The sequence below is a fragment of the Argentina anserina genome, chromosome 3, assembly GCF_933775445.1.
Source record: "Argentina anserina chromosome 3, drPotAnse1.1, whole genome shotgun sequence".
NCBI lineage: Eukaryota > Viridiplantae > Streptophyta > Magnoliopsida > Rosales > Rosaceae > Argentina > Argentina anserina.
This window is the reverse complement of record NC_065874.1, coordinates 28,854,447-28,983,013: the sequence shown is the minus strand read 5'-3', so window position 1 is coordinate 28,983,013 and position 128,567 is coordinate 28,854,447. Positions and strand designations below refer to the sequence as shown.

At 38.4% G+C, this 128,567-nt stretch overlaps 11 protein-coding genes and 1 long non-coding RNA gene across 19 annotated transcripts; 5 read left to right on the top strand and 7 right to left on the bottom strand.

The window, feature by feature from the left end:
* The first annotated feature begins 12,239 nt into the window (after positions 1-12,239).
* LOC126786514 (outer envelope pore protein 16, chloroplastic) lies at positions 12,240-14,197 on the top strand. The gene is made up of 6 exons (XM_050512359.1): positions 12,240-12,437; positions 12,535-12,586; positions 12,831-12,862; positions 13,106-13,139; positions 13,282-13,349; positions 13,893-14,197. Exons 1-6 carry the CDS (start codon positions 12,324-12,326, stop codon positions 14,031-14,033), a joined length of 441 nt encoding a protein of 146 aa, XP_050368316.1. The 5' UTR covers positions 12,240-12,323; the 3' UTR covers positions 14,034-14,197.
* A 459-nt stretch (positions 14,198-14,656) lies between these two features.
* Positions 14,657-16,728, bottom strand: LOC126788362 (pentatricopeptide repeat-containing protein At1g07590, mitochondrial). Its single transcript, XM_050514336.1, has 2 exons — positions 16,375-16,728; positions 14,657-15,993 (listed from the first exon to the last, which is right to left on the bottom strand). Exons 1-2 carry the CDS (start codon positions 16,714-16,716, stop codon positions 14,743-14,745), a joined length of 1,593 nt encoding a protein of 530 aa, XP_050370293.1. The 5' UTR covers positions 16,717-16,728; the 3' UTR covers positions 14,657-14,742.
* A 31,179-nt stretch (positions 16,729-47,907) lies between these two features.
* On the top strand, positions 47,908-51,644 carry LOC126788762 (uncharacterized). The gene is made up of 6 exons (XR_007671412.1): positions 47,908-48,055; positions 48,141-48,330; positions 50,714-50,818; positions 50,948-51,286; positions 51,379-51,449; positions 51,562-51,644. It is a non-coding gene; the product is annotated as an uncharacterized LOC126788762 (long non-coding RNA).
* A 9,026-nt stretch (positions 51,645-60,670) lies between these two features.
* LOC126788552 (metallothionein-like protein 1) lies at positions 60,671-61,574 on the bottom strand. Its single transcript, XM_050514552.1, has 3 exons — positions 61,408-61,574; positions 61,229-61,300; positions 60,671-60,994 (listed from the first exon to the last, which is right to left on the bottom strand). The coding sequence occupies exons 1-3, from the start codon at positions 61,464-61,466 to the stop codon at positions 60,901-60,903; spliced, it is 225 nt and encodes a 74-aa protein (XP_050370509.1). The 5' UTR covers positions 61,467-61,574; the 3' UTR covers positions 60,671-60,900.
* Positions 61,575-65,397: 3,823 nt separating this feature from the next.
* On the bottom strand, positions 65,398-73,706 carry LOC126788130 (probable GTP-binding protein OBGM, mitochondrial). The gene is made up of 7 exons (XM_050514097.1): positions 73,572-73,706; positions 67,605-67,819; positions 67,390-67,498; positions 67,173-67,255; positions 67,019-67,081; positions 65,903-66,913; positions 65,398-65,526 (listed from the first exon to the last, which is right to left on the bottom strand). The coding sequence occupies exons 2-7, from the start codon at positions 67,737-67,739 to the stop codon at positions 65,398-65,400; spliced, it is 1,530 nt and encodes a 509-aa protein (XP_050370054.1). The 5' UTR covers positions 67,740-67,819; positions 73,572-73,706.
* Positions 67,773-73,714, bottom strand: LOC126785753 (probable GTP-binding protein OBGM, mitochondrial). Of its 3 annotated transcripts, none has more exons than XM_050511392.1 (7): positions 73,572-73,714; positions 72,870-73,084; positions 72,659-72,767; positions 72,431-72,513; positions 72,261-72,323; positions 71,023-72,155; positions 67,773-67,819 (listed from the first exon to the last, which is right to left on the bottom strand). In XM_050511392.1, the coding sequence occupies exons 2-6, from the start codon at positions 73,002-73,004 to the stop codon at positions 71,025-71,027; spliced, it is 1,521 nt and encodes a 506-aa protein (XP_050367349.1). In that variant the 5' UTR covers positions 73,005-73,084; positions 73,572-73,714; the 3' UTR covers positions 67,773-67,819; positions 71,023-71,024. The 3 variants fall into 3 exon arrangements, with proteins under 3 accessions (XP_050367349.1, XP_050367348.1, XP_050367347.1); XM_050511391.1 differs by lacking the exon at positions 67,773-67,819 and adding an exon at positions 68,963-69,343; XM_050511390.1 differs by lacking the exon at positions 67,773-67,819 and adding an exon at positions 69,373-70,582.
* Positions 73,715-74,509: 795 nt separating this feature from the next.
* Positions 74,510-78,464, bottom strand: LOC126787977 (protein TRM32-like). Of its 4 annotated transcripts, none has more exons than XM_050513904.1 (6): positions 78,233-78,361; positions 77,482-77,707; positions 76,993-77,075; positions 76,779-76,847; positions 75,424-76,612; positions 74,510-75,291 (listed from the first exon to the last, which is right to left on the bottom strand). In XM_050513904.1, exons 2-6 carry the CDS (start codon positions 77,633-77,635, stop codon positions 74,717-74,719), a joined length of 2,070 nt encoding a protein of 689 aa, XP_050369861.1. In that variant the 5' UTR covers positions 77,636-77,707; positions 78,233-78,361; the 3' UTR covers positions 74,510-74,716. The 4 variants fall into 4 exon arrangements, with proteins under 4 accessions (XP_050369861.1, XP_050369860.1, XP_050369859.1 ...); XM_050513903.1 differs by lacking the exon at positions 78,233-78,361 and adding an exon at positions 78,431-78,464 and having other exon boundaries at positions 74,511-75,291; positions 76,779-76,850; XM_050513902.1 differs by having other exon boundaries at positions 74,511-75,291; positions 76,779-76,850.
* A 4,264-nt stretch (positions 78,465-82,728) lies between these two features.
* LOC126787802 (fasciclin-like arabinogalactan protein 4) lies at positions 82,729-84,320 on the top strand. The gene has a single exon (XM_050513708.1). The coding sequence runs from the start codon at positions 82,820-82,822 to the stop codon at positions 84,068-84,070; it is 1,251 nt and encodes a 416-aa protein (XP_050369665.1). The 5' UTR covers positions 82,729-82,819; the 3' UTR covers positions 84,071-84,320.
* Positions 84,321-95,789: 11,469 nt separating this feature from the next.
* Positions 95,790-99,293, top strand: LOC126786822 (probable protein phosphatase 2C 4). Of its 2 annotated transcripts, XM_050512773.1 has the most exons (4): positions 95,793-97,617; positions 97,724-97,837; positions 98,513-98,777; positions 98,878-99,293. In XM_050512773.1, exons 1-4 carry the CDS (start codon positions 95,947-95,949, stop codon positions 98,991-98,993), a joined length of 2,166 nt encoding a protein of 721 aa, XP_050368730.1. In that variant the 5' UTR covers positions 95,793-95,946; the 3' UTR covers positions 98,994-99,293. The 2 variants fall into 2 exon arrangements, with proteins under 2 accessions (XP_050368731.1, XP_050368730.1); XM_050512774.1 differs by lacking the exons at positions 98,513-98,777; positions 98,878-99,293 and adding an exon at positions 97,994-98,497 and having other exon boundaries at positions 95,790-97,617.
* A 7,126-nt stretch (positions 99,294-106,419) lies between these two features.
* Positions 106,420-108,164, top strand: LOC126785832 (uncharacterized). Its single transcript, XM_050511483.1, has 4 exons — positions 106,420-106,818; positions 106,932-107,054; positions 107,165-107,326; positions 107,464-108,164. The coding sequence occupies exons 1-4, from the start codon at positions 106,685-106,687 to the stop codon at positions 108,026-108,028; spliced, it is 984 nt and encodes a 327-aa protein (XP_050367440.1). The 5' UTR covers positions 106,420-106,684; the 3' UTR covers positions 108,029-108,164.
* Positions 108,165-108,200: 36 nt separating this feature from the next.
* Positions 108,201-113,116, bottom strand: LOC126785831 (U-box domain-containing protein 33-like; the record flags this gene model as incomplete). Its single annotated transcript, XM_050511482.1, has 7 exons — positions 108,201-108,565; positions 108,914-109,636; positions 109,772-110,323; positions 110,534-111,083; positions 111,518-111,627; positions 112,031-112,149; positions 112,546-113,116. Coding segments are annotated over 7 exons (2,808 nt in total), but the record flags the coding sequence as incomplete, so codon positions are not given.
* Positions 113,117-122,372: 9,256 nt separating this feature from the next.
* LOC126789316 (actin-1) lies at positions 122,373-125,338 on the bottom strand. 2 transcript variants are annotated; one of them, XM_050515446.1, is made up of 5 exons: positions 125,132-125,338; positions 124,422-124,513; positions 123,948-124,341; positions 122,894-123,507; positions 122,373-122,776 (listed from the first exon to the last, which is right to left on the bottom strand). In XM_050515446.1, exons 2-5 carry the CDS (start codon positions 124,479-124,481, stop codon positions 122,711-122,713), a joined length of 1,134 nt encoding a protein of 377 aa, XP_050371403.1. In that variant the 5' UTR covers positions 124,482-124,513; positions 125,132-125,338; the 3' UTR covers positions 122,373-122,710. The 2 variants fall into 2 exon arrangements, with proteins under 2 accessions (XP_050371403.1, XP_050371404.1); XM_050515447.1 differs by lacking the exon at positions 125,132-125,338 and adding an exon at positions 125,036-125,063.
* Between the last annotated feature and the right edge of the window lie 3,229 nt (positions 125,339-128,567).

Genomic DNA, 128,567 nt, shown 5'->3' with positions numbered 1-128,567 from the left:
TTATTCAATTGTAATTTTTTTATTAAAATATTTTTTTTAATTACTTATAATGAAAATTAATTTAGATTGATAGCTACATTATAAAAACTTATATACGTAAATCATCACATATACTAAATGGATGAGTTATCAAAATTTTTAGTGATAATTTAGAAGCAATTTGGAGTTATTATGAAAAAAATGAAGTAAAGTAGACATAGGATGACAGAAATAATCCTGAAAATATGGTCAAAATTGACATAAGTACCAAAATGGCCTAAATTTGAGAAGTTTAGGTACCAAATTATCCGTTTTCATACATCAGGTACCAAATTGTCCAAGTAGCCAAACATCAGGTACCGAATTTACCCAGCTAAAATCTAGTTAACAATAAATCTACAATCAACACTATGATGACTAAAGAGTCTACTCGAGATAAAAGAACCAACAAATATTCCTTCATACGATGCTATATTTACTCTTGGTAAAACTTATCGAAATACCATATCTAATACAAGTTAATAACCAAACCCACCACTCCATTTCGATAGCATCTACCCAAATCAATAATAATGTGGTATCTAAGTAGAACACCTTCAAACCACAAATCTAAAGATGGCTTCGACTTCACTTTGCCCAATTCCATATTCCCCGTCTCTGATTCCGGCCTTTTCCAAGGCATTTGCATAATTGAAGTCCCAAACAAACACCTAGCCGATCATTAAAAACCCAATCAAGACGACGAGGCATGTTCATTGTCAACTTCATTCCAGAAATGGGAATGGTTTGCCTATCTCTCCTCTCCCACCCAATTTCGTTCCCTGGCGGTGCCTGGCAACCCTTCCCTGTTCACAGTACAAGTGATCACGGTTTTACCTCAGCATTTCTTGTGTGCCAAGTTAATGGTGCGAGGTCCCGAACCCTATGTCAGTACTCTATGCTCTTATTCATGCAGTGAGAATTCTCTCTATGATGTGCCTAAGATGAAGTGTGCGGATCGTAATTTGTTCGGCGCTGCATGTGCCCTTCTCGACGGGTGGCTTTATGTTGCTGGAGGATATAAACATAGCTCTCAAGGTAAGTATCGATTATATTCATGTATGTTCAAGCTGATATATTGATCAGTAAAATCAGTTGCACAATGGAACAGTGATTGTTTGATACAGTTCTGGATTGTTCTGAGGACAATTCGAGTACTCACTACATGCATAAATCCCACATATATACACAATCTGATATGATACGTTCTCATTAATTTGATATTAATGAACTTTGGATGAGCCTCTCATAATCGCTGATAACAGTATATGCGCAATGTAGAGATCGACGGAGCCACATACATTTTGAAATAGATTACCTTACATCTTGATTTTAATAGCTCATCAATTCAAGCTAATAGCAACCATAGAATATTCTGAACATTGTTACAATCTAGATCTCACCATTCAGTACTTAGTTTGTGGTACTTGGTGCAATGCAGATACTGTTCCTTCATCTCATTTGAACTCGGTAGAAAGGTTGAATCTAAAAACATGGCAGTGGGAAGAACTGCGGAACATGCCAAACCCGCGAGCATTTGGATATGGCATTGCTCACAAAGGCAGGTTCTTTGTGGTTGGTTGTGGTAGCAATGCAGCCCTCAAGCACTCAGCTGAAATATACAACCCGCGCGGCAAGTCTTGGCAGTAACTGAAATCATTTGTTCCCCAAGAGGCAGATGGCTTCACCGCTACATCGTTCAATTACCTTTTACTGATATTAACCTGGTCAGATCGGTTTGGGGTGAAGTTGTGGCTGTGTGATGTCACTGATCTGATCACTAGGCCAAAGTTCACATGTAATTACAGGCTAATTAGTTACTTGCCTAACCAAATAGTTGAGTTACCAAAACTAAAAGCACTTGGGGCAAGAATGGTTCCGGTTGGGGGGAAGGAGGTGTGGATTTTGGTGGGAGAGAATGAGAAGATTTGCAAGTCGATGGGTCATGTGCTTGGCCAGTGTTTCCATCCCCAATGTATCAGCCTAATGGAGGGCATAAAGTTGTGAGCAAGGGTTATATCCATGCCTTTAATTCCAATGGGGTTAGAATAAGTTGGAGGAAAATCCCTCTTTACTCAATTTGACTTGTTGGTTTTATGTTTCTCTATTCCCGCAAATTAGATTTAAAGCAAAGAACTTAGCCAATGCATACACAAATCCGATTTTGTATGTGTTCAGCTAAGCTTCATCGTTTTTATCCAAACTGTCCTCTTTTTTCAGCAGTTTGTTATGTGTCATGTTCCTCATTGCAAGACTAATTTCCGGAGTGTTTACCATGGTTATATCTTAGTGTTGTTTGCCTTATTTTGGTTGGTACATTTTGAATTTTTTTAAAAAAAGAATAATGAATAACTTCATTAGACATCAAGCCAAATCATATTAAATCATCCCCGAGCAACAATGAGTATTTGACAACATGATACTTATCATCATATATAATTCCTATCGAGTACGTTAAGTTAGGATCTTAACCTGAGGGGCAAATCGCCAAATTCAATTTAGTCTAGATCGAAGTCCAAAGCTTTACCTTCTGCCTCAAGTTAAGCTCACACAAAAGAGCAAGTGAAAAATGGAGTAAACAATTTAGAGCTTCCTTTAGCCTGCAACTAATGTGTGGGGGGAATTATTTTTCACATAGAGGTAAAAGGAAGCTTTTAAGGTAAAGGGGTCATTTTGAGAAGAGGATTGTTTGACTAATTCTCGCGACGAAGGGAAATCTCATCACGACCCAGCGGTTGAATTGTTCTGTGATTGTAATGGGAAAGGTGAATCTCCTCCCGGTCCAACTAAGCCATGCAAATCTCTTCACGGCCAAGATGAGCTTTTATTAAATCTTGTAATAGAGAATTTGGGTTCAATTAAATTATGCCAGAAAGAAATTGGGCCGTGAGTAGATTATGCTGAGGTTTAAATCGGGTCATTAAAATAAGAAAGAAGGCGTCAACCAAGTAGCGGTGTGAGTTGCCTTCCCGCGATGTTAAGAATAGGGCAATCGAGGATCCACTCGCACAAAACTTGCGGTCGAAGTATACCACGACACACACAAAGCGAGGGACGTAGTAAAGTACCAATATAAATAGAGCCAGAACTGAATGTTTGTGAACGCCGAAAAATCAGAAAACAGCCATAGCAACTCACTTCATCAAGCACCATATCCAAAAATCATGTACCCCAAACATGCAATTAGCTCAAAGTTGCAGTAGTCCTCGTTATTCTCCCGTAAAATCTTTCATTCATGTTCAAATTGATAGTTGTTAATGAAGGAATATCTTCACAAATTTTTCTACACCAATAGTTAGTGTCGCCTGTGGAAAAGAGCTATAACCTAAAATGATGGGAATGGAAGAGCGTGATGCAGTACCACATGAAGATAATGGATTGGGAGGTTCGCAAAACAACTTGAACGGGGACTTGCATGAGAAAATGAAGAATATGGAGGAAGAAATCGCTCAATTTTGAAAGGAGAAAAAACTTCGGGAAGCCCGAAAGCTGAAACGCAAAGAGGGTTCTTGAGACTCTGACGACGAGACTAGTGATGAAGAATCAGAGGAGGTAGACATGGAGAAATCTATTCGCGCTGATGCTAACAACTCGCCGGGGGGGAGCGGTACCCCTACCAGAAGGAGACCAGAAAAAGGCTAAGAAGGTCAAAGGCGAAAGCTGGAGATCAGAAATGGAGAAGATGTTGAGGGATATGCGGAATTCTAGCCCGGAGGAACTGGCATCCGCTGCCACCAAAGAGATTATAAAGTCACCATTCATTGAAGAAATCTTGAATGTGGAGAAGCTGCGTAAATTCGTGACGCTTGTCTTTCAACATATGATGGGACCATTGACCCCGTGCATCATCTTAAGACGTTCATGCAGCAGATAACCACAGAAAACAACGATGAAAGGTTATTTTGCAAGTTCTTCCCTTCAAGCCTCACATGAGAAACAAGAGCATGATTCCGCGATCTAAAGCCAGGATCTATCGCCAATTTTGAACAGTTGAAGGAATCAATTGTCTCTCAATACTTCTGCAACAAGAAGCGTAAGAAAGACATGATAGATTTGTTCATGTTAAAATAAAAAGTGGGAAAGAAGTTGAAAACATTCTACGATTGTTTCTGGACCAAGCAGAAAGAAACTGAGGGGTGCACATATGATATGTTGCGGTAGCATTCCGTGAGGGACTCCTCCCTGGTTCACAAATATACAAAGACCTAGTAAGAAAGCCTGCCGAGGACATGGGCGAAATTCAAACAAGGATCGAAGGCAAAATTAGACTTGAAGAGATGGAAGTTGCACAAGCATCAAGGAATATGTCACTTACAGTGATACGCCCCGAATCTCTTATAATTCATTGCGATTATAGTTTTATCTTTTACTCGGAACGAGAGTCGTACTAAGTGTGACGACTTTAAAAGTTGACTTTTCAATGCATAAGTTTTCTGAGGAAACTTCATTCACGAAAGTTGTAGGGCTCGTCGATACGAATTCGTTGACATGCAGCATGCCTAAATTGGAGTTCGTATGAAATGTTACGAATCAAGAAGTGTGTTGGGCATTTTTGAAATTTAGTATAAATAGGGGTGAAAATCAAAAAAGGGGAAAAATTCGAAAATCAGTTTTTCGCGCCACTGTTAACCCGATTTTCCCCAGAAATTTCTCCGGTGTCGTTTTCCTCCATCCGGACACCGGTCCCATTCGCTCGGCCTCGCCATTTCATGTCGTATTGGTCTCACGCCGCCGACCGCCGTGCGAAGTGCAGCAACGACCGCAAGATCTGGTAAAAGTCAATGCCGTCGTGTAGCCTCTTTCCGGCGACACCGGAGCTCAGGCTGCTGCAGATTAGCTTATGATTTCCCTATGGGCTCGAATCGACCGGCTTGGAGCTTCGAATCAAGCTAGATCGTGATTTAGATTTTGGTGCATTGTTCCGACATTTCCTTGCGTTTTCCGGTCACTTCCCGACCGATCTGAGCTTCGACGCCGTTGTGAAAAATGTTTGTTTTCTAGTGATCTATAACTTTCATGTTGGAGTCGAGTTGATTTGGAGAGGTTGGAGACTAGTGGCGCGTGAGGCCCACGCGTAGCCATTGTGGCAGCGCGTGCTGCCATTTTTAGATTATCGTATAAAGAATAATGTGTTATTGCCATGGGCTTTGGGTTGATTTATTGTTGGTTGTGATATGATTGTTGTGATTGATAATGGATGTGGTGTTGTGTGTTTTATGGGTGAGGGTTATGATATTAGTTGTGGGTGTGTCGGTTGTGATGTTGTGTTTGTGATGTTAATCGGAATAGCTATGAGGTCGCATGGTTATGGTGAATAATTGAACTACGAATGACTTGATCCTTTTTATATGGTACGTAGACAGCCCAACCGAGGTTTTGGTGCAGCCACAAATATTCTAGATTAGAATATGAATTATTATTGTTCATATCATTAGATAATTAGTATGATGTTGATTCTTACTCCTGGTCGGAATTAGTGTTAGGATCGTGAGAATTATTGTCAGGTAAAGACACACGGTAAACGTCGAGTGTTGTGTGATCGTTCGAGTTGTGGGTTTGGTTATCTCAGTTAGTCGGATTGATTGGCTTCGGCATTTACGAGTGAGACTCGGGGTCCAGTGATATTGTTATGTGTGCGTGAGTGAGACTCGTGGTGCAGTGAGATACGATTCAGACTAGCGGAGCTAGCTCGCTTGGGGAACTGGAAGAGAATGGATGAATCGGGGAAAACGGAAGAGAGAGGATGAACCGAGGGAAACGAGAAGAGAGAGGATGAACCAGGGGAAACGAGAAGAGAAGGGATGAACCGGGAGAAACCGGAAGACATGGGATGAACCGGTAGATTGTTGAGACACTAGGAGAGAAAGGATGAACTAGTAGTCTTTGCAGATGGCAAAACCGAGAGAGAGAGAGAGGAAGCGGTGTCGATGTTACCAAGTTACTAGAAGAGAGAGGATGTATTAGTAGACTCCTGATAGAGATTTAGAAAAGAGAGAACTAATGACTCGTCGAGCGTGTGTATTCTCATAATTGCTTCCTGAGTAGGCGTTGTTTTAGATATAATTTACATGGTTCAGTATTTGTAGAATATTGTATGATTATTATTGACCCCGTCGTCTTAGTGGGTTGGGCGGTTGTGGTATAAGACGAGCTATGAGCTCCAGGGATCTAAAAGGAACTAGGTAACGAACATTACATACTCCGTCAAACATTTTGAATTATATTTATGATTTGTGTTGTAGAGGTTGTGAAATTGGGGGGAGCACAGAGACTCTAGGTGTTGAGGTTGGATTTGAGATATATAGAGTGTCTTTTTGTGCATGTAGAGTTGGTTACTTTCAAGGGAGACTGCCGAAATTTTTGATATATCTCCTTTGAAAAGTGGCCTCCGCACAATCTGCCTCGATATTACTGTACATATTGGGGCGGGTCGTGTCATATACCATCACAAATGCAAAGAGATTCTAATAGGGCTCAAGCTGAACCAAATAGGTCATGGGGGCAAAATTGGCGCTAGTGGCAGCAGGGAGTGAATAGGCAGGGGACCTCAAGAGATGTAGATGAGATACACAATCTCACCTTCATTGATCTTAGAGCAACTCCAATAGAGAGGTCAAATTTTGTTGTTAATTTTGAATTTTGACATGTGACATGTCAAATATGATAAGAAGTTAAATTTGAAATATTTACCATGGAGTTAAACATTCAATAAGACATGTAAATAAGTAAAAATAACAATTGAATAAATATGAGCTGCTGTTTTATATTGCTACTATGTTACATATTGTCCTCCATCTTCATAAATATAGCAGCTGCCAGAAAACAACAGCTTGAACAAAGTTTAATAGCCTTTGCTAGTTTTAAGAAATATGATTAATAACTCTGATAACTCATCTGAAAACTAACCTGCATAGTTATATTCAATATGCCTAGCTATAACTACTTTGTACCTTTGATACCAACAAGCATTTATAACGTTTACTGGGGGTAGTAAAAATTTACTAAAGTTTACTACCTCTAGTAAACTTCTACTGGGGGTATTAAACTTGAAAAACAGTATTTCTAAAGGCCATAACACACCTTAAAACGGAGAAAAATCAACTTAGATGCAAAAAAATAAAGTTTACTGGGGTTAGTAAAATTTTTACTAAAGTTTACTAGAGGTAGTAAACTTCTACTAGAGGTATTAAACTTGAAAAACAGTATTTCTAAAGGCCATAACACACCTTAAAAACGGAGAAAAATCAACTTAAATGCAAAAAAATAAAATTTACTAGGAGTAGTAATCAACTCCAATTGTACAACACCATAAGAATAAACATCAGACTTATCTGTTAACTTTCCACTTGTTGCATATTCTGGGGCCATGTATCTGGACAAGCAAACAATTCCTTCAGAACAACTCAAAAGATTGAAAGTGGGGAAAATCAATAATAGCTTGAACAAACCTTCTAAGAGCTTCAATTGCAGTGCTTCCCCAATTCTCACATAATCGTCCACTGAATCTGCCGAATGCCCATATGCTAACATTCGCATTGCAGCTGTTGCCTTTTGTAGAGATGATAATCCAAGACGTCCCGCAGAATCCATTTTTTGGACAAAATAGGAGTCATGAGTTTCTACTCCATGTAGAATTCGAAGAAAGAGAGGTCGATGCATTCGAAACCTTCTCCGAAACTTAACATCTTTATGAACAAGATTTTCAGCAAAATAATCTCGAAAAAAGATTTGGTGAAATTGAAATCGATATCGTTCAGTAAACTTGCGACCAGGAACCGAGCCCCGACATTTGTTCCTTCCATTCTCTTGTTGTTCGTCTACAGTAATCTGTATCAACTGGTTTACTTCTTCATCTGAAGATGATTCGACAAGCTTCCAAAATTGCTCATTAGCAGCTTCTGATGATGAATCTGAAAATTTAGGTTCCATATTCAACACTAAAAGAAAAAAAAAGATGTAGAGAGTGAAATGGGTCTTGGATTTCTGATATAGGCAAAAGAGATTGGAGGTGGATGAGTTCTTGTTTCAGGAAATTTTTGGGCGAGAAAGTGAGGATGCGAGATGGGTGAAATTTTCAGTGAAGGAGCAAGTGAAACGCAAAAGACAGAGATAGGGAGGCTGTCAAATTTGATAGTGTCTCAGCGAATGTCAAATATATGATGTATCCACGTAGATATAATATACGGGTTGGACGAATGCTTGGGCTGTCTTTTTTAGCTGTTGGGTCTCCATCTGGCAAATAACAAGGCCACTGGAGTTGCTCTTATGTGCCAACAGAAACGAAAGCATATTCACAAAACCAAGACCCATGGGTCAGACCCAGTAAAAAGAGACCAATCGCGGTATTGTGAGTACCACGAGGAATTTTCACATACCACAAACCAATGTTGGGAACTCCGCACACAGATCGACGATCTCAAGAGAAAAGGAAAGCTTACTCAGTACCTGCCTCAAGGTTCAAAAATGAGTGGCCCAACTACACCGGAGAATCCCCCTCCAGCAGCCATTAGCCAACTCAGCTCTCCTAGCAAATGGGCCATTGCGGGAAATTTTAGCTATTCATAAGAGACCGACATCTCTTGGAAAAGATGACTTAAGGCTGCGTTCAGATTTCATGCAGGCTGAGAAGATCAGAAGGATATGCACTAGTAAAAAGGAAGGGAGGGAAGAAGTGCGACCATGACAGGAATTAACAATAATCTTCTCGAAACAAGATGCTTATGGCGTATATAGTTCCCACATAGGGACGCATTGGTGATCTCGATGCAAGTCATAAATTGTATGATGAGAAGAGTAATGATTGATGAAGGAAGCAGCACTGAAGTCATGTTCCTGGATGCATTCAAGGAACTTAAGCTCGACGAGAAGCACAACAAACCGAGCAGGACCCCGCTCACTAGGTTCGAAGGAACTGAAACATGGCCAATGGGAGAAATCACACTGCTGGTAACCATGGCAGGAAAAACAGTGGAGATAGAGTTTGTTGTGGTGGACAAGCCGTCATCATATAATGTTATCCTGGGAAGACATTGGATGCACAAAATGGAGGCGGAGGCTTCTTTCAGGTACCAGGTTGTGAGATGCCCCAGCCCTTGAGGACATAACATCATTTTGGTTCGTGGGGACCAACTTTTATCAAAGAATCTTTACGCAATGGAGATCAAAGGAAAAAATTATGTTGCCCTACAAGAGCAAGATCCTCAAGCATAGCAATTAAAGAAGGGCCACCAGCAGATTCAGAAGAGCCGAAAGAAAAAGCAAGTATTACTGAACCCCTCAACGAGGCCATTCTGGAAGAGCGAGAAGACAAGAATGCGATACACCTGCAGAGGTACTACACCTAGCATAAAATGACCAAGAAAAATCATCACAAACAGCAGTTAGGTTCATATTCCTTTTTGAATCTTAGTTGTTTTAAATAGGGAGTGTAATCGATGTTCATTACAAATGTCGGTTATTTGTAGTCTGTTTCAATTTACATTCTTATTTCCGTTTTGCATGCTTAGGAATAAATCATTGACTTTGCTTTAAAATGTTTCTTTTTCCCATTTTAGCTTTCAAAAAATGATCATATAAGCATCAAGATATTTCCATGGGTAGTCTTTCTTATGTCATTAATTGAATGATTACTCAAGAACTGAATGCAAGTCAATTGAAAATCAAACGCGATTCACAAATGTCGAAAATCGAAGCTCAAACACAATTCAAGAAAATCGAAATCGAAAACCAAACATGATTCAAGAAAATAAAAAATCAAGCGTGGTCCATTACGGCCGAATATCGAAAATTAAAAATCAAACACGATTCATATGATTGAGAATCAAACGCAAACCACGAGACAAGCTCGAAACAGCACGCGATTCTAAACCCACGAAGTAGTTATCAATTTGTGAACCGAAATAACAGTCTTTCGAGGTTTAATACAAAACCAACAAGCGTCGTCAAAGGGAATAACAATTAATGTTATTTCTTTTTCCTTTCTCTACTAAAGAATCGTGTAGCAAGGAAAAAGAAGGGGCAATGATAAGAACTGTAACATTTTAAACAAGGACGTTAAAAAATGCGTAAAGCTACTTTTTATTGATCACTACGAACTTGCCACATAGAAAGAAAGAAAAAAAAACATATCATTCAAGAATCCCTGTAAGGAGATATATAATAATAGGATAACAAAAAAAAAGAGCAATGAGTTTTCGTTTTTCTTTCTCCGTAAAGAAAAAAGGGACAATGTGGGGGAATTATTTTTCACATAGTAGTAAAAGGAAGCTTTTAAGCTAAAGGGGCCATTTCGAGAAGGGGATTGATTAACTAATTCTCGGGTGGGAAAAACTTGCGTACAAACTAGTATGTACGCGTGCGTATAAATTAGTATGTACGCGTGTGTCCAAATTTTCGTTTATTTGTACACTTTGGGAATATAAATACATGATTTTAACCGTTCAAAAGTTTAGTTTATTACTAAAGATCATTTATGTAAAAGATCAACATAAATAAAAATCGTCTTCATAGTCGATTGCATCAAATAAATTGATGGTTGATCATGAGACTACTAACTTTCACCATGAGCGTTCATTTGTTTGATGGAATCAACTATGAAAACGATTTTTGTTTATGTTGATCTTTTACAGAAATAATCTTTAGTAATAAACTAAACTTTTGAACGGTTAAAATCATATATTTATATTCCCAAAATATGCAAATAAACGAGAGTTTGGACGCACGCGTACATACTAGTTTGGACGCACGCGTACATACTAGTTTGTACGCAAGTTTTTTCCTTCTCGGGCGACCAAGAGAAATCTCATCATGGCCCAGTGAATTCTAATAAGGGAACATATTTAATGGAGAAAATCACTCAGCAATTGAATTGTTTTATGGTTATAACGGGCCACAGTGAATCTCCTCACAGTCCAACTAAGCCATGAAAAATCTCTTCACGGTCAAAATGAGCTTTTATCAAATCTTGTAATAGAAAATTTGGGTTCAATTATATCGCACTATAAAAGAAATTGGGTAGCGAGTAGATTATGCTAAATTTTAAATCAGGTCATTAAGATAAAAAAGAAGGCGTCAACCAAGTAGTGGCGTGAGTTGCCTTCCCACAATGTTAAGAATGGGGCAATTGAGGATCCACTCGCGCATAACTTGCGGTCAAAGTAAGGGTCAACAATGGGCCGGGCCCACTACCTCCGGGCTTACTAATATAATCAAGGCCCACGGGCTACCCACAGGTCCGGACCTTATATGTGTTTCCTATCCGGACAAGGTTATTATATTTATGTGTAATGTATATTTTTTATAAAAAAAAAATAGGATATAGTAATTATTTAACTAAATATAGTACAAAAGATAAGAAAAATAATAAAATAATTTAATTAATTAACATATACAACAAATAAATACATATAAAATTATTAATTTTAAAAATAAATGGGCTTTGAGTGGGCTTTTGATTGGGCTTTTTAGGGACGGTACGGGCTTTGGCCTTATGGGTTCTAACGGGCCGGACCTTGGGCTGAACCGAGGCTTAAACCCTCAACATCTACCCTGCCTTACACCCATAGGGCCGGGCCGGACTTTGGACCGGGCTACCCATTGGCCGCCCACGGGTTTTTAGGCCCATGAACCAAATTACCACGACGTGCATAGAACGAGGAATGTAGTAAAGTACGATTATAAATAGAGCCAGAATTGAATGGTGATGGACACGAACAAAAATCAGAAAACAGCTATAGCAACTCACTTCACCAAGTACCATATCCAAAAATCTTTTACCCCCAACCACGCGTTTAGCTCAAAGCCTCAAAGTTGCAGTAGTCCTCGTTATTCTCCAGTAAAATCTTTCATTCTTGTTCAAATTGACAGAGTCGGTGAAGGAAGATCTTCACGAATTTTACTGCACCATCATAATGTGTTGAAAAATGGTTGGGGAAGGAAACAAAACCAAGTGGCAACAAACGGAGCGTAATAAGAAAGAACTTTTTCTTATTTAAACCGGACCGGAATAAAAGGACTAACAAGAAAGAAAGGTTTGGCTTTAAAAATCAGAAACAGGAAGAAGAGAGAGACTTTGGGCACTAAAGACAAATAAACAACAGTCACATGCATTGATCCACTCATCCACCTCCACCGTTCAATGCGTGATGGCAGTTTGGTAAAACCTCCCCCATCTCTTGAATACATGACATAAAGCACCAGAAACCCACTCAATCATTCATTTTCAATCTCACCAGAACTGTTAACAGCACAGAGTCTCAGTCTCTCAGTGTAACTGTGTAAGAGTTCAAGAGAAGTGGAAGAAGAACATGCCTAGAAGCGGGTTTTCAGGGTCTCTTTCCGGGCCGAAGGTTGATGTGACCATTGACATGGGTAACCCATTGCTCAATGTCACCGTCGATGGTTTCTTAAAGATCGGAACCGTATGTTTTGTTTTCGTATGAATGTGTTTGATTTTTTTGATTCTGGGATTTGATCAGTTTGGAAATGAAATGTGACGTTTGTGTTTGGTTTGTTCAGGTTGCAGCTACCAGAGCTGCTGCAGAGGATGCTTACCATGCCGTCAAGAAAGGTACCGTCTTTACCCTCTTTTATGTTGTTTACGTTCCGTGTTACTGCTTTGATCATTTACAAGCAGTGAGAAAGTTGATAGAGGTAAAGTTCAAAACTTTAATCGTTATCGTAGAAGCTTTCTTGAGTTTGATCTTTGATGTAATGAAACCTCTCGATTTGGCTAATATTCAGTGACGATGATGTTGATGCTGGTGTTTAACAATGTTTGACTATGTTGGTGATGATGTTCTTGGTTGTTTCAGGGAGCATTTCAAGTCACGACTTTGAGCACACTGTGAGTAACTAGAACAGAATATTCCCTTGTTTAACTAATTGGCTTTATTATTTTAGTTTTTTAAAGAAAATAGTAGCTACTTTCAATCAGTATGAGCATCTTCAATTGGTTTTGTTTATTGGATGATTTGATCTGTTGCGTTTTGGAGGTTTTAGTTTTACTGCGCTACTGTGCTGGGGACTTATGTTGTTATATGCAATACGAGTTTTATCATTGTGTTAATTGAATGTACTGGTCTTGTAGTTGAAGAAGATGTGTAAAGAAGGTGCATATTGGGGTAAGTCAAGTCATAATTTATTGCAAGCTAAACACTGTACGCCATGAGGTTCATGAGCCTTGTGGCAAAATGTTTCAGCTTCCTTTTCTTTTACAAAATGGAGAACTGTTGCATCAACTATATCTTCTTTTAACATTGACAGGAACTGTTGCTGGAGTTTATGTGGGAGCAGAGTATGGTGTAGAGAGGATTCGTGGCAGAAGAGACTGGGTATGTCTGCTGCAGATTGCTAGTTGTACTGTACATGAGCAACATAGAAAATGGCTAAAGAATGTGTTGTGTGCTGAAAATTTAGAAGTTGTATTTTGCAGATACCTGTTTTATGTTTGCATATCTAATTCTGAAACTATATATTTACAGTTTCAGAATCTCACATGTTAATTTGAAAATTCAGACATGTGTTACTCGATGTGTCATAATCCAAAGGTACTAGAGATGTAACTTTAAATTAGCAGTTGAGAAATTATAATTAGCATGTTTCTTGTGAAGGGAGCTCAGTGTGCTCAATTACAGTTCAACTTTTGTGTCTTTTAGATCCCATTTAAAGGATTTTTTTTATTGAAATTTCCAGTACCCCCTTTAAACCATTAACTCATCATAGGATTAAGTTCTCATTTATAAGACAGAACAGTAGAATGATAGACTATTTCCTTCAGAGTCTGGCTTCCTAAAATGTCACGAAGCCAAGCATTTAATTTCAGAAATCATGTTCGATTCTGCCTCTGCTCATGTCTGTTTGATTGTATCTTGCAGAAGAATGCCATGATTGGGGGTGCAGTGACAGGAGCTGTAATATCTGCAGCCACCAGCAATAACAAGGACAAGATTCTGGTCGATGCAATCACAGGTGGTGCCATTGCAACTGCTGCAGAATTCATCAACTATCTCATCTGAACGTGGAACTAACATTCTACACAATCTCTCTGTAGATTCTGTAGAAGTATGAGGTTTCTTGTATCATCTTCCTTTGTGAAATTGTTTATTGTAAAAAGAATGATGCAAGGTTTCTTCAGCCGAACTGAAGTTTTATCCAATGGATTTTGAATCATGTTTTATTAGATTTGTGTTCGTCTCTGATCTTATTAGATTCCAACTGATGTTGGTGAAATTCTCGTGTGGATGCAACTCCTTTAATATCTGTATTTTATACAGCCTATGTTAAATGATCATAAATGAGTTTGGATACTGAGATGCTAACTTCATCTAGACTCTAGGTCAGATATTGAAACTGAGTTTGAAAGAACAATGTTGCATATGCGGACAAATAACTATACTCTTTCAGTCTTTCGTCCATCAAAGGATCTATATGATCTATAAGCATTTTCAAAATGAACAGCAATCTGCCTGCAATCAGCCAAGTATAATTTTGCTTATTTTAAGTGTAGACTATCTGTCTAATTGAAAGAAACTCTGAACATCTTCACAATTATCTGCGTTTTACGCCAGCTAAAAGTGGATGGACAAGCAGAAAAAAAAATCCAGAACAATGCCCCATGCCCCCAACTCATCATCTCCCATTTTCAACATTGATAAACATTGTAGAAGAAGAACAAGTATGATGAATAACAACACGATACAGTTACAACTATATTACAAACCAATATCAAGTCCGAAACTGCTCAGCAAGTTTCATCAGACTATAGGTTTCAGCATCTGGCCGTGCGCCTCCTAGAATCATCCTCTTCAAAAGATTTGGATCATAAATTTTGGCCTTCACATAAGCCTTAATCAAAGTGTTGTATACAAAAGTGTATCTTATATACTTGGCTTTAGCTAATTCCTCAAACAATTTCTCAACGTTCTTTATATCACCCTTGTCTGCAAAAGCCTCAATTATCAAAAGAGTGGTCTCCAACCATGGGGTTGAATTCCTGACCACATTGGACATCGTCAAGTCCATCCCTAAGTCCAGAGTCTTAATGGATTCCTCTAGTAATCCTGCTTTTAAGCAACCCAAAGCAAGATGCCTAAAAGTAATGGCATTTGGTTTGCATCCATCTGTAATTATTTTTCTGAAAACTTTAGATGCTTTATCGATCAGCCCATGCTTGCAATATACAGATATAATAGAGTTAAATTGCTCGGTGGATCTCAACCCTTTTACTGTTTTCATCTCTAACCAGAGTTCTTCAGCTCGGGTGAGTTGGCCAATCCTACCAAATGCTTCAATTGCCATCACATAACTCTTAGACCTCACACGGGGTAGCTGCTTCACTAAGCCCCAAGTTTTCTCTAGCTGCTTCTCCTTCCCCAAATACCCATATAACATTATTAGAACATCTAGTGTTGACCAGTTTGTACCTGTAGCTGACTTCTCCAAGGCTTCAACATAAGCTTCAGCAGCCGTATGTAGCCTCGCCACTGCATAAGCAGTAGCTATGATGCAGTAAGAAATTTCATTCGGCTCAACATTCGCTCGCTTCATATCCGAGTATACCTTCATCAAACCATCAACATTGTGTTCGCTGGCTTCCATTTTCATCAGAATGTTAAATGTCGAAGCATGTCTAGCCACTTTATCAGCCTTCATTTGAGCAAGAATTTTCGGTACCATTTTCTTACGCTTTGATGATGAATGCAGAATAATGAGCCGATTAAACACCAAGTGTGAGATAGGATGCCCCAATTCCCTCATTTTCTTCATGCACTCAAGCGGCAGCCTTATTGCTCCTTTGTCCAAGCAAGCGATCACAAGATTGTTGTAGAGGAGCTCATTCTGAAACTCCTGAGGAACACGCGTAAAGAACTCTTTACCTTGGGATATCCCATGAAACTTGGTTGTAAATTCCAACAGATAAGAGTAGTCTAGCTCCTTCGGCCTGTAGGGCCTCTCTCTGATCACCCATTCCATCACCTATCAAAACCAATACCTCAGCTTCTCTACTAAGTTGATTCAAGCTTAAAGGCCAATATCATTACTACATTAATCCAATTTAATCTTGAAACCTTTTACATAACCCACGTGCTATGGGATTAATTACGTTCTGTAGTTATAAACAGTAAAGCTTCAAACTTTACAATACCTTTCATTACCTATAGCTCAGCTTCCCTACTAATTTGGTGTAAATTGAAAGCTAATATCTTTAGTTGCAACATGAATTGTGGGCCTAATTACACAAAAAAGCTTCAAACTTTACACATAAAGGTTCAATCTTTTCTTGTCCTCGATTCCTAATCAAACAAATCAAACAACCCATTAACAATAATGAAGTGAGTTAGAGAAAGAGAAGGGTACCTCAAGAGCGCGTTGATTAGACTTGAGCTTTCTGAGGCGATTAATGGCGTGGAAGATGTCACCTCTGTGAATGGGGAAACCATCGCCCATCCAGCTCTGAAATGCAGACCCAACTGGCTCGCCTCTCGGCAGCTTCTCGATTCTGTAAGATAAGCAGCTTCTGGGTTCCTCTTGTTTTGGGTCTGAGGCTTCATCTGAAACGTCATTGGGTGTTTGGGTGCATAGGAAATAGTTGAAAGTGGAGAGTTTGGTCACCTTGGTGGGAGAAAAGTAGAGTAGACCAAGTGTTCGAGGTTTTGCCTGAACCAAACTGCGCTGTATCACAAGGTACAGCCTTTGCATGCTTCAATTTTAGTGTGTTGAGCAAAACCAAACGTGTCAGATTGGAAGCGCAAGATAAATTCCCCCGGAACCTTTACTTGGGCCCTAAAGTTGAAAGTCTAAGGCCCAACGAAGAAACACCCTAGACCTTCTTAGACTTTCTGTTCTTGGTAGCTCATGAATCATGATTCACGAGTACAATACAAATAAACAATCCTGCTCATTTCGTGTAGTTGCATAGTCTCCTTAAATGAGAGATTGTAAATTCGAGTCACACAAGACTCATTATATCCTTCGATTAAAAATAATCAATTATAAGTTGATGAGATAGTATATTTCAAGCTATCTCATTAACATCCTCGTCTCATTCCCATTCTAAATTAATTTTGGATGAAGCTATTGTCACCTTACGATTTATTTTATTCACCTTCTTTACTCATTTCACTCCATATTTTTTTAACATTAATTTTGCTTAATTCACCCACTTTATTTTTCACGGGTGTCTTTATTACCTTATATGACATATCAAATTTAAAAATAAAGTTTTTTAAAGAAAATCTTTCAATTAATTTACATCAATATAAAAGGAATAATAAAGTTTTCAATTATGATTCTAGTAATTTAATTCATATATTTCTTCTTCAAATATTTCTTTTTATTTTTACAAAAAATAAGTTGCAATGTTTATCTAATATAAATGTCAAAAAAGTAATAGTTTAACAACTTGAGAGCTTCTAATTATACCTCCCAAAATAGCACTTGAACCTCCATCTTTTTCTTATATAGTTTTTGACTTAGTCAATGCATATGAAATTATCAGAAAACCATTCTTAACTTATATATTCAAACTTAAAAATGTAGATAATTATCTTTTTGTTCCAGGAGAATTACTATTCTACCCTTGTGTTACATTCGTAACAGACAAATTTCGTCGTAAACCGATTATGGGCAGTCCTAAGAGTAAGGGTGTTGTTCTATTTTCTCTACAGTAGTTGTTTAGATGGTACTAAATCATTTGCCATCCCCTCTGCCATGTTTTATATTAAGCATAAGCAGGTACGGTGTCCTACATTTGTGCTACTTATTTTGTGTTCACAAATTTGATGCTATCGATTAAGAATGTTTCGAATCTGGTTTGTTACTAGTTACAACTTACAAAATTACTAGAAGACTAATTGTCGAATTCAAATTCTGTATATGGACCTTTATATGCGATAAGGTATGACGTTATGACCATTGTTATGGAAAACTCTTTTAACACCATCAATTTGCCGGACTGCATGCAACAAAGTAAGACAAGACTAAGGTTTCCCATTAGGAGATAGATTAGCATCTCCGTAATAGATTAGGACTCCGAATCCTACGGGATTATGGTTTTGTAAATGCCTATATATAGGCCACCATATCATTCAATAATACACAATTATTTCATCCTGCATCACGTTATCACGCACTTTGCCCTAAAACCCTGAACTTTTAGAGCCCTAATTTTTTTTTCTCTCTCTTCTCCTCCGCCGGCCGCCGTCGATTCCAAGCTCCGGCATCTCCTTGCCGGCGCACCTCCTGCTCGCCGCCGCATCGCTGCCCCTGCAACCCCCCTGCATCCCCGCACGCAGCCCTCCCCGCAGCCCCTGCACGCTGCCCCTGCAGCCCCGCACGCAACCCTCCCCGCAGCCCCTGCAGCCAGCCCTGCACGCTGCCCCTGCAGCCCCTGCCCGCAGCCCTGCACGCGGCCCAGCCCCTGCACGCAACACCGCAGGGTCTTCTCCGCATTCGCTCCGCAAAAACATCTTTTTTGCCCCGCAAGCCCCCGCATCAAAGCATTCAAAATTGCTCCTCCCGCATATTCACGCAAGAGACGTGAAATTCACAAGCAAGGACTTCGCTCAAGAGAAACTAATTCCGTATACTACAAACCTTCAAAGGTAAATTTCTATAAACGTTCCCGCTTTTGAACGTATAGATATATTATATCGGGCGCTATTAGCCTTCTTCTTGTCTAAATTCCGGCCTTTCTTATAACGCCGATGAGACTATAGAGGGATGGATTTCCCCTCTTGGTTGATGTTTTCTGTGTGACGGTCTTGGGGGAGTCACGATTGTTTTGAAAGGGAAGTTAATCGATTTTCGTGTGGTCGCCTGAGTGCGCCGCTGTTTTGGGTGCGATCATGAGTATCGCCGCTTGCATAGATTTTTCTTGTGACCATATACGTCACCCCTTCTAATTCCTATTATACTTGAATCTAATCGATTCCGTATTCGTTTTGTAGATGTCATCGCCATCTCGACCGGAATTTGGCCTTCTTGATCTAGAAGGAAGGAATACCACCGCTGGGTTTCCGACATGGAACTCGCTTTCGAGAGCCGAGGGATCGAAGGCATGTTTGCCGACCCTCCTGCTGATTTCCCACCCATGGCTAAGACTCAGACTCTCATCTTCATGAGACGTCACATCCATGCAACTCTTAAGAGGCAATACTTGAACGTAAAAGATCCTAAAGAATTATGGGACAAACTACGCTTGCGGTACAACAACGTTCATGATAAGCTTATTCCTGAATTGACCTTTAGATGGGATAACATCCGTCTATTGGACTATAAGAGAGTGGATTATTTCAATCAGGATATGCTATGCTTGCAATCCGATCTTGGCACCGTTTGTGTCATCAAGACCAACCTAGATCTTCTCAATAAGACATTGGATACGTTTCCAATCAACTATGAGGTTCAAGCTCATACGTACCGCACTCATGTAGAGGAAGGGAAGATCCGGTCTTTTGCCGACTTAATGGCACTCTTGGCTAAGAAGGAGAGACATTCTGAGATTCTCCTCAACAACAACAATAGACCTGTTGGCACTAAAAGAATATCTACGTCACAATCTAACTATGGAAAAGCTCATAAGCAAAAGAATCAATCAAGGAACGCTCCATATCAGCACCAAAGTAACAACTCTTGTGGTGGGAGGCAACAAGGCCGATCTCGGCCTCGGTCCAATACTTGGACCCATGATGGTGGCGGCGCCGCACCCTCTGGGGGAGGCCATCCCCATCCCAAACTCCAAGGAGGTCAGGCGCCTCATAATGCCTCAACTTCCGGTAATGGCAAGTCTCCATGCTTCAAATGTGGCTCCTTCAAGCACTTTAATCGCGATTGTCGGGCTAGCAAAGAGATGATCAAGGCTTACTCCGCCTACAAGAAGTTTCTACAACCCGAATCGAATCATGTGGATGAGGACCATGAGATCGAGACTCACCATATCTCCATGAAGCCCGAGCCCCATGCTTCTAAGGCTAGGCCTCTGGTTGCTACCATGGATACTCCCGACTTTGATTAGTCGTTTTAGCTTCTTTAGCTTTATGATTCAAGTATTGTTATGACCGACCGCCATTGTTATTTTCATTGACTTTGTAATAGTCTTTTGATTTTGGAATTAGAAGTTCATCTGTGATGTATTAAAGAATGGCATTCAATAAAATTTCTCAATTCTTGCTTACAAGACGATCTCTTTGAGAATTTTATTTACCCGACACTTAACATGATGATCAACGTGTGCAACTCACGTGGTTTTTAAATTGGACGTTTTTGGGTTACATGGGACCCCAATAGCACTACATTATGAATTTGGAACTTAAAATTTTGAAAACGAACCTCGGAACGTCGAAAAACGACGTCGTTTTGCCCTTGGCCGGACCCGGACATTGTTCCAGTGTTTCCGGCACGTTTTGCCGGCGTATTCGCCATATTCCGGGCATCTCCGGCACCGCCACCCGGTTCCTGCCGGCGTCCTCTGTCGGACCTGAAGTTCCGGCCTCCATATCGGCCAGTTCCGACCGCCGCCGGCCGGTTTTCCGGCAATCGGTGCCGCCGGTTTTCCAACGAGTTTTTTCGACGATTTTTTTCCGTCGTTTCTCGTCATTTTTCCGGCATATTGCAGCAGTCCCTGCTGCCACGATTTCCTCGTCCAAAATTCACCCGGTTTTGAGTTCTTTTGACATGGTTTTCCGGTTCGTTTTTCTGGTTTTCTCCAAGTCCGTTATATGCACTCACCGGTACTCTTTGTGTGCGTTTTCCACACCATTTTTGGATGGTTTCTACCACCCTAGTTTACTGTTTGGTATTTCACTGCTTCAATACCATGATTTCCAACTCTTTAGTTGAAGAATGTAGTATTATTGCCATGTGATACATTCGATGGGATCAACCTTTGTTCCGATTCCCATTCTTACAATATCCTACGGCGTATTGTATAGAATTGTTCCCGTGTCGCTGACTCTCTTAATTGTCATTTTGTAGATGTCCCACGGTGAAATCGAATGTCTAGCTTATTGCGGAACCACCCACACTGTCCTACGGCACAGGCAGTTGTTCACGGATCTAGTGTTTTCTACTTCTTCGATGACTACAATGATTGGCTCGAAATCCATCATTCAAGGAAGAGGCACTGCTTCTTTCATGTTGCCTAATGGTACGACTCTTAACGTCGTAGACGCTCTTTATGCGCCGAAGTCTCCCCGCACGTTGCTAAGTTTTAAGGACATACGTGCCAATGGTTTTCACCTCGATACTTATGTTGAGAATGGAGAGGAATATCTTTGTGTTACCTCTGAGAAAGCAGGTCATCGCCGCATCTTAGAGAAGATGAAGAGTCTTGGGAATGGTTTGTATCTTACTTCCATTCGGATCTTTGAATCATATGCGGTTGAACGCAACTTTCGTGATTCGGACTCTTATATGCTTTGGCATGCCCGTCTCGGGCAACCTGGACGTGATATGATGATTAGAATTCTTAAGAATTCACATGGTCATCCATTTTTCAAGTCCCGGAAGCGATTGGAGGATCACCTCACCCGTGCTCCGCACGGTGAGGCCGTGCCTACCCATGCACCGCATGGTGTGGCCGAGCATGCCTCACTCGGCAGCTCCACGGCTTTCATGCCGTCAGTGGCGGCATCCCCTCCTTCACAGGAGCTTGTGATGCCTCCCGTGCTTTCAAATGCCTCCATGGAAATTTCTGATGCCATCGCTCGTTTTGCAAAGCTTGTTCTCTTGCTAAATTTCAAGGATGTCCTTCTTTTGCTAAAGCTTCAACCGAGAACATTCCATTCTTACAACGTATCCAAGGTGACATTTGTGGACCTATTCAACCAGAATGCGGACCTTTTCGATATTTTATGGTATTGGTTGATGCATCGACGCGTTGGTCACACGTCGCTTTGCTATCCACAAGGAATGCTACATTTGCCAAGTTATTAGCTGAGATCATCAAACTTCGGGCTCACCACCCCGATTATCCTATCAAATCCATTCGTTTGGATAATGCTGGAGAATTCACCTCCAAAACTTTTGATGATTACTGCATGTCTATTGGGATCGAAGTTGAACATCTCGTTCCTCTTGTTCATTCACAGAACGGTCTAGCAGAGGCTACCATCAAGCGTATTCAGCTTGTTGCTCGGGCAATGGTTATGGGTACTAACCTGCCGGTCTCTGCGTGGGGATATGCAGTGTTGCATGCAGCGACACTTATTCGTTTCCGACCCGCGGCTAACCAAGCGTTTAGTGCGTACCATATGGTAACTGGTTACGAACCCAATATTTCACACTTACGCATCTTTGGTTGCGCCGTTTATGTGCCTATTACGCCTCCGCTGCGTACTAAGATGGGTCCTCAGAGACGATTAGATATCTATGTTGGCTATAATTCCCCAACGATTGTCCGCTACTTAGAACCAACCACCAGAGATCTCTTTACTGCAAGATTTGCAGATTGTCACTTTGATGAGACATGCTTCCCTTCGTTAGGGGGAGATGGGAATGTTATCATTCCAAATGAACGTCAGGAATTGACGTGGTGTGTCCCCACTATGTCTCATTATGATCCCCGCACTGCTCAAAGCGAGTTAGAAGTGTAACGCATTATCGACCTCCAGAAAGTCGCGGATTCGATGCCCGACGGCTTTGTAGATATTGCTAAAGTGACGAGATCAAACATACCCGCTGCGAACGTACCGGCACGGTTGGATGTCCCGAAATACGGGCGTGGAAGACAAGCTCCTGGACCTAGAAACTTTGGCACCGCCCCTGACAGTGGGACGAAGGCCGGCGACGGCACCACCGTACGCCGTGGTGTTGCCGGCCGCCCTTGTGGTGACGATGCCGAGATGGCCCTGCATGGAGCAGCTTCAGCCTCGGCTCCTCAAAGAAAAAGGGGGAGACCGATAAACTCTAGGGATTCAAAACCTAGAAAGAAGCGAACGACTAAGGCACAACGCGTCATCAACGATGAATCACCATCGTATGAAGTTGTCTCTGATTACAGCTATGTCCATGAATCAACTCAAGTGTTACCGTGGGACGCTATGGAACCTTGATTGATGCCAGAGAACAACGAAATCTCAGTGAACTACACAAGTGAGCAGTCGGTCCGAAACCGAGCCACTACATGCATTGATGACGTTTTCGCTTATTCCGTCGCACATGAGATCATATCTGAAGACGATGTTGAACCTCGCTCTGTAGCTGAATGCGAACGCAGAGCAGATTGGCCGAAGTGGAAGGAAGCAATCCAGGTAGAACTTGACTCATTAGCGAAGCGAGAAGTCTTCGGAAAGGTTGAATTGACTCCAAGAGATGTCAAACTTGTTGGACATAAATGGGTCTTCGTTCGTAAGCGTAATGAGATGAACGAGATCGTGCGCTATAAGGCAAGACTCGTGGCGCAAGGATTCTCACAACGACCTGGTATTGACTATGAAGAGACTTATTCTCCTGTTATGGACATCATTACCTTCTGCTACCTTATTAGTCTGGTAGTGTCCGAAAGACTAAACATGCAGCTTATGGATGTGGTCACAGCTTATCTCTATGGGGATCTTGACGCATAGATATACATGAAAGCTCCAGAGGGACTACCTTTACCTCCATCAAGTGCCTCCAGACCACGGAGTGCTCATGCAGTCAGATTACGTCATTCATTGTACGGGTTAAAGCAATCCGGAAGAATGTGGTACAATCGGTTGCATCAATACTTGGTGAGAAGGGGTTACAAGAATGATGAACTATGCCCATGTGTGTTCATACGAAAGACAAATTCCGGATTCGTCATCGTTGCAGTCTACGTTGATGACATGAACATAATCGGTACTCTTGATGAGATTCAAGAGAACGTGTCTTATTTGAAGTCGGAATTTGAGATGAAAGACCTAGGGAGGAAGAAATTCTGTCTCGGCCTTGAGCTTGTGCATAGGGCCTACGGCATCTTAGTGCATCAGTCAAATTACACGCAGAAGATGCTTCGACATTTCAATATGGATATATGCAATCCATTGTCTACTCCCATGGTCGTCCGAAGTCTAGATATCAAGAAGGATCCCTTCCGTCCTAAAGAGGATGATGAAGAAGTTCTTGGTCTTGAAGTTCCATACCTTAGTGCAATTGGGGCACTATTGTATCTTGCTCAATGCACTAGACCGGACATATCTTTCGCAGTGAACTTATTAGCTAGATTTAGCTCCGCGCATACGCTACGTCATTGGAATGGAATCAAGCATTTGTTTCGATACTTGAAAGGCTCCCTTGACATGGGATTGGTCTACCCCTATTGCAGAGAGAACACCGCCACGGTATCTCCCCACACCACCGCCGTCGCCGACCCCGGCCTTGCCGCCGTACGCCGCAGCGACGCCGCCAGCCGCCATGGCGTGAAGACCGTGCGCGGTGCCGAGAGCAGAAACCGGTCCCGTGCAGCTCTTTCCCCCGATGCAAAGACTCCAAATAACTTGTTAGTTGGTTATGCCGACGCATGGTACCTCTCTGACCCTCACAAGGCTCGTTCTCAAACCGGTTATGTGTTTACCATTGGGAATACGGCGATATCTTGGAGATCCACTAAGCAAACTCTTGTTGCTACTTCTTCGAATCACGCGGAGATCATCGCTCTCCATGAAGCAGTTAAAGAATGTGTTTGGCTACGATCACTTGTTCGCCATATTCGTGATTCTTGTGGATTAGTTTCTACAACTGATCAACCTACGTGCATTTATGAAGATAATGCTGCTTGCATAGAGCAGACAAAGTTAGGTTTTATCAAGGGAGACAACACCAAGCATATTTCGCCTAAGTTCTTCTACAACGTTCAACAACAGAAGTTCTTGAATGTTTAGATCAATCAAGTCAGTTCAGAATCCAATGTTGCGGATTTGTTCACCAAGTCTTTGCCTAAATCTACTTTTGTGAAACATGTGAAGAGCATTGGCATGCGTCGTTTATCGGAACACTCTGTTTGGTAGACTTCAGGGGGAGTCTACATCACATGTTAAGATCCTTAAGTAGTTGGTGCGTTGTGCCCTTTTTCCCTTCGATCAAGCTTTTGTTTTACCCGAGAGGTTTTTGTTTTGCTTGACAAGGTTTTTACCGAGGCAACGTTGTGCGCCATGCAACCTAGGCATGCGACACAAGGGGGAGTGTTCCGAGAGAATTACTATTCTACCCTTGTGTGTGTCTTAGCCTGATAGGTTTCCCATTAGGAGATAGATTAGCATCTCCGTAATAGATTAGGACTCCAAATCCTACGGGATTGTGGTTTTGTATATGCCTATATATAGCCACCATATTATTCATTAATACACAATTATTTCATCCTGCATCACTTTTATATTTGTTACTAGAAAATCCCAAAATGGGATATCAAATTGCATAAAATGATTTAATTGATTATCTTCTTTTTTGATAAACATCATAACTAAAAAATTAAATATAGATGATTAACATCAAATTGAATGTAGACGATTTAATGTATAAACTATATAACTATCTAAAATTTCTCTTAAACTTTGATTTGAGCCAAAGAACAAAACTCGTTCATTAGAAGTTAGAATATTTCATATATGTTGATGTTAATTATTGGTGAGTTGCATATATATATATATATATATAATATATCAATGAATGAAAAAAATAGTTTACCAATTTTATTATGAATTTAGAAAACGAGTGGAAGAGTGAATTAATTCGATAATTAAGATAGTTTGTGTGATTATTATACATTTTTCGAGTTGTATATAATAAATGAATTTAAAATAGAGTAGGAAAAAAATTAATTGATTGTAGTCTCATTTGATATATCAAATTTATTGATTGACATTTTAGAAAAACTATGGAGGTTTAAATAGCATTTTAGGTATCTATAAAAGCAAAATTGAGGTCTATTGAGTAAGGAGGTCTAACTACTATTTTTGGAAGTATGAATAGAATCTCCATAACAACTTTGAGTTATAGAAAAAAAAGTCATACATTATCAATTTTGAACAATGAAAAAAATATTGATTTTGGTGTTAAATGTTTTCTTCTTCAGATGTTCAAAAGGTATTATAATGATTTTATTAAGTTGATAATAATGATTTATGATTTGAATAATGAATTACGTATAATTATTGAACAAAAAAATAGAAAAATTTTCAATAAAAATGGAGAATTTTTTTCAAATTTGGGTGGCAATTTAAATATATTTGTATATATATATAATTAGGCAAAAATGTCAATTTGTACCCCAAACTTGGCCATAATTGTCAGTTTATACCCTGAACTTGCATTTGAGTCAATTTGTCTCTTAAACTTGGTAAAAATTGCAGATTTACACCTCATCCGTTAAATTTAATGTTTTTCATCCAATTTTAAGTCACATGTCATGCATTTGAGGGACAATATTGTCATTATATATTTATTAAAAAATAACAATCCTTATTTTAAAGAATATTTTTATTTGTTTTTAAGAAGAATATAAATAGAAAATGACAACATTACCCTTCATGTGCATGACATATGACGCAAAATTGGATATAAACAATTAAATGTAAATGATAGGGTGCAAATTGACAATTTCAGCCAAATTTGGTGTGTATTTTGGCAATTTTGTCATATAATTAATGATTATGTAATTTAGAAAATTGGTGTACTTAATAGTCATTTTGCACTTACATAATATACTCTTTCACTAATTAAAAATCTTTATGGGGTGAACAAATGAATTGATGGGATGACTATAGACGCACCCTTAATGTTTTGATGTCCCTATTCTTGTCGAAACTCCAATGGGTCAATTTCCACCAATATCAAATCATGTTGTATTGACCCATTGAATTTCTCCATCCGATATAGTGGGTGAAGTTTAAGGATATATATAGGCATATGGCCATTTTTTAGTAACAGTTAGGCCTTATAGAGGAGGAACTTAAGACCGTCCAGAAGAAGCAAAAATAATAATCATAATTTAGGAAGAAGTGATCAAGAACATACAAGCTAGCCACAACCCACAACATAAAACACAATATATCCTAGCTATAAATCCATAAATTTGCAGGCATTTGTATTTCACAATAAGGCTCCAAACCCAACAAGCTCTCTTCTACGTATAGGGGCTTCTCTGCTTGAGATCCATGTATAGCTAGAAGTACAGATCATTTGTGAAAGACGAATGAATCCTCATAATACCTGTATAAAAACAAGAAGAAAATCACCAGATTTTAATCGACACAACTAAAATTAATTAGTAATCCACATTTCAATCCTCATAATAATCCGCTCACATGTATGCGTACATAACATGGATGAATTAGCTCTTTTATTTTCTTAAAAGTAAATTTAATCTCATCAACGAACCCATAGCCATCAGAATTTCTCCAAGGGGTTATATAGACATATTGGTGTTTCCTTTTTCTGCTATATGTTCAAACGAAATCAGGAAATGCACTCAGAAAGAAATGAGGCGGAGATAGATTACATCTTTAGCGGTGCAAACCCAGCAATGACGACCTTAGAGGAGGAGGTGTTCTCTGAGAAACCCAAGCCAGTCCTTCCGCAGCTGCATATAGACGCACACGTACAGAATAAACTTAGAGAAAGAAGATGAATATATAGGGCTACAGTGTTTTGAAGAAACGAGAAGAATTCATTACCTGCAGTTGTCGCCGCACGAGCAGCTGGATCCGCACGAGCAGTTTGGATTTCCGCAAGGCATTTTCAGTAAGCAACTCAGAGAAAGATACAAGAGATTGAAATAGAGATAGAGAGATGAATATGAATGGCTGAGTGGTACATTAAACCTAGTACAGACTCGGATGCTATATATAATGCAGAAACTGATTGAAATGTAGAATTGCAGGAATGAGATCCACCGTACACGTGACTGGCTTATCGATCGGGATTCTTTTGGATTGAAATATGAATTATTGATGCACCACTCAAATCCAACTGGGTGAAGTAGTGAAGTACGTACTTGTTTCATTTAGGGATGGGAGGAAGTACATATTACATATATATATATATATATATATATATATATATATATATTTCCTATCCAGAGTGAACTTTCATTATGAAATTACAGAGTGAAATTTTAATTTTGACACACTTTTCGGTCAAATGTTTTCACCATAAGTGATTTAATATTTAGGTATGCTATTCAAGATCATCTATACAAAATTTCATCAAATTCGGACATTGTTAAGGTATTAAAATTAGATCAAATCAATGAACAAATTAAAGTTGTTCAACGTGAACCGTTCGTGTAAATCTCGATTTTGAAAGATCAAACTATTGTTAAATTGGATGAAATTTTGTAGACATGATCTTGAATAGCATACATAAATATTGAATCACTTATGATGAAAAAATTTGACCGAAAAGTGTGCCAAAATCAGAACTTCACTCTATAATTTCAGAGTGAAGGTTCACCTGAATAAGGACTATATATATATATATATATATATATATATATATATATATTATACTACATGGCCGGTGAAGTTAACCTGTTAATCTGGTTCAAAAGGAAGTGTTCTTTTATTGATCGCGGCTGTTCTGTTCTATCATTGATTCTAAATTAACCTAAAATTTATACATTATTTCATTTGTCTTCCAAAACACTAGTTGTTTAGTTAATAATATATTAAATAACTTCCCAGAATAAATATATACTTTTTTAAGGCATGCAAGAAATATAATATGATCCCCTTTCAAAAAAATATACATAATATGATCGATTAGTCTCTTTAGAGCCTTGGCCTCGCACTCTCGACATATCTATTTCACAACGTTATATTCATGCATGGTAAAACATTGTATTAGCCTTTCAATGTTTGTGTACTAGACATTTGTAAATAACCAACACTAGTACGTACGTAGTACAAATTGTACTAGACTATTCAACATGATTGTGTCTTTGTACTGAAAATGAAATAACAATCATCTTACTAGCTAGCTGATACATTAGTACAATAATTGTGTTTTCTAAAGAAATGTGTTTTTTTTACGAGAAACCAATATGTTTTATAGATACTTATACGGCCTAAATAGTCGGTACATACTCATTCATTGTGTTAAAGCATCAGACAAAAGGTTATGAGTCAAAACTCAAAGCTAGAATGTGGTAGAGAACTATTTTTTAGTAATAAGCTCAAATCGAAGAAAAAAAAGTGTCAATTCTATTACTGATATAAGCATAACAATAGACAATAAATTAAATTAAAAGAAAGTAATATTGGGTTTAGACCCAAGCTCCAAAGCCCAAATCCAAAACATATCTTGTGAAACCCTAGTCAAGGATTGTAGCTTGGCCGCCATCAATGTCACAGCCCCAAAATTTGAACGACACAATTCCAAATTTCAAGGTTGTGAATAACTCTAAAATAACCTCAATTTCATTGAAATTACTTAACAGTAATAGTGTATCAAAAAATGAGTTCAAAATGCGACTCAGTCATCATGAATAATACATCACCAATGTACAACATAGTAACCTAAATTGGATAGTGTAAAATTCACTCGAGTCCTCACCAAAACAAAATGGGAACTACTTGGCAATGCTCCAACAAAAAACTCCTTAAGTATGATAATCACCACCTGTAGGTTTATCTCATACACCATCAATTGGTGCACTGGGATTGTAAACACAAATTTGGTGAGTTTTACAGCTCGTATGAGTAAATCAACACAAAAGAAATTACTTTGTTGATTAATCAATAACAACTCAACCCAAAATTCAAGATCCAATGCAACACAGAAATGTTAGTTCTAGTCCCCTATAAAACACTAGAACCAACAACGACAAGATGAAAAAATATCCATTCAACTCACAACATTATATTCCAGGGGTTCGAGCGACCCCATCATCGCCCCCATAAATAGATTGGCAATAAAGACTAGAGCTCTAACTAATCATCCCCACACCCAGTCAAGATGTGGTTCCAACGTTTGTCTAACGCCACTTAGGCTTCCACTAAGGCAAAACAACAGAGATTCAATTTTCGCCACTTTGGCCGCCACTAAGGTAAAACAACAAAAACTCACAATGAAACAACACTTTTACCGGAATGTACATTTTATTCCCTTCCAGTCTAACACCACAACAATAATCCACTTTACCGGAAGATACATTTTCTTTCCTTCCGGTCACATCCTCCACACAATAAACCATAATTAACATTAAATAATCCAATTTACCCGAATGTACATTTTCTTCCTTTCTGGTCCTTTCTGTCACAATAACAATTAATCACAAACAACATCACTATATTCCGCATATATTTAGCAATGTATAATATAACAATGTATATATGCATATCACATTTACGTACCATTAAATATACATATATAAATCACTACATTATGTCAATAACCAAAAAGTAACATTAACAACGTGAGATTTACTCACCTCTAACTCCCGTTGCGTCTTCTACTACACTGAGTGAGGCTCACTCTCTTGCCTCTTCTACACCTAAGTGACATAAATTTCACTTAATAAGGAATAAACTGATGTAAGTTTAATTAATCTAACTCTTTCTAAAATCTCCTTAAACAATTGTCAACAACCACCCTTGTTGAAACCCTCTCCAGAGTCTCCACTGCCTAAAATCAAGGCTGTGACTCGCTCACAATCATGGATTTTGATAAATTCCAAAACTAAGTGAACCCAATAATTATACTACACTTGATGAAACATAAGAATTTCATTAATTCTACCGACTCATAACAACACACAGGGCATAATCATGAATCAGAACCTCATATCTTAACTGAAAATTGTATCCCAAACACAGTGGTACCTGCTGCCAGCCACCCCCACCTCAAACCACCCCTTGCTCCCAAATTCCTAACCAGTAGTACTCACAAATTTAAAAACTGGAGATCGAAAATTACCTAGCACAAGTGGCTTTCCGAGCCGATATATCCCGAAGTAAATTTCTGTCTAATCCTTTCTCTATGCTTCAAACCAAATCGAACTACTCGCTTGGGTCGACACTCAACTCCTACGCGACGCCACTCCACTCTTACCAAGCTCTGAAACAACTGGAAGGGAAGACAACTTCGGCGAGGCTACCACGGTTCACTGCGTTGTAGTGATTTCTAGACTACGAGAATGGAGTGCTACCAGCCCAGACCTGAAAGATACGGTCGTGCGGTTTCAATGGGACCGGTGGCGACTAACACGACGGCCAGACGAGGAAGATCAGAGGAGAAGGAGATTGACGCAGAGATGGGTCGGGGTCGGGGTCGAGGCGAAGTCACGTTGTGTGTGGCTTTGCGTTTAAAAAAAATCTAATTTTTAGGATTTTTAAAATTGCCCTTTTATATCCCTTCTAAAATCGGAAACTAAACGTTGTTTGCTAACAACTTCCACATACATTACCCGATTTAAGCTTGTTACATGTTTATGAACTCGTATCGACGAGTTCTACAACCTTCATAAAGGAAATTTTTAGAGATAAGCAACGAGTCAAAAGGCAACTCTTGACCCCTTAAAACTTAATCGTTTTCAAGCTTTTGATTTCTCGAAATCGATCCGACTTTGAATAATGCTTAATCGAAGGTGTAGGACCATAAATTATACAAAACACCTTTATATTAATTTAGAAAAATTACAAGAAATGTGTTTGAATATTCGGGTTATTACAATCAACCCTAACCGCAACCAAGCATCGCCCATCGCCAGCCGGTGAAGTAAACGTGCATCGATTATGGATCTTTTGCTTTGTGTCAATCAATCTCCATCATGCCTAAGAAAATCTAAATACTGCCTCAAATGTATATTATTGTTAAGACGTGTGGTGGTATTGTTCATTCTGATCTCACGACCACCATGCATCACCATCGAGCAAACCATGATTTTTTCTCATGGTATCATCATGAATCCACCTTGGGTAAAATCGAGTAACATAAGCGTGTGGAGCAAAAGAAGGGATGAGCAACTCATCCTAATCATCACACCGTTTTGAAGCACAATAACTCAAAATAGTATCACTTGCAGACCAACAACCATGGAGGTGAAGGATTTGCTGATAGTAAATAGATGGAGAGAGATGACGAAACCTTTCTGATAAACAAGAATGGTGGCCATAAAATAGCCATACTAGAGTTAGCATGAAAAGTGGTAATAGTAGGGAAGTGGAGGCTCGCATAATTAGGGTTTTCTCTAACTCAGAGAAAGATTGATTCCCAATCCCTGACTCATATTATGGACAATCACGGTTAAAAAAATGTTAGTAATTTAAAAGAGTTTTCTAATTTAACAACTAATTTTAAACTAGATCAGTACATTCAGGGTTCATGCCCAACTTCAACACTAAGACCATGTTTGGTTCATAGAATCAAGCATGTGGGAAAGGAAAGTTATTACATTCTTGTGTTTGGAAACTCAAATAAATTAAGAGGGAAAAGGAAAGTCTTTCCCAATTGAAAGCAAAATCAGGTGGAAATTGCTTCCCTCCACCCTACTCATGGATTCATTTTCCCTCCTAGATTTCCTACATTTTATGACCAAATTATCCTTATTTTAATTATTATTTTTCAATTTTATCCATAATTCTTTTGAAGTATGTGCCGAACTTAATTTTTTAAGCATCTACTCTCCTTGTTTTTTTTTCAAACACTGGAAATAAATGCACTTGGAAATTGCATTTTCCCATGGGTAAGGAAAATCTAAGGATTTTGTTTCCTTTCCTTTTCTTTGATATGAATGAATGATTTCTTTCCAATAAAAATAAAATAAACTTTCTGATTCATCGTTTGGTAACATTAAGAAATTTGGGAGAAATTTAAAGTTGTTTAAAAGCCTGTTTTATTGTCAATAAAACAAATTGGGGGTGATCGAGTTCTTAATTATGAGTTTAGGCATGCAATAATCACTGTATAAGGGATTAATATCATTGGAGATTCTATCTATACTCTAAAATTGTTATGTACATATACCTTCAATACTTATCAGTTCTTAATTACACATCTCATTCACTTTTTAACTACTTTGAAACCTAAATATACCTCCTCATGCTTATAAAATCCTTCAAATTTAAGACTGTAGCGTTCGAAATGGAGCGGTACGGTTCATCGTTGGCAAGACAGAAACAACGTGAAGACTAAATTATGTTGTGCAGATGTAAAGTCGTAGACTTGCAGGTAAGGGCGGATGTAAGTTGTAGGCTATCTAGGCTTAAGTCTAGACAAAATTTGCTCCCAAAACTTCCCAAATATATATATATATATAGTTTTTATCCAAAGTGAAATTTCACTCTGGAATTACAGAGTGAAGTTCCAATTTTGGCACATTTTTCGGTCAAATTTTTTCACCATAAGCGATTCAATATTTAGGTATGCTATTCAAGATCATCTATACAAAATTTCATCTAATTCGGACATCGTTAAGGTATTCAAATTAGAAAAAAATCAATGAATGAATTAAAACTGTTCAACGTGAACCGTTCGTGTAAATCTCAATTTTGAAAGCTCAAACCATTATCAAATTGGATGAAACTTTGTAGAGATGATCTTGAATAACATACCTAAATATTGAATCACTTATGGTGAAAACATTTGACCGAAAAAGTGTGCCAAAATTGGAACTTCACTATGTAATTTCAGAGTGAAGCTTCACTCTGGATAGAGACTATATATATATATATATATATATATATATTCCCCCATATGAGATTATATCCTGTTGATTTTACTTCATATGAGTTGCTTGCTTTAGATATGGAGTGCGGGTATTTTCTAGCAGATATTTAGATGGATCCAAGATTTGCCAACACAACATCTGTATCTGATTTGTGTCGGCGGTTAGTTGAATCAAGAAAATCAGCATTCTTTCCTATGATTTATAGATTGATTTGTCTTGTTTTGACTCTGTCAGTTTCTATAGCAACAACAGAGATAATATTTTCATCTATGAATATCATTAAAAAACAAACTTCGAAACAGAATAGAAGATGAATTTCTTGATGATTTAATGGTTCTCTACATTGAAAAAGAACTTGCCGATAAAATTAATAATGGTTATATGATTGCAGAGTTTGAATTGTCACACCCCAAAATTTCGAGTATGAAAACTCCAATTTCGAAGTCATGAAAACTCAAAAACAATCTCAATAAATCGAAATCATTTTAATGTTACTGTAGATCATTACTGAGTTCATAGAACAACTAAGCCAAAATGATTATTACAAACCAAATTTATAATTCAACATTATATCAAATGGAAATGTAAAAATCCTCACATAAATCCACACAAAACCTCACCACAAGATAGGATAAAAACAACTTCGAGTCCTCAGAGTGGTCCGTCGATTTCCGCTAATCCACACATGCGGAATTATCCCATACACCATCGAATAGGTGCACCGAGATTGCAAACACAAACCCGGTAAGCTTTGCAGCTCGTATGAGTAAAACAACAAATACATCTCGCATAAAAATATATACGAAAATCCACAAAACATCCATTATAAATGCACTCATGACTCATTAGACGGCCCATCTGGTGGTTTAATAATGTGAAAATATATATGCTCATGAGAAGTTGGGTAAACTCCTCTGTTTACCCAAATGCATTTATAATACGGGTACACATGAGCGCTGGTACACCTCTGTTACCCCTCATGTAATATGTCGCCGACATTGGACAACCACTTGTCACCCAATATCAAAAATATGGGTACTCATAAGCCGATAACTCATCTGTTACCTCTTATGCAGTACCCCGGCAGACAGACTAGAGCTCTAACTGTATCATAACTTTCGCCCGGCCAAAGGCTAGGTTCCGACATGCCAACACATTCGAAGACTGCTCCGAAGACAGAAAACACGTCCGAAGACATAAACACGTCTGAAGACAAAAACCCGTCCAACGACAACAACACGTCCGAAGACATAAACACGTCCGAAGACAAAAACGTTTTAACAAACTCCATGTTAAAACCACATATAATAACATCACATCATATTATACAAATCGAATCAACATGCTCAATATATAAATCTCAACACCAAATGAACTTATTCACAACAGAAATTACGATAGTATATAATATAGCAAACCATATATATGTACCTATTTACCATTTATACACATATACAATCCATTATATCAAATACGTATCATAGTTCATTCTTTAAACTTAGCATATTCATGAATCTCTGCAAGGGTAGATTCGTCATTGTGAGATTTTACTCACCTTATAATCTTGAGCGTAAATCCATGATTCTGAATGTGAATCATTTACTTGAAGTATCGATCACCTTGAAAAAATAAGAAGTGAATTTAGAATCGTTACGTAAAACCATAAATGCCGAAAACAGTAATAATATTTTACGGTTCACGTATTTACTACTCACGTATTACTGTACAAAATACATATTAATTACGTATTCATGTACAAGTACATACTATTTACGTATTTATGTACGTATGATACTATTCAATCGTAAATATTGTCTCAGTAAATAATAATTACGATTTACCGTTTCGAAATTACTTTTACATTTACTGTACGTAATTTACATTTACAATTACCGTACGTAAAATAAATTCACATCTATCATACGTAAATCACTTTTACGTTTACCGTACGTAAAAATAAATATTTACAAAATTACTGTTTGAATTCACTGTTCATATGGCGGCGTGTGGCCCCACGCGCCGATTCTAAAACCGGCGCGTAGCACGCCACCACCGCCCCAAAACCTCTTCTTTTCCTTCCTCTTCTCCTCCACAGCCTCCTGCCACCTCCTACCTCCTCCACGCACCTTCACGCCCACGTGCCGATTCTAAAACCGGCGCGTAGCACACCACCACCGCCCCAAAACCTCTTCTTTTCCTTCCTCTTCTCCTCCACGGCCTCCTGCCACCTCCTACCTCCTCCACGCACCCTCACGCCCACGTGCCGATTCTAAAACCGGCGCGTAGCACGCCACCACCGCCCCAAAACCTCTTCTTTTCCTTCCTCTTCTCCTCCACGGCCTCCTGCCACTTCCTACCTCCTCCACGCACCCTCACGCGCCGCCTAAGGCGGCGGTATCCTCACAACTCCCTCCTCCTCCGATCTCCTCCAATTCGAATCAAAACAACCACAAATTCACAACAAAGCATCACAACCACCAATTAAATTGAAACCTCACCTATTCCCGGCCTTGGAAGCACCGGAGCCCGTCGGAGAGCTTGGACCGGCTGTGCTTGGTTCGAGTGAGGAGCGGCGAGCTTCACGGCGGCGAGATGGATCGCGTCCTGCTCGGAGGAGGGTGGAGTCGAGCCTGCGAGGGCGTAGGTGCCGGCGGTGAGGAACACGTCTCTCGGAGGTGTGAGATCGGCGACAAATTTTTCGGAGAGGGAGAGAGAGGCTCGGGGAGGGGGAGAGAGAAGGAGAAGGGAGGCGCATGGTGAGGGGAGAAGAGGGTTTCCGAAAATGAAAACCCTACTTCTGAAAAGTTTCCTTTTATACCCCCCTCCAAAATCGGAAACTAACTTCCGTCATTAATAACTTTCACGTATGACGTCCGATTTGAACACGTGACATGCCCACGAACTTGTATCGATGAGGTCTACAACTTTCATGAAGGAAGTTTTCACAAACGAGCGACGGAGAAAAGGTCGATTCTCACGTCGCGGAAACGTAACGTTGTTCTAAATAAAAGTTCCGATAACGTTTCCGTTTTCGAATTTTTTTTTTGACGTCGCAAAGCGAAACAACACGTTTAATGAATTTCACAAACTTTATAAACTTAAAAACAATCCAATAATCGTTCCGAAAAAAATCGGGTTATTACAATCTACCCCCCTTAAAGGAATTTCGTCCCGAAATTCAAGTTCTTCACTCAACAAATAACTGTGGATATCTTGTCTTCATATTTGACTCTAGTTCCCAAGACACATCGCCTTCATCATAATAGCTCCACAATACCTTGTCTAGCTCTACTTCTTTCCTCCGAAGCTTCTTTGTGGATCTATTCAAAATACGAACCGGCTCAATAAGAAAAGTGGCATTTTCCTTCACCTCAATGGTGCTATGATCGATCACATGCGACTCATATGGTACATACTTCCTCAACATGGAAATGTGGAAGACGTTGTGAACGCCCGACATGCTAGTAGGCACGGCTAGTCGATATGCTAGTTCTCCCACTTTCTCGAGAATCTCAGAGGGCCCAACATACCTCGGAGCCAACTTTCCTTTCTTGCCAAATCTCACTACACCCCTCATAGGTGAAACTATTAAGAACACATGATCGCCAATCTCAAATTCCACGTGTCTCTTCTTTAAGTGTGCATAGCTTTTTTGTCTACTCTGTGCGGTCCGGATTCTATCTCGAATGATCGAGATCTTCTCTGTGGTTTCCTGAATCACCTCTGGACCCATCAGTGCTTCATCATCAACTTCAGCCCAACAGATAGATGATCGACATGGTCTACCATAAAGAGCCTCATAAGGTGCCATGCCGATGCTAGAATGGTAATTGTTGTTGTAGGCAAACTCAATCAATCTCAAATGATTTTCCTATCTACTTTTAAAATCCAGCACACAAACTCTCAACATATCTTCCATCACCTGATTCACTCTTTCTGTCTGTCCATCAGTCTGAGGATGAAAAGCAGTACTCATATCCAAGGTAGTACCCATAGCCTTCTGCAACCCACCCTAGAACTTCGACGTGAAGCGTGCATCTCGATCAGAAACAATAGAAACTGGAGTTCCATAAAGTCTCACTACATTATCCACATATAGTTTTCCTAGCACATCCACAGAATACTTCATTGACACTAGAAGAAAATGAGCCGACTTCGTCAACCGATCGACAATCACCCATATAGCATCATGACCTTTCTTGGATCTAGGCAGTCCAGTCACAAAATCCATAGAAATCTGCTCCCACTTCCAATGAGGAATAGTCAATGGCTTTAATATGCCAGCTGGTCATTGATGTTCTGCTTTTACTTGCTGACACGTCAGACACTTCGATACAAACTCAGCTACATCTTTCTTCATCCCGTTCTACCAGAATTACCTGCATAGGTCCTTGTATATCTTGGTGTTCCCTGGATGGACGGTATAACGAGATCGATATGTCGTACGAAGGACCTCCTCCTTGAGATCATCACAATCTGGGACATACAATCTTGCCCCAAACCTCAACCCTCCATCAGGTCCAACTCTACACTCGGAAGGACATTCATCAAGCGTATCTACTACAAGGTCTGCCAACTTAGCTTGTGAGAATTGATCTTGTGCTTAACCTTGTATGATCCTTGAGATTAATGTAGGTTGTACCGAAACACTACCAAGAAATACCTTTAGTTCTCCTCCAGATGGTACCAAGTCAAACTCTGATGCAGTTTCAAGCATAAATCATTCCTGAACCATAAGTGAAGCTACCACACCTCTCGGTTTCTTGCTCAAGGCATCGGCCACCACATTTGCCTTCCATGGGTGATACTCCAATGTGAAGTCATAATCCTTGAGGAGTTCCATCTATCTCCTCTGCCTCATATTTAATTCCTTCCGTGAGAATAGATACTTCAAACTCTTATGATCAGAAAATAGTTGAAATTTCTCACCATACAAGTAATGTCTCCAAATCTTCAAGGCAAAAACAACTGCCGCAAGCTCTAGATCGTGAGTGGGGTAGTTCTTCTCATGGATCTTTAACTGCCTAGAGCCATATGCAACAACTCCTCCATGCTACATCAACACACAACCCAAACCTTGGAGCGAAGCATCACTGTAAATGACATAATCGCCCCCACTAGAGGAAATCGTCAACACCGGAGCTATGGTCAGACTAGTCTTTAGTTTGTTGAACGCTTCCTCACATGCTTCTGTCAACACAAACGAAGCATATTTCTTGGTTAACTTGGTCAATGACGATGCAATACTAGAAAACCCTTCGATAAACCTCCTGTAGTAACCTGCCAAACCAAGGAAACTACGAATCTCTGTAGGGCTCTTTGGAAGACTCCAACTCTTTACTACCTCCACTTTTGACGGGTCCACTAGTACTCTATCTTTTGAAACGACATGACCGAGGAACTTGACATCTTCTTTCCAGAACTCACACTTCTCGAGTTTGGCGTACAATCTTGCTTCCTTCAAGGTCTGCAACACCGTTCTCAAATGCCCCACATGCTTTTCTTGAGACTTGGAGTATATCAGAATGTCATCCACAAACACCACAACAAACTCATCCAAGTACGGGCTAAAGACTTGGTTCATCAAACTCATAAAGACAGCTGGTGCATTTGTTAGACCAAAGGGCATGACCACAAACTCATAGTGTCCATACCGGGTCCTGAATGCTGTCTTCGATATATCTTCTTCTTTCACCCTGAGTTAATGGTAACTGGATCTCAAATCAATCTTAGAGAATACCGTAACTCCTTTAAGTTGATCGAACAAATCATCAATCCTAGGCAAGGGATACCTATTCTTGATTGTCACCTTGTTCAGTTCCATGTAGTCCACACATAACTGCAGAGAACCAATCTTTTTCACAAACAGAACCGGTGCTCCCCAAGGTGAAACGCTAGGTCTAATGAACCCTTGGTGTAATAGTTCATCAATCTGCACCTTCAACTCTTTAAGTTCGTTTTGTCCCATTCTATAAGGCGCCTTTGACACAGGTGCCGTAGCAGGTACCACATCAATGCAGAAATCTACAACTCTTCGAAGAGGTAACCCTGGTATCTCATGGAACACCTCACTATACTCAAACACTACCACAATGTATGCAATAGTTACTTTCTGATCTACTGATTCCACATGTGCCAAAACTCTTGTTCTCATGGCATTATCTGACTTGAGGTAACGATAACGAAACACTGGTTCCCCAGGTCGATGGAAGAACACCACCATGTCAAAACAATCAATCACCGCGTGCTGCGGCCTCAACCAATCAATTCCTAGGATCATATCATAGGTGTGGTCCGGAATCACTATCACCGAAGCAGAGAACTCTCTACTTCCAATCATAATAGGACAAGTCTTGCAGATTGTCTGGGGTCACTCCAAGGGGTGATGTGACACATAAAGAGTTTCCAAGAGGTGTATGAATCAATCCTAACATCTCCAATACCGAACTAGCAATAAATGAATGTGATGCTCCCGTATCAAACAGTACTCTAGTAAGGTAGTGAAATATATATAAAGTACCTTCCACTCCTGTGTCTCGCTGACCCACTGCAAACACCTTATCTTGACCCGCTGGTAACTGTCTCTGCTGATGTTCATGTCCATCCTGACGGGGTCGGATACAGTCTCTAGCCATATGTCCCACTTGCCCGCACCTGTAGCAGCCTGCTCTCTTTGGTTTCAGACATGTAATGGCGTAGTGCCCCATTTCGTTGCAAACGAAACACCTCACTGATGCCAAATTTCTAACAGGTGTAGTCCTAACAGATGGAGATGCTGCCTTAGCCGGAATTTGATAATAGGGTCTTGGCCTCTTCCAAGATCCACCCTTCGGTCCTAAGGGCCCGCTGCCTGAACTGATTGCCTTGCCTTTTCCTTTAGTATCTCTATCTCTCACATCTCCTCCGCGAGTCTTATCTGCATGCTCTAAATTCATGGAACTCTCATACATCAACTCCTTGGTAGACAAACAAAGCGCTGATATGATGGTCTTGTATTCTTGTTTAAGCCCCCGTAGAAACTTATGGGCTAAGGAGGTTACACCCATTGGCCTGACATACCGGTACAACTGTGCAAAACGAGCCTCATACTCCGTGACAGTCATATTCCCATGTGCTAGCTTAAGGAACTCAAGCTCTAAATTCTAAAACTGGCACGTAGCACGCCACCACCACCCCAAAACCTCTCCTTTTCTTTCCTCTTCTCATTCACGGCCTCATGCCGCCTCTTATCTCCTCCACGTACCCTCACGCACCGCCTAAGGCGGCGGTATCCTCACCAACTCCCTCCTCCTCCGATCTCCTCCAATTCGAATCAAAACAACCACAAATTCACAACAAAGCATCACAACCACCATTTAAATCGAAACCTCACCTATTCCCGGCCTTGGAAGCACCGGAGCTCGTCGGAGAGCTTGGACCGGCTGTTCTTGGTTCGAGTGAGGAACGGAGAGCTTCACGGCGGCGAGATGGATCGCGTCCTGCTCGGAGGAGGGTGGAGTTGAGCCTACGAGGGCGTAGGTGCCGGCGGTGAGGAACACGTCGCTCGGAGGTGTGAGATCGGCGACAAATTTTTCGGAGAGGGAGAGAGAGGCTCGGGGAGGGAGAGAGAGAAGAGAGAGAAGGAGAAGGAGGCGCAGGGTGAGGGGAGAAGAGGGTTTCCGAAAATGGAAACCCTACTTCTGAAAAGTTTCCTTTTATACCCCCCTCCAAAATCTGAAACTAACTTCCGTCATTAATAACTTTCACGTACGACGTCCGATTAGAACGCGTGACATACCCACGAACTCGTATCGACGAGCTCTACAAGTTTCGTGAAGGAAGCTTTCACAAACAAGTGACCGAGCAAAAGTCAATTCTCATGTCGCGGAAACGTAACGTTTTCTAAATAAAAGTTCCGATAACGTTTCCGTTTTCGAATTTTTTTTTTGACGTCGCAAAGCGAAACAACACGTTTAATGAATTTCAAAAACTTTATAAACTTAAAAATAATCCAATAATCGTTAAAAAAAATCGGGTTATTACATGAATTGAGCGGGTCTTGTAGGGTACGTTTTAGATAGCTTATTGTTGCGTATAACGCTTTGATGCTTGTAATTTTCAATTTACGAGGTTTGGTTTTATGTCCCCCTTGATCTATGTTTTGATTGAAAGTAATAAAGGTGTGAGGATGAGCCTCCCATTAGGTTCCAAACCTCAAAAAAAAATTGGTGTCCTCATATAAATTAGCCTAGATAACTTTGAATTCCTAGATCCGCCACTGCTTGCAGGTGCTCATTTTCTTCACAGCTTATCCTGGTTTGATGATCTATATATGATAACCGGTTATTCGAACGACTACCCCAATTTCAATGGCTGAAATGAATTGTTTAATCTGCATCAAAAACTTAGTATTTGGATTGCATGCATGAAGCATAACCTAAGTTAGATTATTATCTTTTCTTTTTCTTTGTGCAAGGACTACCACCGAAAAGATTAATATATCTCAAGCCGAGGAGATCATAGGTACGAAGGGCTAGTTGCTGCGAGACATCAAGAGTGGAACTATTTGTGGATTTGATGTAACGCATATAGGTAACTAGTTTGTAATCAAAACTTATAATGGAAGAGAGGTGTTTGGGCCTAAAATAATACTCCGGTATTATCTAGACTATTTAGGCTCGTGGACCGATTATTTGGGGAAAATATATTACAGAGCAAGATTACCTGCCGTATTGGAATAGATTTAGGGGACTATCGCTGTATAGAATCTGAGTTGATTAAGGCATGTGAATCTAAATCAACTAAGAGGTTCTCAAGACTTGATTCGCAAGAAAGAACAATTTGTGTTCTCTATATAAGGGGGTTGAATAGACAGAATAACACACGCAACGTCAAACAAACTATCGCGCAACCGCATAGTCAAGTCTCCTCACGGAGCAACACCATGGATACTCAGTGCGATCGCGAACTCAGAAAATTTTCTAGATTCGCGAACGTTCCTACCGGTTGCGAGCCCAGAAATTTTTTTTCAAAACTACCGAGTTTCTGAAACTTTATGAGTTTCTTAATCATGCTCCGGCATTTTTTGTACCACAATTGGACCAATACTTGTGGTCTGGGATTTGTTGTGACTTTTTGTTATGCAGCACTGAAACAATACAAGTGTTTTATGAAACAAGTTGTGCTTGGGCCTGGATGAATTCTGGAGACTCTAGAGGTGTCAAGGGGCTGGCAGGACCTAGCATATCATCTAGAAGGTGTTCCAGAGATAGGCTAGAACGATTTTCTAATGGATCAACAACTAGTGTTGATCCAGAGGCTCCAACAGTTAGAGTGCCTTGGGAGTTGGAAGCGTTCGCGACTGCTGCGGCCTGCAATTGGTAAAGAGCGATTAATAAGACAGTTAAGTGTTTACAGAAAGAAAGGAAAAAGAAACATATAAATCAAGAAGTGGTTAAGTGTTTTACCCCATCAGTTTGAGTGGAGGGAGCACTGTTTTCTGGAAGGGGGTTTGGTGCAGCATTATTGCTTGCTGAGTCCACGTTCGCGAGGGACCGTTCCACATTTTCACCTTCTCGGTGAGAGCTGGTCACATCTTCTTCATCTTCTACCTCAACCTCCAGAATCTGAGTTGAAGAGGGATGGGAGAGTACAACTGTTGGGTTGATTAAGGCATGTGGCTCCAAGGTCCGAGTTCCCGCCACCGTGTTGAGGGGAGTGGCTTGAATTGACTCTCTATACGCGATCACAGCCTGTTGAATAGCAGTCGCGACTCCCATGGATGGTGACTGAGTTTCAGCATGAGCCTGTGTTAAAGACAAATTAGTACATCGCTGACTCACAGATGAACAATATAAGACAGAGGAATTACATCCTAGCAAATAACAAAGTGTTGCTTGGGGAGCAACAGTGTGTTTAAGTACGTACAGAGACGTCTTCCATCTCGGTTGCAGCAGCTTGAGTGTTGGATATAGATGGTGGAGTTGGGTTCTCGCGAGCCTACAAATTAAATAAGAATCTGTCAAAGTGGTTCATGAGTTAGTAGCCAGTTGGAACAAATAGGGTGTTCTTCTTACCTCGACTATTGTCTCTAGATTGCTATTCCCAGTTACTGTCTCAGGGTTGACCTGGTCAATTGACGAGCGACTGGGGTAGAGGTGCTTGAGGCATCTATTCTTCTCTTTTGATTCAATTGATATTCACAAGAGTTGGTTAGTGGAGAATGTTGCAACAGTCTTTAGTGTTGATAATCAAATATGGATGAAGACTTACAGGATTGAAGTCTACAACGTTAGGATCGTTCTCTTCATTGTCATAATAAATTATTCTCCCTCGCTTACGGCCTTGGGAGGAGGAAGCACCAACTGTGTCCTCAAAAACCTGCAACATGAACCAGTTAGTGGTTTTTAGTCAGTGTTGGAATAGGAACTGAAGGGGTTTCTGAAATCGAAACCAATTGAGTTCTGGGATGAGTCGCGTCTGCTCGATTGGAACTGGTTTGAGTTTCTGAAACAGTAAGTGTTTCTCGCGTACTTCAGCTCGAAAGGTTGTAGTGGTTGGAGGTGAAGTCGCGCGTCAGTTGGCAACGGGGGAATGTAAAGCGTTTCAGATTATTTTAAAAAAAATAACCGTTTGGGGTTTTCTTCTAGCCCTTTTCAATTTCGAAGGGTCTTCAATTTCAAGGCCTGGGGGGTAATATTTGGGCCTAAAATAATACTCAGGTATTATCTAGACTATTTAGACTCGTGGACCGATTATTTGGGGAAAATATATCATAGAGCAAAATTACCTGCCGTATTGGAATAGATTTAGGGGACTATCGTTGTATAGAATTTGAGTTGATTAAGGAAGGTGAATCTAAATCAACTAAGAGGTTCTCAAGACTTGATTCGCAAGAAAGAACAATTTGTGTTCTCTATATAAGGGGGTTGAATAGACAGAATAACACACGCAACGTCAAACAAATTATCGCGCAACCGCATAGTTAAGTCTCCTCACGGAGCAAAAGTCTCCTCGCGGAGAAAAAGTCTGATTAGCTTCGGCAACCAAGTCTCCATACGGAGTAAAAGTCCGATTCCCTTCGGCAACTAAGTCTCCCATCGGAGCGGAGCTACCCAGATGTGCGCCCAATGTTCTAAAACTCGGTCAACTCGGCCGAGTACTCGGCGAGTACTCGGTACTCGGCTAGTTACTGAGGCGATTTTGACCTACTCAGTGCTTCTACTCGGCGGGAAGAAAATCGGCCGAGTACTCGGTCTAACTCGGCCAACTCGGGTCCAAATCGGTCAACTCGGTCAGGAAAAAAAACAAGATTTTAGGGTTGTTTCGGATCTTCTAAGTGAAAGGGTTGGAGAGGAATCGGGAGTGGATGGTAGCTTAGAGCCTATGAGAGGTCCTAGAATCCAAGAAATTAGGGAGCTTGATGAGGATGATTTTATATCCGATGATGAAGAGGAAAAAGATGACTTGAGTTTTGATTTTGAGTCTGATTCGGAGGGAGTACAAGATAGATATGGAGAAGAAGAATTTGAGGCATAGTTACATATGCTTGGGATTGTTTGCAAGAACTGAATTTGGTTTGCTTTTATTACTTATGTTATTGTAATGGACTAATGGTTGTTTTTATTTTTTAGACATTATTATCTCTTAAATATTGTAATATTTTATGGACTATTTTTATTATTTTAGACATTATATATTAAATTATATGTTTTAAAAATAATAAAAAATCCAGAAATTATAATCCGAGTACTCCCCGAGTACTCGGCCGAGTACTCCTCTACTCGCTACTCACCAGCCGACCGACCGACTACCGAGTAGCGAGTTTTAGAACCTTGTGTGCGCCTCGCGCTGCATGTAGCAAACAAGTCCGATTAACCTCGGCAATTAGAGTCAAGTCCATCGAGTCGCTAGCCTAGCTTCTAGCAAACACAAAGTCTGCACTAGTCAACAAATCCCATTCGCGAGAGAGTCCTGCTATTAACGACACAATATAAGCTCTGATTTTCCCCAAGCGGTCTAAAGTAAGATCGGCCATCTACTTGAGGTGGAGTGAAAGGTACCTAGCAACTCCGGTTGTGTATAGGTCATTCGAACTTCAGCGGTTTATTAGCAATTGCGGAGTAATCGTTTGAGAAGAAGACAGTACGTGGAGCGCTATCATCATCATCAAACAAAGCAACAGTTGTACCTAACTCAAAGGTACTGGCACGCCAGCAACAACAGAGAACGAAGGGTCGAACCATCTAGGGTTTGGCACCGGGCCTTGCTGATTGTTTTCTAAGGAGGATCCGTTTTCCCAGCTCGAACAAGAGATTTGAGGGGATCTTGCCGGAGCTAATATATACCTTTTCCTATAAATTTATAATTAATCAAGTAACTTATAATTAATGCTAAAAATTAACATGTCCTAAGTAGGCTTGAATCGACTCCGTGAATGATCTGCACCACCACTTATATAATGGTCCGGCACCTTCTAATATCTTTTCCATGCAATGAGAAACCCAATTCACTATGCCATTTTTACACTTAAGTAACGAACCGTAACCAAAATCACAAATTTTGTCACCTAAGTAATGTTTAAGCGACGACTAAATAATGTCGTCACTACAATTGAAAGTTCGTCGCTTTAAGATCACTTAAGCGACGAACTTACACCGACAAGGATAAAGTTCATCGCCTTAAACCACTCTTAGGCGACGGAATTTGTTTGCTTCTCTCGCTTTAAGGTTTTTTCATCCACCACTTATATGCCCAATGGGTGGACCCCACTTCCGGAGTCTTTCGGAGGAGGGAGTGGTTGCTATATTCTAGACCCCATAGTCATTTCCTTGCACCATCTCCTATCTGTCGCTGAGGAAGATTTTCGGAAGGCGGTGGTCAAAGGGTATTTGTGCGACCAAAGTCCACTTTTTTAGGTTTTCTCGACAATCAGACGACCAAACGACGCTATTTTCATCTCAAAATTTAATCGTGTACCATAATATACATATATTTGACATTCAAAGGTCAGTTAGTCCAAAAGACTTACTTTTCTAATTGAAAACTTATGTAGCCTCTTATGTTGCATAACCTTTGTACTAGGTTAATAAAGAAGTTATTTCTTGAAGGTGCTATTTGGAGTTGACATCCGTTGGAAAAATTGACTGTTAGATGTGTTATGTACATAAAATAATCTGGATGATTAAAATTTGGACCGGAATGGGCGTTGTTTGGTTGTCTGATCGTTGAAAAAACAACGCTTACATGCCTTATGGATGGACCCCACTTCCGAACTTTTCAGGGGGCGAGCTTGCCATATTCTAGATCCCGTGGTCATTTCCTTGTACTGTCTCCTATTTGTCATTGAGGAAAATTTTCGGAAGGCGGGAGCCAAAGGGTATTTGTGCGGTCAAAGTCCACTTTTTATGTTTTCTCAACTATTGGACAGCCAAACGACATTATTTTCATCCCAAATTTTAACCATGTACCATAATATGCGTATATTTCACATCTAATGGTCAATTAGTCCAAAGGACTTACTTTACTAATTGAAAACTTAAGTAGCATCTTATGTTGCATAACCTTTGTACTAGGTTAACAAAGAAGTTGCTATTTATTGAAGGCGCTATTTGGAGTGGACATCCGTTGGCAAAACTGACCGTTAAATGTGACATGTACGTAAAATAATGAGAACGGTTAAAATTTAGGCATGAATGGACGTCGTTAGGTCGTCTGATCGTTGAGAAAACCGAAAACACTACTTATATGCCCTATGGGTGGATCCCATTTCTGGGGTATTTCGGGGTGGTCATTTCCTTCTACCCTTCGCGAAGGAAGATTTCTAGAATGCAGCGGTCAATGGGTATTTATGCAGTTTTAAAGTGCATTTTTTTTGTTTTTCCAACAATCGGATGATCAAACAATGTTTGTTCTATCCCAAATTTAAACCGTGTACTAGCATATACATATATTTGACATCCAACGGTCAGTTAGTTATAAAAAGATTAATTTATTAAGTGAAAATTCAAGTATTTGCCTATGTTGATTTTTTTTTAAATTATTAAATATCAAATGTCCTAATGCGACGACATTTTTTGTATAAGTTGGTCGCTCAAGTTTAAAATCTTAAGGCGGTGAAACCTTCCGCCAAAAATGAATTGAAATTTTTTGAAAGTTTTCATTTCCTCTCGCCTTTTAGAAAAAAGGCCGCAAGCCCGCAACTACTTCTTGTCTTCTATTCTCCCTCTCGTTTTAGCACCACACCACCACCGTCACCATCTTCATCTTCAGACCCAGAGCACAACCACTCCAGCTCCTCCATCGTCGTCCAGCCCACCTACCTGTGCTTCCTGCCCTATCTGGCACGCCCACCTCACCTGCCCAGCGCCATATCGGCATCGTCGTCGATCTCTGCGACGCCTTCATCGGTGACGCTTTTTAAATCCTCTTTTGGTAAGCTAAATTGTTTCTCTCAAAGCCTATTTCAATTTCACACTAAATTTCTAAAATTGGAGCGTTATTCCTTTCTCTGTTCCAGATCCAATCTGCGGTGGTGGTTTTGGGTTGAATTCGATGGTTTTGGTGGTGATGTTGATTTGTTTTTGATGGTTTTGTTTTGTTGGGTTTTTACTGACACTTGTGCTTACTTATATGAAGGGGATGGTCACTGTATATTGATATATTACCCTAGCTCAACTGGTGGAGGAATGAAGGAGCTGTTTAGGAAGGTTTGTTTTAACTGGCATTGCAAAATATACCTCTAGAAGATAATTTACGTTTGTTTGCATTTGTATATGTGTGAAATGGAAAGTACTTCAAGCGAATTTAATACTCTATAATGGTAGGAAATTATTGAGTGTAGTCTGTCTAGTTTAGCTTAGGCTTCATCATTTAGCATGCGGATCCGAAAAGCCCGCGAATGTCCGGAAGCTCGATGGGCTTTTACCCGGCCCGGCCCTCGAGAAAATCCGTCAAAGCCCGTTTCTGTGGGTAGAGGGCCAAGCTTTGATTAGAGGGGTGAAACCCGGCCCGGCCTGTAAAAACCCCCCAAATAATAAAATATTATATATATATTTTATTAGATTTAGAATAAAATTATCGCATTATGAAGCAAGTATATGAATGAATTTCTCAGAATCAATCAACACTAGCAAATATAATCGGTATATATATTTAGTGACCATGTAAAAATTTCATCTAATTCGGACTTCGTCTGACCGTCGATATTTCCGATAAACCGAAAATAACACTAATATACCATAAACGAAGACCCGTTACTAAAATACGAACACTGTAAACTATATGCATATCTAAAATCACCTAATTTTTGTCACCGATTGTGTGCAGTCACACCAAGGAACTCATTTGGCAAAACCCCGGTCAATGGGGATTTTAATATGTCAAAACGTCTTTTTTTTAGTTGACCGTAGGTACGAACGGTCAATCAATGTCCAAAGCGGAAGAAATTTTTACGGTTTCCTTAAATATATATACGAATCACATCTGCTAGTTTCGATCGACCATATTTCGAACTAGATTTATCAATCGCCGAAGTGTCCACTAATGTATCATAATCTTTATATTAGATTTATATTAAAACTTATCGCATTATGAAGCGACTATATGAAAGAAACTTCTTGAGATCAATCGACACTAGCCGATGTGATTAGAATATATATTTAGTGATCCTGTAAACATTTCATCCAATTCAGAACTCGTTTGACCGTCTGAATTTCCGGTAAACCGAAAACACCACTAATATGCTCTAAGGGATGACCCATTACAAAGATACGAACGCCGAAAGTCATTTGCATATTTGAAATTATCTAATTTTTGTTATCTATCGTACGCGATCGCATTGAGGAAACCTATTTAGCAAAGCCCCGGTCAATGGGGTTTCAATATGTCAAAATGCCTTTTTTTTAGTTAACTGTAGGTATGAACGGTCAAATTATGTCCAAAACTGACGAAATCTTTACGGGGTCCCTAAATATATATATCGATCACATCTGCTAGTGTCGATTGACCATATTTCGAACTGGAGTTGGCAATCGCGTAAGTGTCCACTAATGTATCATTACCTTTATATTAAGTTTAAAATAAAACTATCGCATTATAAAACGACTATATGAAGAAAACGTCTTGGAATCGATCGACACCATTCGATGTGATCGGTATATATATTTAGTGACCATTGTAAAATTTCATCCAATTCGGACCATATTTAACCGTCGGAATTTTCGGTAAACCAAAAACAACAATAATATGCCCTAAAGGGTGATCCATTACTAAGATTTGAATGCAGAAAATTGTTTACATATTTAAAATCACCTAATTTTTGTCACCGATCGTGAATAGTCGGAACGAAGAAACCCATTTAACAAAGCCCGGGTCAATGGAGTTTTATTATGTCAAAACACCTCTTTTTTTATTGATCGTAGGGTACGGACGGTCAAACCATGTTCAAAACGGATGAAATTTTTACAGGATCCCTAAATATATATATCGATCACATCTACTGGTGTCGATCAACAATATTTCGAAACTAGAATTTATTCGTAACTTTTTTTAGAATGTTTTATAATAATTCTTTTATTGTTTCAAACTTTTAAATTAGAGTATTATGTTTTTTTTCTAATACAAACCCACAAGGCTCGGCCTGCAAAAATCCGTAAAGCATGTTGTAGGTGGGTGGATTTGGATTTTGATATTTGTAAAAATGCCCAGCCCGTTACTTATTTAAATTTACTAAGCCCGGGCCCGCCACTCATGGGTCGGGTCTGACCGGACCCGGCTCGTTTACGAGCCCTAAATTTAGCTAGGTTATTTCATCTTTCTGCTGAAACCAAACTTACCCAATTTGTAGTAAATATTTTTGCAATTATCCTTGGCAATTGAAAACAAATATTTTTCTTTAATTATATGTAGAGAGGTTGATCTTACCAGTCATACATATCAATCAAGTAAAATACTGTATGAGCATTTCAGTTTTCAACCATCTGATGAAGTCATATCATATGATCATTCATAATCAGTTTGAAATTGTGTTTATGAGTTCTAGTCTATGTTCATTGTCCAATTTTAAAGTAAATCCCTTCCTTGTCTAAATAGGTTGGTAACCGATCTAGCGAGTTCCATCCGGAAGTTAGAAGAGTGAGACAAGAAGGCTCATATATATAGGAAGAATTTATGCCAACTGGAGGAACATATGTCAAGGTTGTATAATTTGGGTTTTCATTTGTGATCTTTTAATTTTTTTTTCTCTGAAACTAATAAGATTGTGAGTTTAATTGTGTTGTATATACTAATGTCCCTTCCTGTAATTTTTGTTTTTTGGAATTACAGGTTTATGATGATGATGCTTGCTTAGGAAGATATTTCTAGATGCTAAAGCTCCTCACCTTTCTTCTGTGATTCCACCAACTTTGCCTTGGAAAACCAATGAGCCAAGCCAACCTTAATTCTGAGTGGCTAACTCACCAATGAAGTGGAATTATTAGGACGTTTGGGCAGGCTGAGGAACTACGTTGTGTGATTGCCATTGTTTGTCTATACATATTCCTCTCAGTTTTTTGACCTGTTATAGTTGAACTTCCTGTTTTCCCTTAATATATATGTTTTGCTTTGACACTGGTGATAGAACTCCCAAATAGAAAGTACAATGGGGGCCGGCCTAGATCTGAGGTGATCTATATAATCTTTTAGACAATTTTGCTATGTATCTATCAGTTGACTTATCTACAAACTGATCATTGGTGTTGGTTCTCATTTTGTAGACGAAAGTGAAAAGTGCTATCCAATTGCAAGATTTGTTGGATGCCACACAGATGTTGGTACCTCGTTCTAGGTATTAATTTTCACAGTAAATCAAAAACTTGATAACAAGATCTATTTTCCAGCTCGATTTTTTTTTTCTTATCAACATACTACAACAGACACTGACTCTTTACGTTGTCTAGACCATATCGAGAAAGTGATAGTGAGGCAGGAGACATTGAGCATGCTGAAAAGCTTCGTCAAGTTAAAGCAGTGCTCGAGGAGGTAATTTAATTTGACTATAATGTGTGTTTATAAAGTTTTCTCTTCCCCTTAGTTCATCCTATGTTGAATTCACATTTATTATTTTGGGTTTATTTCTTATAAATATTACTTGTGATCCTTTTTTATTCATGCCATGCCAACAAAAAGTGATGTCTTTTATCACTGGAAGGGGATTATTCACTGTTGCTGTTGTTTTTTTTTTGCCATTTACTGTTTTGGGGCCACCTTACCGGGTTTTAGTTGATACCCACTTCATCAATTTCTCTATCCAGAATAAGATTTGGTACTAATTGTTTCGAGTATAAGCTGTAGCTTGTTAAAATTTATGTATTGATTCAACTTTGATGGTTTTCGTTCACTTTCTGTAATTGGATTTGGAGAAGGGAATGATGGACTACCTATATGCAGAAGAGGAGTCGCGTTGCCAGAGAAGAGACCCGACAGTTGGGAATATAGTTGCAGGGGCTATTTGTGTTCATTTTGGTAGCAAATGTTTCCTGAACAGTGTATAGTTAGTAGCTAGTGAAAGTACAATTGGAAACACTTGTGTTCATCTTGGAATGTCTTGACGTGTCATGGAATTGATTGATGCGCATTTTGTTTATTCAATGAATTTTGTACATTTTGTTGTGAAATGCAGATTTGGGATGTAAATGGTAGAGAATAAATATTTCTTTTTCTAATAAGATCAAATAAAGTGATGGAGTAAACTATAGTTCATCGCTTCAATGTATACTAAGGCAACGAAATGTATGTCTCTAGAAAATCTAAGCGACGAACTAATACATGAGAGATTCGTCACTTTTGGTTTTGTCAATTGTCGCTTAAGTTTTGAAAGTTCGTCACTATACATTGAAGAGGCGAACTTGAAGTCGTCACCTTAGTTTGCACTTAAGCGACGAACTTTGCTCTAGTGGTCGTTTAAGAATTGTAAGGATGAAATCGAGGTACGACTCTAAAGCGACGAAATATGGTCGCCTAAGACTAAAGCGATGAAAAACCGGCCTGAAGTGACCACATCCCTCTGTCACTCAAGTGGAGTTATGGCGTAGTGATTATTGTAAGGATCGAAATATATACCACTTTCCTTACTAATTATATGATTACAGAATGGAAAACAAAAATTCACATTCAAACTATTTTATACATAGATGTTTCATGCATAAAATCATATTAAAGCCAAATAAATTACATAAAATCATAAATTACATGAAGCACGAAAACATGCGTGGATCTACATGATTTAGAAAGCTGCAATACAAGGAGGCTAGCCAGAAAACAAATCACAAATCCTAGCTATACGTACATGTAGCTATCCAGGAGTTTGGATTTGCAGAGATCACATATGGTAATCTTCTTTTACAACATAAATAAGCTGTAAACACACAAACACACAGTTTACAGATCGACTAATCGATCACTTATTTATAGAAAACCATGTCATGATACGGAGGCTTTTTTTTGTAAGCTTCTAGTTTTCATTAAAGATCATTTGCCGCAGCTGCATGAGTCGCAGCTGCAGTTGCTGCCGCACTTGCAGCCATTTTCTGCTCCATACTCAGACCCTTCAGAGTAGCCGCTGAAATCAACCGAGCATAGTATAATTAAGTTTATTTTCATTAATCAACCAACAGTTACCATTTATCATCAAATTATATATATATATAATACATGCAATAATTATAGTTAGAACACACTTATTAATTCATGCGGAGATGATTCTATCTATATATATGAAAAACTAAGGTGATAAACTAATCGTACGTCTTGACTGGCGCAAATCCAGCAATTAAGGTCTCAGTTGTGGTGTTCTCTAAGTCAGGGTACATGCTGCCACATCTGCATATATATCCACAGAGAAAAATAAATAACAGAGAAAATAAATCAGTTAAACTTAATTTTCTTATTTGTATGGATTGTTAGGGTATAGGAGATTCAAAAAGAGTTATTACTTGCAGTCTGTGCCGCACTTGCAGTCAGAGCCACAGTTACAGCTTGAAGACATATTTTCCTTGGAAGAAGTTGATGAAATAGTTTGGAGTAGAAAAATTATAAATCTGAGGAAAGTATTCACTCTGGAAGTCTAGGATGAGTTTTCTGGTATGCGTCGACTTCTTTTTATAGTGCAATTTAGTGATTTACAACTGAAGTGACCAAGTAAATCAATAGCAAAATATGGTCATTTTCTATAAACATAAGTGAGTTGGCAAATGGTCGTTTTCTGTGGTAAATTTCTAAATGCAAAATGCATCGATCAACTTTGGGTTTATCGACAGGATTATCCCTCCCCAGATAAAACTTCTCTCGTCATGAAAGGAATGGAAATTGATTTGTTTTTTCGTTTTGGATAACTAAAGCTTTGTCGGTTGTAAGTATATACGTGTCCTAAGTTTTTCTTTTGGCCTCTCTTGATTGTCCCGAGTCGGTAGACAGCATCTCAAGGAGGCAAATTTACTCACAACCCTCGAGTTCCCCACCCCCCTTCTCATCCCCTGATTGCATGACATGTGTCCATTCACATCAATCAACCAAACTATGGTTAATAACACCTACATTAATAATAAATTACTTGCTTAATTGATGTAAACTGTTGATTCTTTAGTCTTTATTATATTAAAATTTTATTAATCAAGGGTAAAACCGGACTTTAAAAGTTACAAAAAAATTAAGAGGTCTAAATACCACTTTAAGAGGTATTGATAGAAACTCCCTATTTTCTATAGAAGATATCCAACAACCCAAACACAAAACAAAAGAACAAGGAATACGGTAGATGTGGCAAATGGGTTGTGCCGGGCTGACTCATTTATTTATCGTGTCGGGCTCGGTCCGGCCCACGGCCCAAGCTATGTCAAGCCGGACTCGAGCCCATACCGGGCCAAAAAGCGGGCCGGCCCAGCCCAACCCATTAGCATTATAAAACATAATTAAAATAAAATAAAATTATTGTGTAATTAGAATATTTGTTTTATATAACTATTTAGAATAGTAAAATAAATAATATACTACAATATATATCATAATGTTATTTCTAACATATTACGTATGTTAAAATAATGATGTTTTATTCACTATAATAATATTTGTAAAATATTATAGTTAAATAATGAAATAAAAAAATTAAAAGGTTTAATATTCAAGTATAACAATGATAATTGTTTAAATATTTATATAAATAATATAAAATCATGTGTTTAACGGGCCGGCCCATGAATTTGTCGCGTTCGGGTTGTGTCGGGCTCAAAACAAGCTCAGGCCGTGCCGGGTCGATTTTTAACGGACTGGGTCTGTGTCGGGCTCAGGCTTTTCAGCCTATGTGTCACCTCTAGAACACAGTAATCTATTTAAAAAAAAACAGAGAAGAAAATAAAAAATTAAAAAAAGAGAGCAAGACCTTGAATATATAACCTTGATATTGCCTTACAAGAGGATGCATTGTTTTCTTCTTTTTTCCATACCCTTGGATATAACAAACTTAATTTGTTCCTCTGTTTTTGAAAATCAAAAACTAATCAGAACCTTGTTCCTCTAATTTTGAAGGAAAGGAAACGTTGTTCTTTTGTTTATGTGGTTCTTTTACTTTCTTCTATATAATAATATAAATATTTGTTTAAAAAATGAAAAGAAAAGAAAATAGCTGATTTATTAGAAAGAGTTAATAATAAATTATTTAAAGTTATGTTGTTAAAGGTGAAAAGACAAATGTCATGCATACAAGTGGGTGGGGAAGAGGTGTGGAAGTTAGGGTGGGGAGCAAATTTATTTTAACATCTCAAGGACTCAAGGTAATAAGTATGGTGCTTTTAAGATATGAATAGTATAATGTACAAATTAATTAGTGTGGAAATTATTAATTAGCCTCAAGTAGTTTAGTATGAGAACTAGTATATATAGCTATGTGACACCAATATTTTATATATATGGGGATTAAAATACTATTCAAACCTAGTTTTGATCCTTGAATTTGAATGATAAGGATCATCATATATATGTCTCCCGACTAAATCACTTTTTTATTTGGGTCGGTAAATGCTAAAATGGTAGTAGGAGGTCATTGATTCGAACCCCAGCTTGTGAAAATCACTCATTAGGGAGGGGTCATACCTCAAATAGCTCCCAACCCTTGAGTGGTAGTTGTCACGCCCCCAATTTGAGACCACTATTATATGAAAATATGGTTCCCGAATTATAGGTGTGACCTTAAAACTAATAAATTTTTTTTAATAAAACTGATAGAAATATATGTCTGAATAATACTTTTATTAGGAAGTAAAATCATAGTTATTTTACAATACAACGGATTTAGAAATACTGAAATTTTAGCGAAGATACATGAGTCTCACATTTATTGTCTTGAATTAATAATTGAGGAAAACCATCATTTTATTTAGTAGATTCATCCCATTCCCCAAGCATCTACTCATTACCTGAAAATAAGATTTTGTAGCATCATGAGTAACACAGACTCAGTAAGTACATAATACATTCTTATAATAATTTGGCTAATGAGAAATTCAAATATGAACAACCAAGTAAAATGTACCAAGAACCAGGTGTATTTGGTCACACAAATTATTACTTATGCATATAAATATACATATCAGCATCAATATATTTAAATAATTGTGTGAATTTTCAAGAAAACTGGTAATTAATCACAAAGTCACATGCTATGGTTCATGTTTACCCAAAATACGGATAAGCCTCAGCATACCGAGGCCAACACCAAAGTATGTATAATCAAGGTCAATTCTCCTATAAGTATAATAATGTACTATCTGTAGGGACTAGGGCCCAAGGCTAACTCACAAAGCATAAAACAATTTTACCAGTAATTCACTTAAGTACGGGGTAGTACTAATCACCTGACGTCACCCAGTCATTGTCCAAAGTAGTAATTGTCATTCAAATAATAATGTTAAAGTCCGTCAACTTTACGTATCGATAACTCAATCAATAAATATCCAAATTAGGCAAGTGAGGAGTCTATGTTCAAGGATTTTTCGTAAGGATTCTAATAGGATAAGTCATACAGTCAAGTTCAAAGTCATTGAGTCCAAAAAGTTCAAACACAGTAGCAGTGCAGAAACCGATCATCAAGTTATCATCTTAGATGTCTACATATTCTACTTGTAACAAATTTTTTATCATTTCTTATGAAACTTTCCAGATTAAAAGTAGAGGTCTTATACTTTAATTTGATATAAAGTTTGTGGAAAATGGTTAAGAAATGAGTGAGATATGAGTTTTTAAAGTTGTGAGTGCTACAAAACATTTTCAGCGAGTTTATTAACTCTAACTTTAATTAGCCATAACTTCTTCCTTTCTAAATATTTTTGAGTGATTCAAAAGCCTAAATTGAATAATTTTTCATAAGGAATGTAATTCTATTGTTACCTTGGACAAACTCAAATGTTATAAAATACAAAAATATAACTCTTACTAAAACATGGTATGTTCCATTTTATTCTTAGCTATGCACTTTGATAAATCTTAAAAGATAAAATATTATAAGGATGTAAGATGTACTTACCTTGAAGTTTCAGGGGTGAAAGAAAGGTTTTGATGTGGATTCAAAGTTGGATTACTTTAGTAAGGAAGAAACTTGTTTAAGAGAGAAAAAGTGAATGTTAGAATTTAGCTTGAGAAACATTGGATGGTTGAGTTTTCTATGAACTAAGGGAACTCTAGACTTGCATGATTTCTGATTTTGAAATGTGAAAAAAAAACTTGAGGCAGCTCACAACTATAAATAGACCAAAAAGGAACACAAAAATTCAATTATCACCTACATTTCTCAATAATTAATATTGAGTGATGACCTAGCTAGTTAGTATGGTTGTTGGCAAAAAAAAAAATATTAGTGTGATGGGATAAAACATAAAAATAAATCAGATAGGTTCAAAACATATTAGCATAAGGTATATATATATATATATATATATGTAGATATAACAAACACATTTATATGTGTTATTCTAAAAGTAAAAGAATTTAGTATATTTCTTTCATAAGATTTTCAATATATTTACACTATCTAATACTAATATAGTGCATAAAAGATAATACTATTAGTATTAGTCTTAAACTCGATTACAAAGTATCGAGTATATGTAAGAATATGAGTTAACGTATTCAAATCGTGGTCTAATACCTACAAACATTTTTTTCTTATCTTTGAAAGTATGAATCTTAGCATCATTGGTTTCTAAAGAGAAATATTAGAAGAAAAATTGAATGAATTCTAAGTTAATATAACTTTAGAGTACTTAAATACTAAATTTCGGGGTATTACAGTGTTCATCTGGCCACCATTTTTGTACCATATTATATATATATATAGTCACATTTCAGAGTGGAACCCCGCTTTGAAATTAAAGTGCGGAGTTCCTTATTTGACTAATTTTTCAGTCACTTTTTCACATATGCACCATTCAGTAGTTAGGTATGTATGTGTAAATCATCCATACAAAATTTTCATTCAATCTGGTGACTGTTTGAGTTTTCACAATTGTGATTTACAATAACGGTTCTGGTTAGACAGATTCGGTTAGTTCATAGATTTATTAGTGTTTTGATACCTTAACGATCACCAAATTGTGTGAAATTTTATATTGATGATCTATACATACATCCTAACTTCTGAATGGTGGAGATGTGAAAAAGTGACCCAAAAAGTAGTCAAATAAGGAACTATACACTTTAATTTCAGAGCAGGACTTCGCTCTAGAAATAGATTGTATATATATTATAAAAATGGTGGCCGGATGAACTACCACTCAAGGGTCGGGAGTAATTTGAGGTATGACTCCTCCCTAATGAGTGATTTTCACAAGCTGGGGTTCGAACCAAGGACCTCCTATTACCCCGGGAGTATCCCTGCAACATATGTCTTACTTGTAGCCTAACATGCTTCCACTAAACCAACCCGATTGTAATTGAGTTATATTTGTCATGCATGTGCTCCTTTTTTTTTATACACCCAAAAACGTATTGTAGTTGTATCTCCCCAAAAACACAAAAAGTGATGAAGATTATAATGTTTCCATGAGTAACCAAATGGGTTATACTCAAAGTAGTACGGACACGGACACGAGTGTCCGTATTAGACCTGATTCGATACGTAGACACGACATATAGAAATTTTTTTGGATACGGACACGTGGTGGACACGTCAATTAAATATTATTTTTAATATATAGGTATTAAAAATTAAAATCTAAGTTATATAGTTTCTTAATTTAAAAAATTTAAACAAAGATTCAAACCAATTACTAAAATATTGACTTTTGAGGAAAATCCGACATTCTAAAAATAAATTTTGATAAATTTTCAAGAAATGTTTTTTGATTAATATAAAATTTAAACTATTTGGATAGCTATATATATTAAAATGTGCATCAATATACACAAAATCAATTTAGGAGGAATGGCTAAGGAGTTCACATCTTCTTGAAGTAACCAAGGTTCTAATCACACTATGTGCAATTTTGTGATTTTATTGCATGTGCGTGTCCATATCGTATCCAAGCAAGGATACATGTATCCGAAATGTATCCAAACAAGCATACGCATGTCAGGCGTATTTAAGCATATCTGAGGCGTATCGTGTCTGTATCCGTGTCGGACAAGTAATACGTGTGGTGTTGCACGTGTCCGTGCGACATAAGTTATACTTGTTCTAACGGTCGACAACTCAACATAACAGTCAAAATCTTTATGGATTACAAAGGTTTTTTTCTCGAGAAAATAGAGGTGCAATGTACCACCAATTATAATACGATCTCAGACGTCATTCATTTAATCCTTTTTTTTTTACAAAATTATAAGCTTAATATATACTAAATTGTCAAGAGAATTTGAAACAAAAAAAAAATTCGGTAACGTGCTCCACAAAACCTACCTAAGTTGGCGACTCCATACTCCAATATTCGCTAGCTATTGTCTGGCGGCAGACATGATCTAGGCCGGCCTTCGGGTTTCATTGATGATGTGTGGTATTGCTAATAGACAGGGAATGGTTGCGGGACCATCTAGTTTCTCGGCTCAACCAGCAGTGTCGGTCTTGGGGAGCAAACTTTGCTGCTGATGCCCTTTTGCAACGTATGATCAGAGTTTAACATGTCTTTATTGGGAGATGATTTAATTTAGTTTCGGTTGTTGTGAAGTTTGAGCTCTTCTAGAGCCATGTTTGGTTCAAAGAAAGGAAATGAAAGGAAACAAAATCCTTAGATTTTCCTTACTCATGGGAAAATGCAATTTCCAAGTGCATTCATTTCTAGTGTTTGAAAAAAAAAACCAGGAGAGTAGATGTTTAAAAAAAAATAAGTTCGGTACATACTTCAAAAGAATTATGGATAAAATTAAAAAATAATAATTAAAATAAGGATAATTTAGTCATAAAATTTAAGAAATTTAGGAGGTAAAATGAATTTATGAGTAGTGGAGGGAAGCAATTTCCACCTCATTTTCCTTTCAATTCGGAAAGACTCTCCTTTCCCTCTTAATTTCTTGGGTTTCTAAACACAAGAACGTAATAACTTTCATTTCCCACATGCTTGATTCTATGAACTAAACATGGCCTAGAAGTGCCTCCTTGTTCGTAGTTTAATCTTCTTGAACTTGAAAAAATGTGTTGTTCATATTCTATGTTACGTTTTCTAATTGCCACAGAGATATAAAAAGATATTGAGTTCTATGATCTTCGTTTGAGCTCCTTAAAAGGGCTATAGGGCCTATTTTAGATCGAATCTTTCTAAAATGTAGTGCTCAAACCCTCAAGTGCTTGAACACCAATCGTTACGTGGGAGGGCGCTGAGCCGTTGAACACTGGATAAGTGGGGGGTTAATGCAATTAGTCGAAAATATCGAATCCAGAAAATCCCCTCTTGAGTTCACTAGCGCTGCTTCGGCCAAGACTTGCATCAGTTGCATGGTGTTTTTAGTATGTGATCCGCTCTTAATTAAGAATATAGTGAAGTTGGATCTCTGACTTCATACCCATCAAATAGAAATTCATTGGAAAAATTAAGAAAACTGTAACATGCATAAGATTTAAGGTGGCAAACCACAACACAAATCGCAAATCCCAGCTAAGCTAGGAAATGTGGATTTGCAGATCACAAGACCCTGAAGACCAAATCTTATTTTATAAGATATATAATAAACTAGTCGCCAATCCAACTAGAGAATTCATCTTTGACAATATTTTCTTATTTATATAGGCTGCTGAGGTACAGCTCATAGCCTAGCTTCTTTCATTTGTTGCAGCCGCATGAGGTGCAGCTGCAGTTTTGGCCACACTTGCAGCCATTTTCAGCACCAAAGCTCATCTCAGACTCCTCAAAGTACCTGCCAGTGCAACAAAGTTTTGGCCACCGAATTTCAGTTTAGTCGAGCTTGTTATAAAATTAAAATACCAATCAATAATGTAAATTTTTTTTTTACTTCAATACAAAACGATGTTGCAGACTCACGCATGATAGTAGCAGCAAAATAATTAGCAGAAGATCTTATTTCAACATCACCGTGTGCTGTGAAACTAAAATAGATATCATGTGCTTAAAAGAGTAAAAAAACATTTACATGGTGGTTGATGGAACCCCAGAGATGATAGTTGCTGTTGTGCTGCTCTCAAGATTGGGGTAGTTTCCGCACCTGCATTTGTAGCTCATAATTTGAGACAAAGTTGCAGAAACGTAATATCTAGAACATATTGAAACTGATCATCAGAGCGGTTGAGGAGGAATTAAGGAGTCAATTACTTGCAGTCCGATCCACATGAGCAGCTAGAGCCACATTGGCAGCCTCCTGAGCACGACATATTTTTCAAAAGGTTTTTGGGAGTGAAGATAAAATGTTAATCTTCAATAATGAATTCACTCAAAAGTCTGGGATGAGTTCTCTAGCAAGGCCTGAACTGCAATTTATAGGGCAATAGGAGATACAGGTTGCTGATATCCACCATACACGTGGCTACATCCTAGATGTGAATACAGGTAAAGGTTTTTACTTGCCTATATAGCTTACCAATACTAGAGTTTGGATGCTCTAGCTCATATTTTTGTAAACTTTAGTTTTATGCCAATACATCCTTTCCACTTAATAGTCTATTCAATTTGAATTTTAAGGGAACCCTGAAAGTTATATGCACTAAACTGACTAAAGGTAGCTTGGTATAAGCCTATAACCTGTAAGTAATGATCTAGACAATCCATAGGTTCAGTGCAACTAATGAGTTAAAGAGTTTCTGGAAGTAAGAAAATAGAAAAACAAAGAAACCAAACAAGGATAATGAACTATGAAGCTATTCCTCAAGTCAACTAAGCCAGCAGTAGATAATTCAGAAATTCTAATTAAAACTCCTAATCGAGATGATTTAGTCTTTCTATTGATAGAGCCATGATTGAGATTATAATACGACTAGAACCCACAGCTACGATAGGATTACTTATCCTTGGTAGATCAACTAAAAAACAAAAATAACTTGACAAGGAGTCAATTTTTATTGGTAATTTATAGATCCCAAACCAAAATGTTTTTATCAACCTGTGTTCATTGGAAGAACCAAACACCAGGAAAATGAAAGCTTTTTTTACTCATTACATAATGTTTTGATCAACTTGTGTTTATAAGAACCCGACACCAGAAAAATGAAAGCTGTTCCTTGCTTATATGAATATGATACATCACCTTAGCCCCGCATCAATCATTTCTTTACTGGGGTTCACAAGGTTCCTAATATTTCTAATTTAGCATATCTGTAGTTCTTTTCGTTGACAAAATACACCTCGTCATGTACACCAAATTATTTATCTACAACCATGATCCCTTATCTTGAAGATAAATTAAACAATTGTCAAAATGTAAATATATTGTCGTCCTGTTATTTTCTTTGGCCACTAGAAATTGGCTTATGCTGGCACACAGCGTGTCGAGGCATGAAGCATAATGTTTCTCAGACAAAGATGTACATATCTAAGAAAAGAAATATTTGAATTGTTCCTATCCAGGGTCCCTTAGTTTGTTATTACGAAATCTTTTCTAATAGACAAATTATCATATATAATCTAATTACTGGTCGCCTATCAGAGAAAATCAAGTCCTTTCACATCATGTATATATGTATCACAAGTTTTCTAGGCATCCATCTGTTCATGTATACTGTATATCCATAGATATTGAAAAAAAAAATCCTATAAACTACAAAATTCCCACTTGCACTGTTTGATCTATTCCAGATAGTTTTTCTCACATGTGTAGGGGTTGCAAGTAGCCAAATACAAAAGCTTTATAATTTTGGCCTGAAGCAAAATAATGAAAATCTAGGACCCATTATATTGATGTTCCATTTTCATATGGTGGGTCTTGAAGAGCTTATATCCCCTGATTGTGGAGCTGCTTTCATTGTGACTCCAAAAGTGAAATAATATTCTCTTCAAATCTCTTCAAAGTCACCAGTGGTGTACATTTATTTTCACTTTCTCTTTTAAAAGAAAAGGTTCTCCATTTCCTTTAAGTTTTTTACTAATTGATTTTTTTCCGTAAATTGTTCTAATTTGCTGACAAGTTTTGAAATACTAAATACTAAGCTATTAGAAAAGAATCATCAATTGTGTGAAGCAAACTTCTCCTATCACATGATGAGAAATACTAGACTAAACGTACACTAACATCAAGACAAAGGAGGGTAAAATCTTGTTGGGGAACCAAAGGAACCATCCTTACTGGTATCATGAAATCCTCACGAAAAAAAAGAGAGCCTTGCAATATCAAAACAATTGACATTTGACAATGAAATGAGTGGCTCAAATCTTTATAAACCAACAGCTAAGGGCAGTTAAGGTCTCAGATTTCTCATTTGGGATTCATATCTCAACATTATGTGTCCAGTATCTTTCCTATCTGCTTATTGATTCACCCAAACTTTTACATACAAATCTGCTAGTACTGGAAAGAATTTCATGAGTAGTTGCTAGACTATTATATTTACAGAATCTTGTTGTCATGTTGTTCCATTATATCTTTTAAAACAAAATAGATGGAAACAAAGAAGAATGATATTCTACTCTACACACGCACACGGTCTACTCCATACACGCAGGCATGCAGCACACACGCACGCACACACTTGTGCTCACATACAGCAGAATAATAGCACAGAAGACATAACCAATGTCCGAAAAAGTGAATAAATTTATTTGAATAATAGAACAATATAAGATAACAATACTAGAAGATGCAAAACTTATTGTACCAATGATAAATAGCATAAATAATCATGTTTGCAAATTAAAATGTTTAATCAGAATGATGTTGTAATTACAAGCAGGCTTGGACTCCTTCTTGCCTTACTGGTTGATACATGAAAACCAAATCAATAAAGAAAGCCCTCAAAGCAGCAGAAGCTTAGAGTGAAAATAACTTCTTTCTTGAGATGCAAGTACAGGTACAGCCGTTGTAACTAGTCTGTACAACTAGTTCTAGATTCATGGGGCTTGTGCTAGAGATTAATCATTTAATGCATTGTGCACTAGAGATAAATAGAATTCCAATAGTTGTCTAAACAAAGTTGATGTTTATCAACGGTGGTATTCCAGTTCTGCAGAATGTGATGGCTTGATCAATGCCGTCCCATGACCAAATGAGGCCTAAGGCAAAAACTAAGAGAGGCCTTGTATTAAAAAATAAACAACAAAAAACACTTTTGATTTCACATTTCTTCCGTAGCAAAATGTATTACATAGATGATTAATAAACTAAACTACGTACGTAATATCATTAACAACATATAAGAAGCTAGCTTGATACAAAAGACATGCTAAAACAAATCCATGTTTAGATGAATGTGACTTTTCTTGTCTTCAGATGCAAAAAGGTTGATCAAATTATCATATTTGAACTATTTGAATAACTTTCTTTCAATAGACAACATGATCAGTCCATTTAACCGTTCTTGTGACATGGTTGATCGTAAGTACATTTTTATAAGCTTGAGAGCTTAAATAGAAGTAGAAGAAGATTGGAAGAGATTAGAGATATTACCGTTTGGATTGAGAGCTTAGAACAACGTTTCATTCTCAAATTGATGAAAGATTGAATAAACTTTTAAGGCTTTTTTTTTCTAATCCGAAATTGAGAAATGTCAAATTCTGACTTAGTATCACATATGTGCTAATACTTCGCAGACTTTTCTCATCTATCTTTAATTTATTTTTAATAAGTATATATATGTGGGATGTAAAGGTGAGGCCTTCTAATTTATGGGGCCCAATTCTTGTGCCTTGCCTGCCTTGGTCTTAAGCCGGCCCTGGGCTTGATCAGGAATAACAGTTCCCCTAGTGCAGAAAGATAAGGTAAAACTAATCATACCACAAATGCGTATTATACTCTGAATCACATCTCTAGCAGAGATGGTGCGTAATCTCACAATATCTCATTCAGTGCAGCATAGTGTAGACATAGCTTAACTGATCAAACGGGTCCTTTTGGCAGAGGGGCTAAGAATAAATAATTTTCGGTTTCCTTTAAACCCATTGCAGTAAATTTAAAGTCAATCAAACATTATTCACACTTATCAACTAACATTTTAAGACAAACTGGTAGTATGAGGCTAATTAAAAATTTAATTATATAAATCATACGAGTTTGGAAATACTTGCAACTTCTAAAAAATAAATAAAAAACAACTCAGCCAATGATTATTGTCCTATTCGTGCAAAACAACAATTTCCATTGAATAAGGTCACTGACCTTTAATCAACCATAATTTTATCGACCTGGAGTCTGGCTGTCATTTCACCATTCAAAAGTTTTCTAAGACCAATCTTTAGCTCTTGAATTCCTTCTCCCAAAACAGCACATACAGGGAATATAGTAACATGCTGGGCAACGTCTGTTAAAGGCCTGCTCTCCGAGCGCCGGCCCTTAATTTGCAGACGGTTTTTAAACCAAGATCAACTTGTTGTTCTTGTGTTCTAGCTTTTCGTAGGTGTGTGGTGAGACTCCAAGAGTGATACATAGTAGGGGAGAGATGGAAGGCGGAGAGAGCAACAGTGGCGGCAGTAGTAGTGCCGAGGGTCCTTCTGTTTTGAATCGGATAATGTCCAAGTACCGCCCGATCGTGCCGAAACCCTTCACCGGAGGCTCACAAGAGGAAGTACGTCAGGAAGAATAGGGAAGAGCATAGCGGGAAACACGAAATGCCGAGTGAACAGTACGCGGCGCTCGGAGAGCAGGCGTTTAACAGAACTTGCCAACATGCTGTACCCTTCTTTTGAGTTCTTCATGCATACCTTTAGCCCCTTCCTCGTCTATTTTGTTTGCCACTATGAGTGATGGGCGATCAGATAAACCCACTTGATGAAACTGGAGCTCTAAGACCAAATCCCTAAGCTGTTCCCAAGGTGGGATTCCTTTTCCACCATCCAATCCAGCAGCCAAGTCAACCACATAAGCTATAACCTTTGTGCGTTCTATGTGGCGTAGGAATGCATGTCCAAGTCCACGATTCTCATGCGCACCCTTTATGAGTCCCGGAACATCAGCAACTGTGAGTGAAATGTCATCAAAGTTTAGAGTCCCCAAATTGAGTCTAAGAGTGGTGAAGGCGTAATGGCCAACTGCAGGGTTAGCCCTAGATATAGCCCCTAACAGAGTACTTTTACCAGCATTTGGCATTCCCACTAGGCTCACATCAGCAATGCTCTTTAGTTCTAATAAGAGAACAGCTTCTGAACCAGGCGAACCAGCTCTGAGGGCCAATTGCTTAGAAAATTTTGCTTGAGCACGAGTACGAGAACGTGGCACTTTCCCACATCGAGAGTGCAAAAAAAACCTCTTAGTGACTCCCAGAGACACAGTACTTGGAGCACCTATCGCTCCACGAGCAATAACTAATCGTTGACCACTTACTGTTAACTCAGCAACATGGTATTGAATTTGTCCTTTTTCCTTGGTCTCATCTTCTGAGCACATCTCAGACAAAGAAGGGAGAGATTCAGTAGGAATCTCAGTGGATTCAACTTGACCGATTTCCTTCATGAGAGCTGCTTCCTCAACAATTATTTTAGGTTCAGATGACGAGTTAGCAGTATCCATTGCCATATATGGGCCACTAGGGGCAGATTGCTGATGAGAGCCAGTTACATCATCAATAGGAGTACCAGGAAGCTCCCAAGGATCCAAATCTTTAAGAACATGGCTTTCAGCAACAAAAGGAATTTCACCCTTCACAAGATGAATCACAGTACCAACAGGAACTTGAGCAATCTACCCAAATAGAAAAGAATTTTCACAATTAGTTTCTACTTTCTAATATTAATAGGTGGGATATGACACAATTTTTAATAATGTGGACTGCTGAAAAGAAATAACCTTATCCACTCCTCGGGTGCCAATTTTATTCTTCGAGGATCCGTGTCCCCCTCTCTGTGCTATCTGCAGAACAACCAAACTGAAACTTAATTTTGTCAATAGAGGGCAATAAAGATATGCATTTTTCTAGAAACATTGAAATAGAATTCCGTACAAGGTGAGGTTGCAAACCGCTGAAGTCCCAAACTGTTGGAGAGCATTCCAAAATCACATCACCACCTTTCCCACCATTTCCACCTACATGCACTGAGGTTAAATACAGAACAGGAAGTCTCATAATTTCCAAATACAAACATAAAACTCTTGAAACAGCTTGAATTAAAGTGAATATAAGATGCTGCCCATTCAAAACATGATTGTAGAGAACTCACCATCAGGTACTCCATCGCGATCATGGCCACTGCAGCGACAGCTGAAGCTACCACTGCCACCATTGCCCCCTTTAGCATATAGCCTAAACCTCTCTATCCTTTTCCTTTTCTACGAAGTTATCAAAGTCCCAGTAGTACAGCACTTTAGATAAAAAGACATTCAAATCAAGAAAAATGGTATCAGTAAGGATTGAGGAGTGGGGAAATGAAGTAACCTGCAGAGGGGCAAGCTTCGACTTCTTGTGAGGTGTATCTGAGTAGGAAGACGGTATCGAAAAAATCCGTGGAGACTTAGAAGACTGCCTCAAGGCCTTAATGTGCCAAAACGCTTTTGCACGTTGCACCCACATCTGTCCTTGTTGTCTTACACCTAAAACTCTTCTCAAGCTGCTCCCTAGTACTTTCTTTGCATTCACTGGATTTGGATTGCCTATCAAAAACAAACAACTGACCATCGAATCAATGAGCCGAAGAATTATTTCTTAAACAACACAGTTTGATACTTTCGCGCATAACTGCCATCAATCCAACCACAAATCATCACTCAACCTTCAAACCATCGTGCTTTCGAGTCATACAAATAAACTGAAGGCTACCCTTTTGTCAATTACCTTGCAGTACTATAATGTCAATGTGAATCAAACATCTTACAGCTAAAAAACTGATAAAAGCAAGAAACTTTATAGAGGAAACTGAGATAACATGGTCCTACAGATTAGCAGAACTGTGTGCCTATATCAACAAGCGTGCTCCGAAGGAGATGTTGGCGGCGGCGGAATTCGGGTTGGAGTGGTGGGTCAAAGAGGATAGTCCGAGAATTGACACCCTAAGGCTGCGGGAGGAGCTGCGAGAATGGCGGGATATTCATACGAGAAAACTACTCGGTCACAGGTTTGTGGATTTGGTGATTGGGCCGGGTCACAGGTTTCTTATATATATATATATAAATTAGATTGAGATTGAGATAGCGTAATCAAACCTGGGTATAAGGGTTACAATGTTACACACGATTAAGCTCTATTACTCTTCCCACCTCGAGTCCTCGACTACCACGAGTATTCTACTGTTGGATTATTTTGGTACGGGAAAAAATGTAACGAAATGAAAACAGAAAGGGTTGTGGATTTGGTGATTGGGCCGGGTCACAGGTTTCTTATATATATATATATAAATTAGATTGAGATTGAGATAGCGTAATCAAACCTGGGTATAAGGGTTACAATGTTACACACGATTAAGCTCTATTACTCTTCCCACCTCGAGTCCTCGACTACCACGAGTATTCTACTGTTGGATTATTTTGGTACGGGAAAAAATGTAACGAAATGAAAACAGAAAGGGTTCGTCGAATAGCTAGAATTAATCTAACTTTTTCAAAAGATTGTAGAGCCCAAGATTCTATAATGAATGTACTTATATGATAATTGAGTAGCAATCTTCAACAACACTTGAGCTTTTACCCCATCTCATTTCATCAGGGAAATTGCTTGAGCCAGGATCCAAACAATGTTACATCCACTAGCCTACAATATCAATAATAAAACTTTGCAACTTGGAGATCTTCATCAGCATCTACTTAATTTGTAGGCAGTCAGATAGCAACACTTTCTCCACCCAACAAAAACAAAAGACAGGAAGTCCCAAGACTTTGAACGGTACATATACTAGCAAACTAAAAAGTATCAACAAAATTTTTCTGTAAAAGACTACAGATAACTACACCCTATCAGTACATCTGATATAAACTACAGATTTTCTTCAAAGATAAAATTTTCAAGCTCAAAGTGCCACACACTCGGTTTCCCATCTGATATCAACTACAAAATTTTCTCATGTCTCAAACACTGAACCTGAGAGGAAATCCCTTGATCATGCATGCAGACTCACTTAAATGTTGTGATGTAGCTGGGGTTCACACTTTGAACCAATTGGCAATGAAAGGAGTGATTCAAACCTTTATAAACCAACGGGTAAGGTCTCAGATTTCCCATTTGGGATTCATATTTCAACATTATGCATCCAGTATCTTTTCACATCTGCTTATTGAATCACCCAAACTTTTTCATACACATATGATAGTACTGGACAAGAATCTCAGGCGTAATAGCTAGTTGCTAGACTATTATATTTACGGAATCTTGTTGTCATGTTATTCCATTATATCTCTCAAAACAAAAGAGATGGAAACAAAGAAGCATTAACTCTACTCTACTCTATCTACTCTACTCTACACACACAGCAGAATACCAGCACAGAAAACATAACCAAAGGTCCGAAAAACTGAACAAAATGTATTTTAGCACAATATCAGAAAGAAAACAAAACTAGAAGACGCAAAATGTACCAATGATAAATAGCATGAACAATCATGTTTGCAAATAAAATTTGTTCAATCAGAATGATGTTGTAATTACAAACAGGTTTGAATTCCTTCTCACCTTACTGGTTGATACATGAAAAATAAATTAAATACAGAAAGTAATAAAGCAGCAGAAGCTGATAATTGAACATAACCCTTTTCTTGATAGGCGATGCTGCCGATGCACATAAAGACACTATGAGCTTCATTGTTATCTGATTAAGATGGTTCTAAGACACATAATGTGAAAAAAAAAAAATCTATAAACCATTTGCACAGAAACAACTAACAGTGTTGACAACAAAAGCTCAGGTACAGCCGTAGTCACTTGTCTGTTCAACTAACAATCAATTAATGGGCTTGTGCTAGACAGCTAGTCATTTAGTGCATGTTTAGTACAAGGGGCTAGACGGTATTGCAATAAATAAGTACTAACTGGTGTGAGCTATGTTTGGTGTGAGGAAGTACAAGATTAAACGGTACTAACTAGTAACCAGGACCTTGTTTTTGCTCTCAACCTCCTTAGCAAGTCTTATTGTGGGTACTCCTTTTTGAGTTCCCAAGTTAACACCAACGCCTACCTCTCTCCTTTCACCAAACATAGTGCAGACTAGTCTCGAGTAAGCCTACTCAAATGACAGTAGGCTAAGTACTAATAATAGAGTGACTCATAATAATACTAGGTACCGAAAGTGCACTTAATGCATTGTTCACTAGAGATAATTAGAATTCCAACAGTTGCCTTAACAAAGTTGACATTTATCATCGGTGGTATTCCAGTTCTGCAGAATGTGATGGCTTGATCAGGGATGATAACACTTCCAACAGTTCCCCCTAGTGCATGACAAAAAAAAGTAAAATTATTCGTACCACATGTATTCTGAAACACGTCTCTAGCAGAGATGGTCCCATTATACTGGATTCAGTCAGGGTAGTTTCACAATATATAATTCAGTAAAGCATACTGTAGACATAGCATAACTGATTAAAATGTACTTTTGGCAGAGGGGCTATGAATCCTATGATTAAACAATTTTTGGTTTCTTTCAAACTCATTGCAGTAATTTAGAGTCAGTCAAACAATACACTCTTATCAACTAACATCTAAAGACAAACTCGTACTATGTAGATAATTAAAAAGTTGATTATATAAATCATATGAGCATGGAAATACTTGCAACTTGAACTAAGAATAAATAAATAAAACAACTCACCTAATGATTATTGTCCTATTCAGGCAAAACAATAATTTTCAATGAATAGGGGTCACTGACCTTTAATCAACCATAATTTTATTGACCTGGAGTCTGTCTGTCATTTCACCATTCACAAGTTTTCTAAGACCAATCTTTAGCTCTTGAATTCCCTCTCCCAGAATAGCACATACAGGGAATATAGGAACATCGTGTACCCTTCTTTTGAGTTCTTCATGCACACCTTCAGTCCCTTCCTCGTCTATTTTGTTTGCCACTATGAGTGATGGGCGATCAGATAAACCCACTTGATGGTACTCAAGCTCTAAGACCAAATCCCTAAGCTGTTCCCAAGGTGGGATTCCTTTTCCACCATCCAATCCAGCAGCCAAGTCAACCACATAAGCTATAACCTTTGTGCGTTCTATGTGGCGTAGGAATGCATGTCCAAGTCCACGATTCTCATGCGCACCCTTTATGAGTCCCGGAACATCAGCAACTGTGAGTGAAAAGTCATCAAAGTTTAGATTCCCCAAATTGGGTCTTAGAGTGGTGAAGGCGTAATGGCCCACTGCAGGCTTAGCCCTAGATATAGCCCCTAACAGAGTACTTTTACCAGCATTTGGCATTCCCACTAGGCTCACATCAGCAATGCTCTTTAGTTCTAATATAAGAACAGCTTCTGAACCAGGCGAACCAGCACTGAGGGCCAACTGCTGATCATATTTTGCTTGAGCACGAGAACATGCATATCCTCCAGATGGCAACTCCGAAAAAAACTTCTTTGGGACTCTCAGAGACACACTACCTAGACCACCTTTCGCTCCACGAGCAATAACAAATTGTTGACCACTTACTGTTAACTCAGCAACATTGTATTGAATTTGTTCTTTTTCCTTGGTCTCATCTTCTGAGCACATCTCAGACAAAGAAGGGGGAGATTCAGTAGGAATCTCAGTGGATTCAACTTGAGTGATTTCCTTTGTGAGAGCTGCTTCCCCTCCAATTCTTTTAGGTCCAGATGACGAGTTAGCAGTATCCACTAACATATTTGGGCCACTAGGGGCAGATTGCTGATAAGAGCCAGTTACATCATCAATAGGGGTACCCGGCAGCTCCCAAGGATCCAAATCTTTAGGAACATGACTTTCAGCAACAAAAGGAATTTCACCCTTCACAAGATGAATCACCGTACCAACAGGAACTTGAGCAACCTACCCAAATAGAAAAGAACTTTCACAATAAGTTTCTACGTTCTAATGTCAATATGTGGGATATGACACAATTTATAATAATGTAGACTGCTGAAAAGAGATAACCTTATCCGCTCCCCGAGTGCCAATTTTATTCTTCGAGGATCCGTGTCCCCCTCTCTGTGCTATCTGCAGAACAACCAAACTGAAACTTAATTTTGTCAATAGAGAGCAATAAAGATATGCATTTTCCTACAAGGTGAGGTTGCAATAAACATGGCAATAGAGTTCCGTACAAGGTGAGGTTGCAAACCGCTGAAGTCCCAAACTGTTGGAGAGCATTCCAAAATCACATCACCACCTTTCCCACCATTTCCACCTACATGCACTGAGGTTAAATACAGAAGTGATACAGAACAGGATGTCTCAAAATTTCCAAATACAAACATGAAACTCTTGAAACAGCTTGAATTAAAATGAATATAAGATGCTGCACATTTGAAAAATGAATGTAGAGAACTCACCATCAGGTACTCCATCACGATCATGGCGACTACGGCGAGAGCTGGAGCATCCACTGCCACCACTGCCCCCTTTAGCATATAGCCTAAACCTGTCTATCATTTTCCTTTCCTACGAAAATATAAAGTCCCAAAATTACAGCACTTTAGATCAAAGGAGATTCAAATCAAGAAAAATGGTGACAGTAAGAATTGAGTGGGTAAATGAAGCAACCTGTAGAGGGGCAAGCTTCGACTTCTTGTGAGGTGTATCTGAGTAGGAAGATGATATCGAAAAAATGCATGGAGACTTAGCAGACTGCCTCAAGGCCTTAATGTGCCAAAGGGGTTTCGCACGCTGCACCCACATCTGTCTTTGTTGTGTTATCACTCAAACTCTTCTCAAGCTACTCCCTAGTACTTTCTTTGCATTCACTGGATTTGGATTGCCTATCAAAAACAAACAAGTGACAGTCCAAGAATTATATCTTAAACCTCACCGCATCAACACAGTCTGATCAAAATACTAAGACGCATTACTGCCATCAAATCCAACCACAAATCATCAATCAACCTTCAAAGCATCGTGTTTTCGAGTAAAACAAATTAACTAAAGGAAAGGATGCCCTTTTTGTAGATTACCTTGTACTACTATAATATCAGTGTGAATCAAACATCTTACTACTAAAATCTGAATAAAGCAAGAAACTTTATAGAGAAAACTGAGATGGCATGGTCGTATAAACAAGCAGAAGTGCGTGCCTATTTCAACAGGCGTGTTATGAACTAGTTTTAAGCTAAAACCCTTAAACCCTATTACTAACAGAACTAAGCCCAGAAGAAATTCTAGTTACATTAAAGGCTTCATCATCATCAGCATTGTTGATATTGTAGTTACATTAATCAAAATTCCAATAGGGATGAGACTAGACCAAACCTCTTGTAGTTAGCAATGCTGCTGCTGCTCCATATACCAAGATACGAAACCCGACCCGAATCAAGTAAAGGAGCTCAGAAAGCTTGGGAATTTACAGTGGCAGAGTTGAGACTTCAGCGAATGGTGGTGGAGGTGGTGAAAGAGGAGAAGGAGATGTCGGCGGCGGCGGATTTCGAGTAGGAATGGTGGGTTATGCAGTCGGGTTCGGGTCAAATGGAGAGTCCGAGAATTGGGGTGTAGAGGCTGCGGGAGGAGGTGTGAAATGGTGGGTTGTACAAGGGTACACGGTATGAATAAGAAAGGTAGTCGGTCTATTGGGCCGGGTCATATTAGGAAGAAAATTTCTTTTATTGAGATTGAGAATTGAAATCTAATTAGTGTGGGAGTGATTCAAACCTGCGTATAAGGGCTAAACACCGACTCAATCACTTGTGGTGATTCTTAAGTCATAGGCTTGACTGATCGATTATTTTGGTATGGGCGAAAATAAAACGGTGAAGGCAAACGGATTAGGACTAAAATAATGGAATTTTAGTCGACCGTGAGTGAATTGTTAAAATTAATCTATACTTATCAAAAGCTGAATCTACAAAGAATCAATGTACTTATATGTACATTATTAAGGTAGAACTTTAATATGTGCTCCCAAAATATCACAAGTGCTTCTAGCACCACTTAGTCTAGTGATATTTGTTTTGTGTTTGTACAAAAGAACTTTTAATGAAATTTTGTAGGTCTAACAAGCGCAAGCATTGTGCAAATAAAAGCATTAATTTTCAGAGAATATTATCTCTCAAACACTTGAGCTTACACCATCTCATTTCATCATGGAAATTGCCCGGGATCCCAAACGACGATCCAAACAATGTTATATCCACTAGCCATCAACACAACAACAACATAACTCTGTATGCTCAGTACAACTTACTTGGAGATCTTCATCAGCATCTACTTAATTTGAAGGCAGTACGTGATGATAGTCAGATTCAAATTGCAACACTTTCTCCATCCAACAAAAACAAAAGATAGGAAGCTGCAAGACTTTTAAGGTACATGTACTGATAAACTAACAACTAACTACATAACTTTTTTGTACAAAGACTACAGATAACTGAACCCTAGTATTAGTACATCTGATGTCAACTTCAGATAACTTCATCTAATAGTTCTTCAAAGATAATATCTTCAAGCTCAAGTGCCTCACACTCGGTTTCCCATTGAAGGTTCATCCAAGTATCTCCTTTTGCCATATCTCGAGCAACCATATCATCCAATGACTGCACCAGCTCCGGCCTGAACCTCAGGTATGAGCTAATTCTTGTCCACACATCTTCAAGAAGTTTCTGCCCTGTCGGCATTGGACGGTGTTTGGAGCCACTGAAGGACAGTGGCCTTGGGAAGTAGGTGTATGATCTCTCATGGATATCAACGAGTGTCTCATTCACCAAATCAAAAAGAAGCTGGTGATCCCAGTTTCCAGTAAAATCGAGTTCATCTTGAAATCGAACCTCCATTTCCTTGAATACTATAGGATCCAATGGCCGGTCCATTGAGTACCATGTTTCAAGGTATTCATCTCCCATAAAACCTGACAGCTCAAGAACATCTCTAATATAATTTAGTTCAGGATCATCCAATTTGTCTACTAATTGTGGTGACTGAAAGTCCATATTCGTCTGTTCGGTTTCAACTTTCTCACACTTTGTACTACTGCAGAGTTCTGGTAAACAATCAAGAGAAAATTTCAGTTATACAAAAAAGAACGGTCGAAAACCAAAAGAAAATACTTGAGAGTTGAGACATGTACAGATAAATGTGCAATCACAAAAGGAATGTGTGAACATATTTATACCTCCTAACATTGGCAACTCTGAAGAACAAGGTTCAAGAGTACAAGTTTCACTTGGTTCTGCTTCCTCTCCTTCAGAACTCATCATCAAACTATTTTGTCGTTGCTCGCATGGTCTGCTTCTTTCTTCTAGCTCAACTTCACACTCATGAAGGTCCTTTGCGTCACAGTTTTCTTTTATGGTATTCTGGAACTCTGTCTCTAAAATAGATTCTAGTTTTTCAGACTTGTTACCTGTATCTACATTAAGGTTCACCGACTTGGGACCAATATTTTCCTTGCTTGTCTTGTGGTCCACTACATTTTTAACCGGAATCCCTAAACGAAAAGCATCTCTAGCTGGCCCATTTAGAAACGAACACAAAGAGTCAAGGTCAGGCAGTGACAGATTTCTTCTGGTGGATTTCTGGGCATTTCCAGTTGAAGTAACTATTTCTTCACTTTTCAACTTTAAACTCCTGGAGTGATCCAACTTGGCCTCACTTCTGCAACTACTCTCAAACAACTGACTATATCTATTGAGTGACTCATCAAGAGAGGAGGTTCTACTGACACGGTTAAGTCTTCGCTTTCCAGCAGTATCATTCAAACCATCAATCTTGCTTCTTTGCTCACCATTGATTAAATCTGGAGTTTCAGACATTTCTTTACCATCACATCCAAAAGGGCCTTCGAAGACCAGTGTTTCAATCAAAGTGGGAGTATTTTCCTTCTTGCTCTCCTGCAGTGCGTGCATTAATCTCTGCTTTATATGTTTAAAACGTCTCATGACCAATTGATTCCACCCTTGATGACCACATCTCTCAGAGTCTTCTTGAGAATCAGATGTCACTAATTTTTGTGTCCGAGTACTGGCAAGAAGCTTCTCACCCTTTGGAAATGACCATATTTCATTCTGCTTGTGTTTAAGTGTGCTTGGCCTAAAACTGGTAGCTCGAGACGAATCAGCTGCAGGAAATGAACTTGATTTTGTAAATCTTACTTTGGTATCAGACTTGTGCAGGCCTGGAAACTGGATTCTGTTAACATCTGGATTTTGAAGGAATTTTAAGAAAACTTCCTTGTTTGCCTTGAATAGCTCCAAAAGATCAACATGATAAAATTGATTCTGGGAAATGTCGTTTTTCAGCTGATTACTTGTTATTCGTTTCTTGCTTGGTGACGACTCCATGACTTCTTCTGGAGATAATGCCTGTTCCAGAATACACTTTTCATTAGATACATCTAACTCATAAGGTGTCATCGAAAAATCATCTGAAGGCTTTACAAGTTTACATAGTGCATTTCATTAGTTTTCCACAAACAATTGCACAGAGGAGCTTAAAATCCATTTTTTGCTTTCTTTTGTCTTTCGATACCTGCTTAGCTTTTGATGCCTTTATTTGAGATTTCTTAGTCTTTTTCTTTGTAGAGCTAGCTTCTTCATCCTGCTATAGGCCGAACACAAGTTCCATTTAGTTACTGTAAGTTCACTTTTCAATGCATAAGAACCATAACATCATGGAACATCACAATTTAAATTTCTAAATTCTAAATTATGTGAAAACTGAAGACTAACACGAACTTACATACCAGCAAGGGTTCTGCTTCAGCAGATAACTCTTTCCTTTCACCATTGTCGTGGTTCTTCAAAGTTGCTTTTCGACTCCCACTGTCTACAAGAATAAATGAATCCTCTAAGCTTATGTCAAATCAAAAGGAAAATTTGATTAAAATGAATTATTCACTCCCATGCCAGTGACAACCCCTTATTCTTTTATTCCTTTTAGAACGCATTATCAAATGCTAAACAAGTAAATTAGTTCCAGACAGCAGCTATCTGAGTATGCCATCTTTCTGTCTAGAGCCTATCTTCTGGTTTCGCTAGCTCGTTCTCTCTGGTCTAAACATGACTACATGGAAGTGATGGAACATCTTAGGAGTTATTTAGAAGCAATAAGGTATGCATGCGTAGTAACAGTTGAAACAGCTATTCTCCATATAAGTAAAATACTTAATAGCAGCTAGATTTGCAATGACAAATGAATTACATAAGTGCTGGGTAGATGTGGAATAGCTTACATCTGCTTCTTGTTCCTCCAGCGTGCTTTCGACGTGGAAGTATCTTCTTGACACTATGCCAATGATGGTAATCGAGGATATGCATCAGGTTCCACATGCAGCCTTGATGACTGCTCGGAAACCCCGTGTCCTGGCGTTGCAATTGCTTTCTCATTTTTACAAAACAAGGGAAAGTTTGTAATTCTGAACTGTTAGAGACCCAACTGATTACTTGATCTCCACCACCCTGCAGACCCCAAACAGAATTAGAAAACAACAATATAAGCTACATGCATAAACGCCAAGAGCATAGGCAAGTAATTCACATGAACATTCCGGCCCTTAAAAGCCTTACAAGAAATTATATCAAACAGTTAGTAGGCAAGTTGCAAATCAGGCTTTCTAGACAGTGATTATGATATCCTCAGACCATCAAGTTCAAAATCGAATGGCGGGAGCAAACACCCAATTCCATTTTACATATCAAAATTCCAAAATGCTTGCAACTTTACCAAAGTAGTTCAGACCCCACAAACTTCAAGGTCCGAAGAACTTAAACCCAGAAGCAGACCATGAACAGAAATGAGAATTATAAACGAAAGAAACTGCGTTATGCTTAAGAATCAAGTCGACAAGCATACATGATGAGCTAAGAAACCCGTTCACTTATCATTAATGTTGAAACAAACAACGTTAATTGGTATTCAATACGGAAACTGAGCAACCGAATAGGCGAATAGTAACAGAAGACAGAAGAAGCAGAGCTCTAAACCTTGACAAAAGCTTTGGGATGAGTCTGTTGTAGTATGACAGGTACGAAAATGGTTGAATTTGTAAAGGGTATGTTTTTATATATAGCTAAAGAGCGGAGATAGTGTAGTTTAGTATCGTATACGAAAAGAGATGCAAAGATGTAGAGAAGAAGGTAGTTTTGGTCATCGATAGTTGCAGAGAAAAAGGAGCATATTACCCGCCAAGAATCGTTAGAATGGTCCACTCACTCACTTTCTGACCGAGCCCCTTCTTGGTCCAATCCAAGCCTACCATGGAAGGCCAAGTCGACTATGGATTAATTTGATTAAAACTTAAAAGGGTTGGCACAACTTGGTCTAGAATCTCAACCCATGTCATTAGCAAAACTAGTTGAATAATTATTATTCGATAGGGATCACGGTGATGTCAACAGTGCACTGATTTGGAAGGCATTGGCTATGTTTTGGTACACCAATTTAGCATTTATGGTTAAAGTTGTGTATGATAATGGTTGATGTAGTTGAACGTTGTTCACCAAGGATTAACATTTAGTCAACTGATGTTTTGTGTGGGTAGCTTAGTCAAAAGATTATATTGGTTTGGATCACTAGAATATGGCTCAATTCGTACGGAGTTATCAAATAATTTAGGTTGTAATAAAAGATGTACATGACTTTATGTACAAGATTTTAAATTCATATATGTCATACCGTATTTGAGGTCGACATTCATCGACCACTTTCTTTTTATGAATCAACCATAATGTTTTAGGCAGTTTCGCTTGCAAAAACAAAGTGAGACACTTCCAGAAGTGGGTTTTGCATCTCAAAAATTATATTTTAGATGAGTAACATCTCGAGATTCCCTTCATAAGCAGGTGAAAGTTGAAATATTGTCAAGAAAATCTAATATTTAGTTGAGCTGCGCTTAGTAAGATATAATACTAGTAAAGGATAAATTATAGTATTGTGTTTTTTATTTGGAAAAATCTAGTGAAAGAATAGTTGTAGTGGGAAGGATTCTGAACTTTATTATGCTATCAAAGAAGAACATAGCATTCATAATGTCTACAAAATAAGAACAAAAAGTGGCTTGGAATCATATAAAGGGTAAACAATCTAAAAAAAAAAAAAGAGGAAGAAAAAACATCTTTTTATCTGCTTAAAAGAGATAAACGAGAGGATTAGATCAAAGCCTACATGATTGAAACTTCAAACCCTTGATTTGTCAAAAAAAAAACTTCAAATCCTTGATATATGTCACTATTTTTGGACTAATGAATAATTAAAGTTGCATGTATGTCACTGTTTTTGGACTCATTCAAACCAAGTCCAGGTTCACATATTCCAAATTGTTATTCAATATTTCAATTGGGCATATGGTAGGCTGGAAAGGGCAATAAGGCAATTGACAGCATCAGTGGGAATAATCATATGAACTTCTGGATAATTATCACACATAATCTAGATACTCAGAGGAAAATAGTAAAATGTGACAGAAACTTTGTTAGTGTTCTGGATTTATGAAATTTGACAAGGAACATATGAAGCTTGAATTCAATGCATGAAATTGTGGGAGAGGAACTGAATTTAGTCAAACAGAGATATTGATGCTGACTTTTTTCTTGAGTTTTGAGTCTTGATTCTTGAAGTGTAATACTATTTATTATATGAACACCAAAGAAATTGCAAATTACCTAGTGAGAATTGGGCAGATACCCAAAGACCCAGAGAAAGCCTACTCTAACCCAATTCTTATTTTTCCTGTTATCAACCAATTTTTAAATTGAGTCTCTTTTTGAGGAATTTGATAGTTATATTGTTTGGGCAGAATTCCATAATTCCACTGGGATTATTTATTGTATGCAGAAGCCATTGTGTCCCCTTATCATCCTATACACACTCGTAAATGACCATTAAAAAATGTGACTAAGTACGAATGTTGAGCATGATAACATTCTATATCACTAACATATGAAGAGATGCCAACATTTTTGCAGATGCTTTTGCTCACATATAGGGACATCAATTCAGGAGTCTGGACTCAGAGGCTACCTCATCAAGCTTCTAGTGTTCACTACGTACCTTAGTTTATGTGGAATTAATTAGTTGTCTGAGAGGAGCTTGTCTATAGCTCTTTGTTGTTCTCTTTTCTTATCATCAGAAGAGAAAAAACTGTTGATTGCTAAGTAATTCTTTACAGTGTGATGAAGGAGTTCGCATATGGTGTCACTTCATTTTTGATTCATTATTTTTTAGACAAATATTGTATATTTTGTTCTCAATTGCACTCATCATCTTCTAAATTTCGACTTCTTTTATGTTTTTAGTTTCGTTTTTAAAGCATTTTAACAAACATTTTGCATTACGTAGTCGAGTGCTAACCACTTTGGTACTATGCCGATTCCACTAAGTTGTGATTAGGAAAGACAATGGGCAGGGTATGATCAGGAGATCGAAATACCATACACATACCTAATTTCAATTACGTCTTTATACCCGCCCCAATTTCGGTTAGAAAGTAATGGATATTCCTCGTCCACATACCCACTAGGGATCCGTTTCACATACCCACTTCAATACACGTTAATGATATTTTGTTATATTATATAAAAATTCATATGAAGTATAGAAAAAACATAAAAAATCTAAAATGAAAACTAAATATCATGATGAAATTAGTTTTTTTTACATTAATCCAACTTAAACCAATGCAAGTCTAGTTCAAAATAAAATAATAATTATAAAAAGGTTTTATTTACATAAATATTAATTAATATTAAAACATATTTAATATATATTTTATTCCTATTGGGTGGGGATGAGGATATGGATCAAAATATCATTCTCGCCCGTTACCCGATTAAATATTTCTAATATATGGGTCTTCATACCCGTTCTCCGTTTTTACCCATTACACAACCCCATTAGGGTTGAATACATGTGAATATCCTACTCAATGGGTAATATTGTCATCCGCATTTGTGATCTTAAGCATCTCCAATTTACTTACTAAATGTGATTCGGTATGATATTCGACTATATTGAAATCATCAAGAATGGGGTTGAGAGGAATTTCCTCACAAGTCTTTGCCAATACCCTACCATCACCATATGTATTCTTCCCGAAAGGAGCACCTTGTACAGATTTTCCTACCCAAAAATCTAATCCCCAGTCCTTATTTGGCATCACTTGCCAACCCTATTAGCAAACTGTAAGATTCATATGCAAGTTTCTCTTTTTTCTTGATGATTAAGTCCATTCATATGCAACTTGTTCTGTTATTCTTGTGGAAGCAATAGTTTATGCACAAGGCAACAAAACTAAGCAGGTAAAGCACAGCTCTTTTTACCTCGTTTATAATTATAAGTTTTCTTCATCTGGGTCAGTTCAGTTCCCCACTACAGTTGATTGGAGTATCAAAAATCACATTGTCTCAACTAACAGATAAAAGTTTCTTCTTACCTTTGGTTTAATCATACCCTAGCTTCCCTTTCTCATATCATTATGCTTAACATACAGAGTAACAATTATTGCACATGTAATGTGTTCGAATTTTTTTTCTTCCTTCTTGTTTATCTTGGACAAATAGACAAGGACAAACATGCATTGACCAATGCAATCCCGGCTCCAGGGATTGTACCTATTAGTTCCAATTCATTCAACACCCTACTCAAGAGGGAATGAAACTATAGAGGATCAATGAATACAGAGGACATGTATCTGTATTATATAAAAATAAATTAAAAAAATAAGGGTATGAATCTGTAATGTATGATGTAGTTGATCAGGACCTAGGAGATTAAGTAGGAGTAATCGACAACATAATTGGATTACAGAAATATATTTGGAAGTAAATACATTGATATCATGCACTAATGATCGAATCCTCCCAGAAACACCAGTGTTTTTGTTTATGCAATCAATAAGATAAGCATCCCAAAGACCAACCTAGCTATAAGCAAAACCTTAAGCACATTGAAGTGATTGAACATTAGATCTTACCAAATTCTTCGAAGAGTCTAAACTAGGACTATGCATTCCTCATAATTAAACCTACATAAGCCATGAAAATTCATCTTAATAGAAGAGGGCAATGCCGGACAATAGAAGTATATAAATTAGGACAGGTAGACAGAGATTGAACATTAGGAGTAAGCCTGTGAGCCTTCACTGTTGGTGAGTGCAATCTGGATTAATTTACTGTTCCGATAAACTTGGCAATTTTTAATTACTGTCCGAAACTAAATAAATATCTCAGTATAACCAAATTTCTTCACAAAGTCCATGTGTTCCCTCGGAGCTCGACTCCCACCGCCCATCCCCTCAACACTCGACCGGACTTCCCATGTTCGTCTCCCCTTTAAAAACAGCTAGCACCCGCGAGTCCCCTCCACTCCCCCTCCCCCGCGCGTGTGCTGAACCCCCCTCCCTCCGCATTTCCCACCAAAAATATGAGAAAGCATTATTCCACATCACCGCATCACTCTCTGATCATCTCTCCCTCACTCACTCTCTCCTCCTCCCACTACTAATCCAAAACCCTCCCTTCTTTCTCAAACGCTCTCTCTGCAACCAGAGAGAGACCCCCCCCCCCCCACTCCCAATGGCCCCAAATCCCCATTTTACCCCTACCCATTTCCTCTACTTGTTCCTCTTCCTTGCTTCACTCCCTTCCGCTCTCTCCATCAACATCACCGCCCTCCTCTCCCCCTTCCCCGACCTCTCCGACTTCACCTCCCTCCTCTCCTCCGCCATCTCCTCAGATCTCTCCCTCCGCTCCTCCCTCACCCTCCTCGCCGTCCCCAACTCCTTCCTCTCCTCCATCTCCGACCTCACGCGCCACCTCTCCCCCTCCTCACGCGCCGACGTCCTCCGCTACCACGTCCTCCTCCAGTACCTCTCCCCCTCCGACCTCACCCGCCTCCCCCCCTCGGGTAAAATCATCCCCACGCTCTACCAGACCACCGGACGCGCCACCAACGACTTCGGCTCCGTCAATCTCACGCGCGACCCCGCCACCGGGATCGTCTCCGCCCGCTCCCCGGCCACATACTCCCCCTCAAACGCCACCGTTCTGGGCCTCGTCAAGACCCTCCCTTACAATGTCACCATCTTCTCCGTTAATTCCCTCCTTGTCCCTTACGGCTTCGACCTCATGGCCTCCGAGACCCGGCCCCCTTTGGGCCTCAACATCACCAAGGCCCTCATCGACGGCCACAACTTCAACGTCGCGGCCTCCATGCTCGCCGCGTCCGGCGTCGTCGAGGAGTTCGAGGCCGACGAGGGCGGCGCCGGAATCACGCTCTTCGTCCCGACCGACACCGCTTTCTCCGACCTCCCGGTAAACGTGAGGCTCCAATCATTGCCGGCGGATAGAAAATCAGTGGTCTTGAAGTTCCATGTGCTCCACTCCTACTACCCACTGGGCTCGCTCGAGTCGATTGTGAACCCGGTCCAGCCCACATTGGCCACTGAGCTGGTCGGAGCCGGTTCCTATACTCTCAACATCAGCAGGAACAATGGCTCAGTTTCTATCAACACCGGAATCATCCAGGCCTCGGTGACCCAGACCGTTTTCGATCAGAAACCGGTGGCGATTTTCGGAGTGTCGGAAGTCTTATTACCCAAAGAGATATTTGGGGGCAGCCCAGTAGTGACATCCAAGCCCGGGGCACCGATTTCCGGTGTCTCAGCACCTCCGGACAGTGCTCCTTCGCCGGACAGTTCAATGAGTGGGCAGGAACTGTCTTTGCCTCCTGGTTTTAAGGAGATCAAATCGGAAGCTGCCGCAATTACTGGGCTGTGGAGGTTGGTGGTTGCTTCATGTTGTATAGGATTGTATCTAATGGTATGAGATTTGTTTTTTTTTTTTGCTTGTTTAGATTTTTTCTTCTTCTTCTTTCACACATTGAATTGAATTGGGGCTGCTAAAACGAAGCAGCCGGCCGTTTTTGTTTTTGTTAGAATTTTTACCTGAATAATTTTATGTACATCAGAAAGAACCATTTTTTTGTTTCTTGGATCTTGCGGCATTTGCAGTTGTAAAGCAGTTCAAAGTTTGATCCAGTACTGTGTGGTTTTACCAATCTGATGTCTCTCTCTCTCTCTCTCTCTCTCTCTCTCTCTCCTACTTTTGGTGCAGTAGAAGTAATGGTAAAGAATTTGGGTAGCTTCAACCTTTACTATCATCCCTTTTATTGTTCTTTTGAATCTTGCATCAAACCAAAAATGCAGGTAATTGTGCAGTTTATGTGGGATTAGAGCAAGAGAAGGAATTAGGAAGGAAATTTGGAAGCTTGTGTCATAATCTTCAAGATATAAAGCTTCATTCTTTGCTTCCTCGATATCCATCTCATGGGGATTTTAGAACCACCCTTTTCCACGTGTAATTTCATTACTAAATTGGTCGTTTTTATCTGACAGAAAATGGGTCTTGTATTTCCGACAAGGGTTTGTGATTTTTTTTTAAGAAAAAAATCTCCGATTGAAATATGTACTTGAAAAGGGAGGGGACATCAAGATTTAATAGCTGGTTCGGAAAAGCAAAACTGGAAAAAAAATGGCGGTAGGGTTATGTAATAACTAATAAGTGAAGAAGAAAGTGCATGACAGAGAGCATCTGATACTGACGGTGGTGGAAGCTGAAGATGACGTCGCTGCACACGTTTTGCGATGTCAATGGAGGCTGATTGGGGACAGCGTACGGCCAGATCTAGTGCGGAGGCTACTGTGAACAGAGAGAGGAAATCTACAGTGTGAGTGTGTGAGGAGGAGGTACAGAGATGGGGTTTTACAGGCGGGTACGATATGTTGTCGTTTTGGGTGTTGTAGATAATGAAGAAGTTCCCCCCGTGAAGAACTCTGAGAGGAGTAGCAGCCAAACGCCGATGCCTTTTGATCTTGACTGTGGTCCAAGCTAAACTTGTCCCCAAGTGTTCCAAGTCGTGTGATACAATGTAGGTTGTACATTTTCGACTTGCATTTGGTGAATGTATCCAAGTACCCATTAGGCTTTTAGGGTTCATTAATCAAACCCCAAACTTTAAAGACCACCGGGGGTCCGCTATACCGATCACATTTTAGGTCACTGATAACATATGTCCAGATAATTATCGGCTTTTTCATGCGTAAACATGTTTGCATCCGCGATTATCTGATGACAGTGGCATTGGATCATTATCAATGTACTTCAAATTAAGCGATGAAGAGAGGTCATATGCTTTGAATGGATTGTCAGGCAATGGAAAACTATCACCATGAACATGGAGAGGGCTAGTTTCTTTTAGATGCCGAGCTTGAGATCACCATGTTCATGAGTTTGAGGTATCAAGTAGGCAATGCATTTTCATTACTAATCATGCACACATTTAATGATTTAGACATTTAGTGGGGGATGCATATTTGATCTGGTGGGTGGAAGTCAAGAAACAGTTTATGTCAAGGCCCAAACCTCAACAAAAGGCTTAGAGATTGCAATACAGAAAACACATATTGGATTGTGAAATTGCATAGCTCGGCTTTAAAGATGGGCTAATAGCATCTGAAAGTCTGAAACAGGCTTTGAAACACCTTGGTATTATTTGTTAGGCAAGTAAAAGCCATGAAAGCTGATTAGATGTGCAGCTGGAATAACTCTTGGTTAGAGCGTGTCGTTGTTAACTACAAGGTCGGAGATTCAAACCCTCCTTCTAGTGTCAATATTGAATATTTAACTTTTTGAATGAGGTGGACTGGTGAAGATATTATTGTGAAAGATGATTATTATATCACATATTTAGCAATGACTCTTCTAAATTAATGAATTATATTTTAAATTTCTATATACATTCCTAATAAGGATGTGAATGAATGTTCTAATTCTACAATTTATTGAATTATCAGTGGGGGACTGAGATGTATAAATTGATGCCCAGTAGTTGGGTTCAAAGAACAAAAAAAAATAGTGGGGATTGAAGCATGAATGAAGTAAAGGTCTCCGACATAGATTGGACTCAAGACGGATTTTTTTTTTTGAAAGGAGGGCAGATGTGGCTACCCTCAAGCCTTCATTAATGAAACCGTCGAATATAAGGGGAGACATGAAGCCTAAACTCCTGATTACAAAGACCTGACATAATATCAAAGCTCCCTACAAACAAGTACTCAACAAAGCACCAACTAACAAAGAGTACTACTCTACTCTGATGATGATTCTATTTGCTTTAAAACAGCGGTGACATACAGAATGAGAGAATAGTATATATGAGACCCTAACAATAATGAAGTAGTAGTTACATATCCTAATGTCCAATACAGCAGCTCTCCAATTATGTTGCCGCCGGAAATCACTTCGACGACACTTAGTTTCACCCTGCCACTAGGCAGCAACGACCATTTGACGAAACAAGGAACTCGCCGCCTATGTAATATCCCGGAAATTTATAATTATTTTCTAATTATTGTTTGGAGATATTTAAATTGGTAGTGATCCGATTAAATAGTACGAGGGAGAAAACGAAAGTGTTCGAGTTGATTTATACTCAAAAACATTACTGTGAGGGGTCAAGAGTTTACTTTTTATCCGTTATGAATCTCAGAAAACTTCATTCGTGAAAGTCGTAGAGTTCGTCAATACGAGTTCGTAGACGCACGGTACTCTTTAATCGGATGTCGTATGTGAAAGTTGTTAGCAATAGAAGTTTGATTTCCGATTTTGGAAAAAATATAAAAGGAAAGAGAGGAGATTAAAAATAAAAAAATCAGTTTTTTTTTTCAAAATCACCTCGGTTACTGTTCACCCGAGCTCGGGTACTGTTCACGCGATTTTCCCCTCTTTGTTGCCGAATCTTGCTCCGGCCATATCTCCGTCGTCCGACGAAAGAATTGAGTGAAACTGGTGGCGTTGGAACCGTCTCTTCGTACCCTACCGATCTGGGTAAGTGTTTGGGAGAGATTTAAGCTGTTTGAAGCCAGAAATGAAGAAACAATGACTGTTTCGTTTGAAGAAGTGATGAGAACTCTCTCCTCCGGCAACCAATCAAGGTGATTCTTCTTGTGTTTTGAAGCTTGTAGGATATATATCAACATTCTAAAACAGTTTTATCTATTTCGAAACATACAAGGATAATCGAGGATTTCTTTTTCTAGTGTCTATGAATAGTGCCGATTTTATGTTCTTCGTCGATTAGACTGTTTAAGCTTCGATTTAGACATTGGTGTCAACTAGAAAGTTGTTGGAAATGTTGCTTAGATTGTGGTGGTCAATTTTGGAGATCATCGGTGGTCACCGGAACGGTGGCGGCGCATGAAAAATGTTTTTTTAACAGTTTTCAACTGTAATGAATCGTCACCTGAGATTTTACGTATCGTTTTCTAAGCACTTTATCATGCAATTAGGTGACCGAAGAAATGATTGAGGGAATCGCTCTCGGTATCGTAGAAGTTACACGCATGAAATAAGGTGAATAAACCTCACAATGATCATCATGATCGAAGTAGTGTTATGATTATTGAATTTAGTTTGAGTTGTTAACATAGTCATTGCATCACTAGCTTATAAAAATTGTTCTAAAAATATGTTTTGGTTTAAATTACGTGAACTTGATTATCTACGGTTCATGGGTAAGTGAAACACTATTTTAATAAATGATTTTAAAAGGTTTTAGTGATTATGGACTATGGTGAATGTGAGTAAATCTCACTATGACAAGTCTACCCTTAGCGGTGACTTATATGTTTGAATTATAAAAAGGAGTGAACTGTGACATTTATATAATATAGTGGGTTGTGTATGTGTACGAAAATGGTAAATACGATACATATATATGGGTTGTTGTATTATATAATGTTAGGGTTTCTATTTAAATTATGAGATGGTAATGTTCTTGATTAATTGTGGCGGATGAGACCGGAAGGGAGATAACGTACCTTCCGGTATAATGGATTATTGGGGTGACTAGATAATATTGTTGTGCAAGAGTTGCTTGGTTGTAGTACAATAACATGTGTGGATTGTTATGTTGTACATGGTTTTAACATTGAGTCTTGTTAAAACGTTTTCTGGTCTTTGAACGTTGTTGGTAGTAATCGGAACCAAACCTTGGCCGGGTGATGTTACGATTGAGTTAGAACTCTAGTCTGTCTGCCGGTGTACTACTTAAGGGGTGAAAGATGGGTTGCCTGAGTCTCATGAGTACCCATGTTTTTGAGTGATATTAGGTAACATATGGGTTGCCCAATGTTTGTCGGTGTACTGCATGAGGGATAACAGATAGGTACCTGGGTCTCATGAGTACCCATGTTTTAAATAATTTTGGGTAACCATATGGGTTTCCCAGTGTCTGTCGGTGTATTGCATGAGGGGTAACAGATAGGTTGCCCAGTGTCTCATGATTACACATATATTTAAATAATATTGGGTAAAAGATAGGTTGCCCAGTGTCACATGAGTACGTTTGTCTTTAAATGTTATCTGTCATATTTCATTTGTATGCGATATATGTTATACTGTTGGTTTACTCATACGGACTGAAAATCTTAACGGGTTTGTGTCTACAATCTCGATGCACCAATTCGATGGTATAGGGGATAGTTCTGCAGGTGGGGATTAGCAGATTCGGATAACTTACTTTGAAGATTTCTTTCTTCTGTTTGTGGTGAGGATTGAGTGAATTCTATATTTCCATTGGTTATAATACTGATGTATAAACTGGTTATGTATATTTCAAGTCGACTGAGTCGTGTTGTAAACTCAGTTTCGATACACTGTTATTATAAGATGATTTCAATATATTTGAGATTGTTTTAGAGTTTTCATGACCTCGAATTCGAATTTTTATCAATCAAAATTTCGGGGTTGTGACAGCCTACATAGGGTAGACAAGGCATAAAGAGTGCACACACGGACACCAAGCTCAACTCCCCATACAAAACTTTTGTAGGAAATTATTAACCACGAGAACTAAAAACGATAAAATAAACAAGCTGGTTAGGACCCACTAAGTAAGCCAAACCCGTATTACCAGGCCAAAGAAGGCCCAACTGAAACCTTCAGGCCCACAACCAAAGAGGGGCAAAACGAGCCCAAGAAATGAGTGTGAAGCTGCACCGACAAAGCATTGAGACCACCACCGCTCCCTCCTCCAGTTTGCGCCGCCGCATTTGGAACCTGAAAACAAATAGAAAGAACTCGCCTTCACCCTCCACCACCGAACCCAATTGGTGCCCATATCTTGAAAAGCAAGGTCCATCAGAGAATGGACACCAAGAGATCCTCCCCCATATCCAACTTCGATCCCTCTTCCCACCGTCACAAGAACGAAAAGCACAGCCGCCGCAACAAGGCCAAACCACCGTGGCCACCACAGTTCCTCATCCCGTGCCTCTGCCGCCGCTACAACAAACCCAATCTCAGACCCACCCCACCCTAATCTTCGATCACAAAGCCGAATGACAAATTTGCCATCCCATCCGACCGCACACCAACGGGGCCGAAGGCCGACGCGGGCACCGCCGCACGGCCGGATGAGAAACGCCAGCAGCTGCAAGTCCCCGCTTGGAGGCGTGTTCTCTCTTTCTTTCTTTCTATCTTTCTTGGGTTAATTCCTCCTATGGTACCTACAGTCAATGGTCTAAATATCGGTTATCGGCATCGTATCGGTTTTGGAAAATAAGGATATAACGGGGATATATCGAGATATATCGGATTATATCGGATTTATCGTTTTTGTTAATTTTTAATTTAAATTTAATATATTTATAAACATATACTTCAAAATATACCAAATAATATTAACTACTAAGTACTAATTGAACAAAAATAGGTGCACAAAAGATAGATTGAGATATTGATTATGCATTCATGCATTATAAACTCTCTCATCATCAGAATCAAAGTCAAAATCATCTTCTCCATTATCTTCATCCTCATCTTCTGAGAGAAAATCATCTTCATAAATCATCTTCTGTTTATTTGCGTTGAAATTCCTCAAAACGACATCGCCTCCTTAAAAAAAATCACCGAAAAAAAAGTAACAAGAAAAAAAGTCACCAAAAAAAAAAGTCAACGAAAAAAAATTATCGAAAAAAATCATCGAAAAAAAAGTCTCCGAAAAAAAAATCCACCAAAAAAAAGTCCACCAAAAAAAAGTCCACCGAAAAAAAAGTCAAACGAAAAAAATCCACCGATATATCCCGATATATCACCGATATATCGCATGTTGACCCGATATTTTGAGTTGACCGATATATTAAGGCGATATGGCATTTATCCTATCGGTTTCTAAATATCACCGATATATCGCCGATATATCCCCGATATATCCCGATATTTAGAACACTGCCTACAGTATGGCTACTTGGACAATTTGGTACATGATGTATGAAAACAGACAATTTGGTACCTGAAGTTCTCATTTGTAAGCCATTTTGGTATCTCTATCTATTTTGATCATTTTTGGGGTTATTTTCATCATTCTAGCCCTAAACTCATTAAATTCACATTTTTCTTCATTTCTTCCTATAATTGCCTCTCTTTGGAGATAATTAAATTGATATTTCTACTCCACTGAGCATCTACTTCGCATATATCGAAAATAAATTTTTTTTCTTAATATACTTATTGTATCCTAATTATTTTCTGCAAAGAAAATAAATTGCCTTTATTCAATTGTAATTTTTTATTAAAATTTTTTTTTAAATTACTTATAATTAAAATTATTTAGATTGATATCTACATTATGAAAACTTATATACGTAAATCATCCTTAAGTGGATGAGTTATCAAATTTTTAGTGATAATTTAGAGGCAATTTGGAGATATTATGAAAAAATGAAGTAAAGTAGAGATAGTATGACGGAAATAACCTTGAAATATGGTCAAAATTGACATAAGTACTAAAATGATCTAAATTTGAAAACTTTAGGTACCAAATTGTCTGTTTTCATACATTAAGTACTAAATTGTCCAAATAGCCAAACATCAGCTACCATAAGAGGAATTTACTCTTCTTCTTTTTTTCTGTCTAGTTAGCAGTATTGTGACTCCAGACAGATTTTGAAGACGGAGATGGAGAATGAACTCATGTTTCACTTAATAATTAATGCTTATGTTTGTTTACTTTTTGAGGAATATGATGCCTAAGTTGATTGGCAGGAAACAACCACAGTTGTTTAGGACAATGAGATGGTTGTTAAAATTTTAATGTAACGCCAGTTATCAAACTTGGGTAAGGAATCACATTTCTCAAAAGAAGTCCCATGCATAATGGTAAAAGGCACATCAATCAAAGTGTAAATTTGATATAGAGTAGCGAACCATTGATCGCAGATGTGTGATATTATATTTACACGTTCAGATCAAAAGGTATGAATCAGAGAGCATAATCAACCCATATAATCCAGTTGAATCAAATGATTGAACCCAACATGAAGATGGGTGCACAGAAAGCTTTAAACAATATCTAAGTCTGGCCATTTCAGCATCTTCTTTTCTGGACAACAACGCTCCTCTCTGTCTAATCTGATCAATTGTTTCCACAATGTATTGGCTTTTCACCAAAGTTCCGCTTTCACTCCAGCCATCAATTTCAGTTGCATCTTCCTTAAGAGACAAGTAATTTTTTCAATTTTCACCCAAATGGGTGAATCACCCAAGTTGTAAAACTCAGCCAAAACCTTTTTAGCCAAAACTGCCAAAGTTGCAAAGTATAGATGTAAGATTCATATATGGCATAGAATACTATAACAATGTCTAAATTGTACTAGTGATTCCTAGTGGGAAATGGTGGTGGCATAAGCGCATAAGCCTAATGATAGTGACCATGGTGCCTAGCTCTAAATTCTCTTTTGGGTCAAAATTTCTAGATTGTGTTTGCTCTATGGCTGGCATTTATATTTTCTAAAATGCCTTTTTCTGGTAGATTCATAAATTTACAATAGTCTATATAATACCAATTACCACCCTTGTTTTCCTTGCAAACTAAATTTACATGACTTTGCTTATAATCAACATTCTTTTTGCATGCTAAATACAATCTTTAAAGAGCTGAAAAGGTTCTAAGTTTTGACTATGTGCATTAGGAAGAGAGAGATAGAGAGAGAGAGAGAGAGCTTGTAAGTCAAAAACAAAACAACCTCTTTTAATTCAATCTTTAAAGAGCTGAAAGGTTCTAAGTTTTGTCTATGTGCATTAGGAAAAGAGAGAGAAAGAGAGAGAGAGAGAGACAGAACTTGTAAGTCAAAAACAAAACAACCTCTTTTAATTCTATGTTGTTTGTTTATCATTATTTTACTGTGCTGCCCTATATTTCCATGCAAGATGGTAGAATCTGTCAAACGTTCATGAATCATAGTCATTACATACTAATTTATATCTAATTGATTTGTTTGTTCTTCTAATAAAATTAAAATACAAATTATTCGAAGTCAAAATATCTAAAGTTATCCGGTACATATCTATGTTCAGGGAGTTGTCTTCATGAATTTTTGAAAATTATATGACAAAGTAAAACTTCTTTCCGCTTACATAATCAAACCATATAATTTAATGATCTTCGAACAAACTTTATAAGGAAAAATCTGGACTGATGCTAAAGATGACATCCGCATTATTGGTTGTTCTTATGCTTGCATAAACAAAGGTTTAGCTGAAGTGGATAGCATTTAGGGGTCAATTAGTCAAGAAAAACATGGTGGCATAGGAGTGGACTAAAAGGTCCACTAGGTAATAAGTAAAAATCCACCAAACATAACAAAATGAGTGTATGAAATGAATTTTCTTTATTATCATAACCCAAATATATGATTTAAGGATCCAAAGCATGATTAGTTTTATCCTGCAAGATGATTAGTCAATGCATCAGGCCATGATCCTTCTTTCATGTCTTCTGGAATTGTTTACAAAGCATACCAATTGTGCTCCTAAAATATAATTTGGATATGCATGCCATTCATTATTGAAATATATATGCAGCTATACATGTACACATATATTCAACTTTTTGGGGCTTCATTGCCCAACAGTTCATTTTATTTGGGCACAAACAGTATCTGAAGATTGAGTCCAAGATTTTGAAATCTTCTCTAATATTATGTCAATGGAGTTTTTATACAGAAATACAAGAAGAAAATGAATTAAAATAAGTTTCTGATAAATTAATAAGTTTAGTTAGATTAGTCTACAAAATGCAGATAAACCAAGGTCTTATTATGATATTAATTAGGTTGGATTAGTTTATGATAGAAGGATGAGAAGGTGCTACAAGAGACAAAAGTTGGGAAAGAGAGTTGGTGGGTGAAGCAAGTGAATGTGCAGAGGTGCTGGTGGCTTAGGAAGGTTTTCTCCACTTGCAGTATGGGAATCATGGTGGGTTTGAAATATCAGAGATATGAGTGGGAATTGAGATTACTAGCTATTGTTTAATGAAGAACATTGACAATTGGCCAAAATAAATGTTGAAGAACATATACAACCTAATGCTTATGCTCACTTAGCTAGGCTCTAATTAATTGTATATTGGTTATTGCTTAGTAAGATTATTCAACTTATTATTAATCCAACCTTTCTGTTTTCAAGTGTTCCATGCAATCATGTACCTAAATACCATTTACTTTTGCCTCATGATTTGCTAGGTAGTTTTGTATCCACATATCAGCATGATGATGGTAAAAGGAGCTTTAACATATTGATAACATTTTTTACATAGGATTTAGATTGCTTTCCAAATAGATAATAACAATTGTTCTTCTTAACGTCATAATTTCTTTCTTTCTTTTTTCCGCCACTCTTAAATCTATTTAAAAGGAATGTTTGCAATGTGCACTTCCGGAGCATCTAAGAATTGATATATTTTTTTTCTTTTAGTGTGCCTCAATTCCTTCAATGACCAGAGAAATAATCGCAAGATGTATGTGGAACACAAAGAAGTCATTTAAATTGTTTTACTTCCTTCAAAGTTACACAGTTGTAATAATTATTTAACTCGATTTTCCTCCACTCCAAATATCTCCTGATTCTCCTCGACAAATGCTCAATTTGAAAAAACAGAATTACACAAATCTCTTCTGATGCAAGGTTTAGAAGTTTTAGTGAGCTAGGATATGTTAAAAGTATCTTGATTTATGCCTACACATTTAAAGAAATTCACCAATTACTTGATACTTCATTATCAAAACATCATCTTCATTGACTTTGATTTCTCTTTTTACTTTATTTGAATAAGTTCATTTCCAAGCACACGATAGACTGAATTTTCTGAACTCAAATCTGGTTGCTTAGTTAGACTTTCGAAATGTACACGTGACTGATAACAAATGCTAGAATGGCAACATGAGTTTCGAATCAGCTATATTTTATACCCCGAGCTCCCCTTTTGACCAACAGAGTAATATCGAAAATAATTTGTGTTAAATTTACCGTGTGATACAAGAATACTTACGTCACCGCATACGAGATTTCATTTAGTAGTTCATTTCACCAAATCAAAGAGGAGTGCCATAAATAAAAATAGTCTGTTTAAGTGAAGTGAAGATTGATTGGTGAAAACTTAGTTGCTCTAACATTAATGAGATTTTGTAAATGAAGTCTTTTGTTCTATATATCGACATCGGACATCTACCTCTCTCGCATCTTAATATTCAGATTGTCAAATTGATCCAAAGTCAACAATGGGACAAGTCCAATTAGTCAAGGCTATATAAATAAACGTCCCACATACTAAATGTTTTAGCAACCACCCCACCTCACCTAATTTATTAAACTACATTCCTAACTAATTTCCTTTTTTTCTCTTTTTTTTTTCAGCAATATTGAATATAAATTATATAATTCAAAATGAAAAATAGTCAAGCTCTAAAAATAGCTGAGCTGCCTACAGCGTTCTAGTAGAGAGGAACCTCGAGTTGACAAACAGACAGAGCCAATCAATTAACTCCCGCCACGTGTACGTCAACCCTCGCACCTCATCAACCCAATCCAACGGTGATACTGGCACGCTTTTCCTATCTGATGAGTAATTATGTCATGTATTGGTTATATTATACTCAACGTTTAAACAGTAAAAATATTTAAAATTTATTTACGTATAAGAATTAGTTAAACATAATTACAGTAAAAATTAAATTAATAATATTAAAAAATATAACATGAAATGTGGCAAATATATATAATATTGACTTTTACACCTAAACTTTTCGACCATTACCGGCGTTTTCACCCCAGCTTTGTACATGCAACGCTTCTTGCCGCGCGTCAGATACACACCCCCAACGAGCCCAATTCAATCACGTCTTTCCCTCTCCCGGTCCCACCCTGCTGTTCAAACATCTCCGCTTCCAAATGCGCGTATCGTCCACGCGCTCCCGTTGAAAGATATATTGAAACTCAACGAGTTTGCTTAAAACCCTGAAACCTGTAGTCAACGCTTGGCATAAATATAAAAAACACGACGCATTTTCAATATGAAAAAATCGGAAAATAAAGAAAACTAAAAAAAGAAAAACAAATGAAGTCATTTCCATTCATTTCAAAACCCGAGCCGTAAAGTCAACTCCTTCTCTCTCTCTCTCCCTCTTCTTCTTCTGAGCTTCGTTTAGTTTGAGCCAGACTCTTTTGTCTTTGTCTTTGTCTCTCTCTCTCTCTCCTCTCTCGGAGTCGGCCATGAATTGAGCTCAATTAAATCCATCACATAATCACATCAACAAATCCCCGATATTTTCATTCAAATTTATATTCTTTTTAGTGGTTACAATCCGATGGGCAACAGCTTCGGAAAAGTAAGCGTCTGCTTCACCGGCGCTAAAGGAGTCCACCGCCACACCCATGAAGTACCCGTTCTATTATCCGACTCCTACGACGAGGGCCTGGGACACTCCTTCTGCTACGTCCGACCCGACCCGACCTGGCTCGCCTCCTCCAAAGTCCACTCGGAAGAAGCCACCACTTTCAAAACCATCTCCGGCGCCTCCGTCAGCGCCAACACCTCCACGCCTCTCTCCACCGCCCTCGTCGATCTCTACTCCTACAACAGCGTCGACCGCGCCGCCGCCTTCGAGTCCTCCACCTCCTTCGCCTCGATTCCGCTCCAGCCCATCCCGCGCAATTTCATAAACTCCGGTCCGATTTCCGGGAACTTCGGGGCCGGAGTTCCCGGGTCCGGACCGCTCGAGCGCGGATTCTTATCCGGCCCAATTGAGCGGGCCTTTATGTCGGGTCCGCTCGATCGCGGGCTGTTCTCCGGCCCGATGGAGAAAGGCTACTCGGAGCAGTTTCAGAGGAGCTTCTCCCACGGCGGCGGCTTCGCGTTCAAGCCGAGATCGGGGAAGCCGAAACTGATCCGGGTTCTTCAGCGAGCCATATCCAAAACCATATACCGGGGACAGAACTCGATTCTGGCCCCGATTAAAAACCGCGTCGTATCCGTTAAAGATCAGGATTGGATCGTCGGCGGCGGACTACATGACAGTAAGGTTCAGAATCACAACGAGAATTTGACTGTTAGCTCTGTGAATTTCAGCAGCGAGGGGAGTTTGGAAGACGACGAGTCGTTGTCGAGCCAGAATCTTCAGTGGGCGCAGGGGAAGGCTGGTGAGGATCGAGTCCATGTTGTCGTGTCGGAGGAGGACGGCTGGGTTTTCGTTGGAATCTACGATGGGTTCAACGGTCCAGATGCGCCGGATTATCTTCTGTCGAATTTGTACACTGCTGTCCACAAGGAACTGAAAGGGGTGATTTGGGATGAGAAGGTTGAATCAGCTGCGGCGGGTTCACGTGTTGATCACCCGGATAATTCGGTTTCGGACAGTGATGTAGGAAGGAATCTAGAAGGAGATGCCGGTTCCCGGTCTGTTGAGGAAGAGAATTATCCTAGTGCAAGTGGGGATGTGAATTTTGATTCCCATTCGAAGAAAAAGGAGTTTAGAAACCCGAAAACCAAGTACAGGAGCTCCGGCAGGAAACGGGAGGATAATCAGAGGAGGTGGAGGTGTGAGTGGGATAGGGAGAGAGTTGAGCTCGATCGGAGATTGAAGGAGCAGTTGAATAGGTCTAGCTCGGATGGGTCATCGGCTGCTAATCACTCGGATGTTTTGAAGGCTTTGTCTCAAGGTTTGAGGAAAACAGAGGAGGCCTATTTGGAAATTGCTGATCAGATGCTCTTGGAAAATCCTGAGCTTGCCTTGATGGGGTCTTGTGTTCTTGTGATGTTGATGAAGGGGGAAGATGTTTATGTGATGAATGTGGGTGATAGTCGGGTTGTTTTGGCCCAGAAGGCGGAACCGGATTATTGGCTTGGGAAGATTAGGCAGGATTTGGAGAGGATCAATGAGGAGACATTACATGATCTTGAGGACGGCGAGAGACAGAATTCGATTCCTAATTTGAGCGCTGTCCAGTTGACAATGGATCACAGTACTAGCGAGTTAGAGGTGAATTATTAGTCCCTTTGTGCGGTTTTCGATCAGTTTATGGATGACAGTGGTTTTGATGAGGTGAAATTTAAATCTCATCTTTTTTATCTTGCATTTCTTTCAGGAAGTTCATAGAATCCGAAATGAACACCCAGAGGATGCTTGTGCTGTCATGAATGATCGTGTTAAAGGTTCATTGAAGGTTACCAGAGCTTTTGGTGCCGGATTTCTCAAACAGGTACTAATGCACTGTATTTCTGGTCCTACTTGAATTAGAATTTCATTTCATCTCATGTAATTACCGTGAATATCAACAGATTAACAATTATATGGTTCCACTTGGATCATTCAAAAAATCTAATGCATGAAAGAATTTTATTACCTTGAATCCTAGGTTGTAAACTTGTAATGCTTCAGGAAATATGGAGGTCAAGGTTAGTAAAACGGGTTCGTCTGGGGTACATCGCTGTATACCATACAGCAGGGGCTGAACGGCTGGCAGGGGCTGTCAGCTTTTGCACGCAGTGGTGATGGTGGGATTGTGCGGTCGGATGTGCCGGCGTACCGTATACATCGGCGTAGGATAGATTTTTCCTAATAAAACAAGGCTTATGTTAATGTGTCCCTAACCTTAAGCTAGCACTTTTGGCCTTCAGTTACACTTTCAGTTCCCATCTAATTCCGGAAACAGATATCTTGTACCCATGTCATGATTGAAATGATAACTATACGCACACAAGCACAAACATATTATCCCTCGTTTAAAGATATTTGCTTTTAGATGATAGTTATACACACACAAGCACATGCATATTATCTGTTTCACTCATTTAAAGATCTTTGCTTTTAGATTAACAATTACTGCGAAATTGTTTGCTCATGCGTGTGGTTTTTTTTTTTTTTGTCAATGCAGCCTAAATGGAACAATGCACTTCTAGAGGCATTCCAAATTGATTATATAGGGACTTCCCCGTACATCACTTGCTTCCCTTATCTGCATCATCACAGATTAGGCCCTAAAGACAGGTTCTTGATATTATCCTCTGATGGGTTGTATCAATACTTCACAAACGAAGAAGCTGTTTCTGAAGTTGAACTTTTCATCACATTACAACCTGAAGGAGATCCAGCACAGCATCTTGTGGAGGAAGTATTGTTCCGTGCCGCCAAAAAAGCTGGTACGAACATAACATAGTAAAGAAATATTTGTTCTTAGAGTAGAAGTGTTTTATTCATTCCAGAACACTAACAGATGAACTTGGTTCTGGTGAATCACAGGTATGGATTTCCACGATTTGCTTCAAATACCACAAGGGGATCGGAGGCGTTACCATGATGATGTTTCCATAATCGTGATTTCATTAGAGGGAAGAATATGGAGATCTTGTGTATAAGTAGAGAAAATCATAAATTAAAAAACATAAAATGATAATAGAGACATCCCGGAAAAAAAAGTCAGGCATTTTCCTCATTTTGTTTGACGGTTCTTTTCTTCTTTTTTTCTTTTCCTCGTAATCACCTCTGTAAAATACCAATTAAGCTTCAGGAAATGCCTGAGGGGGAACTTGGTTGTCCAGTTTTCTGGGCGGTGAGGACTGTAAAGATGTAAAACCTGGCTCTAGTCGATTATAAACTTGCATAGACCAAATTGTAACTTTCCCAATAAATGGCATTCGTACAACGATTTTGTTTGACATTTTCATTCATAGTAGTCCATAGCTGACTGAAATTATTTCTCGGTTAGGTTCATAATAACTTTGGTCCAAATTCAAAGCAGTCTAATCCCTTGGGTCAAAGCTTTGAAAAAATCAAACTGATTACGTCTTCTGTGTGACGCGCTTGCAAAACGAGAGCCTTAGGCAGACATTTGAACTTAAATTTGTTGGTGCCTTAATAACCAGCTTCTTCCAACTGCTAACTACTTCTGAATTGATAGTAAATGCAAAATTTATAGTTGGAACTTGGAAGATGGTGGATGATATCAGAAAAATGAATGATGCAAGTTCGTCATGATTGTCATCATCAAGATTTTGCGAACTGCGAGTTTCATTCGCAATCAGTTGCATCATCTTGCAGCAGTTAAGAACCTCCTAGCCTATCCCAATAGATTCCTTCACTGAGAGGGAAAAGGTACAGTATTATTGGAGCTGCCAATTGAAGTTATTATCAAACTGCCTACAGTCCCGTCAACTCTTTTGGGTTCTGGGAAGATTAATTGGACAGTGTGAGTTTATCTTACGGCAACCATTGGTAGAACAACCTTTGCCTCTCTTAGTTTTGGGCCTGGTTTGGTTTGTTGCCTTGAATAACTCGGCGGCCCGGCTGGTTTGGTTCATTTTTTAGCTTGGTTTATGCAGTCTAATAGATTCTGAGAAATTGTTGACTTTTTCTAGCTTGACCGTGATAGCACATTGATATTGTTTGGACAATTTATATATATTTAGAATGTGAGAGAATGATTATGGAGTAAAACAATCGTTTGATTTACTAACACGTACATGAATGCGTACATATTCAAGTACGTGTAAAGTATTCATGCGTTTATTAACACATGAATGAATCAAAATAAATGTAGACTTGATATTGTTACAATATCACCAACAATTGATTCAGGGGTCGTGGGTACCCAACAACTCAAGGGGGTACATGGGTTTATCCATTTATGAATCGTTCACATTCCAAATGTACCTTTTCCATTCTAGCTATCTCTGATTCATACATCTCTGATTCTAGTTGTCTCCGATTTATTAATTTCTTTATTGCAAATAAATAAATTTGTCATGAATGAAATATGATTTGTTTCCCTAAAGTTAGCACCGTACATGCATTGTTTCATTCAGCATGAGTGAAATAGCTAAGACCGAATTTACGTATTTGCCAAATTGATAATTTTAATAGGCGGAAAATATTAAAACTTAATACCTAGCTTAGAGCCAATTGTTTGTACCCATTGTATTTCACATTACAAAACCGCTTGTTCTAGAATTCGTCATATGCCTATAAAAAAAGTTGATGCTCGATAATTTTATTATCAGTTATCTATCATCTCTCGTTTTCTATTCACTAATAGAGAGAATGACGAGAGTTTTCGAGACATTAGAAGATCAAGAAGGAGATGAGGAGGATGCTAAAGATGAAGTTCTTAATTTTGATAAAAAAAAATACTAATCGAATCACTGATTACCAAAGGTACAATCAACGCCTTGAATTACTTTAATTTTACAAAATTGTTTTTGATTTTTGACCTTTAGACTTATTATTTACAAATTATTTAATGTTAGCTAGAATGTTGTTAGTTTTTTTTTTTGGCAAAATATTGGGCAGAGATTTGAGTTTTACTCCACCCTCCCACATTGACAAAAATCAAGTACATTTTCATTTGTTAGATTGTGTGACTTGAGTCTATAAAGTGCAAACCTAAGGAACAAGACGGGTTTCTATGTGAACGTTGTTCTCTCTATTCATGACGTTTTGCACGCTACATCTATGGCGGCCCCTTCTTGATTCTTGAATGGCAGCAAGTACGGCGGCTCCGACCACCTTATATTCTCACAAGGGTTCTATCCTTTCCCAGCAGAAAGATTTCCTACCTGTCCATGGTAATACCTTGTCGGTGTTACCATCTAGATATAGTCTTGATGCATCGATCGTCAGGGTTTAGGATGGTGTTCCAACAAGAAGGCCGATCATAACGGTAGTGGGGATAGTCACTCACAAAGTACTAGGTCGGAATCAAGCTAGCGGTGGTGGTGGTTTGATCAATTGGCATAATTCTACCACTCTTTCTGGTGGTGAACCTATGGTCGATGACGAGGGCGGTGGCTGTTATCATTGGCACGAGGCGAGTGGCATCCAAGATTGGAGGCGGCACGGTCGTGAGTTTTTTGTGGGCTTGGGTCCCTTGGGCCCAAAGTGACTAGTAATAAATTTAATTATACTATTAGTTAGCACCTAATTGTCAATTAGTCTATATCTCCACTTTAAGTGACTTGGTAGATGATAGACATCAAAATAAGTGATAAATCTGATCTAATAAGTGGCTCCATCTTATATACTATTGTGGGAGCTTGTCTCACAGCTTCTCTATATGCCAGAAGATGGGTGTAAAAAAGTATGTAATTGTTGTTCAGACTACGGATGCACTTTTCCCTTAGTAATTTATATTCGTAGGACATTAAAAAAAATCCATAAAGCTTAAACATAACTGTAAGAATGTGAGGTCAATAATATGAATCAACTTGTAAGATATAAAATAGGAGAAATATGGAAAGGAGCACAACTATTAACGTAGGTGGGATTTATATCAAATTTCTGCAGATTACTTTCCTGTTATTTGTGTCATTTCAGCTAGATTTCCCATATTTGAAAACGTTCATAATCTGAAATCTGATGGTGGATAATTTTCTAAGTCCAACTGCTTTTGTCATTTTCAGGAGCTATTTCTGAATGCTACATTTTACAAGTTGTAGCCATATGTTTAATTTCATATTTTCTTTTCTTCAATAAAGAATATTATTTTCCTTTACGCGCATATATATACAGATAAGGGAATTTATTTTCTAAAATAAGTAGAATTTTCCTGTACGTGGAATGAATTTCACGACCCATTTAAAATATTTATTACATTCTTATTTTATGCGAGAACATTTAAGAACAATATCCAAGTCCTCGACTGCGCTAATTAATTTCCTTAGTCCAAGATTTTCTGGTATAAATATAGGTTTAGTTTCGGTACAGTGGCCATAAACCCCATTGCCACAGTCTAAGTAGCCACTGTACGTAAAAGTGTAAAACTAAAATAAATCCATCTTTCATCAACCAACTTCACGCACGCGAGGCTCAGATGCAAGACCTCGTACCACCACAAGTGTCTGAACTGCTTGTGCAGTACGTTGGAACAAGCTAGAAGAGCCAACGACTGAGGTCAATGTAGCTCAATTAGATTATCAATTAGTCGGCAGCACTCATGGGATAATTGCTTATCAGCCCCCATTAATAAAGCGTGGCCGTGGACGACCAGGGTGGGGGAGTAGCAGTGGCCGTCCTAGGCCACGAGAACGAAGATCACGGGATCGGTTGCCCGGGGGATTGCCCTCTGCAGCGGCGGATGCAAGGCAAGAGCTAGGGGGGCTCAAGCCCACCCCATAATTTTGGGAAAAAAAAAACTTAGGTATATATATATATTTTTTGTTATTACACTAAATCACTAATACTCTATTCTCTATATTCTTCCCGATATAATTTCTAAGTTCTCTCAGTCTCTCATTTTTTATCAACTGTTTGGTACTACACTAAATCACTAACACTCACTCTCTATATTCTTCCTGATATAATTCTAAGTTCTCTCAGTCCCTCACTCTCTATTAACTGCTTGGTACTACACTAAATCACTAATACTCTCACTCCTCTTTATCCTTCCCGATATAACTCTCAATTTTCTCAATTATCTCAGTCCACCACTCTCTATCAACTGCTCACTTCAGTGCATTCTCCAAATCTTCTTCATTCCATCAAAGATTCAAAATCTCACCTCCCTCTTAGTCTCTCCATTACCACTGCGCATTCAATTCTACACCTCATTCTCTCATACTTCATCAACAATTTGTAAGCTTATATAAGATTATTTTCAATTGGGTTTTCTTATTTGACTTGATTATGTTTTAATTTGTTTCTAATCTTACTGGGTACTTTGGTTTTTACTTAGAGTCTCTGGAGGCTGGACAAAGTCATGCATGGAGTGACAAATCAAACAATGGTGTATTGATTTCAAATACTAAATTGAGAATTTGATTATGCTTTTTTTTTGTATGAACTCTAAGCTTTGTTAAATGATTATTGCTAAAATTTATACTTCTTATTAATTTACAGTAATTTAATTTTAGTTTTAGGTTATATTACTTCTATTACAAATTCACAATTAAGATGGAGTTTTGTATTTGGCTTGCTACTGTGTTTGCCCTTCCATTGTGTTTGCCTTGCTATTGTGTTTGCATGTTTGCTACATTTTGTCTAATATAAGCATTGTTTCTTAATCTGTAGGTAGTCTCTAATAAATTGTCTGATTCAATGTCGAAGTCAAAGCAATGTAAAAACCTTACTAGATGGTATCCAATAACTAATGCCTCATCTTCAAGTTCAAATCTAATTTCTACTCCTTCTGTAACTTCTCCAAACTTTGATGATGCACCATTGCCTTTAGAGTCTCCAGTCAATCCAGTGGATGATTCTAAAAAATAGTATGTTGATTTTGTTGACAATGAGATGGTGATCTATGACTTTGAATATTTATCGAACTTTAGGATTAGATTTACTTAGTTTATTCTTATATTGTATTAATGAGTAAGGATCCCTCAAAGTGCACTTTTTTCCCACTTAATATAAGTCTCTCACACCGCCGAGATTTTTCATATTTTTTTTTCGTTTCATAAAAAACTCAAGCCCACCCGAACTCAAATTCCTGGATCCGTCACTGGCCCTCTGGTTGGCAAGTTACGACAAAAACCCGAAGGGGTGGCAGATCTGCCGGGCATGTTGATAAGGTATTCATGTATCATGTATGTATATACTCGTAATTCGATCTAGCGCACAGGAAGATACAACCATTCATGCTGATATGCATGCATGCACATGATAATTCAATTAGTTGATATAGATGGCATGCAGTTGGATCGGTTCCATTCCTGGTTTATCTTCCTTTTCTACCTAGATCTAGTTCTCTTCTTTGAAATTTGATTTACTTTTCTCGTTAAGAAACTAATCGAGACTTTTTTTTCTCAATTTCTTTGTGCAGTACTACATTAGCCCGGAGGGAAGGTGCTTCCGATCCATACCGGAGGTGGAAAAGTTTCTCAAAACACAAAACGTGGAAGAGGTATTACCCATGTTATATTCATCAGGCCTATATGGCAGTTCTAATCATACTACAGTATTTAGTAAACATATGTTCAGTTATTTCTTTCTTTGATTTTACATGCAGAGACAGATCCATGATGAAGAGGAGAGATCATCAGAGGCTTCAGAACCAGAGAACATGGAGGGTATCCCAGCGGGGCAGCGGAGGAGAATATGACCCGCCTGTGCTTCACGGACGAGGCTTGGCTCAAAGCATTCCTTTTAGATCGGAATCTGGTGTTCGGGTACTTTGCGTTGTCTTCCTTCTATGACTACGACTGCACCAACGTACCAACAACTCCGGGAAAGCTCCAATATTCGCCCATTCGACCTCTCTCGCCTCTCACAAATGACGGGCATTGAGTACGTGCTGACTGAAGCTAAGGAGCCAAACCTATTTGTTATAACCAAACAAAAGAGGGATGGCCCTGACGCTGTAACACCGGTGGTGACATACTACTTCATGGATGGCTCAGTCTATCAAGCGCCGGCAATTCGCAATGTCTTGGAAGCTAAATTTGGACGTGTAATGCTCCATTTATCTAATGCTTTCAAGACTGCTGTCTTAAATTAGGAGAAGATTGGATACGTTGGCTCTGAAAGTGGACCTGTGGCCAACTCTGAATCAACGATTAGCAGAGAGAGAGAAGGGATGAGAGTAGTGAGCAAGCAAGCCAAGTACATAATGTTCTCAAATCCTTGTGGAGTAGTCTACCACTGGCCCCGGCCCCGCCTCCGCCACCATTTGCAGAAGGCTACGTTCTTAGTGATGCAGAAATTGAGAAGGAGCTAAAGTTCAAAACTCCTCCACTCTCTTGATCAGTTCTACGTAGATTCGTACAATGTTGTTAATCACCTTGTTATATATGTCTTGTAGAGTTGTGCACTGTACTTGATTAGCTGCACAATTGTAACTACCATACATGAGAAGAAATGTATAGAGAAAAAAGACTTGGATTGTGACGAATTCAGGCGATGACCCGTGGCCATTTCACAACTGAAATTCCTTGCCATTATGTTTCCATTACCATACATCTTATCTGACTTCACTATATATCTTAGGAACATTATTTAGGTGCAAATTTGTCCGTATATACAGTATAATGTGTACATCACTACGCCATTAGTCTACTAATATAAAATCACTATTAGCTTTAAACCAAGTTTAATGTTGAAAATATTAGATCAATTTAGGATTTTATTAATTCATTTTATCTGATATCTAAGTGCAGAAATCATTTCAACTAATAGATAGTTCCATGATGGTTGATATTTGCAGCAATCCCTTTAAAGAACAACCGATGAAGATCAACGAAATAAATTGCACATAGTGGTAACTGGGAAGAAACCACGAATATTAATGCTCATAGGAACGTCTATAATTAGAGGTTGCAGAGCCAGGTACGTCGTTCACATCAGTCTTTCAGAGTTTCAGGGTCAGGTTTTAGGGTACCCTGGCGTAAGGGTGTAGGATAGCCTTCCTCTGTTCAAATTTCTATCCAATTTTTTTTTTTCATTCAGGAATTGGTGCAGGCCTCCACTCTATATCCGAATTTCTATGCAACTGCTAGTTTGCTAGTAACAAACAAACAAATGAAACAATATTTGAAACTTTTGAATACAAGCAGGGGTGGCATTCACACACTGCATGTGAGAACAACATAGTTGTATTGGTTCCCATTATATATTTGCGATAATATTCATATCTCATTGTGTCACTCGTTACAAATTCAAACCATGCTGTCCTTGTAGTGAGGACAATACTATTGAGACGTCGATACTTCTGGTACAATTTAAAAACCCAAGCTAGGCTTATCAAATTCAAACTTTACTTTCAAGTTGGAAAACTTCAAATGCTATATTGGTTATTTGGTTTCATTATCAATCACTCAATATTTCACTTTGAAACCTTCTCCTTTGCACACTCCCTTTTTATCTAAAACTAACTGAGTTTGTGTCTCAATTTTCTGCGCCTGGTTACATACGCAGCTCACAGTTTGTTTGATAGGTGGATGTTGTTGTTCTTGGTCTGCTTCCTCTCGTTTTTCTCCAGTCTAAGTCCAGGGGCGGAACCACATGGCGGGCTAAGCCAGACGAAAAACTGCAACTGAATCAACTTTCGTATAAAAAAAAAAATTCCGGTTAATTCCAGCCCTACCCATTTCAGATTCCTGGTTCCGCCACTGAGTCTAACATGTCTGTTTCGAGCAACCATGGTGGTACGACTGCACCTTTGTTTCTTGAGTTGAAGAAACAAGCTTCCTTCTTTTTCAAGGAGAAGATCAAGAACGCAAGGTTGGTCCTCACAGATGTTACACCAGCTCAGTTGTAAGTACTGCTCCAATTTGATGATCTGGTTGAATCATAAAATTTCTTATATGGGTTTGGATTAGTTCTGATCTGAAAAACTTTCTGATGTTTAATCAATTTTATGTGTGAAGATTGACTGAGGAAGCTACAAATGGAAATCCATGGGCACCAGATTCAAGGACCTTAGCTTCAATTTCAAGGGCTGCTTTTGAACTAGATGACTTCACAAGAATAGTAGAGATTTTGCACAACAGGTTAATTACTTTCTAGGCTTTTGGATTGTTCAATCTTCCCTTGATGTTTCTCATCTATGATGATTTGGTCCAAGTGTTCATCAAATTAAGTTTCTTAATAATTGCATCAGGTTCCTCAAGTTTGAGAGGAAGGACTGGAGGCTGTCTTACAATTCTCTGTTTGTGCTTGAAAACTTGTTGACTCATGGACCAGAGAGTGTTGCAGCTGAGTTCGAGGTTGACAAAGGTGTTATTGAACAGATGGGAGGCTTTCAGCATATAGATGAGAAAGGGTCAGTTTTTTTGCCATGAAATTCTCCTTGGACTATTCACACCAAAAAAAAAATTCTCCTTGGACATAGCAATAGAACAGCTACTGGTATAATAGTTAGCTGTAAGTTGTAACATATGTATAGTTACTTGCATGCAGATTCAATTGGGGTCTTGCTGTTAGGAAAAAGTCTGGGAGAATACTGAAGCTGCTAAACGAAGGAAATCTTCTTAGAGAAGAGAGAGACCGAGCTCGAAAAGTAACCAGAGGCATTCAAGGATTTGGAAGCTTTTGCCAAAGAACATCTTCGGCACAAGGCATTTTAAGAGAATCATCGTATGAAACTTATGGAAGGTCTAATTCTGACTTCATCAACCGTGAAGATCAAGAAAGCCAACTACCATCCCCCAGCACTGAAGATTTACCAGAGAAAGTTGAAGAATCGAAGCAGAACAATGAGAGCGTAAGCATCAACTCAAGAAAGAAAACAGAGAACTGTAGCTATTGGGATACTCTGGTGGCTAAGAAACCTGAAACTCAAACAAGTTTTAAAGAAAACATGGTTTCGATCAAGGAGGTATCAGATAAATGGAACATCGAGGAGGAGTTCAACCCACTACTTCTGGGAGAAAACAATGATGAGTACAGAGTCGAACTTTGTACTGAAGATGATCACCCTTTCAGTGACACTGGCAATCAATGTACATCATCGTTACTTGTATAAGAAGATAAGACCAGAAGTATGAATGTTACTTCCCTTGCATGTGAAATGAGGTTATTGTTTCTGTTCTAATTGGGGTAGACCGTAGACTATAGATTCTACTACAAAAGACCAGGCTATGTCAGTTCTTCAGTTTCAAGCGTGGAAAAATCTCTTTCATCTTGATATTCCATTGACAAGTAGATAATTTACAATCCTCAGAAGACACATCTTGATAAACCCTAAATCCATCGTTGCTGTTTATTGTGTATGTACCTTCCTTTGATGATTAGAATCCAACTAACTTTTCAATTATGTTATGATATACAAAGGTTACAACAACAGCCTAAACCTGAAAAATATGAAATCATCGAGATTTCAAGATTTGCAAAGCCAATCTTGAATAGAAAGCCGTAGCGCATGGTTGGGAGTAAGATGCAAGTGGCTTAATTTCAAATTGGTCATCGGAGAAGTTTCGGTACCATTTTGTAACCATTTAAGCAAAGCTTCCCCTTCATAAGTAAAGCCGTCAGCTGCCACCTGAGGGTCGTGCATTATTTCCTGTAAGCAACCAATAATGTGCATAAGCCACAGAACGTTAACGATAGAGTAGCATGCAAAATCCAGTCTTGGAGCCCTTTTGCTGCAGAATTTATGACTTACGAGCTTCTTTCACAAGTGCTAAACCTCAGTGTCAAGTCATAATAAAGATGAATTATGATGTTTGCTTCTGATAAATCCCAAGTTCCTAGCTATGTCAAATAAAATTCAAACCTAAGGCTTCACACTTTAAACTTCAGAAAACTGAATATACCCTTAGGCTAGCAGATGTTGGAAAATTTAGCAACCGAGAGCTATTGGACCATATAAAGAGCTACTCAGCAGATTATATTCACCAGTATCACTAACCTGACGGATTGGACACAAGAAAAAGGATGGCACAGTTCGCTCTTCAGAGACATGCAACTGCTCGAATTCCCTCACTAAAGCTGGTGTAAGCTCCGGTCTTTCCCAACTATTCAATTCACAGCATTGCAACCCAAGCTGTACCAGTCGCTTTGCCACAGATTCAGACCACTCTCCAGCTGACTTATCCAGAATTGCTGTCAACTTTCCACTAAGAAGTGCTCTGCGCACCTCAGCTGCTAAGCCAACTGGAGGCCTTCTGGTGACTAACTGCAGAATAATTAGCCCAAAGGAGTAAATATCGGATTTGGGTGTCAAAACTCCAATTCTCTGGAGCTCTGGATCTGTGTAAGAAAAAGCACCCTTTGGTTCAGTGAACCGGCGGAAACTTGCAGAGTAAATATTCTCATCGGATACCAGCCTGCAAATCCCGAAATCGCAAATCTTGCATCTGAGTTCCGAATCAAGTAGTATGTTTTGGGGCTTTAAATCACCATGGACAATCTTTTCAGGTTTAGAAGAGTGCAAGAAACAAAGGGCACTGGAGATTTCAGCAATTATCCGTACTCTGGTCTTCCATGCCATGACCGACACATTACTTTTCCTGAAAAGATGGTCTTGGAGGCTTCCATTTGGTAAATACTCGTACACAAGGGACCAGGCTTCAGGACACACACCAAGCAAGGTTACAAGATGAGGGTGCTGTATTTTACAAAGAACTTGTACCTGCATGCACAGAAACAAATGTTTTCAGAAACTTAGTTAGATAAGGATCAAGGGGTAAGATCTGGTTGGAGGCAGGAAAAATATGCCATCTCTGAAGTTGCACTGCACCATAGATAGCTGAACAGAGAAGAGTACCTCTTGTTGAAATTCTGATTGTCCTTGCATGTTATGAGGGTGTAGCTTTCTTATAGCGACAGTTCTTCCCAGCATTTCACCCTTATAAACACAACCATATCCTCCCTGACCAATCTTGAAGCTCTCTGAAAAATTGCATGTTGCGGTTTGTAGATCTGACAATGAGAACTCTGCCAGCTTGAGTGATTCTTCAACAGACCCAATAACACCATTGTAGTTTGCAGCTCCAGCTTGTCGACGACTTCTCCACCGGTCAAGCCAGCGTAAGGCTTCCATCTTCTGTCGTTGGATATCCTGTTTTTCTTGACATAGCGCTGCAATTGAAGTCTGAATTTGTTTTACTTCTCCAGAAGCTTCCTCTGACCTACGATTTGCTTCCTGCACTCGATTATCTAGAAGAGCAATATTTCTCATGGTAGTCCTTATGCTCCTGGAAAGTTCTTCCTTCTCCTCCAAGATTTTCTCTTGTTCCTCCAATGTACTTCTCAGGGCATCCTCAGCCTCTGTTCTAAGTTTAACATCACGTGAATGTGCAAACTCAAATGCTTTGACCTGAATCGGAGGAAAGCAATCTTGAGGTTACTATTAATTTCAGTGGTTCAGTAAATCAATTATTTCATGACACAGATTTTAAGTTTCCAATATCACAGAAAGCTAAAAAGCGATTCATAGTAATCCAAAAATGTCATATTCTAACTTTGAGGCTTTCATAATACGACAATTGTTCTTAAAAATGAACCTCAGACACCAGTTCATTGTTACCTTGTCAATGGCTTCCATAGCTCCTGATTCTAATCTTTTGCACTTTAATCGCTCCAAAGATGCGTTCTCCATAGATGCCTCGGCTTCCAGTATAGCTTCTGTAAGCCTACTATATAAATCAGAATATAAAGACACCCTTCCCCCGAGAGAACTACATCCTGAACCAGAACTAGAACTTGTTCTAGTTGGACTAGGAATATTGTGCGGTAAGCATATATGGGTAGAACAAGATAAAGTTGATGATGAATGAGTGGCTTCTGATCGACCTGATTCACTCTTAAACCAATTACTGATTCTGGAAATATCATTATTGGCAGAACTGGACTGGAGACACTCTGGGTGAAATTCATTCTCTATATGTTGTATTGGTTGAAAATTTTCATCAGAGGCAATATTCAGTTGGCTGCCTGAAGGCAGATAATTTCGGCCCTCCGAAGCAGCTCTTGTCCATAGGGGTTTCCCATTGTTGATAAACCACATTTCACAGTACAAGGGAGAATTTTTTGCTGCATAACTTGCTTTGCTGGAGCTTCTTTTCACCTTCATGCAACTATATCAGACATTAGTTTCTTTATTTTCATATATAAATACATTTAAAAAGTAAATTAAATATTAATAAGAATAAAAGATAAAAAGTTGACTGCTAATTAATATAGCACTACAAGTTCACAACTAAATAGGAGGAAAATGGTAAAGATTTAGAAAGCCAGACACCACAATTGCTCGGCTGTAATTTCTTTTTTCTTTTTTGCTTAGTAGATTTACTCAGATATAACACACTCCAGATATGAATTCCACCCTGGTTCAATCCATTGGAAGGAGGGCATGATCACTTGCACATAGCCTAATCAGTGCACAAACATTATCAAAGTTACGGGAGCAAATATCGAACCTATTTGTGTTCTTTACAAGATATCTATTTTCAAAAATGAGAGCCATTTATTTCCGGTGAGAAAGACCACAAATGGTTTATGCACCACTTACTTTTCTGGTACAGCTCCCATAACTAGCTTCCTAACTCCATGTCTGTGCACCGCTTCTACAATTCCTTTCTGAATTTCATCAGCTTCAACCATAGCAATGCTTGCTCTAACCTGTGAAGCAAATGCTTACATTGTTAGACTTCTTCAAGTTCTTTTGGATACTATGCAGTTTCTATTCATTTAAGAAGCATTTTCATTTGAAGAGATATAGAAGCTTGCATCGCAGACAAAGTTGTTGACACATTTTAATGCCGACATTCAACTACTATAAATAAGTCTGGAAAATAAATGAAAAAAAAAACTGTCAGGCAGCATATAACTAATTGCAACTCCTGAAGAAGACTGGTTGGAGTATATATGAAAGGTATGAAAAAGGAAATAAAGGAGGAAGGAACCACTCTTTCCACCAAATAATCAAGAATGTAACTAGGGGGAGACTCTGGTTGCTAAGTTTCTACACTGTACCAAAAATTATTACTTAATATGATAGTCAAAGTAATAACTAGGAGAACACCTTTGCTCTACCGCAAATGATCACATAGCTTTGCAAAAGCTTCATTTTATGTTCCTTTTCCTCCTTCCTGAAAGCGGACACCACTTCAGCATTTGCTTTACTTGCAGGTAGCTTCCCTACTGCAGTTTAGAACAAATCAAAGGAGAAAAAGGAACACAAATAAGCTCCATCTCAATCTAATTGAATCTTTCACTTCAGCATTACGAATTATTGCATAACTGAACCCAGTTTTTTGTTCGATTATCATCAAGAACCCTATCCCCTCACACGCCAAACAATACCAATCGACAATTCATCAACAAAGAAACATTCTTTTGGAAATGTATAAACTCAAAAACAACATATCCTGTATTCAAAATGAAAACTAGGAACCTTGTAATCCATATTACTCAGAAGTCAGGAAACATATAAAGGTATAAAATTTCAGTAAAAAGTTACAAACTTTAGAAAAGTCTAAAACACATTCATAAAAAGAAAAAAAGTTAAAAGAACAATTTTGACCCCACTTTACTTACAGAGAGTTGGAATGTGCTGAGCAGGTTGATGAACATGAAGTAAACAAATCTCTGCACTACCAAATTGCTTAACACTCCAGCGAAGCAAGCTTACAGCTTTCTCCACAGACTTGCCCACCGCCACGTGTACCTTTTCACCACCGCCGCCGCCGCAGCCATTAGTTTCTTCAAAAATCTCCGGCAACTGAGAAACAGCGGCTGGCGAGTCAAACCCACGTAGGGAACTCACCAGAGATGAAAACCCAGAAGTGGGTTCGGCGGCAGGGCCGTGATGAGGAGGATGTGAAGGCTGCATGAGCTCCACAGAAGGCTGACGGGTCAAGCAGCTCCGGTGGGCTTTTGAGGGTTGTCGGGTCGGGTTGTGGAGCAGGTGGGGAGGTTCATAACTTGATATGATGTGGAAGTGGTTTTGGGGGAAGGAATGGTTTGGAATTGGACAATTGGTGAGGGTTTGGTTGGATCTTTTGTGCCGACTTGAAAGTGACGGAGGGAAAATGTGGACGTTGGAGGTACAGTAGCAAGAGATTTTAATTTTTGTTGAGTCAATGTTTTTTCTTGTAAGAAAAAATAATCAAAATCAAAGTAGGAAGAACATCAATCATCTTGGATTCTTGCCTTCTTGGGCATCTTTGAATCTCTCCCCGGGTATTTTCAAATGAAAAGAAATAAAAATGTGTGGTGGGTGAGGGTACATAGACTTCAAACAATTGACAAAAGTTCAATAATAAAAGTTCACGTTTCAATTTCCTTATGACGTATTTGTATGATTTCTTCACTTTATTTATTGACTGCACTCATGTGACTGAGTTTGGTCATATAATTTAAATTCTCAACTAATTTGACTAAATTATTTGATAAATTAATTTATTTTTTAAGTTCACGAATTTCAATATAATTTTTAGGCAAATTATAAAAGTTGCAAAAAATAGAATTTTTAAAAATTACTGCGGATTTAATCTGTAAACGCAAATTTTTTCAATCACAACTCAGGGCCAAACTGGCTGTAACGACCCTAAAATTTCGAGCAGAAACTCAAAATTTCAAAGCCGAGAAACACCAAAACAATCTCAACGAATCGAAATCGTTTTAAATGCACAGCGGATCATTACTAAGTTCACATTACAACTCAGACAACTAATTATTACAACCCAAATTTATAATTCAACATTACATAAAATGGAAATGTAATAATTCTCACAATCTCTCACAAAACTCACAAATAAATCCTCACGAGTTCTCGAACACAAATCCGCACTAGAAACCTCACAACAAGCAGGATAATGAACAACTTCGAGTCTCCGGAGTCGTCTCTCAATCTCCACTAATCAACACTTGCGGAATTATCCCCTACACCATCGAATTGGTGCACCGGGATTGTAAACACAAACCCGGTAAGCTTATAGCTCGTATGAGTAAAATGAAAATATAACTCGCATATCAAGATATACGAAAATCCACAAATCAACAAATATAAATGCACTCATGAGTCAATGGACGGCCCATCTGGTTGTCCCAAAAATATATGAAATGAAGGTGCTCATGAGAAATCGGGCAACCCTTCTGGTTACCCAAATACATTTATAATACGGGTACAAATGAATGCTGGTACACATCTGTTACCCCTCACGTAGTACACCGCCGATATTGGGCAACCACCTGCTACCCAACATCAAAACAATATGAGTACTCATGAGCCGATAACCACTTGTTACCTCACATGCAGTACTCCGGCAGACACACTAGAGCTCTAACTGTATCGTAACTTTCGCCCGGCCAAAGGCTAGGTTCTGACTTGCCAAACACGTACAATAATCACACCTCATATTGTACAAAATCAAGTCCGAAGACAAATCAACATTTTAACAATCTCCATGTTAAAATCACGTACAATAATCACACCTCATATTGTACTAATCAAAATCACATGCTCGATATATAAATCTCGTCATCAAAATAACATCATCACGATAAAATCATAACAGTATATTATATAGCAAACTATATATATATATGTACCTATTTACCATTTATACAATATATATATATCTGTTATATCATATACATGTCATATTTCATAAACACGTCCGAAGACAAAACGTTTAACAAACACCATGTTAAAAACCACGTACAATAATTACACCTCATATTGTACAAATTAAATCACTTGCTCAATATATAATTCTCGTCATTGAAATGACCAATTCATAATGAATTCATCACAGTATATAATATAGTGAAATATATATATATATATATGTACTTATTACCATTTATACAGTATATATGTAATCCACTATATCGTATACATGTCGTAATTCAATATTAAAAACTCTTACAAAATCTTGAATCTCCGCAAGGGTAGATTCGTAATTATGTGAGATTTTACTCACCTTATCAACTCGAGCGTAATTCCACAATTTCCGAAGATAATTCATTTCCTTGATTTATCGATCACCTTGAAAAAATAAGAAAATAATTTAGAAACGTTTCGTAAACCTTTAAATGCCGTAACAGTAATAATCTGTTACTGTTTAGCAATTTCTGGTTTTACGAATTACTGTTCATGGAGTACTATTTTTACTGTGTACTATTTACGTATTTACTAATCATATATTACTGTACAAATACACATTCATTACGTATTCTTGTACGAGTAATACTATTTACATATTTCTGTACGTATAAATACTATTCAAATGTACATACTGTCTCCGTAAATAAAAATTATTAAATTATCCTTCCAAAATTACTTTTTACATTTACTGAATGTAATTTACATTTACATTTACCGTACATAAAATAAAATTTACATTTACCGTACGTAAATCACCTTTTTACATTCACCGTCGTAAAAACAAATTTACGATTTACTGTTTGAAATTACTGTGCACGCGCCGCCGCACGTGGCGGCGCGTGGGGTGCACGCGCCACCTCCGGCAGGCCGCGCGTGGCGCTCACGCGCCGACACCAACCACGGCGCGTATCACGCCACCGCCGTGCCCAAACTCTTCCTCTCCTCCTCCTCTACCTTCCCACGGCCTCACACTACCTCCTACCCCCTCCACGCAACCACACGCGCCGCCCAAGGCGGCGGCATCTCCCCCAAATCCCTCCTCCTCCGATCTCCTCCAATTCAACACCAAACAACCACAAATCAACAACCAAGCATCACAACAACATAACTAAGCTAACCCTCACCTTAATCGAGCTTGAATACCACCGGAGATGGCTTGGGTGCGGCGGAGAGAATTTTAGAAACTTATCGACGTCCTTGCGACTTCCCGGCGGTGAGGCGCGAGGTGGTGAGCTGGAGGGTTGCAACGGACGTCCGTGCGAAGCTTCCTAGGCTGGCGGTGTGCAACACGAACGGGCGGAGGGTGAGATCGACGAAGCTGGTTTTGAGAGGGAGAGAGCGAATCGGGTGAGCGGGAGAGGGAGGCGGAGAGAAGAGAGAGAGAGAGAGAGAGAGAATAAGGGGTTTCCACTTTTGGAAACCCTAGCTGATAAAAATCCATTTTTATACTAGTTTCCAAAATCGGAAACGAACTTCCGACGTTAATAATTTTCGCGTCCGATGTCCGATTCGAACGCGTCACATGTCCACGCACTTGTATCGACGAGCTCTACAACTTTCGTGAATGAAGTTTTTGCAACCGAGCGACGGAATAAAAATGATATATTAGTTCGGAAATGTAACGTTTTTTCTAATTAAACGTTCCGAGAACGTTTCCGTTTCCGTTTCGTAAAGTCGCAAACAATCAAATTTATTTTACTTGAATTTCACAACTTTATAGAATTCATATCAAACCAAATATTATTTGAAAAATAGGATTATTACACTGGCCTTTTAGTTACGTGACTTTTATACAATATATATATCTGTTATTTCATATACATGTCATATTTCATAAACACGTCCGAAGACAAAACGTTTAATAAACACCATGTTAAAACCACGTACAATAATTACACCTCATATTGTACAAATTAAATCACTTGCTCAATATATAATTCTCGTCATTGAAATGACCAATTCATAATGAATTCATCACAGTATATAATATAGTGAAATATATATATATATATATATGTACTTATTACCATTTATACAGTATATATGTAATCCACTATATCGTATACATGTCGTAATTCAATATTAAAAACTCTTGCAAAATCTTGAATCTCCGCAAGGGTAGATTCGTAATTATGTGAGATTTTACTCACCTTATCAACTCGAGCGTAATTCCACAATTTCCGAAGATAATTCATTTCCTTGATTTATCGATCACCTTGAAAAAATAAGAAAATAATTTAGAAACGTTTCGTAAACCTTTAAATGCCGTAACAGTAATAATATGTTACTGTTTAGCAATTTCTGGTTTTACGAATTACTGTTCATGGAGTACTATTTACTGTGTACTATTTACGTATTTACTATTCATGTATTACTGTACAAATACACATTCATTACGTATTCTTGTATGAGTACATACTATTTACATATTTCTGTACGTATAAATACTATTCAAATGTACATAATGTCTCCGTAAATAAAAATTACTAAATTACCCTTCCAAAATTACTTTTTACATTTACTGAATGTAATTTACATTTACATTTACCGTACATAAAATAAAATTTACATTTACCGTACGTAAATCACCTTTTTACATTCACCGTCGTAAAAACAAATTTACGATTTACTGTTTGAAATTACTGTGCACGCGCCGACGCACGTGGCGGCGCGTGGGGTGCACGCGCCACCTCCGGCAGGTCGCGCGTGGCGCTCACGCGCCGACACCAACCACGGCGCGTATCACGCCACCGCCGTGCCCAAACTCTTCCTCTCTTCCTCCTCTACCTTCCCACGGCCTCACACTACCTCCTACCCCCTCCACGCAACTACACGCGCCGCCCAAGGCGGCGGCATCTCCCCCAAATCCCTCGTCCTCCGATCTCCTCCAATTCAACACCAAACAACCACAAATCAACAACCAAGCATCACAACAACATAACTATGCTAACCCTCACCTTAATCGAGCTTGAATACCACCGGAGATGGCTTGGGTGCGGCGGAGAGAATTTTAGAAACTTGTCGACGTCCTTGCGACTTCCCGGCGGCGAGGCGCGAGGTGGTGAGCTGGAGGGTTGCAACGGACGTCCGTGCGAAGCTCCCTAGGCTGGCGGTGTGCAACACGGACGGGCGGAGGGTGAGATCGACGAAGCTGGTTTTGAGAGGGAGAGAGCGAATCGGGTGAGAGGGAGAGGGAGGCGGAGAGAAGAGAGAGAGAGAGAGAGAATGAGGGGTTTCCACTTTTGGAAACTCTAACTGATAAAAATCCATTTTTATACTAGTTTCTAAAATTGGAAACGAACTTCCGACGTTAATAACTTTCGCGTCCGATGTCCGATTCGAACGCGTCACATGTCCACGCACTTGTATCGACGAGCTCTACAACTTTCATGAATGAAGTTTTCGCAACCGAGCGACGGAATAAAAATGATATATTAGTTCGGAAACGTAACGTTTTTTCTAATTAAACGTTCCGAGAACGTTTCCGTTTCCGTTTCGTAAAGTCGCAAACAATCAAATTTATTTTACTTGAATTTCACAACTTTATAGAATTCATATCAAACCAAATATTATTTGAAAAATAGGGTTATTACACTGACCTATTAGTTACGTGACTTTGAAAATATAGAGAGTGAGATTCCTTTTCTTTCTTAAAATCAATAAAACTGTATTGCTAAAAAAGCCACAAGACACGTTATACTATTATATCTCGAACTCGACAATATAAATTGCATAGAAACCGCAAGCACCATGACCAATAGAGTTGATATTAAGTTGGCTCCCAAATGAGTATGAAATAATAAGAAAAAAGGTGATACTAGCTCCTTGAAAACAAATTATTATAGATCAAATCTCATCGACGAAACTCCCTAATCTGGAAGGCGGTGGAAATCCACTGCCTATAGCTTGCCTGAACCTTTTGCGGCTTTGCTTCAGTCTGGGAGGGACTAATATGTTCCCCAAAAGTAAACGGGGAGGATTAAATGATGATGAAATTATTTCACGTATTTTTACTACGATAAGTGAGCATCCAGAGTACCACTAAATTATGAATTTCTAAAAATACAATTTTTATATCTCACACTAATAGGCAAATAAACAAGGGTTTTACGGTCCAAACTTAAATATTTTCATAAACTCACTTCTTCACATTAATAACCGCCTACTTTTCCGTACTCATATACCTCGTTTGGTTTGCGAAATTGAAAAAAAAATGAAAATGAATTCCTTTCTCTTTCCATTGTCATGGGAAATTTGAGTTTCAATCAAATTTCTTTTCTTGTGTTCGGAAAGACTAAGGAATGGAAAAGAAAATCCTATAAATTTTTCCATAATACTCTCATTTAAATACAAAATTTAATGTTAGTTTGGTCTAATAAGTTTAAAGGTTAGATGAGAAAGTGATTTCATAGGGTGTGTGAAGAGAATCTTTTCCCCAATAATTTTCCAATGTCATGGGAATTATTTTCTTTTCCCTCTTCTTTTTCTTTGGTTCCCAAAGTGAAATGATTTACTTTCTTTTCTCAAGATAATGATTTCATAAAACAAACGAGTGTGCCTAGTTTCTGGTGCTATTTTAAAAGAGCATACCATAAACTCGTAAAGCTTTACTTCAAGATCATTACTGAAGTACTACCTTTTTTTTTTAAAGAAGTGAAGGCAAACCAGAGAAGTCCTTACATTCACATTAATTATGTATTCGCTTCAGTCTTAAGTCTTAACTTTAAGGTGTTATTTTCATTATTTGCAATATTAACAGCTAGAGTGCGATAGGAGTGCAATTTCTCCAAATGGAACGCAAGTAGTGGCTTTTTAACACATGTTCTAATACGAGAGTCAAGTAAGTAATTATTTAATATTTTGATGAATGAGACTGTATACCAAAGAAAAAGACTCATTCCCTGTATCTGTGTGAGAATGAGACAATGAGATTCATTTCTCTTTATTACTACTTGTTAATCATCTGGACATACTAGTCCTAGGACTGGAGGAATTAGTCATGGATTCATGGGAGGCAGAGCAATAATAAATTTATTTTATTTCTTATCAGTAAAACTTAATGATCAACACACCTATCAAAAATCAAATAACCCTTTAACAGCATGTAAGAATGTGACTGCTGCTTTCCAGACGGTGGTCTGAGTGTTGACACTGAATAGAGTTTATTCACAATCTTCTTGGTGGCTAGAGGAAAAAAATTAGATCGGAAAAGATCTCCCAGCACAGATTACTGAGCCAACTGGTCGAGTAACAATTTCTATCAAACAACATGAGCGCCAAGTGACTCGAGTTTTCTTTGTATTTCATTATTTTCTCTAAGACTTGATCCTTGGCGCATGTGAAAGATGCTCCGACTAAATACACCTTGCAGCATAGTGCTTGGCCACATTCACAGCGTCGTGAATCAAACTTGGATTGGAAGAAGGTTCACAATCTGACGCTCTGAGTGGTTCAATCCATCAATAGTTCGAAGGGAAGCCCGAGCCATCATTTCTTGCGGTACCATCTCCTTTGCTTCACAACCTATTTCTCAATTTCTCATTGCTTTCTTTGACCACTCATTTTTCCTGAACAAGAGCTAGGTACATTTGGATCAGACTCGGGGCATGTCACATGAGAAAGAAGAAGCTCTTATACGGTCCTAAATCACACGCTTCATGGATTAACATCTCTTTTTTTTTGTGAAACCTTTTTTTATTTATTTAACAAAGGAGGGGACAAAAAAAATCTGACCTCATATGTCTGATAAACTCCAACAAATAGGATAAACAAAAGCTCAATCCGGCATGTGTACACTCATACATGCAAAATCATAGATATAAAAATCCCTAGCAAATAGCAAGTCCTCAGCCAAGAAACTCTTAATTAAAGGACGAGGTGAAGCTGGTAGCATTGGCAAATAGTTGTGAGATACCAATAATAGAGAAAATAGACATATCGTGATGTTTATTATAAGGATGAAAAGAATGCAAAGCAGACTCTCCGAACAATTCCAAAAGATGACGTTGGGCTTCCAACACATTAAAAATCTTACTTTCGAAACGCACCAGATTCCTAGTGATCCAAATAAACCAAATTAGATTACAGGAGACTAGAAACCAAAGTCGACGTTTAGGTTTTGGGAACGCTGAAACACCAACACCATTAAAACACTTTATCAAGGGTACCTCAAGGCGAGAATGAATGAGAAAATAGAAGACAAACTAATTTCCATAAAGCCACAATTTCATAACAATGCAAAAGAAGATGTGTACTCGTTTCCGCATGACTTCCACAAAAGGAGCAACGAGATTGAAGTGAAAAACTTCGCCGTTGTAAAACATCATCAGTTAGTAAACGCCCATGAAGAGACTTCCAAACAACAAGAGTTTTGCGGGGTTGAATTCCTTGACTCCAGATCACTTTACCCCAATCTTTATGCTCACCATGATTTGAGAAGAAAACAAAAGCTTCTTTTGCTGCAGAATTCTTGAGGAGAAGTGCGGCCATAAAAGAGAGTTAGATGTATCTGCATCAGGCAGAGCAATACGCTCAATTTTTTCTGCTGCTTGAGGGAATGAAGAAATAAAATCTGCTGGGAGAACCTAATGAGAATCAACAATAACATCATTCATCTTAGCATGAAGTGGAATAGAGCCACTTACTCCAACACTAGTAGCAAGAGGCTCACCAAACCAATTATCTTGCCAAAAAGATATCCTCTTACCATCATCAACACTCTAATGCAAAGAATTTAAAAACATTGGCCAAACTTTTTTGAGACCCAACCAGACTGAAGATCTCATAGAAGACTTTATAGGTTGGAAATCATATTTCAAAAAACGAGCTCTAAGCAAAATAGAGGCTGGAGAGGAAGAAGAGAGCATCTCTCAACATCTATTTATTAGAAGAGCACGATTAGCCTCAAATAGATCATGTAACCTCATACCTCCTTCTTCTTTGGGTTTACAACAGTGACGTCAAGCAACAAGAGGCATGCCTATTTTCAAAGAGTCTCCAGTCCAAAAAAAATTCATGATCCAAGATTCAAGGTCATGAAGTAAACCAACCGGCCACTCATAAATCTGAAAACTATAAACTAAAATGTCTTGAATCACTGACTGAATAAGTTGTAGCCTACCCGTTTGCGACAACAGAGAACATTTCCACGAGGACAACTTGCATCTCACTCTATCTGCAATGGCCTGAAAATACACCATCTTGGGATAACCCTAGAACATTAGAACCCCAAGGTATGTGAATGGAAGAGACCCCTGCTTGACACCCAAAATTTTCCGGATAACAAAGCGTCTACGGTGAGCATATTTCCCAAGAAACACAAGCGATTTAGATTTATTAACTCTTTGCCATAAATTCAAACCATATTCCTCCATAAACTTCATTAGATTTGGGGGGCTAGACGAATTCACTCTCGTACTCCCCTGTGGAGAGACTCCTACCTTGTGGTTGATTTGACTTGTTATGCCATAGTTTGTCACTCCTTCATCTTAAAACAGACAAACCAAAACCAACAACATTCAAGCAAAGGTAAGAAAAAACATCTAGTTTAGTGAACTCGAGACTCTTAAGTAGATCAAACACTTTGAGATGGATGGCCATAAAACTGTGATACTGTACTTGGCAATATAATGAACAGAGGTCGAAATACTATCATTTATGTAACACTAGATTCAGACGATTAAGAACAGTAAAACTCCGAAGAAGAGGAGACCTAGTAAACCAGGGAGTCTCACCCTAAAATTAGAAAGACAAAATCAGAACCCACTTGAACATTACAAAAACAAAAGTTTATTAAATCATCAGAGAAGCCCTCGAGATTTAAATGGCATTTTTGTTTTAGATCAGCAAAGGTGGGAAAAACAAAAATTTATAGATTGCCCTAATAATACTGTTCAACAGTTAATGCAGAAGAATAACAACTAAAAAGAGTTATAACTCGCTGTTGTAGCCTCCACGTCTCGTAGTTCATTGTTGTGACAACACTGGACACAAAAGTTTCTACAGAAGCCAAGGTAGGGTGAAGAACTTGCAAGCTGCAATTGCTGTACTTGAAACTAGACCTCGCACTCTCACCACTCCCATCCAGCAGCACTAGAAACACTTCCTGTGTACAATTGATGGACCAGATTCATCATACTCTGCCTTTGCGATCCACATCTGTGTTCCAAATATAGATAACACACCATTAGTATTGCTAAAAGCTTAGTCATACAAGAATTTGCTAGTTGTAATATGCAAATTCAATTTAGACTCATATATACTGAAATGACATACCTGCTGGAAAGTGCTTAAGGATGCGAGGATGGATCCACCAATCCAGACACTGTACTTCCTCTCAGGTGGAGCAACAACCTTGATCTTCATGCTGCTTGGTGCTAAAGCCGTGATTTCCTTGCTCATTCTGTCAGCAATGCCGGGGAACATGGTAGACCCACCACTGAGCACAATGTTCCCATACAAATCCTTCCTGATATCGACATCACACTTCATGATAGAGTTGTATGTAGTCTCGTGTATGCCTGCAGCTTCCATTCCAATCATGGATGGTTGGAAAAGTACTTCAGGGCATCGGAATCGCTCAGCACCGATGGTGATCACCTGTCCATCAGGCAATTCATAACTTTTCTCAACAGAAGAACTTGTCTTAGCAGTTTCAAGCTCCTGTTCATAGTCAAGGGCAAGATATGCAAGTTTCTCCTTCATATCCCTGACTATTTCTCGCTCAGCAGTGGTGGTGAAGGAATAGCCACGCTCAGTCAAGATTTTCATAAGAGCATCAGTGAGGTCCCGACCTGCTAAATCGAGACGGAGAATAGCATGTGGAAGAGCATATCCCTCATAAATGGGAACAGTATGACTGACGCCATCTCCAGAGTCCAGTACAATACCTGCATAGAATTTTTAGAAGTAAAATTGACAATAACTACTTAATTGATATGAGCCAAAGCAATGCTAGTAATTATAATGGAAGACAGGGGGCCAAATATTTCATATTATTAATCAAATTGGATCACCCAACTATTTCATATTTAAATTTGTGGATGGCACATCATTTACTTTCTCCAGTGATTCCACACCACAGTTGCACCTGCTTTATCTTAAGAGCATCTAAAATGATTATCTTCGAAAACAATATGCACATTTATCTATTCCAAGGCAAACTAAGAGCATCTCCTTACCCCTTTACCAAAAAAAATAAAAAAATAAAAAAGAGCATCTCCAAAATACTGCACAACGATATTAATATGTAAACTTCATTCTACATATAGCAACCCCAGCCGAACGTGAAACTAAATTCACAACATGCTACATTAGTCAGATTGCTTACCAGTTGTACGACCACTGGCATAGAGGGAAAGAACAGCCTGGATGGCAACATACATGGCAGGAGTGTTGAAAGTCTCAAACATGATTTGGGTCATTTTCTCACGATTGGCCTTTGGGTTCAGTGGCGCTTCTGTGAGTAGAACTGGATGTTCTTCTGGGGCAACACGAAGTTCATTGTAGAAAGTGTGATGCCAAATTTTCTCCATATCATCCCAGTTGCTCACAATACCATGTTCAATAGGGTATTTCAGTGTCAAGATACCACGCTTAGACTGAGCCTCATCTCCAACGTAGGCATCCTTCTGACCCATGCCAACCATCACACCAGTGTGACGTGGGCGACCAACAATGCTGGGAAAGACAGCCCTCGGAGCATCATCTCCGGCGAATCCAGCCTAGTCAATGCATCAAAATCATAATATACTAGGATCAGAACAGTCTCAATAGAACGAAATATAGAATCCTGATGCCTTACCTTAACCATTCCAGTCCCATTGTCACAGACAAGTGGTTGAATGTCCTCAGCCTCAGCCATTTTCTTTTACCAGTTGTAGAGATGTATATCAACTGCACCACATTACGAATAATGATGAATAAGGGAAGCATATAATACTATGAAAGGGAGCCAGAATGAAACCCACAATCATACACATACATAAGGTGTGCACCAATTCATTCTAGAATCTTCAATCATTATAGGCAAACAAATAAGACGTATAATTACATTCCATTTCCACTTTTCCATTAATATCACTCATCAAAATGTCATTTCCCAGAGATAAAAATGATACACGAAATCGAACCTATTCCAAATGCAGCTACAAAACTCAAAATCTGAAATCTCTCGCATCATAATTTCCCAATCTTTTGCTTATACCACAAAATTTCTAGACCCAAATCATTACATTTAATCAAATACCTGAACCGAAAACAACATCAAAATTCTTGAGCGAATCAAATGACAAAAGAAACCTCACAAATCCAAAGAAACTACATACGTGAATCTCATAAATGATAACAATGCAGCCGATCTGAAACCAAAGATCAGCACAGAAACCACAAAATCCAAACGAAAATGAAATTCCACACCGAAAATTTCAGATCGACGAAGACGACTAATTGGCATTCAAGCTTTAATTGAATTGAATAAAAGCGATTAAATTTTTGGGGAAGAGAAAATCAGACCTTGAAATTATAGGGGGGGTGGAGGAGGAAGAAGGAGCACTCCGATCTCGCGCGCTTGTGTTCAAATAAGACCTCAAACCCCACCTCAATTTGTGCTTTTAAATCCCACAACTCTCTCAGCGAGCAATCGTGGCCGTCCATTTGTGGGACGAGGTCTGAGGAGGTGTCGACGCGTGCCTTACTGATCTGTGTTCCCGAAACTACAGCCTGGTTCGCAGTCCAGGTGTCTTGGCAGAGCATACTTTTTCCACGTCCCTTTGATTTCTCTCTGGGCTCCGAATTGGGCTGAGGTTTGGGGCTCTAATTCGGGTTCGTTTTCATTCTATTTGCCCCGATTTGTGTAAGGTCTGGTGTTGAGCTCTGATTTGACTAAAATGTTAGTAGAAAAAATAAATTTAAATAGGACCTGTTTACTTATTTGGAATTGAATTGAAAACTGAATGGATGATTGACGAAGAAGAGAATTCATGTCTTTACTATAGGGATGATGCCCATCCTCCGGTCGTAATCGATTACAACCTAGATTTGAAAGATTAAGGAGAGTAAGAGAGCTCATGTATCAACTTCATTTTATTTTTAGGCATAATTTCCATACGGCAACTCTTTTTTTTACCCCACAAAAAATTTCAACTACTAAAATACTATATTACCCAAGTGTAAAATAACTATTAAGTACACTAATTTTCTAAATTATATAATTAATTAATTAATTATACAAAATATATTTAATTTGTCATTGAATATTGATATTTTCCACCCGAATATGAAATATTTCTTTTTTTATTGAAATATTTTTATTTTTTCTGTTAAAAATCATACATAATTCGTTATTCAAATTTAACATCATAAATAATTATTGTTAACTTAATAAAATCTTTATAATACCTTTAAAACATCAAAAACAAAATTTAATACAAAAATCAATTTTTTTTCATTGCTCAAAGCTGATAATGTACCGACTTTTTTTTACAAGTCAAAGTTGTTAAACTATGATTTTTTAACATTTATATATACTAGATTAACACATAAACTTTTTTTAATAAAAAGAAATATTAAAAGAATAAATATATGAATTAGATTAATAGAAACATAATTGTAAATTTTATTATTCCTTTTATATTGATGTAAATGAATTGAAAGATTTTATTTATAAAAAAATCTTTTTAAATTCGATATGTCATATAAGGACAAGAAAGCTTAGAATAAGAAATGGGTGAAATAAGAACATTTAATGTTAAATTTAAAAAAAGAACTAGCAGGTTGATGGATCATTATTCGGATGATATAATATATGATATGAGAGAAATAAATGAATTCCAAAAATCTTAGGCAAATCATATGGGGTGAAAAGAGTTGAGAGGGTGAACAAAGTAGATCATGGGGTGGCAATAGCCGTACCCTTTCAATACCCAAAAAATTACTCAACTATATTTTAACCTTTTATGTCCAAAATATTTGATAATTTAAAATGTTGCAATTACATTATATATCTCTTGTTATATTTTCCAAAATAGTACTCCACAAAAAAATAATTTAAGAGCTTATTTTAAATCATTAGAGACATTATTTTCATAAATATATATCAAATATTATATTACCAGCAAGACTCATAGGGAAATTCATGACTACGTCAATAGTGAGCCATGAAAAATAAACATAAGCCAAAAATCTAACTTAGGGTAATATAGGACCTTAGGAATAATTGTACAGAAAACCAAGAACTAAAAATCAACGACATTGTCAAGGTAGAACCCGAAACAACATTGACTCAAAACCCTACCTCAAATTATTTGAAAAAAAAATAAAAAGGACTTAGCTACTCGGGACCCGAAAGGCCAAGCCCAAACCAAACCCAAATCTGAATTCAAGCCCAGGCCTAAAAAGTCCACTCATAACCCCGGAGCCAGGGTTTCCTTGCCACTTCCGGAGGCCGGACTTTCTCCCTCTGCGGCCACTCCATCATTCAAGATTTCAAGGTGACCCGCCTCGAAGCAAGACAACCTCAACCTCGTCGACGAAAAAAGCACCACCATGGTTTAAGTGGGAAACTAACTCTTGCATTCGATTCTGCAGAGGTTACTCAAACTAAAGGAGGTTACTCTTAAATTGTTTTTGTTCCTTCTTATTTTAAACTTACACATGGTTTGACGTACGTGGACTTCCGGACATATTAATGTTTATGTGTGTGTAGCTCGTATCTTATACTCCCTTGATCATGAGTCCCTTCGATCTACTAAACAATCAACGAAACAGAAGACCAAACAATCTTCAGTTGGCTGATTCTTTACATACAACGAGCATACATGATCTACGTTTAGAGGAGGCTCCCGGTTTCTTACAAGATGTCCTCTACGTACCGCTCCACGAGGATCAGTGTAACGCAACAAGGTTTGCTCGAGGTTCAGGTATTGCGTACCAGCGTACGTCCCTCTCGTGGTGGCCAAATATTATGAATAATTAGTGGGAATGAAACTTAGCTATTCCTCGGCTAAGTCGTCAGACCGATCTTTCGAAGAATAAAAATGAATGTATATACTTTCAATAGATAATATGCTTAATGTCACAACTGAAATTAAACCTATAGCCAATTAAGAATCATCAACGTTATTGCATAATTAATAAGCTCGATCACAGTAAATTTTTCAGTGCAATGAACAAAAGATAGAACAAAACAGTGGCGGGAATATACCGAATATAAGAAGTAAGATATACGAAAAGGGGAGAGCAAAAAGGTTTGACATTTTGCGGGTGAGATGATTGTTAGAGATACCAAAACACATGATGATCGGAGATGGGAAGCAAAATGATTAGGCATGAGCATGCTAAGTAATTATGTGGTATGAGAGTGTGTGTAGTCCCCCTTTTTGTTTAAGTATGAGTTAGGTACATACCCCCCACGTTATCATTAGCATGCCAATATCCTTAATTTCAGTCACCTAATAATGCATCAATAAACTAATGCGTTAGCACTTAGCAGTAACAAATTAAGCCCCAAAAAAAGAAGGTCACTTTGCTAGTGTGCATCTAAATTATCAATGCGTCCGGGACCATTTATATATTTTCAGGTTACCATTGCAATTAGCAAGCTAATATCTAATTTATATCATTTGTAAATTAGCTAAATATTTTTATTCTCATGATTATGAGTTTTTAGTACAGTGAAGTCTGCTATCTGCAATGCTAGCTGATATTGTATGAAGTCATGAATTTTCCATCTTATTTTGACTACATATTTTTTTTCTTATTTTGAGTTCGGAAGTGCGTTGTGTTGTGATTCTTATAACGATGATAGCATATGGTTACAATATAATCCAAAGAGTTGTATCGTCTTGACGAATTCAAAACATGAATTTAAATCATGCTTTAACGAGTATGAATGTTGGAGGTCTAGCGGTCTACTGCAATTTGATAAAAATAAAAAATAAAACCTTTGAAG

What these genes read in the sequence shown, in the direction of transcription:
- LOC126786514 (XM_050512359.1), top strand. Translation starts at nt 12,324, where the DNA reads ATGCCTAGAAGCGGGTTTTCAGGGTCTCTTTCCGGGCCGAAGGTTGAT. An exon ending in GTTTCTTAAAGATCGGAACC is followed by an intron (nt 12,438 to 12,534) that starts GTATGTTTTGTT and finishes TGGTTTGTTCAG; the next exon opens with GTTGCAGCTACCAGAGCTGC. An exon ending in TTACCATGCCGTCAAGAAAG is followed by an intron (nt 12,587 to 12,830) that starts GTACCGTCTTTA and finishes TGGTTGTTTCAG; the next exon opens with GGAGCATTTCAAGTCACGAC.
- LOC126788362 (XM_050514336.1), bottom strand. Translation starts at nt 16,716, where the DNA reads ATGCAAAGGCTGTACCTTGTGATACAGCGCAGTTTGGTTCAGGCAAAA. An exon ending in CTAATCAACGCGCTCTTGAG is followed by an intron (nt 15,994 to 16,374) that starts GTACCCTTCTCT and finishes TGGTTTTGATAG; the next exon opens with GTGATGGAATGGGTGATCAG.
- LOC126788552 (XM_050514552.1), bottom strand. Translation starts at nt 61,466, where the DNA reads ATGTCGTGCTCAGGAGGCTGCCAATGTGGCTCTAGCTGCTCATGTGGA. An exon ending in TCATGTGGATCGGACTGCAA is followed by an intron (nt 61,301 to 61,407) that starts GTAATTGACTCC and finishes CTACAAATGCAG; the next exon opens with GTGCGGAAACTACCCCAATC. An exon ending in GGGGTTCCATCAACCACCAT is followed by an intron (nt 60,995 to 61,228) that starts GTAAATGTTTTT and finishes TTGCACTGGCAG; the next exon opens with GTACTTTGAGGAGTCTGAGA.
- LOC126788130 (XM_050514097.1), bottom strand. Translation starts at nt 67,739, where the DNA reads ATGTGGGTGCAACGTGCAAAAGCGTTTTGGCACATTAAGGCCTTGAGG. An exon ending in TCGCGATGGAGTACCTGATG is followed by an intron (nt 67,256 to 67,389) that starts GTGAGTTCTCTA and finishes CAGTGCATGTAG; the next exon opens with GTGGAAATGGTGGGAAAGGT. An exon ending in GCACCCGAGGAGTGGATAAG is followed by an intron (nt 66,914 to 67,018) that starts GTTATTTCTTTT and finishes CTATTTGGGTAG; the next exon opens with ATTGCTCAAGTTCCTGTTGG.
- LOC126785753 (XM_050511392.1), bottom strand. Translation starts at nt 73,004, where the DNA reads ATGTGGGTGCAGCGTGCGAAACCCCTTTGGCACATTAAGGCCTTGAGG. An exon ending in CGAAGCTTGCCCCTCTACAG is followed by an intron (nt 72,768 to 72,869) that starts GTTGCTTCATTT and finishes ATATTTTCGTAG; the next exon opens with GAAAGGAAAATGATAGACAG. An exon ending in GCGGTTTGCAACCTCACCTT is followed by an intron (nt 72,324 to 72,430) that starts GTACGGAACTCT and finishes GTTGTTCTGCAG; the next exon opens with ATAGCACAGAGAGGGGGACA.
- LOC126787977 (XM_050513903.1), bottom strand. Translation starts at nt 77,635, where the DNA reads ATGAGAAAGCAATTGCAACGCCAGGACACGGGGTTTCCGAGCAGTCAT. An exon ending in TGGAGGAACAAGAAGCAGAT is followed by an intron (nt 77,076 to 77,481) that starts GTAAGCTATTCC and finishes TTATTCTTGTAG; the next exon opens with ACAGTGGGAGTCGAAAAGCA. An exon ending in CTGAAGCAGAACCCTTGCTG is followed by an intron (nt 76,851 to 76,992) that starts GTATGTAAGTTC and finishes TTCGGCCTATAG; the next exon opens with CAGGATGAAGAAGCTAGCTC.
- LOC126787802 (XM_050513708.1), top strand. Translation starts at nt 82,820, where the DNA reads ATGGCCCCAAATCCCCATTTTACCCCTACCCATTTCCTCTACTTGTTC.
- LOC126786822 (XM_050512773.1), top strand. Translation starts at nt 95,947, where the DNA reads ATGGGCAACAGCTTCGGAAAAGTAAGCGTCTGCTTCACCGGCGCTAAA. An exon ending in ACAGTACTAGCGAGTTAGAG is followed by an intron (nt 97,618 to 97,723) that starts GTGAATTATTAG and finishes CATTTCTTTCAG; the next exon opens with GAAGTTCATAGAATCCGAAA. An exon ending in GTGCCGGATTTCTCAAACAG is followed by an intron (nt 97,838 to 98,512) that starts GTACTAATGCAC and finishes TTGTCAATGCAG; the next exon opens with CCTAAATGGAACAATGCACT.
- LOC126785832 (XM_050511483.1), top strand. Translation starts at nt 106,685, where the DNA reads ATGTCTGTTTCGAGCAACCATGGTGGTACGACTGCACCTTTGTTTCTT. An exon ending in GATGTTACACCAGCTCAGTT is followed by an intron (nt 106,819 to 106,931) that starts GTAAGTACTGCT and finishes TTATGTGTGAAG; the next exon opens with ATTGACTGAGGAAGCTACAA. An exon ending in CAGCATATAGATGAGAAAGG is followed by an intron (nt 107,327 to 107,463) that starts GTCAGTTTTTTT and finishes ACTTGCATGCAG; the next exon opens with ATTCAATTGGGGTCTTGCTG.
- LOC126789316 (XM_050515446.1), bottom strand. Translation starts at nt 124,481, where the DNA reads ATGGCTGAGGCTGAGGACATTCAACCACTTGTCTGTGACAATGGGACT. An exon ending in TGCCAGTGGTCGTACAACTG is followed by an intron (nt 123,508 to 123,947) that starts GTAAGCAATCTG and finishes AATTCTATGCAG; the next exon opens with GTATTGTACTGGACTCTGGA. An exon ending in CCTTAAGCACTTTCCAGCAG is followed by an intron (nt 122,777 to 122,893) that starts GTATGTCATTTC and finishes TTTGGAACACAG; the next exon opens with ATGTGGATCGCAAAGGCAGA.